This window comes from Sphaeramia orbicularis, chromosome 9 (genome assembly GCF_902148855.1).
Source record: "Sphaeramia orbicularis chromosome 9, fSphaOr1.1, whole genome shotgun sequence".
Taxonomy (NCBI): domain Eukaryota; kingdom Metazoa; phylum Chordata; class Actinopteri; order Kurtiformes; family Apogonidae; genus Sphaeramia; species Sphaeramia orbicularis.
Genome location: NC_043965.1, coordinates 35,572,885 through 35,717,063, shown reverse-complemented (window position 1 = coordinate 35,717,063; position 144,179 = coordinate 35,572,885). Strand labels below are relative to the sequence as shown.

At 37.8% G+C, this 144,179-nt stretch overlaps 1 protein-coding gene across 1 annotated transcript; it reads left to right on the top strand.

The window, feature by feature from the left end:
• The first annotated feature begins 32,207 nt into the window (after nucleotides 1-32,207).
• Nucleotides 32,208-138,285, top strand: galnt9 (polypeptide N-acetylgalactosaminyltransferase 9). Its single transcript, XM_030144054.1, has 11 exons — nucleotides 32,208-33,364; nucleotides 43,676-43,856; nucleotides 54,440-54,606; nucleotides 67,473-67,647; nucleotides 81,048-81,245; nucleotides 96,982-97,099; nucleotides 119,399-119,584; nucleotides 121,726-121,863; nucleotides 124,478-124,573; nucleotides 135,392-135,549; nucleotides 137,262-138,285. Exons 1-11 carry the CDS (start codon nucleotides 33,124-33,126, stop codon nucleotides 137,416-137,418), a joined length of 1,815 nt encoding a protein of 604 aa, XP_029999914.1. The 5' UTR covers nucleotides 32,208-33,123; the 3' UTR covers nucleotides 137,419-138,285.
• The last annotated feature ends 5,894 nt before the right edge of the window (nucleotides 138,286-144,179 follow it).

The following is a 144,179-nucleotide window of genomic DNA, read 5'->3' as shown; positions in this document are numbered from 1 at the left end:
GAAAACATCATTCCAAAGGCTTGTGTGATATTTGATGTTCATCGTTCTCTGCTCGAATGCCTGTTATAATCCAGTGTGCACACCCATCACCCATGCCCTCCTCAGCCAGAACACATGCGAAGGCACCATATCTCAATTTATTACCGCATATGCTTACTAATGTGGTAATAACTTCACTTATGCAAATCACGTATGCTTCGTGTGTGAATAGAAATATGATTGTGAGATTATGCATACTTGATAAAATATATATATATGCATCAGGATCAGACAGCAATAAAATGTCCCCCTATCTTTAATGTATTTAAGTCAATTGATTGAAGTATTTGGTTGTAATAAGTCCCATTTACATCACGTCTAGACAGACAGGACTCTTAACGCTGCTGTATAACGTCCACATGGCTGATGAAGGCATTAATACTGGATTCAGTGAGGAACTTAAGTCTGCTTAAGAATGATTTATCAGGAACTGTCAGCCTATAATGGTCCAAATTGAAAAGAGCATTGAAAAACATACAAAGAAGTCGCATTTCAATATATAGTTCTTAATAAAATTGTCATAAAATAATGTTGTGCTTTACATATTTGTGAAAACTCTGCTTTATTTATCCATGATATTATTATTATTATTATTATTATTATTATTATTATTATTATTATTATTAATACTAGCGGCATTGTACCCCTGGTGCCATTGTACAATAGCATGAGAGGCTAAAAGCGCCCAGCATACCTCACAACATTTGAATACGGACATAAAATTGTGCCTAGTAGATAGTCAGGTAATGTTTCTATTCTTTTGGCGAGTTTGTTGGCGATCGGGCTTGTGAAGGCTGAGGAAAATCCATACAAATGCCCTCCTGTGCTGCAACATCAATCGGATGGACACTGCATGGACACAAAACGTGCAGAACAAACTGATGTAGAAATTGTTTTAAAATGGCTAAGGAAGTCATTTATGCATACATTCATTCCTCAATATTTTGTAGAGGAGTGCTGTTCCCAAAAGAGTGAAAAAAAACCCCATCAGTGAATAGAGCTTTGTATTTATTTATTTATAATTTCCCAGAGTGGGATCAATAAAGCCTATCCGTCTGTCCGTCCGTCCCTCTATCTATCTATCTATCTATCTATCTATCTATCTATCTATCTATCTATCTATCTATCTATCTATCTATCTATCTATCTATCTATCTATCTATCTAAATCTTTATCTGATTTAAATTTGAATTAAATATGTTAAAGTGAACACATACCTGAACTTATATCCAATACAAAGCCATTGTAAGAGCAAGCTGCTGTTTCATTTATTCAAGTTCCTCCTCCATGGAAAAAGTATGCTGGGCTGGTCAAGAAACTTCTGGACTGAAAAAGATGCCCACTCCGGCCCCGTTAGGAGGTGTCAGCTGTTTCCATTTTTAATGCTTTTAAATATTCTGACTCTTCAAACCCTGTGCAAATGCTCAGCAACCACAGGTTCCTGCTGCTGTAGCTGCGTAAGACTGTGAAAATCAAAGTTGTTGATGCCTACAGTGTGGGAGAAGTCTACAAGAAGATAGTGAAACGTTTTCAGCTTGCAGTTTCCACAGTTTGAAATACAATTAAAAAATGGCAGTTGAGGGAAAGTGTGGAGGTCAGGGTGAGATCGGGGAGACAATGAATGCTCATAAACTGGTCCGAATGCCAAATCAAACACCCCTTTTGACAGCAAAAAACCTGCAGGAGTTGTGGGACACATGTAGAAATGTCGAAATATTCACATGAAGAAGACTGTCAGAAGAGTCTGTTGGAAAAATCTTTCCCTGCATTTTCATTAGAAAAATTCAGAACTATGCAGTGGAACATCTACAGAAGCCCAGTGTGTTCTGGGAGAAAGAGCTGTGCCATAATGAAGTTAAAATAGAACTCTAGCTATAATCAGCAAAGGTATATTTGGAGAAAAAAGGAGTAACATTTTGTGCTGCAGCCAGTGGCAGAAGAATCATCGCACAGGTAGACGAAAGAATGGATCCCACTAAATACCACAAATTCTGGAAGCAATCATCACACCATCTGTAAAAAAGTTCAAGCATGAAAGGGAATATATTCCACAACAAGATAATGATCTGGAACATACTTTGAAGTCCACCATGGACTACCTCAAGAGACACAAGCTGAATTTTTGGAATAGTCCTGACAGTCCCCAGAGTTAGTGGTGAGCCCTTAAAAGAGCTGTGCATACAAGGTGGCCCAAGAATATGGCAGAAGATGTGGGAGAAGAATGGTAGAAAATCCCAAATAGGAGAAATGAAAGTGTTTTAGCTGGCAACAAAAAAGGTCTATCTATCTATCTATCTATCTATCTATCTATCTATCTATCTATCTATCTATCTATCTATCTATCTATCTATCTATCTATCTATCTATCTATCTATCTATCTATCTATCTATCTATCTATCTATCTATCTAAATCTTTATCTGATTTAAATTTGAATTAAATATGTTAAAGTGAACACATACCTGAACTTATATCCAATACAAAGCCATTGTAAGAGCAAGCTGCTGTTTCATTTATTCAAGTTCCTCCTCCATGGAAAAAGTGCCTGCCTGCCTGCCTGCCTGCCTGCCTGCCTGCCTGCCTGCCTGCCTGTCTACACTACAAACAAAAAGTTAAGAAGATTTCTGTTTTTTGTTGTCATTTTTGCCATTTGTAAATAAAACTATGTCTGGTCATTAAAAAATGCGTTTCAATTCCATTCACACACAAAAAAGCAAAAAGTGCTGTGCAAGAATCCCAACTGAAAAAAAAAAAAAAAATAGCCCCAAAATTCAAAATATCCTTAGCTTTTTGTTTGTAATCTATCTATCTATCTATCTATCTATCTATCTATCTATCTATCTATCTATCTATCTATCTATCTATCTATCTATCTATCTATCTATCTATCTATCTATCTATCTATCTATCTATCTATCTATCTTATATAAGTATTAAATTTAGCTATATTTAGGAAATCCGGTGCCTTAGTTACTGAGGTATACTGGCTGAAATGTCATCTTCAGTTCCCCTCTCTGTGTCTTGCTGTGTCCCAGTCTTGCATTGCCATTCTTCTGCTAAGGGTCCATTGTGTTTGTCACCATCTGTCTACACCTGTCAGGCATGTTGTCTTTCATTTAGAAGGCCCAGCATCACGTCTGTGCACCTTCGCCAATCTGTCTAAGAGTGCATGTGCATGTCTACAGTAGGGTGCTATAGAATTTCCATACACGTGTGATCACACATGCCCAGGCATGTGTACCCTGCAGCAGCGATATGTCAGCTGGAGAGCACTGTGTCCCTGCTTTCAGACTCCTCAGTCTCTCTCAGGCAGAAGGCTGTGAGACGGACATTCACACCCCTTCTCTCACGTCTGTACCTGCTGATAGCATCCCCAGATTATTGGGGCGCACAGAGAATAATGTGTGAAATACATGTCAGTTTCTATGATGAGAATTTCAGTCAAGAGAAGAAAACAGTCACCACAGGAGCATGAAAAATGGAAAAGTGAAGATGTGGAAGCATTGATATTCAAGCATTGATATTCAAATTGTATTAGAAACCTGCCATTGTGAAGGTTTTGCCGCTGAGAGCAGCTCTTCCTCACCCAAAAAGTAATTGTTTGAAAAATGCAGCGTATTCTGTATTTCATTTGTCAGATAATACAAGGTGAGTTTTAATTTTCATATTTATATTCAGTTTTTTCTTACATAACCTTGTAAAGAATCGGAAGCAGCGGCAAAACCTGGACACGTACCAGCTCTCCAGCAACTACATATGTAAATACCCTGTTTTGTATGTGGTTTACAATAACAATATAAAGCTCTAACACTGGGAGTTTCAGAGAATTTACATTTCCACAGAGGTCGTGCAACCAACTTCACAGTTTGATTCTTGATTGCTTTTTAACACATTTCACGCATAACTTTTATGCACTCTGAATCATGCACTGACATTAATAATAAACTCACAGGCCACAGGAGGTAAATAATATCTATTTTTCATGTCACACATATAATAGATCCCATGAACCAGAATGATATGTTTCCCCCTGGAAGCAATAGCAAGAAAGTCATGCTTTGGGAGCTGGTATCGATTAGATGTGCCTGGATTTCCCCATTTCATCACTTTCTATGATTACCCCAGTGATTTATAATGTCTTAGCATGTCAGTATATTTTAGTTGAATGACTGGAGCAGCTTGCAGGAGGAATGAGGAACACACAATACACACTTGCCAAGCAGAGAGTACATTGCACTATAAGAGCGTGCCAAACCTTTATATCACATTCAGAATACAAGATGTGTAAAGTATAATTTACATAGAACCTTCGGCTATTACAATTATTTATGCAGGAGATTTTATTATTAGTCCTCCACCTCCAGTTCATTATCTAATTAGGACAAAAACTTAGTATTTTTTGCATCTATTTAGATAAATTAACACAATAATGACCTTTTGTTTACAAGAGTAGGCGTTTCACTGAAAGAGCTGTTACTGCTGATAAAGTTTCCTTTTAATTGCATGTATTAATGCACGTGTCTTTTATGTGAATCATCAGTGAATTTCCCAATCAATAAAGTTTATCTGTATCTATATTTGAAACTACAGATCTGAACTATTATGAGTCACACTATATTATACTGTATATTTTAATGGCACTAAAGTCATTAATCAGTGAATAACTTAACCCCCAAAGACCTAAATACCTATTGACAACCAAAATATGTAGAAATAGGACCAATAATCATATCGATATATCTACTGTAGATAATTACAGATCTGAAATATTACGAGGCATCTAGCAAAATGAGCATGTTTAGGTAAATATTTTCAACCAGAACAAGACTAAAAAACAAACATCATATTGCATTATTTTACAGGTTCAGGCTTCTGCAATAAGAAGAGGTGAATCACAAGTGACCCTGCTGTTTTATTTGTGACAACAGCATGAATTTCTCTGAATGGCAATACTGATGGGTAATTGTGTTGTTAAGTGTGTGTCAGCAGACAAATGCAGGGTAAATTAAGCGAAAAGTGAATCTGAAATGTCTTTCTGTTAGTACTTTAATGTGTTGTGGGCAGAATACTTAGGTTACACTATATTATACTGTATATTTTAATGGCATTAAAGTCAATCAGTGAAAAACTTAACCCTCAAACACCTTTTGACAACAAAAATATGTAGAAATAGGAGCAATTATCATATCGATATATCTAAATAATTCAGATAAAATGCAGTTTCTCAGCTTTTCAGTGGCATCAGATACAACCCATTTGAACATTCAGATTGTCTGTAGTGAACATGGAAACACTGTCATGTTTTGCAACATTGATTCATTAGTGAAACTTGTGTATTTTGACAAATGGTAGTAGTTGTAGACAATTGTTTATATTTTCAGAAAAAGACACTCTTCTTCTCAGTTTTCTTTGTTTTAATATCACATAATAATCTTTAGGAATCGTAGTCTTAGGAAAATACCTGACATTCACTGTAAACTGCAGGATAACATTATAATAACTGGTAATAAATCACTCTGTAAAGGTTAGATGTGCAGAAAAAGTCATTTGGAAGTTGCCACAAAAATAGTTTGAGATCTTTAAAGGTGAAGGGCCACACTTCATTGATCCCGTTAATCTTATCACAAAATGCAATGTCCCACAGGTGTTCTTCCTTGCAAGTTTTTTTTTTTTTTTTTTGAATGGCATTTTGCTACCCAAATGGGTTTTGATGCTGGCTTTTGGTCAGATACCTTGGGCTGCTTTCTTTTCACAGCTCACCGAAAAGCTTTGGATTCAATAAAAGATGTGCAAAACATGAGTCATAAAGCTGGTATCGACCGACGAGTGTATGAGCTTATGTAATATAAACAAAATGCGATGTGCCTTCCTGCAAATCTTCTGTCTTTTGGTCAAAGCTCAATTTGTCATCAATAAACATGTCCAGGCATTTGTAAGGCCTATTTATCAAGCTGCTCCACAGGTTGGCCCTTGACAACATTGGCATCTGAAATCGATCAACACGTCCTGATCCTAAGCTGCAAAAATGAATTCTCGCGCCACTGAACAAAGTCCAACAGCAGGTCTGAGGCTGTGCCATTAATCCTGTCAAAGTATATTTGTCGAGGGATAAGTGTGGTCTGTCTGTCATTTGTGCCAGTATGGTGGAAGGATGCAAACAACCCATTAAGTGACATTTTAGTCTTAGTCATTTTAGTATACACGGCCTGGCCAACAGAAGATTCCTCACTTAGATTTAATTACACAAACAGGTAAGGTCTTTCCAGTGGATAATTACTGCAGTGATGAATATATTTCAGCTGTTCTTTAACCGTAACGGATGCGGTGAGTCGCTTCTCATTTCTTAAACACCCATCAGTTTGCTAGAGAGCGTAAAGAGTGGACAATGCCAAGCATCCTCAGGCTCATCAGGGCTGTGAAAGAATGGGTCAGAGAGCATGAGACAACACTTTCACACATGGATTGGCCACCACAATCCAGAAATCTACCCTAATGAGAATGTGATGTAGAAGACTTGATGCAGCGGGTTGACTCCTCCATCATCAACAAGAAACTTTGGTGAAAAATTAATACAAATATGGACATAAAAACTGTGACATATATTGTGACAATTCATTAGCATTGCATTGCATAAAGGGTGCTATTGGGTTTGGGGAATGAAAGCTAAACACAGTCCATTGAAATACTGCTCATTGGACTGTTTTTTGGCCTGAGCAGTGTTTAAATGCAGGTGAGATATCAGAAAGGTTATGTTATAATACACAACAATAAAAAGCAAAATTCATAAAAAATACAGACAAATTATGAACCATATTTACCCACATTAGTAGATGTTTCCTTAAAACACAGCTACTGGTTTGGGTATTTTGTTTAGATTTGGACTCATTCTTTTCTGGTTTTTAGTCCAACGGCCCAAAAGGTCTGATGGACTATTGGTATCAGTTGTCATCTGTCCGTTGTCCGTAAACAGTCGTTCAAGAATCTTCTCATAATAACTTGATATTTGTTGTGGATCATCTTCAGCGTAAGGTCTACCAAGTTTGTTCAAAGAATTGGGAAATATTGACTTTTGAATTTTTTATGAATTAGAGAAATTTTGAAACTTGAAAACAGTTGAAGCTACTGATCAAATTACTATTGGCTACAGACAGGAAGTCACATATGGGCTTTCATTTGGTGCCATGACCTTTGACCTTCAGTCACCTTGAAAGTTCAAACGAATGTCAATTGATCTCTTTAAATATGCCGTTGGACTACAGGACCTTTGGTCTTGTTTTTCTATTTGTGGGGTTTGATTACTTTTGTACCATGAGTTTGTTCTTACTTTTGATTCACCAAGTCAGGAAGACAATCGAGTTATTACGATTGTGTCAAATTGTTGTCGAAGCACTTACAGTCACGCTGACAGAACATAAACCCTGTAAAGGCTGAACCATTACATCATTGACAGAAAATTCCAGTTCTTTGAAACTGGAACCTTTATTAGTCCTTCTGAACAAACAAAAATTTTTTTTCAAATATCAGTTTCTATGTATTAGTTTCAGTTTTGTATCATATTTGATACATTGAGTCTCAATGCTCAAATATTATTATTTTTGAACAAACAAAAACATAATATAACACAAACATGTCTAACAAATTGGTAATTCCTTTTCAAAATTGGCAAAGTTCTGCCTCCTTCCTCATTAATGACGATCTTGTAGTGTCACTGGAAAGGCCTCTGGTGAATGAATTCCTCCCCCCTAGTGGATTATCTGTGTATTTCATGTATCTAATTGTATACATCACATTTGTCAAGAAAGAAAATATCACACTGATCATGCAGAGGACTCATGTATCAAATATGATGCATTTGGCGTTATAGGGTTAAAATGCTATCTGGAACATGAAGGTTTATTAAAGTCCCAAGTATCTTGCTCTCTTGTTTGTTGATTTTTATTGTGAACAATTAACATGTAGGTTTTGGCATGTCACATTATGGGAGGGCGTGCATAAAATATGAGTGGCAAGACGCTATGATGTCAGTTTGTCACAGGTCTGGTGAGATGAATGTGTTTACCATGGAGAAAAAAAGCACAAACAGCAGATGAAGGTCATCAGCTTCCATCATCCATCTGTGTTGTTCTGACATTATGTTTTATAAATGCAGCAATCAATAAGTTTTAGTAGTATTAATGACCCTTTTATGTCTTCAGAGGAGATTCCTATGTGTTATTTGGGGTTACTTTTGTTTTCATTTTATTTTAAAATGGCTCTTTTACAAAATGGTGGGCTGTGTAAAATATGCTTCAGTGTCTGGTTTGTAGATGTGTGCAATAGCAGCAGTCAAACTTTAATAATCTGATTTTACATATCTGACACCATCTGAATTTCACTGCAGAATCTCTTTGGTTGAGAAACTTCACATTAGCTGTCAGAGGATGTGCTAGGACTACCATTTGCCTTGACAGCCATAGATTTTACTATGTTACTCTCATGACTGTCAAATGGTATCTCAGACAGCTTAAAATCGCACATCGTGATGAGCCTATTGCCTTGACTCTGATGCAAAAACCTCTAATCTGTGGAATACGGGGTCTCCTCATCATAAAGCTGAATATATGTGGCATTCTTTTCTTTGTAGTGAGAGTTAAATACCCTCCCCATCATCTCCAGGCCCCAGCTACATTCTGACGGCATAGTATTTTTCTGTGATGATCTGTCAAAATCACTTAGTAATTCAGAGAGGTTTGCATTTGACTTTTCCCTATTGCTAGAAGTTAACATATTCCATATATTTTTTAGCATCTCTGCAAGGATGAGAGGTAGGAGGCGCAAATGTAAATTGTGCACAACATTTGACAGGTAGACAAGGTAACTGGGGTAAATTAGCCTTGTCATATTAGCAGTTCTTCCTCACACCTGTATGGCAAATTTAACTAATATTTAAAGCGCACAGTCATTATTTGGTCCATCTCATCCCAAGGTGCTTTTTATGACTCGTTTGACATTGTATGGTTTATGTGTGCGGTTGACAGTCAGTAGTGTGTGCCTGTGTGGGTTTATTTTCCTCTACACTGTTTGTGAGTGTTATTAACCCCCATGTGCTGAGTGGATACTGCCCTTCCACGGCTGAATCTGCACTGTGGGGCTTAAGTCTTTATCTATGCCTCTCCCTCTAATATTTAGAAGTGTGGAGCTATTAGTTTACAGCCCTCATCCTGCTAAACCCATAAAACAAACCAATCAAAAGCCTAGCACAACACTGAGGCTTACAAAAATCCAATGGCTTTCCTTAGTTATTGATCTTTCACTCCAGACCCAAGGCTTTTATTCAGCTCAGAGGCTTTACAAGTGAGATAGACACACTATGGAAAGCCACCAGGCTAAAAGTATACCTTCTACACCTTAAAGCTTTTTTAATGCATCAGTAAAGGAAACACAGTCTGGTTACTATACAAACATGTTTTCCTCTTCTTTGTTCTCTCTCTATAACTGTAACATATTCCTTATTTTTTTGGTTGATATTACAACAGCTTTTAGTGCAGGTATTCTTTTTGTGACTTAACATTCCAGCTCTAGCATCTCCTATTGTTCTTGGCTCTTTTCAACCTTCTATATCAGCTTACATGATTCAATAGCATTGATTAGTAAAATGCCATTCCCTATGGATGTAATTCCATCCTCTGTATTGTTAAATATTTGCAGAATATTGGCATATCTGCTATTTTTATTTCTTTGTTGTTTACAGAATGCTTCTTTTGCTATGTTATCTATGCTGCATTCCAGCTCATAATAGATAAAATTTAATTTACAATGTGCTGTGGCCAAGAAAAAGAAAAAAAAAAAAAAAGAGAGCGCTACATTGGAGAGGAGGACGTTTTAATCTGGGTTTCAGAAATAGCACTGCTGAAACTGCTTTTCTGAGGGTTTCAAATGATCCTCTGATACATGTGATGTTCTTTTTTTTTGTTAGTAGTTTTAAACTTCAGTTCTGTGTTTGACATCCTAAACTTTCATATCCTACTTAAGAGCTAATGAGAATGGCTGAGCATCCAGTATCATGCACACAGTAGATTGGTTTACATCCTATCTCACTGATAGAAGTTTTACTGTGTCTATTGGAGACTTCGTGTCTGATTCTTCTCTACAGTCTTGTGGTATTTAATGTTCTGGGGCCCCTCTTGTTCTATTTATATTTTCTGCCCTGGGGACATATTCAGTATCATATATAATTTCTTTGCAGATGATATTCAACTTTATTTTTCTTTCTCTGTCTAGACTTTGGTAACAGACATTGTTACTAAAGTGTGTTTCTTTCTGTTGCTCAGTCATGTCTGTGCAGCCAGTGCAGTTCTTAACATTTGACACCCATGTTAAGAAGAAGTCTGGCTCTTGTTTTTCCACAAAAGACAAATCACTAAAGTAAGATCTACAGTAGGATCTACTGATTGGTTAGTCTAAATTGCCCATAGGTGTGAATGTGAGAATGATTGGTTGTTTGTCTCTATATGTCAGCCCTGCGATGAACTGGTGACTTGTCCATGATGTACCCTGCCTTCGCCCCTATGTTGCTGGGATAGGCTCCAAGCGACCCCTGTGACCCTAGTGAGGATAAAGCGGGTTCAGAGAATGAATGAATGAATGAAGATCTACAGTTTCAAATACAGAGCAAAAATGCTTATACATGCCTTTGTCTCATCTGTATCAATTACTGTAATGCACTCTTTCCCTCATTTAGTAAGTGGCCTTCATCATTTGCAGGGAAATACTTATTAGGTCAAGCAGACAGTCTTATATAACATCACTTGCTTCCTGTTGGAGTAATAATCCAGTTTGAGATTCTCACTCTTACTTCCAGAGGATCTCACTATCAGGTTCCTGCATATGTAGCTTCACCTTCACTCTGCAGCCTCATCAATTTTGTCAAACAGGCTAAATTTACATACAGTCTGACAAACAGTCGACCTGAGGTGGTGGAGATTATGAGACTGTGATGCCTCACCCCTGACCCCTACAGTACTCAGCCTGCATGGTGTGTTGATTCTATGGATGGAAAATAGCAGCAGAAGATGTTAGTGTTAAAAAAAAGTGTAGTAATAATAATAATAATAATAATAATTAGCTTCAGATTAACTGTTTAAGAATGTCTTGAGTGCTTTGTGACTTTTTTGTATAAATAATGGTGTAGAAACTTTATGTACTTTACATACACTTGTTTTTTAAAAATAAAATAACTTAATTTTGAAACTCCTTAACAGTTTTTAGAAGGATAAATTATTTGCTGTTAATTTTAATGTTAAAGGTCATATGTATTTTGGGCATGTAAATCTGGATTTGGTCACATAACTCCCATCTTATATATAGATATGTACCTTTGGTAACATTCAACATTTATTCATCAGTCAAATGGTGATGATATCCCTTGTGACATGTAAATATACATGTAGGAACATTTTTATTGTTCTTTGAAGTTAGGAGCAATCTGAATCAAGTAGTGCCAGGCACAACAAACCCCTCACACGTATTGTAGCTTATTTTGGCATCGATCCACTCTTTTGTCCATAATCAATATTTGTTAAATATAAAAATTATATATGTGCCAAGTTTGAAGTAAACTGAAACAAAATGGATGTTTTTATAGACATTTGAAATTTTGGTCATTATAAGTAAATGAGAGAAGAAAAACATTTAAAAATTTAACAAAAAAATTCCAAAGCAAGCTATCACTTGGATATTTTGCAGAGTGGTGTCTAAAATTAATCTCTATATCTCTGCAATGTTTTAAATAAATTGAGTTAAAATTAACATTTATAGCTATTTCAAATTTGGCCCATTATAAGTAAATAGGAGAAAAAATGATTTTAAAAATTCATAAAAAATTTGAACTTTGACTTACTTTTTCCAACATGTAATCACATCTATTCTGGGTCACTGGCAATCTATAAACCCAATTGGGTATGAATTCAACCAATAGTTTTGCTGCTAAAGAGTTAATAAACAAACAAACAAACAAACAAACAAACAAACCAAACCAAACCAAAAACATTGCCTCCCCTTCGGGGGGGTGGGGTAATAATCATTTTATTAATTGTTTCTTGCAAGATATAATATTGGCAAGACAGTAGAGTGAGAGTCTCCTGATTCAAAGGGAACCTATGATTCATCGTTTTCCAGTACATTTCTGACGTCCAACATAACAAACTGAAATAAAAAACAGATGGTGAACTCATCTACTGGCAGTATGAAAAACGTCAATCAATCATTTTTAAGAGAAATGCAACTTGGCTATGGGAAACTCACATCTCCATGGTATAGATCACAGATGAGCACTTTGACCTTGTCAGATTATGGTCATATTATGGTCTAAAGAACCTCTAGCTGTCCATCTGTAACTTTTACATCTTGTGTGCCGGTAAAGATGGCCAGTAAAGATGATCCAAATGTTTCCATATGGACAGCAGCAAATTGCAGTTGTTGGAGGCATGTTGTGTTCTTATTCACAGGGGCCTCCACGGTGAAAACCCATTTGCATGAAATTAATATGTAGATGGGGATGAAAATGGCTGAGCACTCAAGTTAAACTCATTAGCAAGCCCAGCAGGGGCATTTGTTCCACAGCTATCAAGGAATTCTAGGCTGCTTTTCATTATGCATTTTCACCTAATGCTTCGAGTCTCTGTTTGGTTGGATAAAGAGCATTTAACTACTGGAGACTGGGAGAGTGGAGAAGGAAAATGACACTGCCTTCAAGCAACACGCCTTAACTACATGGTATATGCACACAGAAAAAACGTGGGTGTTGTTTAGTGGTCAAAACAATAATACTGAGAGCTATAAATGGAAACTGGAATCTAAAGAGCTCATTTGGGAAGAATTATTTTATTATTAGTAGTTACTGTTGTTTTAATATTTGTGACTGCTGTGTTATTGATGTCATTTTTTCACATTATATTCTAAGTACACTCTTCTTAATTGCTTGGTTGTTGCTCATGAGAGATAATAAAACTCAATAATGCTTTTGGTTCTTCTTTAAACATGAGGCTATGCACTTTTGTGATGTTTTTTTCAATGGCAGTATTGAAATAGTCATAACCTCCAGCTACTTTGCTCCCTTTGAACTTCAAGGCAGGTATGAGTGCTATTTAACACAAGTAACGCATTAAATAAATTCTGCATGCAGTTATATTTTTCCTCTTATTATGATGAATTCTGTTGAGACCCAAAACTCCACTCTGCACCATTTTGAGCTCTGCAGTGCTGTGACTATATCAAAGTGTGAATGGTTCTTGGTTTGGGTTTTACGAATGTATTGGCAGGCAACTCCAAGGCGTTTCCAACATATTCCTGTAAGAACAACGTCACTGTGAGAAAAGGCACCTCTTGGCAGCCAAAGGTACTCAGGGGATCGATGAAGGGCAACACGTCCATATTTGGTTTAGGAGGTATAGGTTCATCCACAGATCAATATTTATCTGTTTATAATGCTATTAAAACAACATAGCAAATTTGTGGTTCCTTGGGCCAAGGACACACGTCATCTGAAACTGCTATACTCACCAATATAATACAAATCAAATTACATATGTGCTGCTTCCTGAATGCTCAGTGGCTGTAGTTCATTAAAAAACTTACTGCATAGGGTCTTTCTAGGCCTCACCCTGTGTATTTCCATGTTATTTTAATTGGTTAGAGGAAGAAGGCTAGAAATATGTCATGGAGCTTGTGTAAGGAATGTCAACACACAGCTGCATTTTGGCAATGCTGATTTTTACTCCAAAACCTTGGTGGTTAAACTGACCAAAGGCTTATTTCCAAACACCTTGGCTGCAATAATAGCATTCATGCAAGCTGACAACATATGACTTTGGGGAACATTGGTAACATTGGCTGCAATCTGTAGCCACTTTTATACAGAGATCCTGGAAAAAAGGTGAGATGCTGATCCCACCTTTTTTCCACCACTGACTGATTTCCACAGCCAAGCCAAAGGAGGAACAGAAGTGAGACAGGCTGGACTTTTACACAGCGGACCTGCATTCCAGAATCAAAGGGGCGATGACATAACGCAGCGTATAGTGACGTATAACTCACATGTCAGAAATACCCCGAGCATAGCGGTGTTGCTAACCTCTCCAGAGTTGATCCATCTGTCACCATTCCACAAATCTTAGCATGGATAGAGTCCTCTGCCCCAAGTGACAACAGCTTGCAGATTTCGCCGTCTCCCCAGTTCGACATCTTTCTAGTCATGTGGATATGTTTGTGGTGAAAAAAACAACTACTCTCTAACCAAACCTGCAGCCACAATGTAATGTAATGTAAGGTAAACATGCTTCGAGTGTGTGTGACAGACTGCATTGGGATGAATAAGAGTGAATGGTTGGATGTGAATGATTTTTTTTTTTTTTATATAGATAGTTATAGGGATCCCTTGGGATCCTCCTGGAAGAGCTGGAGGAGGTGTCTGGGGAGAGGGAAGTCTGGGTATCCCTGCTTAGACTGTTGCCCCCGTGACCTGGCCCCGGATAAGCGGCAGACAATGGATGGATGGAGTTATAGAAATGCATTTTTTACTGCTTTTTGTATGTTTTAGTTTTTATCAATGTCTGTTTTTTTAATAACATCAGCCTGCCCAGGGACTACAGGTGGAAATTAGCACTAGTGCTACAACCTGGCAGACTACATCTCTCCTTTTTAAGGTTAATATATATTGTGCATTGTCCCCGTCTAAGTAAATAAATAAATAAAATAAATAAAATTTACTCTTCACAGCCCGAGCTCATTTTTAAATCCCCCTGGCGCATAGGTCACACACACAATATGTCATCAAAACAACACCTTGGTTTTGGAACGAGTGTTCCTTTTACATAGCGTTCCGGAATCATGATTACACCTTTAACATGGTTCTGTTACTACCTCCTGAGGTGTTACAGAGCTGCAATAAAGGTGGGACCAAATGATCCCACCATTTCGTTTACACAGACGTCGTTCCGCAATAAAGGTGACATATTCCTGGAACAGAAGTGCTGTGTAAAAGGGGCTTTTGTCAGACTACTCTGTGTTAATAATGACACATCAGCGGGTGGAATGTAGAATAAAGCAGATGCATATGCAGATATTTCATCAGCTCATGCCTGGGGAAGTAGAGGGTGAATCGACATAAGGGTGAAGCAAGCATGAGTGCATGAGTGGGTGACCAGGCAAACAGACTTTGAGTTGCATAACCAATACTATAAAAACAATACAAATGAGGTGTACTGGACCATATGCAAATGAAGAGACTATTTTTCTAGGTGCATACTTTACCTTGTGCACAAAGGACAATAGCAGCAAATATCAATGTATCACTACTTCAGATGATTGAAGTTGTAGTTCAGCGAACAGAGCAAGTGACTAACATGGCTTAACTCTCATTTTAGAATCAGAGTCAGAATCATTTTAACCTATAAAGAACCAGAACTACTTTTATGTCAGTTCCCAAATGAAATGTTCTCTATATCTGAACTTTCTAAGTGATTTGTCATCATTTATTATACTAATATCCTCTGTATTTTTGCAGTTTATCAGTGTAACTCAGGTATTTTCCTGTATTTATTTACTGATCATGTAGACTTTCATCAAAACTCAGATTAAAGTTGAGGTTTATTATATCAGAAACGGACAACACTGAAGAAAAAGTGACTTTTTCAGCAAAGATATCAACAACTGAACATAAACTAAGTTTCTCCATCCACTGTCATTTGTTAAACTCCATGGATTTTATAGGTGAATCAATGCTGTAGAAGATGACGGTTTTTCCACATTCACTATGGAGCCTCTGAACATCCAAATGGGTCATATCTGATGACCATGAAAAGATGAAAAACTGCATTTTACACCAATTATTTGCATGGATTGATTAAATTAGTGGATCAGCAGGTATTAAACATTTTAAATCAATAGATGGTTTTGGTCACCAATGGATGTTTGGGTTAAACATATACAAGGGATTCTTTGCCGGTAGATGTTGTCTCTCTAGTAAATTATAAATACAAGATGGACCAGGACAAAGGTGGTAAAATTAGGAAAAATTATAATTTACTAAAGTTGGGAAAAATGTTAACACAAGCTCCAAAAAAAGTCAATTAACAAAATGAACAAAGATGGGTCCAACTGACGTCAGCTAAACCAAACTGCAACAGAACAAAAACTGACCTAACTAGACAATGAACCAAGGTAAGCTAAACTAAATTAACACAAACAAACAGCCCCCCCACCCCCCAAGTCTTGGGGTAATAGTTCCTTCCTGCTTCTTAAGTGATGCCCAAGCCCATTACTCTGGTCTTTTGTCTGGGAACTCAAGAACAACGTAAGTAAATAATTCAAACATAACTAATACATCTGCACCCACATTAGAATGTTTAAATAAAATACCTAAACTAAACTGTGATGTAATTATTAACTGTAACTTAAGAAACAAAAACTCATGAAATAACAGAAACTACTAACACAAGATTGTGGTGGGGAAGGGATCCACCACACAAGATATAATAATAAATGTAAGAAAAGTAAAATAAGAAAAGAAAAAACTGGAATATGGAACTTGAATATGACTGAATGTGTACCTGTAGGTCATATTCTTTGGGCTGTTGTTATTTACTCCACACAAACAGTTAATCCACTCCGTCCACTGCAGAGAAGACATAACAGGTTTCATGAGAATGTTAAGTTAATCTGCTTAAAAGAGGCCGCTGCGACATGAAGGTTGTCAACGATAAAACAGGCTGGGGTGAAATTCAATTGGATGAGATGAGTTGCGACAGTTGATATAGAGAGCTGTTGCACTGATGAAATGGATTCATTGTGACGGCTGAAGATAATGAGCTTTACTCAATCAGCTTGAGAGGGCATCCAACTGGCGTTTCAATTGCTACCTTGGTGACATTCAGGGTCCTTTCGGGGACAAACAGTACAGACAGAACAATGAGTTGAAAATATGCATGTATGTTTATATTTTTCATCAGTTCCAAAAATGAGTGTTATATGGAAAAGGACAGTCATAATGACAAAACATAATGAATTTTCACCCAACTCTACTTTCCCTCTCAGCTGTACCGAGCCTTTTAGCGTCTCCATCTCGGTGTTACAACCCACCCTGTTAATGTTGGTCTCACTGCTCTCATTAGCTGTTTTTTTACAGCAGCAGGCAGTTATCTCAATGGAATAGGTCTCACAAACACACGCATCTATTTGGTCAGCACTAAAGAACAGATATACGTCAGGAAAATATAGCTGAATCCAGGTAAGATATAAAATGAAAACCCTCAAGTAACATTATATGTAGAAATTACAGTGACTTTGTACACATTTTATCTTGCAAAAATATGACCTGAAAAAGGCTTTAATTTATATAGTAAACATCATATTTTAATGAAGACTCAGAGATATGCATTTTCAAACATAAAACCACTTCATCAATAGTTAGTTAAATATTGCTGCTGATTATGCTGCAAAGTGGAGCTTCAGGGTAATTCCCTTTAGTTCCACTGCTATTTTTGTCTCAAGTGTGTTCTAGCAATTTGTTAGGCTAGACACATCAATTTGGCACTTCATGTACAAACCCAATTTAAATAAGGATTAAACATATTAGCGTTTTATATATATTTGATTTTTATGCTATTATTCTTACTTGGCATGCTATGTAGCAGAGGTAGAATATTTAATACCTTCCTTGTCGGAAATCTCAGTGAATAGAGGAATCAGGAATGAATTGATTAGTTGGGGCAATTCATACAAATATAAGCTCACAATTAAGACAATTGTTCTGGTACATGATGTAAAACAGTGATGCGGATGCACAGGATTAATATGATATGTGCACAGTCTCTGCAGCACCGTGTTTTGACTCTTTCCACACGGTGTAGAACAGTGCAGAGCAGATCTGCCACAAAAGCTTCTCCAAAAAGGAAACATGTGTGGGAGGCACAGCATCACCGCAAGCAAATACAGTATACTGCACCCTAAATAAGCTTGGGAGGAGATGACACATTTGGTTATTGTGTCTCTGGTCCAAACAGTTCTACTATCCAATGAAAGAAATGGTTTCATGATAAGAGGTAATGAGCCAGCTGGCTGTAAAACACTGGTGCAGCTTTGACAGAACAAGGGAACACCCACCATCGCTGACATTTATAGCCAGTTTTCATCAATGCGCGTAGTTACACTTAATGGTGGAGATAATAAGTCATTTTACAGCTGAATCTGCATGCAGTTAGCATGGCAAATATGGTTGACCTAAAATATTTTTCTGCTTGAGGGGTTCTTGTCCAAGTCCAATTGTTCATGATGCATCACTTGGCAACAAAACAAAAATAGCGCAGACCACAACTGCACCTTGCATGTTTGACCTGGTCTGTGCAGGAAAACAGAAATCCTGATGTGCACTGACACCAATGAAGCAGAAATGGGCAGTCATTCTTATTTATGACTGAAATGCTTGTTATTTCATCTTTATATCTCGGCTGCCAAAATCAGGGCTAAACAACAAAATAGCATTATCATTTACAGTTGTGTTGTGTGACTTATGGCTTATTGTCATCATATATTTTAATCATGTTCATGGTCATTTGAAGGGCTCCTTCAAAAACTCTCCATCGAATATCTATATTAATGTAATGAAGCGATCACAGTGTTATATGTTTTATGGTAAAATTGAAGATGCACACATAATGTACCTTCTCCATGTGAGCAGTCATTCTGAAAGATCTAATTATTTCTAAACTGTGGTTATCTCACTATGATACATGGAACTCTTTCTCAGAGTGGTAGACCTAGTAATCAAGCTTTAATTCTAGAGAAACATTTTAAGGTAATGTAATTACCAAGCTTTTCATGCAGAGATAAATGCTACATTTGCTAAAGGGAGAAAAATCACAGATTAAGAGGCATTTCTTTAAACTCTGAAAGCCTACATTATTTACCTCTGTGCTTTTAAAGTGTTTTGTAGCAAACAATTACCCTCTAACCATCTTGCACTCCTCCACAGAGAGGTGGCAGAGCTTTGGCAGTGATCCTTCAAGCTATGAGGTCATGTGAGGTTTTCCACTGAGCTTCAGAGAGTCTATGAGGTCATTTACTAGTTTAATACACTGAAAAGGCTGTATGAGTATAAAAATATACTGTCTGCTTATCTGTCCACTAAACAATCTTGGTTTAGACGTTGATCATTGTGAAGTATTTTGTTTTATTACAGAAGCGTAAACTTATCATGAATGCTATTTTATGTCTTTTTGCACTGTAGAAAGAATATGTGAGATCACACTGTGCAGTTACATTTAGAGGGTAACAACTCAAGAAAATTGAGTTAGTAGAAAGCTATAAATATTTTGTATCTATGCTGATGGCATTAAATGGATACAACGAAATGGTAAATGAACTCTCATAATGTCTGTGGCAAAATGATAACCTTATTTTATCAAGTTTATTAAATCATTTATACTCCCATTCTCTATTAAATTCTGGTTTGGCCACTCAAGCATTGTGCAATAAAAGTCTACTGTGGGCTTGATGGAAAAAGCCAGTAAGGTTAGTGATGTGAACCAGGGCCAAGCAGTGGAGAGGTGAGTAAAGCCTCAGTCTGACCTGATTATTCTCCAGAGAGCTGTTAGAACTTCAAAGCAACACATTTTGTCCCCTCACTTCAATTAGTATGCATGATCAGTTAATGTGCTTTAAAACCACATCTGCAAACCAAATTTGGGGAAATGTGAATAAAGCGAAACAGAGAGGAATGGAAATGTATGACCACAGTAGAGACCATGCAGCTTCACACAAACTTTTCTTCGGGAGGATATTATGATCTAAACACGCTCAACCAATCAGTGGTGTCTGCACTGTGTTCTGTGTAGTTGTGTGCTGTGATGGAAACATCAAGGCCAGGGATGCAGACAGGATTAGCAAACTGGTGAAAAAGACAGAGCTCTGCTGGAGAGTTGATCCAGGACACCCTGGAGGATGTGAACTGAGCTGAACTTCATTCCAGACAACATTAGATGCACATTTGCACGCCAGGCATGACTGGGAGTCTGCAGATGCTTCTGCACTTTGGACATATTTATCACATCTAACAGGACGATTTTATTTTTATGTGGTGATAACCAGTGTCATGTATTTTATGGTTAAAATTATGCAGACTATGTTGATCAAATAAACACCATGATATTGCTTAGAGAAAGTTATGGATGCAACATGAACAAAATGCAACATATTTTAGTTAATACTTCATAAAAACAGCTTAAAGAGGTGTAAAGATATAGGCACTTATGTCTTTCAGCAGAAATCCATCATCTACTAAATATTAATGTTTTTATTGTCACTGATTATTAAATGTGGTGTGAAATTATTATTCATTGTGACATTCAATAAAATATTCAAACCAAAAAAAAAGACAAAAATATGTCATTGCTATGCTATGTATTTTATGTCAAAAAATAATCTGTGCTCATTATGGTTAGTTGTATTCAGCGGTGGGTTGTCAATAGAGGGCACTAGGACGCTGCCCCACCTGTCTTACATGAAGAAGAAGGCAATAGGAATTACCTAAAATAATTTTACAAAAACATTAATATTTAAATTAACAAGCTATATATGATACAGCCCCTGAGTACTGTGTATAACCTGCATTCAAATGTAATTTAAAAATGCATTCGGCCATTTAATGAGCAGTCAAGTCATGTGTGTCCTGTTTGGGGCGCTGCCCAAGAACTCCATAGACTGTCATTATAAATGGCGCATGCACAGTGGACCCCCCCCCGCAATACAAAAGATAGGAGAGCCTCAGGTGCCCAAGCGCATAAACGTCGCATCCCAAAAAAAACCACTCAAGACCTTCCTCAGAAATGGAATCAGTGAATAGGTCTGTAACTAACTGAGCCATGAGTATCAGGCTGGGTAGCTCAATGGTTAAGACCTCGGTATTGATTCTTGATAGGAGTGATATCAGTGAAATGTTTTAACCTTTACGTTAATTTTCTGTTTTTTTTAATGCCATGTGATCTACCCGCATTACCTTCACCACTGGTCTAAATGCATTGGCCATACTGTCAGTGGAAAAGACTGTGGATGGAAAGTAGCCCTAGGCTAATTCTAACATATTTACATTTACATGTACATTAATATGCACTGTCTCTTTAAATAAATAAATAAATAAATAAGACACTTGTCAGGGCCATGTGTGGCTTTAACAATAGAGTCACAGAAAAATGTGCTTTTTTGAAGGATAGATTTACATAGAAGAAATACCTGACTGTAAACACGTACTATGTATTTTAATTTTAATTTTAATTAATATTTTATAATAGCGGTGCATGTACATTGGTGTATCCTAGTGGCGATATGTGGTTATACTGCATCCAAAACTGGCTTGCATACTGTGCCCCACCAAAAAATTATTTCACCAGCCACCACTGGTTAATAATATGATACCTGTCATCATCAGAATGCATTATTTTTTACTTTGTGCTTTAAATCTAAACCTAACCAGTTTTGTTTGTTTTTTGTCTTAAACCTAATTATATAATTCTGGTGCCTTCATTTAAACAAGCTACTTACAAACAAACTCCACATGTTATGCTACTGTGTTTATTCACATTAGGGTGGAAAAATAAACACTGTTTATGAAACGTATCCTACTTTCCACTGTCTGATAAGATGTGTTTCAGACCCACTTAATGCTGAAAAATGCTTAAGGGGTTATGATTTTAATTAGTCTCTCCCACAAAACGTCTTACCAATTATTAAAATAAAGAAATAAATAATTCTACTAACACCTGGACTATGTGTTGACAACTGAAATTAATTTTGATCATTAAGTACTAAGTTAGCTTCCATTTATAATTATCACTGATTAGGCCACCAGTGTACAACTTACCCTGTGTACTTTGGAAGATTCCTGGAGACAAGACAACCAGTGTCAGAGGATGAGAAGGTGCAACAAAAACATTAACTCGGAGAGAAAGCGAGGAATAATTACCTGTGTGTTGCTTGAAATGGAACAGCTGAACAGTGCACAGATTAGAGTGCATCCTCCAGTGCCCATTAATCAAACACATTGGAATTAACTTTCAATTGACTTTCTTACCCTTCCGCATAAAATAGATGCCACGGCTGAGAAATGGAGTTGGGGAACAATCTGTAGTTCAAACATGGTTTGTCACACCGGTCGAAAAAGCAACAACGGACGAATTTCAATGTTCATTGGCTCTTGAGTGAAATAGCAGTTATTCTGAAGCTGCAGTGGTACTTTTATTTCATGAAGATTCTTTATAACAATCGACAGTGGGAGTGTCAACAGTGTAATCGCTGTGCTATTAACTCTGTCACATTATTACCATCAGTGAACACTACTGCTGTAATGACAAGGAAGCATTTCAGAAAATGCTAAAGTGCACTGTAGTGAACACTTTTACAGCCTCTAAAGCATCACTATAACCTTTGTGAAAGCAGAACCAGCACCCCTGTGTTGGAAAATTATTGATCCAGCTGCAGCAGATGTACCATCCTAATATCACTGCAAACCACAAATGTGTAGTGGTCTACACTGGCAAGATTTAATTTCAAATATTTTTGTTTTTTGTGCGTTTCTGTTGTGCAACATGAAATGTAAAAGCCCTAATCTCTACTGATCCTTGCAGGATGATGTCTGCTTGATGGATCACCATCCTGCTCTAGTAGCTCTCTGGTTACCATCATGGATCACAATCTGGCTACATTCTCATTATGGGTACTGCCATGGACCACTTTCTTGTTATGCTGCAAAAACATCCATTTAAAATGAAAGCCACAAACACATGAAATTAAGTTTAGTGTGCCCTCTACACTATGTACGGTTTTGATGTTACTCTGTTGCAATGGCAGTAATAAATATTCCTCCGCACTAATGATGCTTAGAAAATAAAATACATGGAATTCATACTCACACCTGCAGCATGATAAATGCAGCTTGAGTTTCTGGGCTATAATTTCATCCAACATTACATCTGAAGGAGACATATCTCTGTTGCTTCTCTTTTCCTGTTTTTCTGCCCATTAATCTGCCATTAGGGAGTGTTTTCGTGTGTGTTGTGGGATTTCAAATAGAAATCAGTAGGAAGAGGAGCAATGACCTACAGTCCTCTGCACCCACTTTGACCTCAGCTGCTGCAATCCCCTGTGGATTCACACACACCTAGGCTACACATTCTTTCCCAACCCCCACCCCTTCTCTCTGCACCCACCCACATGCCCTCTTCTCTGGCAGAGCCACATAATTATTTTCTCTGGGAGACATACTGCTTTCGTGTGCCTCTATCTTTAATTACAATCGAGCAAAAGAGGGCTTTAATAGGAGGGACCAGACGTGCCGCTTTGATGTTGTGTGCTCCTGGCCCTCCACTTCTCCTTTTTTTTCCTGTGCAAATGGCAGACTACATGTAAACCCACTCTGACCACACATGATCATATTTTCCCTGGAAGAGAAGGGATGTAAAGCATGGTATCTTCGTCCAAAGCAGATTGCAAATGCTTGTATCCAGGGCTGGTTTTCAGGCAGTGACGGCGGCTTAACAATGGCCAGCGTGTTGTTCTGCTCCGAAAGTAAATTCCAGTCTGGCCATCTGCATGCTTTGATCCAGCTGCCAGCTAAGACTTTGTTCTTTTGGAGGAAACACTGGCAGCAGGGATTTTATGTGTGTGACAGAGACACTGTATGTGCATGATAGTGTTTGCATTGTTTGAGGAATGTCTTCACAAAATGCATAGGACTACTTTACAGTACACACACATTTCAAGGATGGCATATACAGTATAAAACAGTATAACTGCCATTAGAATTCTAATCAGTGAGTGTGAGTAATTTCATGCAAAACTAGAAGCACTCGGAGAGCGCAGACCTCCGCCAAGGCAGATCAGTGCCCAAAATTTCAGGAAATGTTGATACTGGCTCAAGGAGCAAAGGATTAAATTTTGGTGGCGATTGGGGGTGGGGGGGCACTGATCTGCCTTGGCGGAGGTCTGCGCTCTAAGAGTGCTTTTCTAGAAAAGACAGCGCAGCCCTCTGCCAAGGTAGATCACTGCCCCCCCCCTGCTGATCACCACCAAAATTTTTATCATTTGTTCCTTGTGCCAGTATCAACATTTCCTGAAATTTTCATCCAAATCCATCCATAACTTTTTGAGTTATCTTGCACACAAACAGACAGACAGACAGACAAACCAACGCAGACAAAAACATAACCTCCTTGGCGGAGGTAAAAATGTCACACTTTAGCATATCAGTATCTGAAACAGCAATTAGATGTAATAGAAAATACAAAATGGATCAATAAAAATCAACATGAAGACAGGTTGGGCCATCACACATGATTGTGTGTTATCTGGTGTATTTGTGTAGACACTATTGTGTCCTTATTTGTATGCACATGCATGTCCACTTGTTTGTTTGTGTGCCTGTTTGTGTTGACTGATTAGTGCCTAGGTCTGTGATTGCTGCTGTGAGCCTGTGATTAGAACATTGGCTGCTGGTTCTTTTTGGCCACAAATGGACAAGAAATTGGACTGAATCAACTGCTCTAAGTCTGCCACATCCAACTACCACCTCCGCTGAACTCGTCCCAGGGAGCAGTTTGTTGTGTAAACAAAGCCTCAAATATAAAAGCTGAAACACTGTCTGTTGTCATCTATAAATGTTACATCAGTTATTTGGTGAAAATGGGATCTTAATATCCTCCTGGTATTCACTCAAAATGGATCAAACCATTTCACAGTTTGGTGGAACTGTGAAAATTACTTTTCAAGGTACTTGTTTTTGGCCTGATGTTCAAGCAATTCCCACTTTCATGGTGATAATTTCCCTACCAAATTAGCATAGTTTAGTTGGGAATATATTATTGCACAAAGCATTTTTTTTTTTTTTTTAATTATATTCGAGAAACTGAGTTTTGTTTATTCCAGCTCTCTTCCTCCCTATTTGCTGCTTGCAAATTAATTTACATTTCATTTACATATTTGTATTTTTACCATCATGTAAAAGATTTTTTAAACAAATTTCAACATCTGAAGAGTATTAAAGTTGCAGCACCAATATGGCATGAACGTCTTGAGATGCAACTCAAACAAGAAAAATGAGTGAAGGATTTATTTCTAATTACAGTGGATTTCACTTTAAACGGTTTAATGTGGATAGCTTAGAAATCTCAGAACAGTCTCTTCACTGCAGTGCTGTCTGAGTTTGGCAACGCACACATGCACTGCAATGTATTGTTGTTTTCCCGACTGTGTTTGCGTCACTATTTGAGCTTTATAGTTGCATTTTAATAACATTTCTGGATTCTTTTGTAAATCCATCAATAGCTGTTTTTGTCTGTATGAAATAACCCCATCCATTGTCTCTCACTGAAATTGAAAACATAAACTAGAGGAATGCTCACAAGCCATGGAATATCAATCAGTCTGCAAACAAGTCGGAGGTGTCAACAGAGTAATAGCTTTTGTCTGAGAAAGAGTCCATAGCTAGTGCACACAGGGATTTAAAACAATAATCTTTCCGGCATAATGACTAGGTAATATGGATAGTCCATTTATCTTTGATTAGATTTTTTGATGCAGGGATTCATTCCCTTGGCTCCCTGTTTCATTATTCTTTCTAATTACCTGCACCGATTCTCCCATCAAGCATCGGTACACTGGCAAGACATAATTGCTTCTGCCATAAATCAAGAAACATTTGGAGGCGTCTCAAGAGCTCCTGCTCCATTAATACAAACACACACAGAAGCAAGGCTTATGCCCATATTGATAAATTCAATCATTCATTTTGACATTTTGATATTTGATTTACACAGTGTCCAGCGTAATGTTTTGGCACTTGTTAAACTAGTATTTCCATTTGCTGTTTGGTTTATTTATCTGCTTGAGAACTAAAGCGATGCCTGTCTCAGTCTTTGTCTCATTAACAGGGTCAAGATTTGCCCCCACTTGAGAACAAAAAAAAAAAAAAAAGCACTTGTGATGAGGATGCCACTGAGTGATGCATTACAGGTACAGCTGCAGTCGTCTGAGAAGGTCGAGGAGCACATTGTGTCTTAACGAGGCCTCGGCTCAGATAAACATTCAGCTGCTGACCTCAAGTGTTCCCTCACAGGTTGTACTAAAACCAAAAACATGTAAAAAATTGCCCGGAGCTGAACGCCACATATTCCAGTCCACAGGGTTATTATTCTAATTTAGTTAAGGCATTAGGCAAATCAACAGCTCTTGCGGCAGTGCGGTGGGGAGAAGTGGCTAGAGGTGGAATGTGAATGAGCTAAGTTAAGGCAGACAGAACTGGGGCTTAGCTGTTAGCCTCAGGGTCAAAGTGATAATGTATGAACTTAGCTCTGGCAGGCGAGCAGACAGCACTACATTAGTGACCAACGAGTGTCTCAGAGTGGGTGCTTTATTCCGAAAGGGACACAGCAAATTTGCATGTCAGCTGATCAGGGACAAATGTGGATTATTTGCTCAACTACTGTATAACAGTCCTGTTTCTGTTGCATTTGATTTTCCTTTTCTCAATGGTCATGGTGACCTTCATGTAGCTCATGGAGAATTAGTTTGTGTTTACGTTAAAAGGCTGTGCACTGTGACTAAAATGTGGGGCAGTTGTTTTTTTTCTCTCTGGAAAATAAAAACCTTGTGCATTTCTGATAAATATGCTGTTCTCAAAGGATGGAATTTCTTTTACTTACAAAACATTGCATATTTTTGTGCAATTGTGCATGGTGACTGCTAATTGTACCTAGTTGGTCATTCTTACCTTGTACTGAACTGAATACACTTTTACTTTTAAGGATCACAAGGGCTTCCTTTAATTAAATTCCATCAACACACCCAAGAGTGTATTTGCATTCTATTAAGAAGGCAAGGACACACGCTTGTTATTTACCAAACCTGGATGGAACATTGAATAAACACATAACAACCAAAGACAAAAGGCTAACAAAAAGTTATTTTGAGCTCTCACTGTGATGTTAAATTTTGTCCTGCAGTGCAGTGGATGTGTGTGATCTGTTGACTTCTATCTGACCTTGCTTAATAGCATCTTGTCTCAATGCTCTCCCTCTGCTCGGCTATGTCGGCCTCATGTGAACTGACCACTGTGAAGAACAGCTTCTACTGACAAGAAAGCCCAATGTACCAAAGTCAGTGGAGTGTAGAGAACATTTACCTCTTTGTGTTTACAATATGTCTTTTGTTATGGAGTCCTTTTTTTTTTTTTTTTTTTTTTTTTTTTTTTTTAAGCAAGACCTACATTGTTTGTGTTTAACTAACACAGTATTTAGTCAGGCTCTGTGTATGTTGTTAATAGTCTTTGGCAAAATACTATTAACCCATAAAGACCCAAACAGCCACTAGCAACCAAATCCATCTACTGATGTAAAATGTTTAATAACTATTGATCCATTAATCCTATTAATACATATAAATAACTGATCTAAAATGTCATTTGTCATTTTTTCATGGTCATCAGATATGACCCATTTGGACATTCAGAGGCTCTGTAGTTTCCATGGAAACACCATCATCCTTTACAACATTTTAAAATTTTTACAGTACAAGACATAGTGGAAAGAAAGGAAAAATACAATAACAACAAATAAACAAAAGATACATCAAGCAAATAAACAAAGAAACAAATAATGACCAACAACGACAACATCGTATTACAATGAAAGAGGTAATAAACGTAAAGAGCAACTAAACAATATAGATCAGGGACGATAGGGAAAAGCGAAGGGGGAAGAGTGAATGAAAGTGAGAAAGGGAGGAGGGGGGAGAGAGAGTGAGAGAGCAAATAATTATTATGATAATGATAATGATAATAACAGCAACACAACAATATATAGTAATTATACTAATAATGTCATTTGCTAGTATTACTGTGGCGGCAGTAGTGGCAGAGGCAGCCACAATAACAGAAAAAATGGGTTAAATAATTAAATATTTATAATAATTTATATCAATTTTCTACAACATCGATTCGTCAGTAAAACCTATGGAGTTTGATTAATGACAGTGGATGGAGACGTGTTTTTGCTGAAAAAGTACATTTTTCTTCAGTTTTCTCTGTTTCTTATATAATAACCCTTAACTTTAATCTGAGCTTTTATGAACATCTACATGATCCATAAATTAAATATAGAAAAACACCTGATTTTCACTGAAAAAATGTCAAAATAAAGAAGATGATATTACAATAAATGGTGACTTAAGAAATGTTAAATAAAAAGAAAATTTGATTTGGGAACTGCCACAAAAGTAGCTCTGGGTCTTTATGGGTTAATGGACAAATAAGTAGACAAGGTAGACATTTTAACCCGTAAGGACCCAGTGTGACATTTGTGGCAGTTCTCAAGGGAATTTTTCTCTATATTTAACCGTCCTTAAGTGGTTTATCACCATTTATTGTAATATTTTCTTCTGTATTTTTTGTTTTTTTCAGTGAAAATCCGGTATTTTCCAACATTTAATTTACAAATCATGTAAATGTTCATAAAAGCTCAGATTAAGGTTGAAGATTATTATATCAAAAATAGAGAAAACTTGAAGAAAAAGTGACTTTTTCAGTAAAATCTATTATTAACTAAACATAAACAAAGTGTCTCCATCCACTGTCACTGATCCAACTCGATGGGCTTTACTGGTGAATTAATGTTGTAGAAGATGACAGTGTTTCCACGGTAACTATGGAGACTCTGAACATCCAAATGGGTCATATATGATGACCATGAAAAGATGACAAACTGCATTTCACACCAATTATTTACATGTATTGACAGGATTAGTGGATCAACAGGTATTAAACAGTTTATAATGATGATTTTGATAGATGGTGAATGTTTGGGTCTTTAAGGGTTAAGCAGGAGATAACTTGAAGTTAAGGTTGCAAAGTAATCATAAATATAGGTTTGTCATACATTAAAAATAGGCTAATAGTCATTTTCCTCCTCAGAGACCTTCCTTTGACATCCTACATAACCTACATCCATGATAACACCTTGCGCACCAGCTTCTACATGAAGAATTCACATGGGATTTCTGCAAAAATCATCACACCTGCTCCTAAATTCTTTAATACCTTCCTCCTGCATCAGTAACAGTGTGCAGCTGTAGCAACCGCTAGCTTAGAAACGGAGTCATCGACAAACTACCGGCTCCCAACACACTCCAACACAAACTTCTTGTAAACACACATTTTAGACTTACATATTGAACTTCTAATGAGAGACTGCACTGAGTTCTACACGCTGGGGGAGGCTGGCACTGCTCTGCTATTAGCTGAGGCTGCCACAGAACAGCCTTTAACACAAAAAGACACAAATGTTTACAAGCTTTCCTCAGCAATTATTGTCCAGTCTTATGTGGCATCTTTGGGTGACTGAATGTCCCAACACACAGGAGAAAAGCTGTTTCTCACATCACACTTAGAAGAATGCTAGGGATGGATTAACATGATCCATGATTATTGGCCTGAGGAGGAAAATATTGGCTTTTGGCTTGACTGACTTCACAGTGAAAGCTTCAATGATTCAATGATCGGCTTCATTTCTTTACATGTTCTCACAGCAAGGTTAAAAAACAAACAATTATTCTTGCAGTTTCTTTACTTCTTATTTGCCATCTGTGTTAATCAGATTTTAATGCATGTAGTTTGACATTCACCATCTTTATCATTTAATGAAGTTGTATGTTAATGGGTTTTAACTGCCTGTGCTAGCTGTCTGTTTAATTAAAAGTGTCTTGTAGGAATTCATTCCATTGTTTATGCTTTATATAGCAGGCTTCATTCTTTTAATAGCTCTTTTTTTTAATCTAGTTTGACTTTCTTTTCCCAGCCAGTCTTGAATGCTGTCTTATTGTTGTCTAAATGGCTAACGTAACATCTGGCTAGGAGACAACAGCGGCATTGCAATGGTGCATTTACAGTGATTGATTAATGTACATTGTCCTTGAAAAGCAAATGACAAATAAGCATAGAAAATAAACAAAGTGCACCGCTAACATCATTTAATAAGATAAATAGCTAATGAGTTAGTCAGCTGTAGGACGTAAGTATCTTTAAAACAGTTCAGATGCTAAATGGTATAATGTTCAGTCCTCATTGTTCAGCCGCATTGCGAACAAAAGGCTGTTTGCCCTTGGTGTGTTGCTAAGTTATACTGACCGGCACAAGGTTACAATGCAACCTTGCTGCCTGCTCTTTTCTTAGTAAATATAAGCTACACCAGCCAACTGGAGATGATACCTGTTTGACCACTGCATTATTATTGCTGTGAACCAAACATGTAAAGAACATTTGATAACATTATAGATACTATATGAAGCTCCCCGCAGACAGCAATTGATATAAAAGCTATGACTGTGTTCAGTGTGAATACAGATCAGGTAAGTACACAGCTATAGACGATACTGGATGGATGCACACAGTTGGATTGAACAGGGAATATGTCACTGACTATGTTCAAATGCTTTATGTAGAAACATTGAGTGGGATGACCAAGGTGCAGCTGGCAGTGTCCCAGGTTAATATGGTTAAAACACTGGCACACTGCTGTCTTCAGTCACAGATGCTTGCGGGGCGCTGAATGCAGAAAACAGAATGTAAGCCTTCAGAGAGACTTATGGAGGAGTGTAGAGGGCAATGATACCATAGCTGCTGTATAAGCAACTAAGCCTGTGCACGGTGGCTGAGGTGGCTGTAACAGTGATTTCCCCATAGTGTGTTTCTGCACACCTTGAATCAAATCAGCACCTTTTGTAATAGGGCTCATGTGCAAAAAAGGGCCCTAATTAAACATTGCATACTAAGCTAAAAAATGCACTTGTCATATGGAGGTATAAAAGCAGCACGGCTTATCAGGAGGCACATGGGGTGCCATTGTCAGAGCACAGAGGGGTGATAAAACAGGATGCAGTGAATCATCCGATTACTTAGACATGTGATTAGTGCAGTGATGTGTGTGATTCATTTTAATATTGTTTTTATTTCATATCCTTAAAACCCATTTCAGATACATTTACACCACAGCAGTGAATCTCATCAGTGCTCTTGTCTTTTAATGATGAGGTCAGCACTTAAAGTGATCTCCCAGAGGATTAAAAATGTAAGCTCTCACAGAAAACCGAAATGAATTTCATCTCAAAGGAGGGCCATAGAGGAATGCAAGGGGATATGACAATACTTACAAAGGTTGTGATTATGTTCATACCAGATGTCCTCTGACAAAGAACTGCGCAGTCCATAAACATTTTACAGTTACAGCCACCATGTGATAACACTGTGAGGCAGCAAACAAACCAAAGAGTATAAATCTGTGATCCTCTGGTGGGTGTGAAGTGGGATCAGAGTGCTTTGGGCAGCCTGGGCCGTCTGGGTTTGTCTAATCAAGTAAAAGTACATAGTGAGACTGAATCTCTTTGTGCATGATTTACATGAGCCATAATTCATTTGGAATTGGAGATGAGGAGCTCCTGATGGGAGGAGGGAGGTGGGAGATGCAAGGAGGAAGGGATTTGAATTAGCTGCTGCTGGATACATGTCTGTGGTCTTACTGCCCATGTCTTTAAAGATTTCTGTTTATAGCTTGGGGGATGCTGCTCTGCACTTTGCAGAGATCAGTCAACACTGTGGTCTGTGATGTTGAGGATTTTATTTATTTTTTTCAAGTTCAACTTCTCTGCTGGAGGTACATCTAGAGGGCCTGGCTATAATTTACTGTTAGCCAGTTAGTCTTTTCAGTGTGCATGAGTCCAAGTGGGTTATTTACTCGACACATAACATGTTTTTTTCATGTTAGTATGATGGAGCTGATGTTGAAATGTGTGTTTGTGTGTAGTTGCATAACATAGAAACTAAAACCAACATGCAACATATCACCACCAGAGCTTTAAAGTTGCCCCCGGCAGTGACATCAGAGCGTTAACCTACGCATTAGGGATCAAATAGTAAATCTGTGAACACATCTACAAACACATTTTAACAGTTCACTTGCTGATGCGCGGAAAAGCTGCTCAGCCAAGTGGAAGTATCTGCTGCTTTCATAGTCCTCGCTGTTTATTTTATCCTCCCGATTCCAATACAGCTCGTGAATATTCATGATTGTTGCTCTAAACGTCAGGACGCAGCGGCTCCCCGTCCCTGACAGAGAGCGGAGAGGTTGGGAGGAGAGACAGCATGCCTGAGCCCGGCTGCATCTCTCCCACGGATACCGAGCATCGGCGTCGTTTGGCAGCGTTTGAGGGCAAATCAGCTCTCAACTCATCCTGCTCTGCACCGCCGACCAGGGACACAACAATGGACTGACGGAACACAAACACAGAGCGAGAGAGACGTGGAGAGAAAGAAACAGAGAGAGAGAGAGTGAGAAAGAAAGAGGGGGAGAGAGAAAGAAACGCCGCCTTGTTTTTGAAGCATGCACATATTTTCCGGACGGACATAAGCTCCGGGTTCATATTTGCAGAGCGGGACGAATGGACTGACCACAACGCCTTTGAAAAGGGACATGCCACAGCCAAGCAGTGATATCAGAAGGATGCTTGGCTTCCATCGGTTATTGCATTGCATCTCTTATAAGATGGACGAGACATATTGGGGCTAAGGAACTGGCGACTTATCACGTTGCGGAGGAGAGATGTTTTTCAACTGCCGTGGGCTATTCAAGAGGATGAATGCCTTCCTTGGCGTCATTTCTCCAATGTAATATGTAGCTCAAACGACAGTGAAAGCGTGTGCAGCTGTCTCTCGGGTCGTGCAGACCATAAAAGCATCGTTGACCGGTTGGGGTTGAGCTCCGTGTCCGCCGGTACCCTTTCCCCACCTTCAACTTCCATGTGACGGCTTGGTGCCCCGCGATAAGTTAGCGCAGCCTCCGGAGCTGTCCGCGGTGCTGAACGGATTAAGTCAGCTCCACGGGTCTCCACGACTTGACCTTCTCTCCCCGTGAAGAAAAAAAAAGCATCCTCCTGCAACGCACTGAAAGGTGGCAAAGCAGGCCACCACACATGGACACCTGCTTGGCTTGACTGGGTCAGCCAGACAATATTGTCTTTCATGGCTGTGGCACGCAAAATCAAAACTTTGCTGACCGTGAATATTTTAGTCTTCGTCGGGATTATCCTGTTCTCGGTCTACTGCAGGATCCAGGACCGATCCGAGGAGCTCATCCAGCTCGGACGCATTTCTGACCAGAGGCTGCGAGCCAGAAATGGCAAAGTTTCCAACTTGGTAGACAGACAGTCTATTCTCCAGAGGCTGGAGAGGCTGGAGGATGTTGTCTACAATCAGTTAAACGGTAGGCAGTGCTCTCATGATATTCACAATCTGACCTAGTGGCAAATCCAGTAATATGAATGTAAGGAGGTCATCAGAGTGCAAATGAAAAAAGAAGAATGTTCTTGTGCACTTAAAGTAGCTACACTTCAGTCAGAATGAAAATCAACAGTCTGCAGACAGATGAGTTAGAATTCTTCAGATACGGGCATGACTCATGTTTATTTTTCTATCAGGTTTTAACCTCAGTAGTTTAGAAAGCAGGAGAATCAGGCATGAAAACATCTTCTGAAGCAGTAACACTGCTCCCTAAGACACTAATGATTCTGGGTGATGCATTACAGTGCAATACTTAGTTAATACGTGTGGTAATATATGCCCTTAGTGTTGACAGACTTTACCAGGCTGTATTTCTTTAACAACCCACCAGCTTGTGAAGTGCTTGTCACATAATTGACTCCTTGTAAACTTCACATAAACTTATCCTTTAGGTCCTGATGGCTACAGTTATAACCCCTCCCCCATGAGACTGTATCCCAGCAGCTCCATCATGTCACTGGAGACACCGCTGGTGAAACATATCAGATTTAACAAGCTGCCTTGAGTTTTGAGGGAGAATCTGGCTCTATAACAAAAGGACAGGCTTGTATTTTATTACATGACCATGAGTCTGTGGGGCAGATTTAGTCTCATCAGCAGAACAGCATCCTCTACCATCAGGTGACATATGACTCTGGTCTTATTCTCTGGTGGGACATCCACACATTCACAGCTGCTGTAAAGACACACACTGTTATTTATCTGGCATTTTTCAGTGAATCCCTGAAAAATGACTTTCATATGGGGGATGAAAGAGATTATAACTGACCCTGTAAGAATAGAGGAGTTTGTCACATCAGTTCATAATATCTTTGACGTGTTTGATGATAAAACACTATCTATGTCAAAATGCATTTAACCGTTACATTATTATCTCAACTACATTTACATTTAATACAATTCTATTTTTTTTCTACAGACCTCATGGACTGGGCTTTAACCGGTACATTCTGCCAATATCATCTAGAAAATATATTTGGATAATAAATAATTGATCATGATTAGGCATTGAGAAAACAAACAAAACTGTACATATCCAGACAGGTGCAAGGAAAATAATAAAGAAGTCTAGACTCTTAGTGGATAGGGTAATGTTAAATATTCTCTTATGTGGAATAACATTTAACCCACACAGACCTTCTTCCTGAAGCTATTGTTTTAAAGAATTAAAATACCCTCATGGAGCCCTATAGTCTGTATTTATCACATTCTGAAATCCTTCTGTTTATAAATTGTTTTCTTGCCCAAACTGTGTTTAAGATTACATCTCTTCTCCCAGTGGAATTTTAAATATCTCTAAAATCCTCAATCCAACCGCCTACTCACAGTTCAAACTCCTTAGTCACGGCATATATCACATGCACATATTTTATCTAAACTGCTAGACCTTCTTCTTTTTTTAATCCCAAACCAAATATCGGGCTACATTATGTATCATACAGTAACATCACCCATTTATTCCCAGCGGATCACTATTTACTATCTTACTATCGTTTTCTACTGTGTGATTTTCAAACCTAAAGCTCAGATGAGAGGAGGGCTGTAAAGGATGGAGGCTGGACTGAAGACTTGTGTAGGAGGAGGCACATTCTGCATGTGTTGTTTTTCATGCTTACTGGTAAGGGTCACAAAAAATGTAATACCTCTTAACCCTATTTCAACCTGAAATCTGTTAAAAGTAAAAAAAAAACAAAAACTGAAAAGGTAGAAAAATGCAGTGGAGAAAAGTTTAAAAGCTATTGTTGATACAGTATGTGGATTGTGCCTAAAGTGTTGTGATAGAAATAGTGTTTTGTCAGTATCCAGTAGTTAAAGACATTTCACAGCTTCATGGACCAAAACAGTGTAACTCTGGATGGTTTCAGCATGATCTCGTTATTATGCCTGAGCCTCAGCAGCTATTTGAGGGTCACTCTGTCACTTTGAGTTATGCTTGGCATCTGGCATCCAGCCAGTAGGCAATGCCTCTCAAAAAGTACAATGCATCCCCTCAGTCACTTAGCTTTATATAGAGACAATGCAACTGAACCCGTCAAGTCTGCCATGGGAACACACTGTCCGCAGCATTATGAGTGGAAAAAGAAACACACATGCCTATAAAATATGTATTTATTTATAGGATTATAGTGTCAAAATGGACCATATGAAAAGTTAAAAAAATCCTATATATTCAGTGTAAATGCATTTTGACAATTAAAGTGATACATTCTGAATTTAATTCATAGCTTTCATTTAAAAGCTGGTTTCTCCAAATAATCTAATACGAATGCTCTTTTCTTGGTGTGATGGCAGCAATGCACTGACTTCCCCAGAGGCACATTCAAAACTCCTTATATTATTGATGTTGTTTTATGTTAATGTAAAATTTTATTAGAATTGGCTATTTTGTGCTGCAGTTGTATGCAAACAACTTGGACACAATTTGCACATCTTTTCCAAGTGAAGAGAGTGATAGTCGATTATGGACTAAAGGGAGGAACAAGCTACAGACTAAGTGCAAAGCTGGCACACTTGCCTGCCTCCAATTAACATGGGAACTGAAGAATTAAAACCTTTTATAGCTGGATGTGAGTCTGGGGAAGTTGTTCAGGAACATGGAAAATGAATTTGACAAATTCTGAAAATGCACTTATAATAAGTGTCAGTCTGTTGCACTGAATGTTCATTTGAGCTCTGCCTAACATAATGAAGGAACCTACTAAATCAGAAAATCCAATCCAACTATTTCCACACACAAATGTTTTTTTTTTTCCTGTGCATTTGCGAGGCTGTGAAGAGAAGGAATCAATTGTACTTGTGTAATTTTTCGATGACAGCAGCAACATGTACGCAGTACTACGCACAGCCTGGAAATGTTCTTTGGCTGTCACAATCCCGCCATGATTTGTCCTGAGTTGGCTAATGGCATACTTAATCATACTCTCATATCCCAGGTCACTGCCCCTTTTTCTAAATCGTGCACAGACCACAAATTGTTTTCTATGGCCATTGGGAATAACTATGGTGAAAGGAGGACTCAGTGTGCCAATAACTATTACCATGTCCGGCAGTGATATGAAGTAATTGCCCATTCCCACTGTTGTTTATTGCCGACCAATGGCATTCCATGGGAGTTGCAGCAAGGTCCAATTAGATTTGAAGGACATAAACAAGTCAAAGAATTCCTCTTTTATGGTTGTCTGATGGATGGTCAACGTACTCCCAACAAGAAAACAATGGTCAAGCTTTATGAGGCGACCATTCTGCACTGAAATGAGCAACATGAGGGTTATCAGCAGCAGTGCTCCACTGTGGATGCCACCGTGTTTGGGTAATCAGATGAGAGGGTTTTAAGCTTGTTAACAAGCTTATGAAGCAGCACTTTGACCTTAAGTACTACATTAGAAACAGCAAATATCTCCTCACCGGTACTTAGCTACTGAAACCCTGCGATCCTCCTAAATGAACACTAAAAATAAATAAGATTAGTTTTTACTGTTGAGAAGGAGACAAAAACCTGGAGTTTGGCAGGTTTGGTTTTGTTGATGGTCCTTTTTACTGCCAAAATATGTGCTCATATTCTACTTGCTCAGATAAAACATAATTTAATAAATATTTCCATGACTAAGATGGGTAAAAATAGCACAATTTCACTGCAGTATTAAATAAAAAAGAAATCAGTCTGGTGATCATTTGCTCAAACTTAAAGGAATATTGCTCCATGAATAATCTTCTTTTTTTTTTTTTTTTTTTTTTTTTTGGATGTTCTTATTAGCAAATGAATGTGCTACTATCCGGTGTAGCCCTCTGACCGGTGTGGATGTGTCATTGTTTGAGCTGTGCTGCTGTCCCACAGCTCACGGTCACACTGAAGCTCTTGTCATCAGCCATGCATGTCACTCCTGGCCTTCACCCAGTGCGTAGGTGCTGATGGGATGGCAGCCTTACAGGCCCAGCTGTAGCTCCAGATATGCTCCTTATCTATAATGCCCAATTATGGCAAAGAAACCAATGTTGTTTATATGCTAAGCCTGCTGGGCCAAAGACTTGATGAGAAATGAGAAATGTCACACTCTTGCTCTCTCTCTCTCTCTCTCTCTCTCTCTCTCTCTTTTCCACGCTTACATACACTTGATGCTCTGGCTGTACCATAATGATACACATCTTTGTGCGCCTGTATGTTGTGTAGCGTTTAATGGTGGCTGCAGGGACACCGAATCGAAGGGTGGATGGAGACTGATTAAATGAAATATATTCCAGTAACGATATGTAGATGAGACACTGGTCGACAAAACAGTTTCAGAAACAGATAAGAATCAATTCAGCTCAGCCTTGAGGAATCATGATAATGAATTCAGCAGCTCACCTGACAATCAGCCAGTCAGGCACAGACAATAATGGCAATTTCAGATGGAGCGAGCATGCCTCTTATTTACACTGCGGGCCTACAGTCATGCAGTATTCACTAGTTGGCAGACTGGATAATTAAAGATGTATTTGATTTTTCATTTACACTCTGTGTTTTGATTGCAGATCCATATCCATATTCCTGAGGATTGTGACACGATGGAACAAGTGTTTTGAAACATTTACAACAGCATCACGATTTGTACTGCACTAGTTATTCCTTGCGTGTCACACAGGCTTGATGCAAATAGTGTCAAATCTGGACCGTATCCTCTTAAAATCATGACTAAATCAAATTTTACACAGACCTTGTACAGCATATAGCACTAAAATTACCATAAGTCATTCTATCCATTTATATTCTCAACCATATGACTTGTGGATTAGAAGATTCAGTAAGAAAAAAAAAAAAGCGTATTGTCTCACCTTCACCCCTCCAGAGAATACATATGTGGTTATAGGGAAAAGAAAAACTAGATAATGCAGCGTGACTTTTTGTGGAGCAAATCTGAAAAAGTAAACAAATGTTGGAATAATATATGGAGGTGTAGATCATGAAGTTCGATATTCATCCCTGCAGCATGGTTAATCCTCAGAAACATTTAGTAATTTCATCACTTCTCGATACATTTGTTGTGCCGTGCAGAATAAAGTTCAGCTGACGTTGTAGGTGCTATTTTTACTTAAAGCTTCTCTCCACTCAAAACCAAATTCTTGTGTTTTTTTCCACATTCTTTCACTATAAACTATGAGTTCTACTGTGCAGAATGATGCTGGAGCAGAGTTTAAGGATTTTTCTTTTTATATATATATATATATGTGTGTGTGTGTGTGTGTGTGTACATATATATATATATATATATATATATATATATATATATATATATATATATATATATATATATATATATATATATATATATATTATGTGCAAATATATTAATTAAAAGCCCTGCACACAAGATTTAGGGGACTATAGACAATCTAACTGCAACTATTCACAGTTATGTTTTCAAGTATATAATCACCTGAGTATGAGAAGTTCATATTAGTGTGGATCAGTGCTTCCCAACCTTTTTTGACTCATGACCCCATTTTAACATCACAAATTTCTGGTGACCCCAGACATTCAAAACGGAGACTTTTTTTTTTTTTTTTTTTTTTTTTGCTAGAATTAATTTGTTTTTGATCATGTAATAGTTTCCTATACTATGTTGCAAATTAATGTTAATTTTAGGCAACATTTAGGCTAAAAAATGTATATTATTATGGACAGAGGCAGAAAAGCCAGGTGTAGATTACTGCACAAAGTGAGAATTTTATTTTCCTTGGTCAGGATATGTACAGTCAGTCCAGCTTGTATTTACAAGGCTGACAATTAATACTGAACAAACAATAACTCAAACTATGAATTATGAAGGAGCTGCAGCATCTGAAACCGACCACAATGAACATTTGACAGATAAACAGTACCACAGTGCTTCAGTTTCAGCTTCACAGTTTGTCATGTCTTTTATGTATTGTGATTGTCTCTCTCAACTCACCATACATTTTTTTATTAGTAAGTTTTTATTTCTATCAATTACTACAAATTTCAGGTAACCCCATTTGAATTCCAGGCAATCTGACATTGGGTCCCGACCCCAAGGTTGAAAAACATTGGTTTAGACTGAGCTGTTTATATCTACAGAGTAAAAGAATCCTATTTCATTTAGTTCACTGACTTCCTCTTTTTTCTGTTTTATGGTGGTATATGTTATAATCTTATGTTACCTTATTTCACCTATTATGTTAGAGTGTTGATCAGTTTTAATTCCCTTTACCAAAATGTCCTGAATGGTACGTTTTTTTTTTTTTTAAGTCAAAGTTGCTTATCTTCATTTGAAGGACTTGATGACATTAGAAAATCAATGAAAAGAGGAATTAAGAAAAGTGCCAACCTCAGCTACACATACACATAGATCCTTTGCGACTCACAGCAGAACCATATATACAGACACTAATTTATAAAATCAGCTGACACAGATAGAGCATGCCTCTATTAAAGTCACAGTTATTATAAATATTATATACAGTTTTAATAATTCTCATAATTTATGATGGAGTGACTGTACAAGCTACTCATTCAAACCATTGTACAATAGAATTAACCCATAAATATACCCAAATAAAATAACCCAAATGAATTTGTCCTTGTCCTTTATTCAGTGATTTATCTAAATTTGTTCTAATAATATGCTCTGTATTTTGTATTAAGTTAAAATCATGTATTTTCCTATACTTAATTTATTAATCATGTAGATGTTCATAAAAGCTCAGATTAAAGTTGAGGGTTTTTGTATCAAAAACAGAGAAAATTGAACAAAAAGTGACTTTTTCAGTAAAATCTATCATTAACTGAACATAACCCCAGTGTCTCCATCCAGTGTCATTGATCCAACTCCACTGGTTTTACTGGTTAATCAATGCTGTAGAAGATGATGGTGTTTCCACGGTAACTACAGAGCCTCTGAAGGTCCAAATGGTTCATATCTGATGACCACGAAAAAATGAGAAACTGCATTTTACACCAACTATTTACATGTATTGATAGGATTAGTGGATCAACAGGTATTAAATAGTTTATATCAGTAGATGGTTGTGGTTGACAGTGGATGTTTGTGTGTTTATGGGTTAAAAAACACATTTGAATTCATTTTACAAACAATCACTGTAATCCATGAAGTAATAATGGATGGAATATCATGAAACATAATGTAATTCTATACTCAACCTCCATCTCCTACATACAGGGCAGACAAATTAAATAATACTGCTAGATAACAAGCTGACTGTGAGGGTAGTTGGTGCATAAGCATTATGTAAAGACTTGTATGGATTAAAGTTCTCAAAAGGACAACATTCTTTTCAGGCATAATGCAGAGGTCTAAAGGTTTCTATTTCCAAATCAGAGTTGTTATCCTCCTGAGATGCCTTCATGACTAGCAGCAGTAGAATTAATGCGGCTCTTCTCCCAGCTCTCAGTACTTCATAGATTTGTTTTGGCCTTTGAAGGCTTTAAACCTCTCTAGAACAAGTTATTTTCCTCTTCTTGAAGAGCTTGCTGAATCCCCCTCTCCTCCACTCACCATCAATATTTAGATCTCCCCTGCATCACTTTGGACACACATAAATCCACTCTTGCTCTTAAATCTTTCATTAAAAATGGGGTCATCTTTGAATTTGAGACTCTATCGTATAAAGGCCAAATCAGGCATATTCTGAAGGTTGCTGTATAATTTATAACCGTTATGGGTCTAGTGTATCATGTCAGGCAGCTTTAGACAAATGGATTGTGAGGAACCGGTGCAGAGACAGATGTATATTCAGAGACAATGAGATTCAAATTGATACCTGATGTTGAATGGATCCACGTCCAGCTGATGCTGTGGGATGAAGCCTGAGTGGAAGAAGCAGATGTTGGGCTGTAATTGCCTCGTAGTGAGATGATGAAAGTGCTAAGGTGCAGTTTGGAGTGTGAATCTCACAGGAGGAATGGGGGAATGAAGTGTTCTTCATGGTTTAACATGAAAAGTTTTATCCGTAGTTATGCCCCAGATGCCAGTTTTCTTTGCGTATTTATCATCTTCTCCTTCCATCCTAGTTACATACCAAGCATTTAGTCATATTTTTAGGCCTTTAACCTTGCAGGAGTGAATGTTTTTTTTACTTGTATCAGGAGCCAGTAATGGTTCCAGCACTACAGTGAGCATCCTGGGCCTTTAGTCATTGTCATCTTTTTTTGACCAGAACATAACAGTACCACTTGCTGGATGCTTTTATACAAAGTGCCTCACAAGACCATGGATGCATGCATTTTTAACACTTGTAGACACACTGGGAATAGAGCTCTTAAACCTCAGTGTTAGTGTGATGCTCTACCCAAATATGTACACGCAAGGTCCACTTATCCTTTCCAACAGATGTGTTAAAAGGTTTTATATTTCAAGCATCCATATATCTGGAAGAAATCTGTCAAAAAGGCATTTGGGATTTTCTATACATTCAATGCGATTTCCTTTTTTTTTTTTTTTTTTTCTTTTACATGCGATTTCCACCACTTGAAATAATGAAGTGGATAAAAGAAGAATCAAACACTTTACAGTCAGTCTTTATTGAAACATGTTTTATATTAGACATAACAACAGAATCCCACATATTACCCACAGACATCAATGCCTCCTCATAAAGCTTTTAAACAATATATACATTTTTCATGTTTTGACTTTGTGCACTTTTATTGTAACTTCACAAATACACAGTCTCCATCATCAAATTGTGTTTTCTATAAGCGCTATAGACAATAGTGAATCAGACATTCAGGACTAATTTGAGAAATATCCACTGTCTCACTTTCCATAATGGAATTTCCTCTCTATCAGACAGAGGAAGTGGAATGAGGGGAAGTAAAATAACTCAGTGACCAGAAAACAAAGCTGGCGGGCATTGTCCTGCTTCCAAGAGTCATGCAGAGACAGTGAGGCCCTCCTGACTCAATTCTCCAGCCCTGGAGGGTATCTCTGTTATTGTGTGACATGGGACGCTATGCCAGATGGCTGTCCGTGACGTGAACCCCACCCATAGTTGTCAAAATGCCACCACATTGGCTGGTGCAGGGCATGCTAAATCCCTCTCGAGGGAGAAGCCAGTTTGCAACCATTCAGCTCCAATTACAAATCTTCAGTAGCACCCGAGGATTTGAGGCCATCCAAATATGGTGATTACTCTGCAGTTCCTGGAGGGGCGAAGATGAGAGCTGAGCTCTTCATTGGTATGCGCTGTTTACTTACTGTCTGTGTGTCCATCTGTTGATATGGAGAACAGACGCAGCTCGATTTTTCTGCGGAGGCCACACTGGAAGCTTGGCTCGCATAACAATTATCTGACATTATCCTGTAGTTTCGTAGAATTTCGTAGAATTTCAAATTCAACATTGAGTCTTTCCTTTCTTTAAATGTTATTAAAGGACTGAATCGGTTGAAGGGCATTTTTGTTATTAGCCAAGATTTTACATTTGACAGTGAATCCATCTTTTGACTTTTTTGTCACAGTACCAAAATTAGTGAGTCATAAGTCATTTTAATGAGAGCACATGAGGTGTTTAAGTCCAGTATGTTAAATGCGGTGCTGATTTCAGAGGTTTTAGACTCTAATTCACCATTAAATACCTCACAGTCATGTTGGAGATACATAATGTCTCTAATGTCATTTTATTACAATGAAGGAGATTTTTACTCTCAATATGCTACGAAAAATGATTAGCATCTGAAATGTAATACATACAATACAATATTATGTCTCAATTTGACTTCATTCTTTGCATGACAAAACACACAAAATGTATTTTTTGGTGTCCTTATAGTGAATCGTAATCCAATTTTCATGTCCTGTTATTTTTAATCGTTTTTACCGACAGATTTTTTCAGGTTTGATATTCTCTGTCTTGCACCTGTGTGCCATAAATTCTCTGTGGTCTCTGTTGAAGTGTAGTGTTGGCCCTTATACCTCGATGTCTCTCAGCTCCTGCTCTTCTCTGCTCAGCTCTGTGACGTCTGTGTCCATGTGGGTGTTTTTTACAGCTCTTTCATTGACAGACAGTGTAATGATGCCCTATGAATGAGCCCCGCTGGGTCTCTGTGCTGCCATACTCAAGTTCCTCAAACTGCCAACGAATGTCAGTCTTTTGCCCCTGTGCGTGGCCTCGCGTCTCACCTGTCTATCTCTCTGGTGTGTGCGCGTCTATGACTGCACCCATAACCATGTACTTCTGTGTGATTATTTTACCACTGGTGTGTCATTTTCTTGGCAGGTTTGGCAAAGCCCATGGGGCTGGTGGAAGGACCTGGAGGTCTTGGCCAGGGGGGAGCTGCTGCCACTCTGGGGGAAGACAGTCGGGATGCTGAGGGGAAGTATGAGGAGTACGGCTACAACGCTCAGCTCAGTGACCGCATCTCACTTGACAGGAGCATCCCAGATTACAGGCCTAAAAAGTATGTCCATCCTCTCTTTTCCTCTTCTTCCAACACTAATGCTTGACACCTGTTTTCTCCCACAGGCTCAGTACTGTAGAGTTAGAGAGACATGAAACTGGAGGGTTTGCCAGTTTAATCCCTGCAGCAGGTGATGAGCTCTATTTTTGTGAAGGCACACAATATATAACAGGACTTTTTGCCAGAAAAATGGCATTTTTCATCAAACCCACAATGTTTTTTCCTTACATCTTTTTTTGGAATGTACTGGTATAGTTCTCCCAGAAATGTGTGCCAATATAGATGCATAGTTTTAAAACAGAAATGAGTCAGCTGTGCAGTTAAACTTCACTGTTTAGGATTAGTGGAAATTGCAACAATTTCTCAAAGGCTTAGACAGGGTCAAAAGTTCATGGCATACTTAGACTACATTGATGCTGTGATGAGGCCACCAAAGGTCTGCTAAAACTGTATCAAGTCAAATGTCTTACAGAAATCACAAACAGATTAGCCGGCATGACAGTCAAATGTGCTTATTTTGGTTATTTTAGATATGAAAGTTTTTATTTTTTTAAATTTTTTACACATACTGGAATCATTTTGCTTCAGGAATACTGATGGGCTAGATGGAATGTCAAATGGCTCACAAAGCATATCTCACACCTTCTGCAAAAATGCAAATGTCACCATTATAAATGTACTGGCTACCAGCAGGGGACTTAAATGTACACCTACTGGGCTAAGACATTAATTTTGTCCTGATAAATGTGGCACATGGCATCTTGTAAAGACTCCCACCTCCAAATTGCAAAGGTAGCCCCTTAATATTCAATAAAGCAGCCTTTATGCTGCTATAAACTGTGCTAGACACAGTGTAGACATGGTTGTCAGGCCTCCTTCTCTCCATGTTTTAAACATGGCTCCTCCTCCTCTGTTTCCCTTTGTTTCCCTTTCTTACTAGCTGTTTGATATTTTTCTTCTTCATCTAACTCTACTTAATCCTTTCTCGTCTCCTCAGTCAATGCAGTTAAGTCAGTTTGGCCACAGGGCATCTCAAGGCTTTTGCTATGGGGAGTCACACAAAAGGAAATTACTTTAGACATGCCTAATCCCAACATGAAAGGAAAAGACAAGATGATAGTGATAGTTGGAGAGCTATTTCATAATTTCATGATAGTAATTACTTAGTATTAGTTTCTATTTTTTATGAAAGAGACCCAGTGGACATTCATGGTCTTTTTTTAAAATAAATGTTATATTTAGAAATACAGAGATACAGTAAAAGCTGTAGGAGATGGACTGAGGTGGAGGGCTAATCAAGCCTGCCAGTGACATTTATATCGCACATTGTCAAAGAACAATGTCGACATGCACAGACACTCTGAGGAAATCTAGCGGCCAAGAGACGTTTCTGAGGGCTTTAGCGGGATAACAATTCATTTCATCCACACCGCTTTTTCAGAGCTCTTTTTCACGCCCAGAAAAATTAGACAAGAGTGGAACAGGGAGGAGGACGATGAGTAAAGGGAGTTTGCTAATTAATAAAAGTCAGTTGAGAATGCCGCTGGAAGTGGAAGGGTTTTAGGAATTTCCTTTTTTTTTTTATTTGATTAATTCAACCAAAAATTGTGCTTTACACCAAAGTGACAGTTGAGAGTTTGTTGAAGCAGTTGTTTTCACACTCAAATGATGCAGACTTTCACACTTTCACAAGCTTTTCCTGAACACTGTTTTTTAAGGGCCATTTTCTATAACATGTCAAGTGTGGATGTACAGAACTACCGTTGCATGCTTCCAAACAAAAAAACATGCCATGTCCAACAAGGTAGAACTTTAAAATGTACCTCAAAAATAGGTTTGATAAAGACTTAGTACATGGGTTTCAAAGAACTGGAAATCAATACAGTGCAAAGTGCTAACACAGTTTTCTTTGGTCTTCTTGTTTATGTCACTATAGCAACTCTTTGAAGAAGCAGAGAAACATCAAAGAACTGCTTTTAGAAAGTGAAAGAATAGTTCAAAGAAAGAAAATGATTATGAGCTTTTGTGGAGCTGTGTTGCAGCCCCGGCCAGGATTTTTTTGTCTTCCCTCTGTATTTCTGTATGTGCTGCTTTACCTGGTATCACGCAGTGAAAAATGTAGCTACATAGTTGACATTTCTAATTCTGCAGCTGTAATCTTGTCTTGTGGATAAAAGGTGACTGCAGCAGTGCAGACAGAGCTGAGGCTAAAGCCAGGGACCAAGGACCCCTTCGTCTAATGGGCTTTTAAATGAACAGGAGTCACTGAGTGGAGACGACTTTGAAAGAAGAAAAGTTCAACGAGTCATATGTTCTGACACAAACTGGAGTTTCTCTCTTTTTAAACCTGTCTCTCTACAGCTTAACCCATGCCTAATAATTACCGCCACATTTGTCTCCCTAACAAAGACCTGTAATCCTTATTCATTGCCCGCTAGCCTGTATTTCTCTCATGCCCTTCACTTCTGCATCTGACATTCTTAACTCAGATACCAAGGGACTTCAGCAGGTTCTGTATTATGGCAGCTCTGAGCCAGCCGTTTACTGTCCTTGAGAGGCTTAGGAGCAATAACGTTTCACTGGGCTGTGAAGAGAAAACAATCAGGACAGAATAACTGGCAAAACTGATGCCACCAAACAAACAATAAGATTTAAAATGGAACTTGAGTGTTGAAAAATGGCATTTATGGCATCAAACATGCTTTTCACCTCCATTTACTCTTAATCTCACCTTTATCTCTGTTGTTACCTTGCTAAAGATTTGGTATATATTTTGTCACAATAGGTGTTACACCCAAAAAATATATTGAAGCACAACAGATGCCACATTTCCCCAAGGACCTCTCGTCTCATGTTTGTCTGACTGTGGGAGGCTGATAACCAGAAAAGAGTGTGAGGGAGGCAGAAGGAACAGGCTTACCTCATCTCCTGAGCGTCTGATACTGCAGAATGGGATCGTAAGGTCTCCGCGGTGCAGGAGCTCGCGCTGCAAATTGTTGCTCTTTCCAGAGCTAGAGTTTATCTCCTGGATGGAGGGACGGAAAAATGACAAGGCAAACGATTATCTTTCTGAGAGGAGAGCTCGTGGATTGGAAAGTTGCTTTGGTGTTGCGTTCACTGTGTGGGTTGCAGGAGGTTAATGTGAAATTTCACAGCGAATGAGAGTGGCCAGCGGGGAAAAAAAGTCAGGCGAGCGGCGAGTCTGCAGACTGTAGGAGGAGGAGAAGGGGGAGGTGTGATGGGAATACATCTTAATCTGGCGCTCTGTTTCTGTCAAAGCTTGTTCCGGGTCAAATTATGAGCGCTGGCCAGTGAGCTCAGACCCATTACAAACAGATGAGTCGATCGCTCATCTTGTTATAGCTTTACAAGGCTTCCTCGCTACTGCAGACAGGTACAAATTTAAGGTTGAGCGATGCCCTAAATTGGATCCAGTAACTAGGGCAATGGAACTACAATATCACTTTACGATCTCGACGCTGAAATCCAGCTTCACACCATACCTCAACAAGAAGTGATGAGGGTTCTTTGCCCCCTCTGACAAAGTCAAGATATTCCCCTAGTAATATTCATTAAACGTTGCCTCTGTGTTGGTTGTACAGCTGAACAGCAGTGAAATATACAGTATTTTGTTTTGCACAGCCGCGACAGTGCACAGCAATGTCATGGCAGTGTCCCTGCAAAGTAGAGACGCGGTGCAAAATATCCTCCCTCAAACTCACTGCCAGATTTGTCATTGTATTTATAGACCTGGCAAGGCTGATTGAGAGAGGCAATAGAGAAAGCTGCGAGAGGGAACAAAGGAGTTGCAGAGGGAGAGCATAAATGCGCGAGGAAGGACTGAAATGGTACACTGGGAGAGTTATCAATCAAAACACTTGTGCATTTACTCTTACGAATAGAGAGTGAGACCAAGGCTTAAAGTATAGATAGACGTACGCAGTGTGCTCCATCATAAACACTCTCTGTGGTTTACTTTCCCTTTTATTACCTGTGCTGTCAAATGCATGTGGGCTGTGGTAATGGAAGTGATTGATAACGATGCATGAAATTATCCTCTCCCTGGTCCATAACAGTGAGTGGTAGCCTACTTGGCTAGTGAGACAAGGCAGCAGATTGTCATTCTTATGCATCAATCTGTGCAATTTTTTTTGAGTCAAGGCCCTTTCATAACAAATCATACTCATAGAAAAAATGTCACAAATTAGGTCGGAATTCATTATAGAATATTGGCAAACCTGCTTATTCTGCATAGACCCTACTTTATTTGATATTAAGCCACTACTTGAATTTATACCGCCCGTACCCATATATACTCCTATTAAATTCCATTTGTATTTAACACTCAAATATGCAAGACATGTATTCATGAGGCTAATTTATTCATTCATTCATTTTCCAAACTGTTTAATCCTCTGGAGGGTCACGGTGGTGCTGGAGCCTATCCCACCTACCACTGGGCGAAGGCGGGGTACAATCTGGACAAGTCGGCAGACATATACAGACGAACAACCATTCACACCTACGGCTGATTTAGATTGACTAGTTAATCTAGTTAGCTGCATGTCTCTGGGCGGTGGGAGGATGCTGGAGGACCCGAGGGAATCCATGCAAACACAGGGAGAGCAAAATGTGCAATTCATTAACTTAAAGCAGAAATTGGTGTGGCAGGTTTTGATTCATGACATTGCTGTACATTGTTGGCAGTTTATGGTAGGCCTAAATCCAATGCAGATACATAAAAAGATTTAGTTTAACATTACTTTTTACTTTATTTCCTTTTTTAACATGCAAAGTACTCACTATATGATTTCACAACCGAATAATATGCCATCTGTTGTGTCGTCCTACATAATTGCTACTTTGTCTCTTGCCAATTCACATTGTTGAAAGGTGAGAACCTGCTAACACATGCCTCCACACATACACATACTCAGTCCCTCTCTCACATAAACCAGTGGCTGCACAGTGGAGGGATCCAGTGGGTGGAGACGGGAGGATGTAACTTTAGCACCACGCTGCGATCCATCTGCTGTGTGGCCGTCCCCCTGCGGCCTGACCCCATGGATGCTGCTGACTCAAGCTGACATCCAAGTTCACCGGGGTATCGGGGTGCTGAGCACCAGTCGAGTTCAGATGGCTCACAGCAAGAGTGGAAGAGCAACAAACGTGCTGTCTTTGAACAAACATGTTCAGGGTAGATTTGCCACACCAGAATTTTGACTTTAATACCACACTTCCTTGTTTAATATCTAAAAATATGACTGCAGACTGAACAAGAAAATAACCAGCTTTGGCATAACTGTTACACTCAAGTTTTAATTTTAGGAGCTTTGGTAAACAAAAATAATGCGCTATAACATCAAGTTGTGCACCAGGTCACCACCCATCATGTTCTGAAGATTCTGTCATTTCAGTTTAGAGAGATTAAGGACGTGCTTCTTTGCAGCAGCCCTAATTTGTGTTTCAGATGGATGAGAGTGAACACTTTCAAAGGCATGGTTTCTAGACTGGAATCTCAGCCTCACTTCTTAGTCTCTTGCTTTCATATCTCATGATCTGTGATATGGTTTGACACCGATCAGTCCTGACAAATGAAAATACTGGCTCATTAACAGTCATAGAATCAATGTTATTCTACCGGGCTCTTGAAATACATCACCTCAAAGTCCTTAACTCTACCCTGTGTTGATATTGAGCTAAAGATTTTAACAGCCGAGCAGTATATCCTGAAACTAAGTAGATCTTATAGATTTGTTTGCACTGTACTTGATTAATGTCAGTTTTATATTCGAGTACAGGACAATATTACAAGTGTTTTATTATTTCTAAAATGCCTTGTAAATTATTCAACCACAACAACTATTATATTCACCTCATTATCCCAATGTAATGAATCACTGCTGAATAAGATATGTGAAAACATGGAGAAACAAAGGCAGAAACAAGTGAAATGCATTTGTCATCTGTTGCGTTTAGGGCCTAATTGGAATGTTGCAGAAGATGCTGCCTGTGTGTTTGTAGTTGCCATAGGAATCAACAACGTGTTTCTGTCCAGTCCACACTGTTGCTGCTACTTCAAAGCAGCAGTAAGTCTAGCAAAAGTTCCATATTTTTCTGAAATAATAGGGAAGTAGGACAGATGTGATTATCACCACCGGGAGAGGAACAAATTTGGGACTGAGTGTGACAGTAACAAGTAAAAACACTGTATATACAAAGGCAAAGTGAAATGAGTAAGTGTAAGTGACAAAATTAGAGTCCGTGGATAGCTATGGAAAAGAGTGAATGTACTGGATGTGGTCAGCAGAGAAAGAAAAGGAAGCAGAGTGACTAAAATGGTATTATTTGTGGCTTGAGGATCTGTGAGACACATGATATCATTCTTTACAGAAGCATTTAATTACAGGGCATTCACTGAAATACTCTGAAATTCAACCTCTGTATGTTATTGGACATCGTCATCTACATCCTCGTCCCTCCTTTTGCCATAAAACATCCAAGCAGAACTTACTAAAACATAAACACACGCAATAAAACAACTGTTACAAGGTCATAAACGGACAAAAATCTCTCATATTCACTATTTACAGCTTCAAAATTTCTATAAAATCTCACTGAATCACTGTATAGTGTAAATACCAACATACTTCTTGACCTCACTGAGGCAGGACATTGGCCCCATTTATATCATAATACTAGAAGGTCTCAGGGCGTCTGTGTGTGTGTATCTGCACGATTCTGACAAATTGAGATGTTTTTAACTGGCCAATTTGGCACCTACAGTTGAGGAATAGTCCCATCTCTACATCAAATATCTCTGCAAGTTGATAGGACCAATATTTTGGGAGACAGTAGTCATTTTGGAATGCAATAGTCTTATAGTCATGTAACTCAGTTGACGGGAAGTGCAGTACCATGCTGCATGATGGGAAATGAAGTTCAAAACAGGAACAATGCATCTACTAGTTTCAGTGTCTACATATTGGTTTAAATATGACCCATGGTTTCCCACGGATATCTCAGCAAGTTGATAGGACCAACATTTTCGGAGATATTAGACATTTTGGGATACAATAGCCTTACAATCACGGAAGCACAGTACCACGCTGCATGACGGGAAATGAAGTTAAAAACAGGAACGCCGCATTTACCCCCACAGTCCCAATGTATTGGTATTGACATTGGCGCCTGCAGCCATACGGCCTGTGTGTACTGAGTGACATTTGAGAGAGAGAGAGAGAGAGAGAGAGAGAGAGAGAGAGAGACAGATATAAAGAGAGATAGGTAAGGGACGTCCAGGTATTTACAGAGAACCCCACCCCCCACCCCACCCCGGTCTTATGAATCACTCACCCCCATCTTATGAACTATTAACCCCCCACCCCCGTCCATGCGCTTCGTGTGTACCTCACAATTTCAATTTTAATTGTTGTTTACATTTTCAAGAATGATTTACCAAATTATTTTTATGTCACTATTTAAATAAAATAAAACATAGACTACCATGTTTTCCCAAAAGTCTGCTCTCCCTAGCATAAGAACTACTACATCTACAACCCATGGTTCCCTACGGGTCACATACTAGTATTGAATATTTGTGGAAATTACCAAAAATAGTCACTTGCCAGATAAAGGATTAACTGGACCAACACGGAAAGTTTGTGCGATTGGATGTAGCAGGTGATGAGACGCATTACTGAAGATAGTTCACAGGGCTAAATTGTTTCTTCATCCTCACTGCAATATGAACAAATGAGAAGAACACAACACAAAAGACCCGAAAAAGGTCGAATAAGAAAAAAAAAAAATTGTCTGAGTGTGTAGACATGCTCTTATTAGACCTGAATGCATTCTTCTTTTGACCAGGTGAAACTAAGGTAAGCACCAGTTACACTCAGTTTAACTGGTGCCAGTTGAGTGATGTTTATTTATTATTACACATTGCAGATTTTCTTCATGTCATTAAGGCCCAGAACAAGATCTGCTTTCTGATTTATCACCCCGTTAAAAATAATGGTTTTGAAGGTCTGATTGAAAAACATCCATAAAAAACTTTCCTCTGTGGTAATCATAATTTACATTTCATCAAATAAAATTATCTCCAACCCGCAAAAGATTATGACATTCTAATCATAGATTTATTAAACATTGAATTTACAATCAACAGCCTGCAACTAATTTGTTTATTAAATTGAAGACGCACTGCTGCCAGTACAAATGTGTGCAGTGAAGTGCGTTTACACTACGATTTGACTGATCTGCATGTTTGCAGTATTAACACTGAATGTGCAGATGTTAATCAAACACTTTGAATGCATTCAGGATTACTTCAAAACTCTTGGAGCTGCATCAACACTGATATCTGAGTGCCCCCACGTATATTAATAAATGACACGGAGCACATATGAACCAATCTACACTTCAAACCATGAAATATGACAGGTGATACAGCTGAGTTGTTGTCATCAGAAACAGCTGTCGCTTCAGATGATAGCTCAGACGAACGGTCTCATTTCTCTTCTCATTTCCTGACTTCCTCTCTTTTCGTCTGCCGTCTCTGCTTCTCTCCTCACATATTTAGTGGGAGGGACTAAGATGGAAAACACAAAGAGGGTGACATGTGAATGCACTTAAGGGATCAGGAGCTATCCAAAGTAAACGCTTCGCTTTTGTTGCTCCTAACATTTAAGTGTTTTGAGCTGCATTAGATGTAGTAATGTAATTTTTAGTAGTAAATTCATTTTCATTAGCAAATTAATTTTTGAAATTAACAATAATAGCAAGGATATCAAACAATTTAGATGCTGATCCTGAATCTGTGTTGATATGTTTACATCTTATGAGCAGTTATCAAGTATATTACACTGTATTAAACACTATTTTAATAATAGTCTAATTTTAAACAATGCATTTATGTGGGTGAAGTAATCACCACTCTCAGAATGAGGATGAAGCAGTCAGTCACAGAATCTCACAAAAGGATTGTGGTAGAGGAGCTTCCTGAACAACGAAAAACATTTAATTATTTATTTACCTTTATTTAACCAGGAAAACCTCATTGGGATTAGAAATCTCTTTGTCAAGAGTGTCCTGGCCAAGACGGGCAGCAGTACATTAAATAGTACAAACAGACACAAACTTTCATACATAAAAACGAAAACAAGTTTTCAATACATAAAAAATACAAAATCAAGTCAAACTTTCCAAAATAAATTTTGCTAAAAGTGCCCACAACATGAAGATAAAGTGCATCAGACAAAACATCTGCACCCAGATGTCTCCATCTCATAGTCATATATCATCCTCTTGAAAGTGTCCGGCAAAACCGGATCTTTAAGTTTCAGGTCTTGTAGTTCATCCCAAGTGAATGGAGCCACAAATCTGAAGGCCTTTTTCCCCTGTTTAGTTCTAACTTTAGGAACAGACAAAAAGAAAAGATCCTGAGAACGAAGACGAAGATTGTTAGTGACATCAGTATTTAAGCACAATATATGTTACACCCAAAATATGTGATGGTTTCCCAAGTAACAGGCAAGTTATGTCCAAACTGAAGTAACAGTGGCCTCGTAGTGGGCACAGTGGAGTGTGTGATACTGATAAGGTTCACAGTTCTTCTTTGTTTTATTCCCACTGACCATAGACTTCTGTGAAACCAAATCATTGAGGATGCATGGGTGAAACACCCAGTACACCCAGTATTTATCCATCAGATTCCTATATAATACAGTAGTCCTTCTTATTAATGCCAGGTGTGGCATGTACAACCTCACCCCCTCAAACTCAGTAAAAATACATACATTCTGATTAGGCAAAAGGTACTTTTTAGCTCAACACGTGGTTTCAGTCCCACAGCTCTGCAGCAGCAGTAGTCACAGTACTGTAGAGAACATCCTGGTCTGCCGTTTCACCATGAAATGGAAGTAGGCCTTCAAATGAAATGTTAGAAGAATGCTATTTTTGCACAGAGAAAATATGATTCAGGACACATCCCTTTCTTCGATCAAAACATACAGCTGCAAGCACAGAGGGAAAACACTGGGAATGTGACGCTAAGTGGGATTCAGTTTTTGATAGGAAATGCATCCAACATTTCTCATCACGTCCATGTAACAGACCTTTCTAGTGGTGAAGAAGAGTCTGATTTGCCAAACAGGTGTAGAAAACCATCTTAACAGTGTCTGTTCCATTTCGTGCAGGTGTGCCAGTTCCAGTTCCAGGCACACCTGCACATGGTGACTGGCACATCTACATGGAAGTGAGCCACCGTTAATGATATTAGCTACACCTGCACTTCTCAAGTAACAACACGTCAAAGAGATTTATATTGTTGGTGGACTGAGGGTCTTTGAGGAATCCCAAAATAGGTATCACAGGTCCTTTGGGGAGCTGCTGGACTATTAAATGGTTTTGAAGTGGTTTTCATTAAGGAGGCTTCAGAAATCTATGAGCAAAACAAGTAATATTTCAGTTTTATTACATACATGTGTATTTTTTTAGTCATTTCACAATTATCATAGTGGACTAACTGCAGATGTATTAATGCAAAGCACTGCTTAACAATGTTATTTCAATATTAACAGGTGCAAGCAGCTGACGTATCCAGAAGACCTTCCTCAGATCTCAGTGGTCTTCATCTTTGTTAATGAGGCTCTGTCAGTGATCCTGCGCTCCGTCCACAGTGTGGTCAACCACACACCAGCACATCTGCTCAAAGAGATTATCCTGGTGGACGACAACAGTGACAGTGGTAAGACGGTCTTTATTACTAGAATGAGAAAAAAAATAAACATAATTAATAATATATAACCATCTGTAACCACTGGACCTTGAACATATCTGTAAGGTTTTACCTGAGCTTTTGTCCTCCATTGTAAGGGTTTTATTAGTGATCTTTCAGATCATTTCCTTTTCACCTCATATTTAATTTTTTCTTGTCTCTAACTGTATCCCTACTGACTCTAAATCACAAAACCTGTAGAACCTGCAGTTTATCATTGTCTAAAGCTCTAAGTTTGCTTATTCAGTTGAGACAGACGCTCTATTTATCATGTTTTGTGCTCCTTGGTGGAATAGGAACTCCTGCATTAAACATGCTTTTGGAGTCCTGCCAGACCAGTCAGCCTTATGCTATAGTTTTGGTGCATATTGTATTTTGGTAAATGCATGGGTGATGGTGGATTCCGTATGTGTGAAACACAGTCTCAGTAGTGCATATATTTGATGTAGCTCTATGACTCACTTTTATATGGATAGAGAGCCCCTGAGGGTGGACTCTTGAACACCAGGTTTTAAAATACCTTAAAAAAAAGAGAAACGACAGGGGATGGGATTTGCCTCCTCTTTTTCTAAACTGCTGCGTACTACTGTCTCCATGGTGATGTGGGCAAATGCTTCAGTTGCCTCCACACTATGACGCCCACAGCAGCTGACGATGCTCGGCTCCACATCCCAAAAGCTTTCCCTTTTGGAGAGGGAGGGACAATGAACTAGATTCCAGACGACACTTGGCCCTCCTTCACTTGGCACAGAGTAACAGCTCTGCCTCCCTCAGGCTGGCAGAGGAAAAGGGCGCATAAATAACATACTGAAAGACGGCCGAGCAGGAGTCACCACTGGCACATCCCCACTCCCCACTGAGCCTCTAAAAGGCTACCATTAAGCAGGGAGTGTTTAAAGCCAATGCAGAGACAAAAAAAGGAAGCTGACCCCGTGTTTCATCATGTCATTACGTCACACATTTTGACTGTGACAAGGAATTTCTGAAGGACAACATTTCAAAAGATGAATACTTTCTGACAGTACTCCCTTAACCATTCTGTCTCACAAAATACGTAACAAACGGCTGTGCAAAAAAATTCTCAATTACAGTATATATTATTTGCGAGTAATTAAGCACATTATCACCCCTGTCTAAATAACAGCTGACTAAACCATAAACGCAACGAAGGACACATGACACATGCTCAACAATTTCACAAATACTCATTAAAATATTGCACAAATAGAATGACATATAAAGTGTCTGATATCCAGATTTTTTTTCTCACAGTTTTTTTTCTATCCGTGCTAATTACACTGTAGAGATTCACCTAATTCGCTACAGGCAAGAGAACTCACCAGAATTGTTAGAATAAAACTGGCTCCTCTTTAAGCAACAGAAGGATTGTACAACCCTAATTCCAGAAAAGGTGACACATGGTGTAAAATGTAAATAAAAACAGAATGCAAGATTTCCAAAGCTCATAAACCCATCTTTTATTCACAGTAAAACACAAAAAACACATAAAATGTTTAAAATATGTGTAATAACGTTTTATCATACACCTTGAATACTAGGGGTGTGACGGTACACGCTCACAAGACGAGACAAAACGATATGATACACGATATTGGGTTCACAAGAACAAGATGAGACGATCTTTAACGTTACTTTTAAGAAAACAAATGACACAATACCTAACTGGACAAACAAAGGTTTCTATTTAACAGTTACAAAACAATGTAGGTGCATTTTGAAATGTTTTATAACTTGCATCCATGCATGACCTAAGCATGAGTTTTTAATTGTTGAACTTCTCTCCACAAATAAAATGTAATATTTCTTTTTTTAAAGTGCAAACAATATGTGCAAAATTGTAAAATGGCCTCATATCAGCTGCATTGAAATGATGTCTCTCGTTATTGCCGTGGCTCTGGTGCTTGACTCTGGGAGTTTAGGTGTAAAAGGGTCTGTCAGTGTTGTCTGGCCTTTAGCCGTTTTATTCACAGGTGCAGTGGATTTTAGAAGCAACCTGTGGTGGTTCTGTATGTGTCTGCATAGTGTTCATGTTAGCCACGGTGTATGGTACTATTTTCTTACAGTGCTTACATATTGTGTGTGTGTGTGTGTGTGGGGGGGGGGGTTGCAGTTTGTAAGACTGGGGGGGACTCCATAAGTACCACGATGTACCTCATCTACCTCCTACCTAGAATTTTGGATAATTCACAGTCTGACAGGCTTCCACTCTATACCCCGAGACCAGTGGCGATTTCTCATAGACTGCAAGGGAAGCCCGGCTTCCCCTAAAATTACGAAAATTAAATGGTTAAATATGTACGGTTGTGTTGACATTTTATTGACTACAAATGTGTTAGAACACGTTCATCTTAAAGATGAGTTCGTTCAGAATCAGCTTTATCACAAACCAACGGACGCGATGTTGTTCACTTCTCATCCATTCCTGTTGCGCTGTTTTCTCATACATCTCTGCTCAGTGCATTTGTCCGTAGACTGTGGGCGTCTCTGGGCTTCAATGGGACTGAGTGGAACAGTTTTTTTCATTGCGTCAAAACTGGACGGTAATTGGATAAATGCCACGATGTTGTCCCGCCCCCGGACGCCGGGCGTCTCTGGGGGTGAATGGAGCTGTGGGCGGAGCTCGGCCGGGCTGGACGCCAGAATCCCATGTGCTGATTGGAGGATCGGTCGAAAGGCTGAATCCCGTTTGATTGACAGCTATTTTCAGATCTACTCCTTCACTGACACAGTTCAGTTTAATACCGTCACACATTCTGTTGTGAAATGGAGAGAGAAACCACTACGAAATTACTCGTTCATTTCTTGCACTGTAAATAAAACACACTCATTGTACTTCCTTGTTTCAATTTAACGTAATTTCAGCGTTTTCTTGTTTCAGTTACATAATTTAATCATTTCTTGTTCGAGTTTAATATCGTTTTGTAGATAGTTAAATCAATCAAACTGTCGGCTGGGTCGGAGTGAAAGGAGCATCTGTAGTTTAAAAAGGCTGAAGTCTTACACCCACAACCCAATGGGCCAAGGCTGTCTAAGCAGCCCAGCTCTGCTGGACATTGAGAGGACACTGGTCTAGTCCCTGGAAAAGACGCCTACTTGGTACGATAAGGTCACTGAGCACTTTCTTAAAAAGGAACGGAGGGCTGAATGTATGTTTAAATAACTTGACTTTTTTTTTTTGATGTAAGCCGACAATGAGCTTCCCCTGTCTGAAAGACGAGCAGCCGCCACTGCCCGAGACAGCTTTTCACTTCAATGAGAAATATCGACACAATTTAATCTCGTGAGATCTCATGGCATGAGATCTCATCACACTCCTTCTCTTCTTTTTGTTTATTCTTTTAATGGCGGCTGCAAACATTATTTGTGCATTTCCACCACCCTCCAGATATGGATTACCTCTCATGGCTTACAGGCTATAATAATACACATTAAAAAAAAATTTAAAAAAATTAGCTCCCTTTTATTCTATTGCTAATCTTTGCTGTTTTTAAATACTCTAACAGATACTTAATGACTATATCTCCTGATGATTTGCTTAGAATATCTTTTATGTTGAAAGTTTCTCCTATGTCCTCTATATCGTCACACCCCTGTTGAATGCATCAGCAAACCAGCAATTTTGACATTTGTTTTCCAATTAATCTTAAAATACGTAACATTTAGCACATTTAATCTCTGAAGCAGATAATTTCTAAAAAACAAAAAAACAAAAAAAAAAAAAAAAGAAAAGTAGACCAGTGCAACAAGCCCTATGGCCCCTCTACTCTTTACATTTTTATTTGTCTGATCACAGAACAGCTTTCCTCTCTTCCTTAAATGATCCGATGGTATTCTAGGTCATTTTCACATATGACTTCTTCTTTGCATTGTAGAGCTTTAACCTGCATTTATGGATGGCACAATGAGCTTTGTTCAGAGACAGTGGTTTCTGAAGTGTTCTGAACCCATGCAGTGATTTCCATTACAGAATCATTCCTGATTTTAATACAGTGCAGTCTGGGGGTGCAAAGATCACGGGCATCCAATATTGATTTTCAGCCTTGTCCCTTGTGCACAGAGATTTCTCCAGAGTCTCAGAATCTTTTGATTATATTATGTACTGTAGTCATGCAATATTCAAAGTCTTTGCAAATTTACATTTATAATCGGTATTCTGAAATTGTTCCACAATTTGTAGACACAGTTTTATGCAGACTGGTGAACCTCTGCCCATTGTTCCTTCTGAGTGACTCTTTTTATACCCAGTCATGTCACTGATCTGTTCCAATTTGCCTATTCAGTAGCAAAATGTTCCTCCTTCTGTTTACTTTTAGTTCAACTTCTACTTTTACATTTTCTACATCATTTTTTTTAGATGTGTTGCTCAATTCAAAATTACCCCTTTTTTCTTAGTATAAATGTTTGATATATTTTTTCCGTGTTCTATTAACAAAAGATGGGGTATGTGTTGATGAGATTTGCAAATCATATTGTTTATCCAATCCAATCCTATCTAATCCAACTTTATTTGTAAAGCACTTTCAAACAACCACAGTGGACCAAAGTGCTGTACAGAAAAATAAATAAAACCCAAACTAGCAGAGTAAAATACAAGATTAGATTAAGACATAGAACAGCTGTAAAAATAAAATAAAAATTTAAAAATAAGTAAATAAATTAAAATACAGAAGAATAGATAAAGCCTACATAAACGAATAAAATACAAGAACAGATTAAAACAGTGTTTTTCAGCCTTGGGGTCGGGACCCCATGTGGGGTCGCCTGGAATTCAAATGAGGTCACCTGAAATTTCTATTTTTTGATAAAAAAAACAAAAACAACTTACTAATAAAAAATATATAGTGAGTTGACAGAGATAATCCCAATCCATAAAAGACATGACAAAGTGTGAGTGTGAAACTGAAGCACTGTGATACTGTTTATTTTTCAAATGTTCATTGTGGTCAGTTTCAGATGCTGCAGCTCTTTCATAATTCATAGTTTGAGTTATTGTTTGTTCAGTATTAATTGTTAGCCTTGTAAATCCAAGATGGACTGACTCCAGATATGCTGACCAAGGAAAATCAAATTCTCCCTTTGTGCAGTAATCTACACCTGGCTTTTCTGTCTCCGTCCATAATAATATACATTATATAGACTAAATGTCGTCTAAAATTAACGTTTATTTGCAACAAAGTATAGCAAACTATTACATGATCAAAAACAAATTAATTCTAGTAAAAAAGTGTCTCCGTTTTGAATGTCTGGGGTCACCAGAAATTTGTGATGTTAAAATGGGGTCACGAGCCAAAAAATGTTGGGAACCACTGGATTAAAACACATAAAACAAAAGCTGTACAATTAAAAACAACAACAAATAAGAGCCATATAGCAATACCAAATAAAACATTTGAATAAAAATAATACATTCAAACATCTCATGTGGTTTCAAAAGCCAAGGAAAAAAAGATGGGTTTTTAGAAGGGATTTAAAAACAGACAGAGAGGAGGTTTGTCTGATATGGAGAGGAAGTTCAGGAGCTGCTGCAGCAAAGGCACATTCACCCCTGAACTTGTGCTTAGTTTTTGGTACACTCAGGAGCAGTTGATCAGCTGACCTGAGTTTATATTTCCATTTTACACCACATCCCAACTGTTCTTGGAGTTGTACAAACTAATTCCCAAATAACCTCACCCATTTTTATTGCTGCTTTTTGTTGCAGATCTCTGCAGCATTAACACACATGTGGGTTTGACTGACATCACTGTTCATGACTACACAGTATTGATGATTTTCAGCGACCACATGTCTAATGAAAGGTCATGTCACTATCTGCGAAATAACACATCCTTCAGCGGCGCTCACTGTATGTTTACCAACACTGATGATAATTTGTGCAGATGCGTGTGCTGTTTTTTCTCGGGAGCCGCTCTGCGTCGACATTAGACAATTAACATGCAGGCTGGACTGCTTGACCTTTTCTGGATGGCTCTGTCTGTCCTCTCTCATTTAAACAAGGCTCAGTGAGACGAGCAGAGGTGCAACCACACTCACTCCTGGCTTAATGAATCACGCACAGGGAGGCATGCTTTCCTCGACACTGCAACACATTTCCTTTGCTGGGACAGACGGTGACATTTATTGGTGGCTGAGAGGTTCATTCACAGAGCCGGTTCCTCAAGTCTAAACTAAAGTCACATTTCCACTCATGAGCTTTAGCTGAGTGTGTCAGACAGGATGACTCCAATTCACAGTTGTTCACCATGTTAGCAGCAAAGAAAGGCTTAATGAGCCCTACAGAATTCCATTCCAGCAAATACCACAACTAAATTGATAACTTAATGATTCATATAATGAAAACAGGATATAAACTGAGGACCAGCTGAGTACAGCTTGTAATATTAATTTCAAGTGGAGCTGAGTCACGTTAAAGCATTGCATACATTAAATCTAGTTAAAGCCTCTAAATGGAGGATTTGTCTATTATCATACTACAGGAAATTTGTCAGACAGCGTCTAACACTTGCAAAAAATAATTTAAAGAAGACGCTTTATTTGCTACAGTCATCCTCTTTTGTTCTGCATTTATCCCTAATCAGCCCAGTTTCTTAAAGTTATTTCACTAAATGCTCAATTAAAAAATCTGCTGCCTCTTAATCAGGGACTGACTGTAAAGAGCAAACAACAAAAGATGAGCCCACGTTTATCTAGTCACACTGGAGCAAACAAACACAGACTGTATTAAATAAAAATAGGACCAATGGCCCTGTAGCTTACCGGCCAAATTAAAAGCTTTGGGAAATGTATCCAGATGCCATTCATTATCACCCAGTTCTGTGTATTTATCATATTACAGAAATAGCCCATGTTTTGGTCATATTCCAATCAGATCTGTAAAAACTTCACATTTCAACTTGATATCATTGATACTTACTGATTTATTGGATCAATCCACTTCCTATCTCTTATAATGGGAACATTTTTCAAAGTCGCACCAAATCCAGAATCAGATCCAGATCGAAATAATTTCAATACCTTGTGTTTACATCATCATAAAGAAGCTGTATACCAAGTTTGAAGTCAATCGGAATTGTAGTTTTGGAGAAAAAGATGATTGAAATTGTTGTGACAGACGACAGATGACGCCGATGGATGCCGATGGACGCCGCATGATGACAATAGCTTACGGCCTGTCGGCCGGTAAGCTAAAAACTGCAAATACAGCATTCACTCAGTCAGAAAGCAGAGCCTACATGAAGCTTAGCAGGTAAAGCATCGAGCTTTAGCAGTTTTAAAGTAATGAGTAGGGGCCATGAAAGGACGAGAGCGCAGCAGAGTGAGAGAATTTCATTTGGGTTAGAGAGTAAATCCCTGATAGTTGTTTTTATAATTTATCTGTCAATGATTCAGACAAACTGTAGCATAATATTTCCAGAGTAGAATTTTAAACTGAAGCGGATGAAGCAATGTTAACAGTGGGTTAAGGGTGAAGGAGTCAAAACATGAACCAATTTACTGTAGAGCCATTTCCAATAAGTGTGTGAGGGGTGGATAACCTCCATATTGCTGACACGCCGCAGCAGAGATTATTTCCTCACTGCACAGGTCTACTGCCAATACCCAGCGCCAGCATCCCCCACTTACAGTGAAGGGCTGGTAGCTCAGAATTTGGATGTTATTTCTAAAAGTCTGGCACACTTGGATGAGGAGTATCATTTCACTTTTGGCTACAAATTTGTGAATATTTCATGAACATCACACTGCTTGTGTGAGCTAGTTTACTCCATAGGTAACTTCACTACTCTGCTTGTGATCGATGGAAGCGATCAATTTCAGACCTGTTTCAGTATTAGAGTCTGAGACAAGTCCATAAATCCACAACTGGAAACTCAGAAGAATGTAACCTGTGGTTTGTGTAGCAGAAGTATGTCTCTGTCCTCCAACGTGATCAGTTTACCGGACCAGGTTCTTCGTAAATGCACACTAAAACCCAACTGACACGTGTTCTGAGGCTGGGACTGCGTCTGAAACCTCCTGTAGGTCATCTTTAAAGCGGCTGCTGCCTTAGTGAACACAGTGGAAATACATGGAAGGGAAGTAATTTAAGCTTTGCAGAAGGTGAACTGTAAGGTTTTCCAACAGTCTATAGAATCCAAGGCACGTTCTGCTTCTGTGTTTAATCTGTCTTTTACCATATCTCCCACCATCTGCCCTGTCACCAGAGCAATTCATGGCGCCTCTGCACTGTGTATTTATTTTAAAGTCATAGTGTGAAGTATACTTATTTATCTTCTGCTATGTTGCCCTGCCAGTCCTTTAAAATGTTTTCCGTACTCCATAACTCTCCTCCCATGGATGAAGGCCAACATTTTATTTGCTAGGATCAGAGGGAAGCCCATAACTTTTCTCCTTTCCGGCAAGACCCACTAATTATTGCACTCTAATAGCTTTTATCATATTGTAGCTGCAGGGTAGCCTGATGATAAAGGAGTCCTGCTGCAGAGGTTCGAACCCGCAACAGTTTAAACAGAAGTGAACTGCAAAGGTCCTTCAAACATGTTCAACACAGCTTCTAACACTGACTCAGCCAAAATGAACCTCGCTATACATAAATTATTCCGTGAAGTTATTACTAAGTGCTTAACCCTTTATATTGAAATGCTCTGAAATTCAAAATTTCAACCTTTGTGCGTCATTAGATATCGTCATCTCCCTCCTCTTACCATAAAACATTCAAGCATCACTTGCTAAAAAATAAACACATGCAATAAAACAACTGTTATAAAGTCATAAACTGACAAAAAAAATCCCTCATATTCACTATTTACAGCTTCAAAATTTCTGTGAATCATTGTTTAGTGATTCCAAAAACCAACATGCTTCTGGACCTCACTGAGGCACAGGATTGGCCCCATATTTAATGTTTGAGGAAATTACCAAAAATAGTCACTTGCCCAATAAAGGGTTAATGCATGCTTACTTCTACCCAATATTCTGCAAAGTTTTTCAAGAAAGGAAACCATTGTGGGAAAGGAGGTCCAGGTTTGGATGCTCTCAGCTCAGATATGTAATATTTTAAGTTTCAGTCTCTTTTGTTTTAGTTTTCATTCTGAAGGTTGAGGAAATTACCAGAACAAGAATTTCAACGGGATGGTTTAAAAACATTCATTGTCTCAGTTTTTTCAAGGATGAAATGCTGCTGTTCCAGCCCCAATGACAAAGTCTGAGTCATTGTGAGGATGTGCTAAAGCGTGTGTGGAAATGTTATTGTCAATGTTATTTCTACTCAAAGGGAATGCAAATAGTGGAAAACAAAACGTGCAATCTCCTATTAGTCATTATGTACTGCAGGCTTGTACTGAAATATACATATATATAGCAGACAAGAATTGCATCCATGTGTCTCCCCCTACTTCCCCCCTACTCCCCCAGTCTCTCTCTATCTCGCTCCCTTTTTCTCCTCCTTTACCCTTTCTTTTTTACCCCAACTGGTCAAGGCAGACGTCCATCCTCCAGCAGTCAGGGTCTGTTCCAGGTTTCTTCCACTGTCACCACTCACAAATGTTTGCTCCTGGAGGATTCTGTTGGGTTTCTGTGAATTGGCTTGAGAGTCTGGTTTCGACCAACTCGATATGTAAAATGTCATGAGATAACTTTTGTTATGATTTGGCGCTATATAAATAAGATTTGATTGATTTATTGATTGAGGTTTGAGCTGAAATTCCAGAAAATAATTTTTTAAAATCTCCATCCTCTAGTGTTATTCTTTTTTGTTATTCTTCATCATTATCATAGTTTAAAAGCTTCACAGATGTATTATTTTTCCACAGTAAATTGCTACCTTAGTTGGTTATTGAGAAGCTGACAGGCATAATAGGTACTTTAACAAAAACCTGAAGTTGGCTCCTGTTTTGGAAGTTGAACCAAACTGCTGCTCTGGATCATATTATATTATTTCAAACTTTTCCATACGGCCTGATCACAATCAAGGGTACCAGAAAGGGTGTACAAATAGATAAAAAATAGTAATGCTCTATCAAATAATCAAACAGGCCATTTTATTTGTCTGATATTTCTCTTTTAAAGTCCAAAATATTTTTGTATTATGGTGTCTACTAAAAATTTCTCAGGCTTGTACCCCTGTCAAATCAGAAATTATTGGGTGTACGGACACTACAGCCTAATAGCCTCCATATTTAATGCCTACAAAGATATACAAATGTTTCAGTACTCAGGATAATCATGCATTGTTTATTGCATAGATGTCGAGTTCAAAGCATGTGTGCTGAAAAATTCCATATATTGACAGAAACAATCAAATTAGACCCACATATTTTGATATGGTGTATGGTCTCTACAAGATTGGAATGGAAATCTGGCTTACCACATGGTCACATCTCTGTTAGATCTGTAACTAAGTCTTCCTGGTACAGGAGTAAATAAACATTTGTGAACAAGTTATAACAATATATCTATAAGGCATATACGCCATATTATTGATAGAAGTATATTGGAGTACGGACATTACATGAATTTTGGTGAACAACACGCCATTGAAAACATGCGGTTCGACATAAACATCAGTTTGCCACATTGTTACCAAATTGTCTGCAGCCAGGGAGCAGACCAACATCTGTAGTTGTGCATATTTAGTCATAATAATACTGAAACAACAGGTTCCCATTCTATTATTACAATTAAAGGGCTGTAAAAGAAGGGTTTTCAGAACAAAATGGTTGATTGTCTTAACACTGAAAATAAGAATTGATAATCAAACAACTGTTCAACAAAAATGATCAATAAATGAAAAGCAATGTGATGTGTGTATTTTGTATTAAAAAAGACACAGGAGTTGAGTAGTAATTATTTATTGTGTTACAAAACATTATGTACAATAATTTTGCTCTCTTATAACAATAAAATTGTGCATGTTTTCGCGCTCACTGGGTCGCCATTTTATCAGTTTTTATCCGATTTCCTTCAAATTTGGAGGATTGCAAGATCTAGTAATAAGATGGCCAAAGAAACATTTTGGGAATGGTTTTGGGGGTATCTTTTTGCAATACTGATTAATAACTGATGCAAATATACTTGATTGTGATCAGGCCGACAGTTTGTCAGTGAATTGCATTTTTTAAACCTGTATTTAACCAGGAAAGATTCAGACATTAAAATACAGCTCACCACAGTACAGACAGGGAAATAACCAAACATATATTCTATGAAATGTCAAAATGAGTCTTATCTAAGATCAGCTTTTTGTAGTTTAGCTGATATGAACAGAACTACAGGTATGAAAGTATTAAAACCTGCATGCAGCATATTTTTCAACTGTGTCAGAAATTCCACTGAGACATCAGGTCAACATTAAAACTCCAAACTGAAACACCCCAACTGGCAGCCCGATTTTAATCTGAAACCTTTCTGCAGTCACAGAGATAACCACTCAGCCTCATGTTAAACACAGCCAGAGCACCGCTGATACAGAAAATAACATGTTGGGCAGCCAGGGAAACACAGAACCCAAGTTTCCATGACTCAGTGGTTACTTTAATTTGGTGTCAAATGCTAAGGCCTGTTTGCTTAAAGGGTCACTGCTTCCAAATTCACCTTCTCTCACGGCAACAGACACCCCTATATGTTAAGACTTTCAGCCAGAAAAAGACTCCCGACAATCCCTCCTCTCACTGCGTCTCCTCAGTCACACAGACAGGGGGATTAGACTGCCATTTTTTACTTTCACAGACTGATTTATGTGAGGCAGAGTCAGAAGCTAGGTGTGGATGCTGTTCAGAGCCTGTATGCCAGAAGCATCCTTATTATTCTCTGCTTTAGAAAGTGAAATGCTCAGCAGTAACCCAGAGGAGAAGCTCAAACAGTCATCTATCCTCCAACGAAACACAGACAGCAATTTGTGCAACTGACTGTTTACCCGGCAAACTTTGTTTCTAGTGATGACAGCCAGCCTCATCTGTGAGAGCAGACGAAGAAGGATGCTATAATCCATCTTGAATACAGTTGTAAACCCTGAAATGTATTAGATAGTGACAGCAACCAAAGAATAGTCACCTTCAAAATAATCCAGTTAATATGAAGCAGTTAAACCATTGCACAATTAAACAATGTTCCAAAGTCCCCAGTACAAAATGCCTCACAAAAGCAGTAAAATATTAGCATAAAATCATCAGGTTAAAATTAGACTGATAAAAAAAAAACAAAAAAAAAACATTATTCATGTTTTTAGAGTTCATCAGGAAATGAATATCTAAATAAATGCCTTTTAACTTTTCGTTAGAGGAGTGCCTCTGATTTATTCATTTTTCTGTATTTTTATTTTCCTACTAAACAGCACATCACACCTCTTTGAACTCCTGAGGATGATTTTTCTTTTTCCAAAAAACAAATTGGTGTGTTTAAAAATAGTCAGAAATATAACTCAAGTGTCAGGTTATCTAACAGATCTACTGTAGCCTGTTTTTCATTTAGTTAATGAGTCTGAGGATGGAATGGAAATGTTGAAGTGAAGCTCAAAACGTTATAGTTAAATGTTCGAATGAAGATTTATTTGCACTTCAATCCTAAAGTTGAAACAGGAGGAAACTGAGCATCTTTCCAAATGGACTGAGAAATGTAAGGTGCAACACAAATGCAGTAAAATGAACCAGACAGGCCACAAAACCATTAGGTTTTAAAACAATCTGGTGTGTAAAAAACAGAGAAGTGTAACTTAAGTTTTGGTTAATGTTAGGAATGTGTTATGTTTTCCTACAGCTGCCTGGATAATAGTCTCTCTCTGTCGTTTAAAGGAGGATTCTGTCTCATTTACTTTGTTGCAGTGGAGCTGAAATTCAACTTGGACCAGTATGTGAACAAGCGCTACCCAGGCCTGGTAAAGATTGTGAGGAACAGCAAACGCGAGGGTCTGATCAGAGCCAGAATACACGGCTGGAACGCGGCCACGGCTCCTGTTGTCGGCTTCTTTGATGCCCATGTCGAGTTCAACACCGGCTGGTAAGAAAAGGTCATGTTTAACACAAGAAGGTCTGAGCTGTCTCTCTGTACTTCTGCACTTTTGCCTTTGCAGGTTACTTTTTATGTTTTCATTACAGAGCGATGTCATGTAAGATTATTATCATTGAAACATGCAGTTTTTTTTCTGCCTTCGGCATTTTGATATCCTGCCAGATGAGCTCTCACTGAGGCAGCACTTTCCAGCAGAATGACCCTTATTATTACTAAGGCTGTATCATTAATAAACATCCGTCTGAATGACTCTACCTGACCAGCGAATACACACTGATGAGCCAAGAAAAAGCCGTGAAAGACACAGTGACTTGCCATTAACCCATAAGGACCCAAACATCCATCACTGACCAAAACCATCTATTGATGTAACTGTTTAATACCTGTTGATCCAGTAATCCTATCAATACATGTAAATAATTGGTGTAAAATAGAGTTTGTCATCTTTTCGTGGTCATCAGATATGACCTAGCCTGGCCGGTGTATTCAATACTGACAAAACAGTCTGGAATTGGGCCAGCCGCGGTGAAATATGCCAGATCTATTTTATACTGGACCAATCATAAGTCTGGGGGGGCGGGTGTTTTGCAACGCATCACTTTATGTCAAAGTCAGTTCCAAGTCTGCAAATCTCTGTATAAGTGTTGTCAGTTGCTTGATTCAAAAATAAGAGTTGAATTACAGATTACACCCTGTATTCTCAAGTTTCACTGACGTCCGTCTTGTCTGTGATTGGTTTACTCGGTGCTTGTTAGTCCCGCCTTTATATTTGGATTCAAGCCCCACGATTCCAGGCGGATTTCAGAAAGATGGATGGCTGGTCAGGCTAGATATGACCCATTTGGACGTTCAGAGGCTCTGTAGTGAACGTGGAAACACTGTGATCTTCTACAACATTGATTCACCAGTAAAAACAGAGTTTTATCGTTGACAGTGGATGGACACACTGGGATTAAGATAAGATAAGAGATAAGATATTCCTTTATTGATCCCACAATGGGGAAATTCACAGTGTTATCAGCAGCATGAAACATACACATAAACATACACGTACACGTAAAAACAGTCATATAAATTTGAATAAAAAAGTGTTTAAAAAGTTTAAAAGTTATGTTCCATTAATGATAGATTTGACTGAAAAAACCACTTTTTCTTCACTTTTATCTGTTTCTGATATATTAACCCTCAACTTTACTCGGCTCTTTTATGAACATCTACATGGTCAATAAATTAAACAAAGGTAAATGCCTGATTTATACTGATAAAATACAAAATACATGGATAATATTATAAATAAATGGTGATAATTCACTTAAGAAAGGATAGATATAGAGGCAATTTAATTTGGGAACTGACACAAAAGCACCGCTGGGTCTGTATGGGTTAAAGAGAAAGTTCAGCCCAAATGTTTCACAATGCAACAATATTTTGCTTGTGGGCTCTGTGTTTATTTTGTTACATGGAATTACTTCAGGGGGTCTCAGTCCAATGTCTTGCCTGCTGCTTAAGTTTACCAGCAAACAAGTCACTTGAACACATGTAATTGGCACCTAATTTGAGCCTGTCATCCTGTCACTGTTGGAAGATGATTGTTCTGTGGGAAGCTGCCTGGGAGGCACGACTGGGACAGGGAGGCGTGAAGGACAGAGAGAAGGGACTGAGGAGAGTGCAAAGAAACATTTTGGTTTTAAATTGTTTGCAGTCCCTAGATGCAATTTGTCATTTTGATGAGCTACGTACAAAGGATGTAGAAATTATATACCTGGATATGAACAGGTAATACAGTGGTTCCCAACCTGTTTTGGCCTGTGACCCCATTTTAACATCACAAATTTCTGACGACGCCAGACAGTCAAAACAGACCTTTTTTTTTTTTTTTTTTTTTTTTGCTAAAATTAGTTTGTTTTTGATCATTTAATAGTTTGCTTTATTGTGTTGCAAATAAATATTAATTTGTTAATTTTAGACAACATTTAGTCTATATAATGTATATTATTATGGACGGAGGCAGAAAAGCGAGGTGTAGATTACTGCACAAAGTGAGAATTTTATTTTCCTTGGTCAGGATATGTACAGTCAGTCCAGTTTGGATTTACAAGGCTGACAATTAATACTGAACAAACAATAACTCAAACTATGAATTATGAAAGAGCTACAGCATCTGAAACTGACCACAATGAACATTTGAAAGATAAACAGTGCCACAGTGCTTCAGTTTCAGCTTCGCAGTTTGTCATGTCTTTTACGTGTGTGATTGTCTCTGTCAACTCACCATATATTTTTTATTAGTACATTTTTATTTATTTATTTATTTTTTTAAAATCAATTACTAGAAATTCCAGGTGACCCCATTTGAATTCCAGGTGACCCCACATGGGGTTCCGACCCCAAGGTTGAAAAACACTGAGATAATAGATTTGGAAGGATCCACTACAGCAGTGGTTCTCAAACTTTTTACAGTGGAGTACACCCTGAAATAAATATTTTTAACCAAGTACCCCCAACACTCACTTCAGCATTTTTTATTGAAAAAATGAGGCAAAATTTGTTCCTGTGCCAAAGTTGTCAACAATATATATTTAACTTTAATGTATTAAAAATAACAAATCTTTACAAGCAAGTTTTGTGTGCAAAATATAAACTGGACAGTGCTCTCTTTCACTGATAAGAAAAATAAATTAAATGGTCATTAATGAATAAATGAACCTTTCATCAGCAAAAATAATTAATTACTCAAATAAACTTATCTTGAATTATATAAAATAGAAATGTTATTAAGTTATTATCAAAGCTTAAACAAGATGACAAACAATAATAATATAAAAAATAAAAAAATATTGAAATGAAATTAGGTCAGGAGCATCAGTTTTATTATATGATTGTATTTATTGTGTTTGATACTTCAGCATTAATTCTCAGTATTTATTTTGTGTTTAGTACATGATGACTCATTTAATGTATTTTTCAAACGCACACCCCCATTTGAGAAAGACCAAACATTAGCTGTCAGATTTACTATTTGTACCACATATTCCTTGTACATAAATACTTGATTGAGTCTGTCTCAACAAAGGATATAAATTAAAAACAGATTTTTCTTTCACTTAAACTTTGTTTTCATCATATGTTCATTTTTCACTCACCACCTCTTCTTAAAAACATACTGCTCAAATACATGCTGATGCAATCTGCAGTTTTAGACCCGTAACAGTTATGCAATGTTTATTTAGAATGTCTCAATATTTATTTATTTTTTTTATAAATATGGGATTAAAATGATTCAATTTCATATTTGATTAATGTTGTGCAGTGTTAAAGTGTAAGCCCCACATACTTTAAACACAATAATAATAACAATCTGATAATGATAATAATCATAATTGATCGTTCATAATTATTGGATAAACATCGCATTTAACAGTTGAAATGGTTTGATATCAGTGTTCCTGTTTTCCATCTTCCTTTACAGTACCCCCCCCCCCCCCCCCCCCGCCACACACACACACATAATCTCTGCAGACATTATTGTGTATTTCAGTTTTCCTTCCGCAGAACTGCAGCACTACTGCTACTCTTTATAATGTTTCTCCAACACATTTTCTCAGCCTCAAATTTGTCACTGTGTGTTTTCCAGGGTTGAAACCTAGTAAATGGTGATCTGAAATCTGCAGCACAAACTTGAGTTATTGTAGAAACTTTAGTGGATGTATTGTATACTTGTACTTGTGTTTCAAAGCCGAGTTTACAACACCCATTTTCCTGAGATGTGCCTGCACAGTTTCGAGCTTTCAAGTCATTTGATTTCTGCCAGTGTTGTCTTGTAACTTTGATCTGAAACATCTCTAAAAACCTGGAAAACACACTAATATATACTTTGCAATGAGGAATAATCCGCCATTTTATCACTCAATCCTGCTAACCTCCAACCTATCCAATGAGGGGATGTGAAATGCCTTGATCATTACCTCCCTGTAGACTCTTTTCAAGCATAAATGGAAGCCAGAGGGCCTTACGCTGTGCAAAACTAACCCGCCGCCCATCCAACAAGCAGCACAATAGGAAAAAATGATATCATTGCTTAGGTGCATTACTGATGATAATTGATACCCCAGTGATTCTCTCATCTGTTTTCCCATCTGTTCTTGCTCAAAAATAGATGTGACTTTCCTGCCCCCATATAACCTGTTCACCTCCATACACGTTTCCTCCTCCTCGTCTCTCGCACGAGCCCCTCGCCACCCCCTGTTTTACACGCCGAGGATGTGTCGGCAAATTTCCTTTGAGTTTGTTCACCTGCTGCCATCATGCTCTACACCTCTCGCTGCTGTTTCCCTCCTCACGCTCACCCACATACCTCCATCTCCCTTTGATATCCCGCTGCCCTCATTTTTCCTTTTTGCGGTGCTTCAGATTGTCTTTTTGCGTGAGGTTATATTTACAATCGGTGAGAAGTAAAACAAAATTCCTGTGTTTTTTTTTTCTGCAAGGTACCATTGGGTAAAGTGATATAGTGAGGGTGGAAATGACAAGCAAGAAGCCTATTCATTTATTTGTGAGTGAGGATGCTTTTACATTATCTGTGCTGCTCCCTTTTATTCAAATAGATTCACTTGTGGTATCTACAGTACAGAATCTACTCCTTACAATGGAGGAGGCCCCCTATTTATCATAATATGATTATTCACCATGGCACATACAGTGATAAGTGAGATGGATGGTTCCTCTGGATGTTGTGGTGAGTCTCCCTCGATGACCTTGTACACACACTGCCTGTGCATACTGAGCCACAGACACTGTTGCCAGCTCAAGCTGCAGTGGTGTGATTCATTGGCATGGCATTCCCCCCGGGGTGCTGTACATTTGCAGCTGAAATGTATTGCTGGTTCGCATTACTGTTAAAGCAAACATAATTGTATCATACTGTATAGTGCACTTGACAGCTGTTTCCTATTCCCTCACACCATGTTGGTTTATGAGGAGCTAAGAAGCGAGCAGTTTTCGCCAGCGGAGTAATGGAATCAGATTTTCATGCTTCTGCTCTGCCTTAATGTTGGGATATGAAATTGTTGCCTATCATTAATGCAGTATTGCATCAGCTAAATGTTCACAATCCATCAACTCCAGCGTTTTATATCCATCTATTCCTAAGACAGAGAGTGTCCATTCTGCTTCAAACAGGACCTGTTTCCCTCTTATGCTCTGTAAATAATCAGAATTAATGGCAGGAAATGAGTCTGTGTTGTAATTGGGGCCTACTGTATTCCACACTTGAGCAGACAGATGCAGAGGGGAGGTGCAGAGCAATTGATATTTATTTGGTTTTTGAAACCCCTGCACAGTTCTAATCTCAGGTTATTAACGATTAATGATTAAGCGTGTAGCAGCCGCTCCCTGCTGAGTGTGGGCTGGAGATAAGATTGTCATTGCAGGGAGGTTGTAATGAAATACATGCATCAGAAAGCAACACTTTGATGAATGTTGAATGCTCCTGTGCTTTGTGACCTGGTGAGTTTCTCTAAAATTAGAATAAACTGGCAGAAGTAAAGCAAAAACGGACAAATTCTGAACATAATATTTGTCACAAACATAACAAGCTACATTTTACACCATGTAAAGGTATTATATTAAATGAAATGCCACCTATTTCTCAAAGGCTGAGGAAATAGGATTTACCTTAACTGCAAACATATCTATATTCTCGCTCATATCACCCGGCGGTGGATCTGTGTTTATATCTGTGTGGAGACCAGAAAGAAGGCAAAAGGCTCCATTCTCAGTGCTTCACAGAGCACAGGCCAGGCAGACCTCCACAACCACAGAAAACATGAGAGATTTATGCTGCCTTTGCATTTGTATCACATCTACCACATCCTGAGCAAATGCTTTTAGTGGTGGTGTGGAATCTAACATCACACCTTCGGAACCTTTTCCAGTTCATGCTTCTGCATCCGCTACTATCTAAAACACGATGGCAGAATGAATTTAAATTCTATGTGAATACCTGTGCTTCCTTTGGATTCTGCATTTTTTATGAAAGGTAGGAGACTGGCCAATATTAATATGTGTCCTACATATATGTGTCTGAACATGAGGAGTTCACAGCCTTACATTTATAGAGATTTAGTGTCTTTAAATGGCTAGAAGCACTTTGCTCCTAGACCCATCACACAAAGTCTATAATGTGCACATGCATCATATATGTATTAAATATAATCTCGTCTGGATCATTTATTTAGGTCAATAATAAAAGTACAGAAACATTAAATCTTCTGTGCATGGGTAACTCACATGTTCTGCTGCATTAAGAGCAGAATCCAACAGGATCTTCTTTTACGCTCTGAGGGCCATGCAGCTCTTGAATGTGGTTTAATTGATAATTCCCTGATTTAGAAGGATTCCAAATTTGAGATCCATTAATTTGGAATTTTAAAAAAAGCTGCTTGGTACAAAGGTAGAAGAAAGTGAAAAACTCTCCGTGGTTACTCTGTTGAATCAGGCAGATATAAACTGTGTGATATTTATCCTAGTGTGTGTTTTTCCAGTAGGACACATCACTCTATTTGTTTAATTCTATGAAATGTTTGCTTAGCCTGATGTGAATCTCCACAAAGGTCCCTTCTATTATTGAGGACAAACAGCCAGCAATGAAGAGTTAATAAATCAAGAGGGCCCCTGCCTCGCTATGAACCGCAATAAGAAATGGCATGGTGGGAAGAACGTCGATGGAGGTTGTCAACATGTATTCATTTTATAACATGAGTCATCACTGGAAGCAGGAAAAATCCTCCTCAAATAAGGAAGTGAGCATGATTCGATCCGATATGGAAGAATAACCCTTTCAATGTGGTGCAGATTAAATGGCAGATACAGGGGGGAGGAACGTCACCGGCTCGTCTGTCAAAACCAGACGCGTCCCCCTTTCCACAACAGCTCTATCTTATCAGCAGGATTTCTGTTGTACAGCAGCCGCTAGCTGGCTCTGGGGTGTTTTTTTTTTTTTTTTTGGTTCTCAAGGACATGCTGAGATGAATGGAAAGATGTAGCAGAAGCTGGGATGAGCAAAGATGAGATGTCCTCAAGGTTAGAGGGTGTAGACGGAGATAGCAGTAGCTGTAACACCTCAGTATGTGGCTCAGCAGCGGCTGATTAAGCAATACAGTCTGAAGGTTAAAGCAAAGTCTTTGTTTCAGTCCATACTCGCACTATGAAGCTCAATAACTGTCGGTCGATTTTTGAAACTTCAAAAGGTTTCTGAGCGAACACACACTACATATGATCCCAAATCTGTACAAACACACACACATAAAAATCAGGCTCAAGATTTATTTTATTGTTTTGCATCAAAGAGAATATCTGACCATGTTTGAGTCCATATGGAGCAGTTTTATAAATGCGCTTGTTCTACTTTAAATGTCTGGCGATAAATGTTTTATATACTGTATTAATTTTTCACACTGACTTCTATTTGTAACCCTGTTCCACAGAAAATGCATTTCTATGTAACTAAATCCAGTTAATTAAGTAATTTAATTTAAATCCAATTACTTTTTTTGGCTTCTGCATTACATTTTCTACACGCATGATTTATTTGCTGCAACTATATGTAATTACTTAATGAAGAATCTGCAACTTTAACATCCCTCAGGGCAAGGCAAACATTATGGTTTAGTTTAAATGTTAATAAATACATCTTGAATTGTTTTTCTGGCATGCCTCCAGAATATAAAGCTGTAGAAAAAAAGAAATAATACTGTGAATGACACATTGTAAATGGATTTAACTGTTCTGTGGCTGAAAACAAATGAAACACCTTCTGTCAAACACACAATGTTAATTTATTTTTTGTATTTATCTGTTGTTTTTTTAATGCCAAAATGTGGGCAACAAGAAATGGTTTTGCTTTTGGGTGTGACTAAGAATTACAATCACTCACCGTTTATTTATCACTTGCTAAAGTTAAAATAGTTTTTATAACATTGCTAAATATCTCTGAATGTTCACCACAGCATATAGGATCAAATTTACTAGTAGGCATAGAGTTGGAATAAAGAGAACCCCTTTCAGATTCTCTGAAATGTCTGAAAAGTCAGTATCATCTTTCAAATAAGGATTTCTACAAATGCTTGCAAGTCTGACATGATGTGCATAAAAATCTGATTGATGGTTAAGAAAATCTTGGTATACATTGCTCAAATATGTAATATATGATGAGGTTTGGATGCTGCTGCCATCCAGAATATCAATATGTAATAGGCTTAGAAAATTACAATATAACATTTAATGCAGTGGTTCCCAACATTTTTTGGCTTGTTGACCAATTTTAATATCACAAATTTCTGGCAACCTCAGACATTCAAAACAGACACTTTTTTTTGTTAAAACTAATTTGTTTTTGATCATGTAATAATTTGCTATACTATGTTGCAAATAAGCATTAATTTTAGACAACATTTAGTCTATATAATGTACATTATTATAGACGGAGGCAGAAAAGCCAGGTGTAGATTACTGCACAAAGTGAGAATTTTATTTTCCTTGGTCAGGATATGTACAGTCAGTCCAGGTTGGATTTACAAGGCTGACAATTAATACTGAACAAACAAGAACTCAAACTATGAATTATGAAAGAACTGAAGCCTCTTAAACCGACCACAATGAACATTTGAAAGATAAACAGTACCACAGAGCTTCAGTTTCAGCTTCACAGTTTATCATGTCTTTTATGTATTGTGATTGTCTCTCTCAACTCACTATATATTTTTTTATTAGTAAGTTTTAATTTCATTTATATCAGTTACTAGAAATTTCAGGTGACTCCATTTGGATTTCAGGTGACCCCATATGAGGTCCCGAACCCAAGGCTGAAAAACACTGGCTTTATACATATATTGCACCTTCTATTCACAGTTAGTAGAATGTAAAATGTGGAATTCATGTTGTACTCGGCTTCATTGCCCGTGGGAATGCAACATAATTCAGATAGTCAGAAGGCAAAGTGTGTGAGCATCAGTAAAGCAGTAGGTAAACAGGTGTCAGCAAATCCATTTTTATATTTACTTGTAAATTTGAAGAGGTCAAAAGCTGTTACTGTTGGCAAGGAAAGCTATTTTTGTGAATTGGATTGGCGATGACCTATGTTCTATTTCCATTCACTGATTTTGGAGGTTTTGACTTTAGTAAGAGTATGATACTATATCAACAGAAGGTTTTTTTTTTTTGTTTTTTTTTTGGTAGAAATGGAAGAAACAATTGGAAGCCCTAGAGTGAATTGTAATTTGAACTTGAGTTGACATTAACTATTGTTATATGACTGAACTGGGAGAAGACATTCATGCATCCATGTATGAAAATACTGCAAGTATTTGTCTATAATAATAATAACAATGATAATAATATACAGATAAGTTTACTACGTTAAGTCCAGTATAATTCAGGGTTATCACAAACAGAACCGTACGCAGTAGTAGATTTGTCTACATTCAATAAATCTTCATGTTGAGTATATCTATCTATATTTTATGCATACTGTGTACCCCATTTGGATCCATTCCTTTTGTTCTGTCCGACTTCCTGTAATGAGTAGTAATTTTGCTTTTGAAAGATAAATTGGTCTTGGATTTTGAAAAGCAGCAGATGAAGAGGAAGAGGGAGGGAGGAAAGGCGAAGACAAAGAAATTCAGTGGGTGGAGAGTGAAAAGAAAAGTGTGGGTGTATTCTTCAGAGATGCATTTTCCAGTTTGTAATTGAAGCTTCTTTTTGAAATTTAGAAGTATATCGTATGAAGAATTCAGCAGATGAAGAGTTGCTTTGAAGATACGGACTAGATCATCTCTCAGCATGAGAGAGATTATACAAATGTAGCCACTGGCAGTCACTTCAGCTTCCTTCTGCACCATATGGATTTCAAGCCCAGCTGCCTTTGGCCAATGCTCTAAATAGCAGAGGGGTCTTAAGTGGCATCAAGGAAAACCATTTGAATGACCTAGACACACAAGAACCAAGAATCAAGGATATTTCTTCTTCCTTGTAAAAAGTAATGGCTTTAAATCTACTTCTGTAGCTCGGAATTTCTTAGATGAAGACCTTTTTTTTACTGAAAAAAGAAAAAAGCTTCCACTGTAGAAAAAAAAAAAAAAGCCAGAACTCTTAAGTATGAAAGAAAATGCATGATTTGGATAATGGTCTGTAGATGATTGAATGAGGAGTCTGCTCTGCTTTGGTGAATCTGCCATAGAAATACATGACAGAGAAGTTGTGTCATCCATCAAGGTTATTTGGAAAAGCACCAGAAACTGAAAATTCACAGCTTTCTGTCCAAATCAAAAGACTAAATATCTGCCTCAAAGAATTTGTATTTTTTCTTCTTGTCAGACCTCTTGAATTACAGTACGCTTAAGGGTAGTTATGGAAATGCTGACTGATGATGCCTAAAAACACTGCAGCTTTAATACATGAAGAACCAGCAGAAACATCTTTGAGGAGCGTTTGGCATTCTCATTACTCTGAACACCCCAGAGTCCACAGTTACACCAAAAGTAATATAGATGTTGATTCAATGATAATGCTAATTCAAATAAACATATATGATGATACTGCAGACCTGTACACAAGGACATTTTCTCTGTCTAGACCTCCTTAAATCATATTTGACCCATGGGCAAAAGGAAAAAGAAATAATCCACGTGTCACATGTCTTTACTCTACGATGAATTCTTCTTTATTGCTCATGATTTAAAATAAAAAATACCAAAACAGCAAAAATATGAAGAATCTAACTCGTCTAATGATACAGAGGATGTCTATATTGGCATAAATAACAGATAATATAACGGTGGACTCCAGGTTTTAGCTAAATCATAAATAGAGCTGCATTATTAACAAAGGTAAAAACACTGGTTAAACACTGGATCTTAAAAGCATCATCATCATCATCACTGTGTAAAAGTTTCTGCTAAGGTGACCTGTATGTGCTCTGAACCATAAGATGTTTGTTTGTTTTGTGAGTACAGCCACTGGTTCCCATGCGACGTTCTCTACAGTGAAATTAGATCAAACCTTACTTATCACAAAGTCTTTTTCCTGTGCCAGATGTTGCTCAGCATAAAGATGGGAAATAAAAACAGCAGTATCAAATAAGTAGTAATTGTATCATCACTGTGTATGAGAATAAAAAAAAAAATCAAAATGAGTAAACTAAGACAAATAAATTGAATATATAGAAATGAGCTTAAATCCCTGTAGATAAATCCACTCCTCTAGCTGTGGGAACATTTCCCTATGGGAACTTGAATACACCAAGATATTAAAAATATCCTGAATTATTATCCCTCCCCCAAATTTATCCCAAAAGAGTTTTCCCTAATTGGAAGAAAATGCAATAGATTTTGATATTTTATTCAATAAATGATTTTTCATATATAATTTTAACTGTTGTAATAATAGTTGTTGTATATGTATTATATTTTGTAGATTTACAGGGCATCTGTGGCTCAGGAGGTAGAGCTGGTCGTCCAATAACTGAAGGGTTGGCAGTTCGAATCCCACTCTGTCCTAGTCGTCTTGGGCAAGATGCTTCACCCTCCTTGCCTCCAGTGCTGCTACTCACACTGTTGTATGAATGTTTGGTGGTGGAGGGGCACTAATTGGCAGCCACGCCTCCGTCAGCCTGCCACTGTACGCGCTCTGAGTATGCGTTCATAGAAAAGTACTATATAAATGTAATCCATTATTATTATATTAGACAGTCGCCATGATTGTCCATGATAGAAACAACACTGATCATGCCCATTGTCTCCTGACATGCAAGGCTGATTCCTGTCCCTCCCCCTGGCAACTGCTTAGCAAGGTGAATTAAATCAGTCCCTCCTGATTTTAAAAAAGGGAATTTAAAGAAAACAGATATTGATGGGACTATTCCTCAACTGTAGGTACCAAATTGGCCAGTTAAAAACATCTCAATTTCTCAGAACCATGCAGATACACAGACAGACAGACAGACACTCTGAGACCTTCCAGTATTATTGTAAACTAGCAGAATCTCTGACTAACGTATGCTTCACGTTAAAGTAGTATTTTAAGCTGGAAGTGCTTCGGTGAAAAGAAAACTCCTTCCTGCAGAGTGTGTATGAGACTTTATGTCTGTCTAGGTTTTTTCCAGATTTCATATGTGCTGTTTAGCGTCTTCCATCTTTATTGGTTCTGCTGCCTGTCACTATCAGATCAACAGCCCATTTGTGCATGCACGACTGTAACTCTACTTGGACAAACTGCCCAAAATGCATTGCCCGGATGTGAAGCAATGTGAATTAAATCAGTGCCTCCTGACTTGAAAAAAGGAAATTTTAAAGAAAAAAGGCAATTAAATTCGTAATGGGACCATTCTTCAACTGTAGGTACCAAATTGACCCGTTAAAAACATCTAAATTTCTCAGAACCGTGCAGATACATACACAGACAGACAGATGCTCTGAGACTTTCCAGTATTGTGATATTATAGTAATAATTACCAATGGGTCATAGTATTGTTTGATGTCCATTTTTTAAACTATCCTTCATATATAAGAGGGATTCATGCCATTTAACAGGTCTGTAAAAAAGAGTGCCAAAGCAAAGAAGTCAACCACAGAGCAAAAGCCATGACATAAAGACTGCGACAAGCTTTTGAAGTAAGAGTTTTTTTCTGAAACTACCTTGTCGCCCTTCAAAGAGGGAAAAAAGGAATGGAGTGGATAGTTTTCTCAGGAACCGACTAAGCCTCTTTTTTCACTTGATGTGTTTTGCTTTATCAGGTTTTCCCTGTTATCAAGTCCCTCACCGGGATAAGTGTCACATTCTGATGTTTCGTTATCATGAGCAGCAGATATGAGATGTGATATATTATTGGTTGTCCTGCTGAAAATTCATTTTTGCAAGACCTCTACATCCTAAACAGTGGAGGGAAGCTGATCCAAGTGATCACTTTGATTCTTGAATAAGTGCTGATTCGACACACTGCTCTGCTCCGGCGCTGAAAAGCTGTGCAAATGTAGAGCTGGAGTGAAAGTTGAGATGACATCAGCAGTCATCCATAGCCTCTCCTGGCACCGCTGTGTTAAATCAGGATCTACAGTTAATAATAGCTTTTTGATATCAAGGTAAACAGTACGACCACGGTTTTTGACGCTTATTTGGGTCCTTTCCTTTCCTTTCACAGCCACATTTTTATAACATTGCGTTACCAATCTGGTCATTTTTAACAAGATGTCAGTCACTGTAATATTAATATTTAAAACTCTGATAGCGCTACATCAAAATAGGCCCTCTTGTCTGCTCTCTTTTAGCCTTTGAAGCTTTCACATAATTGATTCAGAAATACAGCTCCTAACTCTGTCCTCTTTTATGATCTTAAGGGCTGAACCCATTCTGACCCGGATGAAGGAGGATCACACCCGCATCATTCTGCCCGCCATAGACAACATCAAATACAACACGTTTGAGGTTCAGCAGTACGCCAACGCAGCCCATGGTTACAACTGGGGGCTGTGGTGTATGTACATCATCCCTCCGCAGGAGTGGCTGGACAAGGGCGATGAGACTGCCCCTATCAGGTGAGGGCCTCGGCTGACGCACTCTTCCATTATAGATGAGGATGTTTGATGAAAAATGGATAGCCCTGACTTATGATTTATTCATGTGTGGAACCATCAAACTAAGGTGCTCTGTAGTGCAACCTGCCTCCCAAACACACAAATAAAGACTTTCCGTACAAAGCTGGCTAATTACCATGATGAATAACTTCATTCAAATGCAGGATCAGGAGGCCACAGTGACACAGTGTCATTAGTGTAATTGTGTATTTAATATGAGCAGGGCACCACATTATACTGCTGCTGATTGGAGGGCAGCATTGACCTGGATCATGTGTCTGTTTAATCCTAGAATTGGTCATGCATGTCCTTCTGGATTTTACTATTCTGAGAAAGAGTAGGGTTGTAGTATTGTGTTGCATGCAAATTGTTGTATTCAAATCAGCATCACTTTCAATTACAGTATAGCTGAAGCCAACTACACAGTCCGTGTAATTAAAGCGGATTCCTTATCTGGGGGACATACGCTCATTGTTGTCACTTCTGTTTTCTAAAGTTCTCGTGACAGAAACCAGTACTTAAGATAGACTAGATGCAGATATTCTGATGCAATCAAAACATCAGTGCTTGCTCCTAAAAGCAGTTTGTACAGTAGGAGATAGTGTCACATTTCAGATTTGCCATTCACCGTCAACATTTCTAGTGTAATAAAAAAACTTAATAGTCATATTCAGGATGTATGATACACTATCAGAGCCTGAGTTGTGCAGGTTTTTTTTTTTTTCAGAAATGTTCTGTGCTGCCATAACATAAAACAAAAAATCTTTTCATCATCAGTCAACTGAGAATATTACCCTGATTTTGCTGCCCCGGTGGTGTGGCTGAGCCTGCGTGAACACAAAAGCACAAAAAGAGAATCAGTGGGAACATAATAACAAGAATTTGTTCAGAAACCGTAACACATACAGTGCTCTAGTCATCAGCATTCAATATGCTTTTCTAGGTGCAGGCTGGATGTGTGGATGGCAACTCATGAAAGGATGCAGATGGATATTAACAATTAAATATAACAAATGCAGTCCTGACTGTTGCCACCTTCTAAGTCCAGGGTTAACACATCATGTTGCCCCTGAGCGTTTATACATGAAGTACATAAATGTATAGGTCTCACTCAGGATATAAAAGGAAATGAAGTTAATTGTGCTAATGCATAAAATATCATGACTGAAGAGAGCACACAGGTTGAAAAACTTGACTGTTTTAACTTTACAGTATATATGGCTTGAAACGGAAAAGCTGTTTGTTTAAAAGTGGTGCTTATAGTGGAATAAAATATAAAGGGTCAAGTCAGAGTCAACATGAAGCAGCTCAGCCATTGGTTTTTACCTTTTCCATATTCATAGCACTGCTGGATTGCAAATGTTGCTTGGGGCTCGGTGCATTGCGACTGAAATTTTATTGCTGTAAAATCTGAAGTTCAGACCTGAATTTAAAATATCCAGGTGTGTGAAAGTTTCATTCCAGAATACCATCAAACTATTCTACAAAAATACAGCAATTTTAAATTGAAGTTTATGAAATAACTGCTGTTAATAGCTGAGGACAAGGTCAAAAACACATGCTTTGATCAGTTTTGTGTTTTCATGGACAGTTCATTATATATGAATATGTGTTTGTTCCCTCACTATAGATGATCTAAGGACATGTTCTGGTATCCTATCTGTTTTGCCCGCTTTGGATTTATTGTGAAAATAGGTGTGTCTGGCTCAGTAAAATGCATAATTATGTCTAGAAAATCATTTTGGACCTTGTTCAGTTGCTGAAGCAAAACAGTAATATCAAACATCTCTAAAACTGATCCCTTTTAGCGTAATAATGTCTGTAATACTAAGTCTGGAACGCTTTTGTGTTAATAGCAACATGATTTATTCAACTGGAGAGGAGTTCCATTAAAGCAACAAATACTTATGATCATAATAACAACAAACATTTGTAAATAAGACATGTTTAGGTGATCATTTGGGATGTTACAGTCACTTCTGTATGGAATGTATGATTTTTAAACCTTCTTAGTTTGCCTTAAAACTGAACATCTGACCCTCCTCGTAGATTCTAAAGCTTGATATATTTTATGTATAAATATAGTGTGTTTAACATATTCCAAGCAATAGAATCTAGAAGGTGGGAAAGAATGTTATTTTAGAAATTGATAAAATTGCATAAGAGTTTTGATATGATTTTTAGGAAATATTGCAGGTGCAAGGTGATGGCAAATAGGGGTAAGTTCAGCTGTAGCAGCATCTGGAGGTTTAGATAGTTGGAGAATATCTACATATGGCATCATAAGATGTGTCCTTCTTGGAATCAAAAGTTCTACTATTTTTGAGTAAGTCTGTGAAAGTGGGCCAGGTAGGGACAGATAGGACACAAACCCTTAAAATAAATAGTCTGTATTGAAAATCTGTAGTTTTGAAGTTGATTTCCAATGTCATAGAAAAAATTTGCAACCATTCAAGTCAAGTAAATGGGTTGATTTGCATCCTCACAAATGACAGTGAACTGCATCAAAGCTGGAAATATGACGCAGGCTGTTTCTGCCAGAGTGTCTTTTAATATCCAGTCATTTGCACACGCTTTGCATATTTTGACCAGGGGCAACAAAAACTGTTTTCCATAACCAGAGTTTCATTACCTTTCTTGGCTCAGTTTAGGTAAAAGTTTTTATTTGATAGTATGTCAATGTGATGCCAGTTTATTTGTTGAAAATATTAGATGCTGAAGTGCTATGAAAATCATGCATTATTAAGTATTAAGAGCTTGACACAAGATGGAAGAAAGATAAGAAAACAGTGTTTGCTGCTGCAAAGCTGGTTCGTGTTTTCTTATTGACACTCGCTGCAAATGGACAGATCACCTCAAGGGCCAGCTGAAGTGTGTCGGCTGTGCGGATTTCCATTGGAAATCGTTCCCCCACTTGTTTCCTTGAGGTTTCTGCCCATCAACAACTGAAGCCTATTCAGAACTCAGTCCCAAAGCCTTTTCGAGCTGTTTGAACACACTTTGCAATAAAAGGGAGCAAAAAGCTGCACAATGACACAAAACTGCCATGTTCTGTGAGTAGAAATGACTGAAACCGCATGGGAGATTTGACCAAAACAGTTTTTCTGTGGCAAGTACTTTGATCACAGACAGTACAAAACAAAAAGGAGATGGAGCTGTCGACAAAGGCGTTTTGATGTAGAGGCTGAATTTTGGTTTGTTTTTCTATGTATATCTGTATAAGTTTTTATACAGATACAAGTAATAAATTCATGTGAAATGATCATCTCATGTAACCTGAGAGACACAGAGTAAATTACTTGGAAGTAGTGAATGAATCCACAATATGGATAGACTTAAACCACAAAAATACTGACTGACTATTTTATAATTAAACAAGACTGACTATGCACAGACTATGTTAATGTAGAAGTGATATCTTAACACACAATGAATAAAAATGCATTTTTCAGTTGAAGTCAAGTGGGTTCATACCAGATATGACTTTATTCAGATTCAAGTGTTCCAGTTGAAGTATTAAGTATTTCAAAAGTAATCATTTCCTATACTTTTAGTGAAATAAACATTTAAGAGTTATTTTTTGTGGTTTTTTTTCTTCGCTTACTTAAGTACCAGGGTCATCACAGTCCATTACCACTCCAACAGAAAAGTGTTTCAAAAGCAAGGTCAGCTCTAACTGAAAGTGTTATCAGATGTTTACGCAGCAAACTGCAAGTAAATCATCTGGATGCCAAAGTTGAGGGTGTATGAGGACAGACTGGCCCAGCAGGCTGACCATCTGCGCATTAAAAATAACCAAACCTAAGGCCACTAAGTGAAATATTCTCTAGAAAATTTCACTATTAGTGGCTTGTAATACTGGTATTATTTTGTGGCCAAATGTTTGGACATTTTTTATTTTAGACATTCCCACATTAGTTTGAAAGCACATAAGCTTTTCAGTTCCCAGGGTAGTCTGAAAAATGTCTAGACCAGAGGTTTGTAACCATTAGCTCTTGAGCTGGATGTTGTAAAAAACATTAGCACTATTTAGAAATGAATAACAATTATTTTTCAACATTGTCTTAGGCTTAAAGACATTCCTACGTTGTACATTTGTAAAAAATAAATAAATAAAAAATGTGCAGCCTATAAACAACAAACATTTTTCAACATGATATGCATTACTTTAGGGCCAGGCAATTTTTTTGTTTTGTGTTTTTTCACTAAGCACTGGAGCACAAATACTCTGTTCATAGTTCTGTTTTCAACAAAATGTATACATCCCAGTGTCTCTCAACTGTTTTCATTATTATGCTTGTATAGTTTTATAAATGCACCAAAAATTGTTTGGAAATGCAAAGTTAAATTACCAAATAATCAGTCATTTATGGCTCCAGAGCGAATTGTTGTTTTTTTTTTTGTTTGTTTGTTTGTTTCCCTTTTTTCAGCCTTTACCGTGTAAGGTTGTTTACCCCAGTGTTTTTCTTTTTTTTTCTTTTTTTGGTTTTTATTTTCAGTCTTTACAGTGTAATGGTTGTTTACCCCTGTTTTTTCTCTCATTTTTTTTTTTTTGTTTTGTTTTTATTTTCCCCCTTTATAGTGTAACGGTTGTTTACCCCTGGTTTAGACAATGCTGTCGTTGCAGTTTGTTAGGTTTAGGCATAAAAAAAGTTTGGAGAAAGCATTATGGTTGGGGTAAAGGGTAAAGAGAATGGCTGAAATAAGAAAGTCAAAGTGAGGAAATGCAAAAATACATGCAGCGTGAAATGACACTCCAACCATGGTCTATGTGTATGTGTAAATCCACAAACTTTAGTGTGCGACCATAATGACCCATAACAACCTCCTACTAAGGTTTTGGCTTATGCAATAATGTCACTTGGCCATCGTTTCCATCGTCTAAGGACTGACATAGACTATGATAGGGTATGCTGCATGGTGAGTGATCTGGGCGTTGAATTCAGATTCTACTGTAAAGATTAATGTCTCTGACTTTTCTGTCTGCGTACATTTTGATCACTACATTTACAGTTCAAGGATATCTAAAACATCATGGATTTCTCTTTTATTTAGACCAATGTATTTATTTAAATGAATGCACTGTTCTGAACGTGCTGTGCCCTCAAAATATTCTGTGTGCATATTTCCAGCATTTGCAGTAACATCTGGCTCTAATTATTCATTTAATTGGCTTCAGTTAATTGGTTCTAGTAGGGGAATTACTTATTCATGCTTTAATATTAATGTTTCATCACCTTGTACTCCAGACAAATTAAGGAAGCACAAAACTTTCCTACAATTTGTTCAATTTTCTTTTCCCAATACACATTACTAATATCTGACCCAATTCAGTTCTGAATATTATCAAAGTAAACATGCTTCTTTAACCTTATTGCTCATCACAGCGATTTATTTTACCAGTCATTCATCTGACTTGTGCCAACAGCGCCTTGGCCTTAATACATAAGCACTGTTTACATTCAGAATAATCTTCCTCGAAACTTTGCTGGCAGCTTAATCTAAAGGGAACACGTAAACTGCACGAAGTTTGCACTGTACAGACAGGCAAGGTAGGTCACTTGTCAAGAGCAGAGAAGGATGAGGTGAGTGGGGCTGAGTGTGCGCTGTGTCTGTCTTTTTATCAGCACAGCGAGTACAAATAATGGCACTAGAAAGCCCCGCTGTCACCACTCCATAATTTAAACAAGACTGTATGAGGCTACGTCAGGCTGAAGGAGTACATAAGAGAGCCAGGAGAGCAAACCAAGGTAATGTTAAGATGAGTTAAGATCACAAGTATGACACATAGGTGGAAATCAGCTGAAGAACGCAAACTATTAGCATCATTCCATAACTTAATTGCGTTCACAAGCACATACCGCAGCCTGTGCCCGGTGGGTGTTACAGAACCGAAACAGTAGGTGGCGGTGTGGAGACTCAGATAGCAAAATCATTATGGCTTAAATCTAGTCCAAAACTGGCATGCCATTTGGCAAAGTTCTGGGCAGATGTATGGGCCCTAAATGGCCCAAAATAGGCAAGTCAAAATCAAACCAGAAGGAAGCCAAAGTTCACCCAAAACTAATTGCGGACTTCCAAAATATAGCCATAATTGTCCCAGAAAAGCCCCAAATCCCCATAATCCAGCCAAAAAGTAGCCAAAACATGTCATACCATCCCTATTCTTGATCCCGCTCTTTGCCCAGTCTTTTGGTTAACCAGACATATGCCATAACTCAGCCATATATTGCTGGTGCCTCCATATCTATTATGGATAACCTTAATCATACCACAGTTAAGCCTAAAGGTTTTCATAATGCCAAAAGAAAGCCAAAAATGCCAAATGTATACCATAATACTGCCAAAATATTTGCTATCTGGGGGGTGTCAAGAGATGATTTGAGTCTTCGGATGATGTGAGTCGCACATGCATAGAAGCATTTATCTCTATCAGCCATCTTTTACGACTCACTACCGCACCCTCGCTAGGACAAATCACTGCTGTATGAGTCAAATGTGTAAAAGTACAGAGATTTAACTTTACCTTTCAGGAGTATCTTTCTAGCTATCAGAAGTGATTTTGAGAGTCAATTTATATGCCTACTTCTGGTTTCTTTCACAGCTGAGACGTGCAAACAGGAACCCCCTGTCCATCCAGGTGGACAGGTCACACTGACACGCCAGTTGTAGGTGCAGGAATAGGTGGTCTGAGGTTCCGTCTGCAGCCGCTAGCACCACGCTGCTAACATTAGCCGAACAGCTTAAGAGCTAACCAGTAGCCTGAGGCTCGGTCTGCAGCCGCTAGCACCATGCTGCTAACGTTAGCCTGAGAACCTATCCAGTTGACAAATGCTTTGATCTAAATCTGGGGGAAACTGAGCAGTGAAGGGTAATCGCAGCTCCGTAGTGAGTCATTTGTCCTAGCAAGGTTGCCATAGCGAGTCGTGAAAGATGGCTGACAGAGATAAATGCTTCTACGCATGCACGACTCACATCATCCCGAGACTCAAATCATCCCTTGACAGAAAGAATTCTGTAGCTATACAACAAACGCGGAAGTGACAAATCCTTACGTCATCAGCCGAGCTACTGTTCTGTTCACGGGTAATACTTTTCCATCTGTTAGCCTGTTTGAGGCAAAGAGAAGAAGAGCGACCTTCGTTGTCCCTGATATATCACTGAGTGATGTGGTTGATAAGGCAAGCCCGTGCCACATGGACCCGAGGCTTTTTCAGGAGACAACAGGAGCGCAGTCTATGGTCTCATGGTGATTTGGCCATTTCCGTTGTCGGAGTAGTGATTAGGTCACTTCCGGTCTCGGGTACGGATTGCTTTCACACGGCAATGTTCTGTACTGGAATCCACGCAGTCCGTACCCAGGACTACCTTCTCAGCTGGACTTGGGTACGGTACTCGCACATGGAACACTTGCATTCACACTGATAAAATGAAGTGGACTTTAGAATCCAACATGCTCGGATACAGACTTGGATACCCAGTGTGAAAATGCCCTCTATGTTACTTGAATCTTTTCTTACACATAACTTTGGGACCAAAAAGTAGCCTGTTTGAGAGGATGCAGCCCAGAATAAGTGCAGTATTCTGCACTGCTATTCTCCTTCCTTCCATCATAGGATTGTATTCTTAATTTTTTATTATTTTTGCATATTCTTCAAGTTTTTAAAGTCCTCTTTGCCACACGAAACAACAAGACCCTCGGAACAGCCAATGCATTGGCAAAACAAGGCAAATATTGACAAAACTACTTGTCTTTTTATGTGGCATATTCTTTTGTAGGGATTTAGTTGGTTTAATAATTTAGGGCTCAGAAGTGAAGATAATTTATGTTGAGGAAATATAAGGTTTATCAGTGATGTAAATTCATATTACAGGGAATAAGTTAATTCATGTATTTAAGTTAATTTGTTAAAAATGTATTGGCAGTGTTTACCCAATTAACTATTTACATTTACAGAATTATTATTTACACATTTAAATATTCTCAGTTGTAGTATACAAGCAGCTAAGATAATCTGTCGAATCTGCCTTTCTAAATCACTTATATTTACCAATCAAAATACTGCTAGCTCCTGATTGGTCAGTTCAGTCAGGCGAGAGTGTGGTAGGAGGTGTGGTGGCTGTAGCTGCTGTGTAGTGTAAAGCAATGTTCAAGAAGAAATCCAACTCCATCCTGCTGTCTCATTTTATAAAGAGTGAACCATCAGCCACCAACGAACCCTCACCTTACAATAGCATGGCGCACCGTGGTCTAGATGTCTGGAGAGTCGGCTTGTGACCGATGGGTCGCGGGTTCAAATTCCTGGATCGGTGATATGCCCTTGAGCAAGGCACTTTGGTCCTCGGGCGCCCGATATGGCGTGCGCACTTCTCCTAGTATGCAGGTGTGGTGCATATATGCATGATCTAGTGATGGGTTAAAGGCAGAGGATAAATTTTGGTGTGGTGCATGTTTTTGTGTGTGAACTTACTGAGAAAATAAAGATTCTTATTCTTCTCATGTGCACGTTCCAATTTTTATTTTATTTTTTCACTTTTATGTATTTTTGCAAATACACTGTTGTTGCTTCTTAAAGAACTGGCCAAGTGACCCAGAGAACTTCTACCCCTATAACCTAATGATAGTGGAAGGTCTCAGTGTTAGCATACTACTAATGATGTGTGCAGATACTGACTAAACAGCAAAAAAACTGATCTCTTTTAACCTCAAGGGGAAACAACATATGATGAATGATGCTGGATTTATTTCAGTGATCAATCCAGTTTTTTTAATCAACCTTTAAGCTCCTAAAAATATTTTTGTGATGACTTTTTCTGTACATCTAACCTTGCCTAAGTGATTTATCACCATTTATTATGTTGTCCACTGCATGCTTCAATGAAAAGCAGTCATTTTCCTATTTGTAATTGAATGACCATGTATAAGAACAGAGAAAACTGAGGAAAGAGTGACCTTTTCAGCACAATATCCTATTAACTGAATGTAAAAACAAGCATGTGTAGCCACTATTTGTCAGACTACACTGGCCTCTGAATATCCAAACAAGATGCATTCAAGACGGAGCTGGGAAACTGCATTTTACCTGAATTATTTATATATGTTCATAGTTTTAATGGTTCAATAGTTATTTAGATCAGTGGATGCCTTTGTTCATTGGTGGCTGTTTGGATGACGGTTAAAACCATTATATTCACAGGTATTTTAGCTAAGATTTGACAGTATGGTAGCTACAGCCCAAAGTGTGCAATTCGGATGTTGTAACGCTGTAAAATTTTCATTTAATAGCGCCATATTGTCATTTAACACAGCCATTAAAGCTGTGATGGATTATGGTGATCATGAAAGTAAATGGCTAACATTCTTCAAATATTTTTTTAATTTTGACTTCAATCCTAAAGATCCAATCCAGTCCAATCCAACTTTATTTGTAAAGCACTTTAAAACAACCGCAGTGGCTCAAAGAACAGTGGTCCAAAGAACAGAAGAATAATTAAAACCAAAATAAAATAATAAAATACAGAATAGATTAAAAGACATAGAACTGTACAATAAATAAAACAGTGCTGTACAGACAAATAAATAAAACCCAAATAAAAGAATAAAATACAAGAATAGATTAAAAAAACATGAAAAGCCATACAATTAAAAAAAAATAAAAATAAGAACAATAAACCACTACCAAATAAAAACAATAGAATAAAAATAATACATTCAAACATTACAAATATACTTTAAATATCAGGCATCATTCAGTGTCATCTTTGACTGTAATGTAAAAGAATTTTTCTTGGAATGTAAGGATTTTGATAGATTTATGTACATCTATTAGAGATATGTTTAGTCACCGATCAGGGATTTTTACAATAGCTTCTTTTGGTGATGGTTTAGATGATGATTTATGTTGGGTTTAAACCTAAAAGCACCTTTTCTCTTTGGCTCACACACTGCAGTGCACTCTTTTAATACAGAGTCAATGAATCATAATGCAGCTGAAGCTTTATAGTCCTTCCTACTGCCGTGTCTCTCAAACTGAAGTGGTACATTTTCCTTTGCTTTCAATGCATGCGTGTGTGTGTGTGTGTGTGTGTGTGTGTGTGTGTGTGTGTGTGTGTGTGTGTGTGTGTGTGTGTGTGTGTGTAATAAAGTATGGTGAACCAGCCCCAGGCGTCATTTCATAAAGAGGAAAAAAAGCCACTCATTGGTCACTTTAGAGAACAGAATAACCCAGCCCAGGACTCTGTATGAATGCAATGCTCTGTATTGGGCTTTGTCCCATAGCACTTAAGAGCTGACAGATAATGGTACTGAAAAGCAGACCTGGGGGGACAGCCGCTAAAGTGGGAGTATTTCTTTTAGGAAGGTGGCAAGTAACAGTTTTCTTTTGTGGAAAACACTCTTTCTCTACCAGCTGAATTCAGGAGGTTTTAATAGTTCTTTTAAATCCAGTAACATTTATATTACAGCACATATTCACTGTTAACTAGATATTTATTAGCATATTTTATAATTCTACAGGGTGGGGAAGCAAAATTTACAATATTTTGAGGCAGGGATTGAAAGACAGTGTATGACCAATTACTTTATTGAAAGTCATGAGAATTTAAATCTTCAAATCATATTTTACTGCATTTCTAATGGTCTTGTTGTCTACCTCAAGTTCAATTGCCATTTTTCTCATGGATTTGGTTGGATCCTTTAGGATTTTGGATTTGAGAGCTTTAATAGAAGCTTTGGTACGTTTTTTTGTTGCTTCCTCCACTTCCAGACTTTCTCGTAATAGTTTTGCTCATAGTCATTCTCTTCTTTCCATTATAAACAGTCTTTATGGACACTCCAACTATTTTTGAAATCTCCTTTGGTGTGACGAGTGCATTCAGCAAATCACACACTCTTTGACGTTTGCTTTCCTGATTACTCATATGGGCAAAAGTTTCTGAAAAGGTATGGATAATAGTGTTAGGTATGATTATGACATCAATATATGTTTGGTTTCAAAACAATTGACGTAGTGCCTGCTGAGAAAAAACAACTAAATGTTCGTTGTAAATTTTGCTTCCCCACCCTGTATATTAGTCAGTATAGAGGGTATGCACATACGTCACTCCCCCCCCCGGGCCACACCCCTCTAAGTCAGACTGAGTGGCAAAAACCAACCTGTTCAACATGACGGAGTATAGCAGTAAACACAGCAAGACCGGGAAAATGTGAAATATGAAATTAAATTAAGGACAGTTGGACTGGACATGGATCCGTACGAGCTACCAAAGAACAAGTGGTCCATGAACATTAATGTGGACTGTCCACATGTTAATTACAACACTTTTCAAAATCGTCAAATATTCAGAATATTCAAATACAACATCAGAAAAATGAATGGTGGTGTCTGTGAATCATGTCTGTGAACCATGTAATCACAATCCTACATTTTAAACTCTGTAATTATCTATATTTCCCACACTTGCCCATCAACACATTACAACACTTTGCACCATGTGCTCAGGTAGTTTTGCCGATGAGGTCTGACGTTACATTTTGGTGCATTATGGGAAGTGAAGTTCTTCTCCTGCAAAGTTACTATCAAATCCTCCACACTTTAATCATATACTTCTAGAATAAGGACAAAAGTAAGCCTACTCACCAAATGCCTTTTTTTTTTTTTTTCTTTTTTAGGCGCTTTGCTAAAATTTCTGTCAGCGCCAATTGGTAATGACAATTTGTGTCATTCCCATCAACAATGCCTAATTGAAGACACTATGTCCTTTACTACAATCTGGTGGATACTCTGTGTTGTGTAATACAGAGTAATTCATGACTCATTAAATGCACCAGAAAACAGGAAATCGCATCTGGATTTTATTTTTCTTCTTCGGTGATTCGACCACCACATCTTCGCGTATTAGGGGCCTCACTTTACTTTCTCGCCTAGGGCCCCCAGATATCTTGAAACGGCCCTGTGTGGACAGAAATCGCATATCCTGACATCCAGGGTGTAGGGGATCAACGCTTTTTTTTTAACTGAAACAAATATACATGGTTTCATCATCACTGACAACCAGGGGCTAAAATTAGGGCCCGGAACCAGCTGATCCACAGTGCATTTACAGTAGACCATGTACTGACCCCAGTGAATATATGCATGATCTACTGGTACTGAGGAGATTTACGTCTAATTAATATCAAGCACTTTATACAACACAGACACTACTGCTTTGTATGAGCAGGGTACAACTTTATTCTTGTAAATTATGATATTTTTCTCACCTGTTTTTAAATTACGACATTATTCTTGTAATATTATGGCTTTATTATCGGAATATGATGACTTTAATCTCATAAACGAATGACATTTTTGTTAAATTATGAGTTTTTTTATAACTACGACTTTATTCTCATAACATTGTGATTATTTTTGTATTTGATTTTATTCTCATAAAATTATGGGTTTTATAGCGATATTTTACGACTTTAAACTCATAGTGATAAGCGTTTTTATTTTCTTACGTGGCCCTAATACACTGTTGTAGCTTTATGCTACAGTACCCCCGTATTTGAAAAACTAGGTTAGCCTCAGTTTAAGTTAGTTTACTAATCATGTAGGAGCACAAGATTCAGAATCACAAAATGAAGACAAAAACCATGAAAGATCTGATCGTGAAACCAAGAGCTTTACTAAGAAGTACTGTTCGCTAAAACAATACATAATTTAAGGTCTAATTTGACCCAAAAATACAGCATAAATTAATGTTACCTGACACAAAACGGGATCCACAGGTCTAGGTTTGGTTTCCTGGATTTGTGGATCCATCTACTTCTCTTTTCTTTGTCTTTCGGTGTCTGTAAAACGATAGCTCCGACTGCTTTTCAAACCTGTTCATACAATCAATCGCACAACAACTCTTCCCCATTTTTTATTAAATACTGTTCTTAAGTTTAGACGGTATTGAAGCCAATGGTACTACTCATCTCCCTCTTTCTGCCACTCAGTGGGCTTAACCGCTGTGACTTCCGCTAGCGGTGACGTCACGTGCATACCCTCCATAAAGCAATTATTATGCCTTCAGCATGACAGTGTAACAGTAGGGTCCTATTTATAAATAATGCAGTTCATGTGTTTAAAATTTCTGTGGAGAGGTGAAGTCCCGCCCCTTTCAGTTGTGCCCCATGGGACCTTATTGTAGGAAAAAAAACTGTATAACACTTAAGGGTAAGACACAAGTAATTTTACCATGATTTATACATTATTATGTGAGTTTCATGTACCAAATTAATTTTACAACTTAAGAAAGTCTGTAAAACTGTTGAAGTAACATACTTTGTGTAAAAACAGCAAATAGAAAAACTACACACCTGAAGTAGTGGAGGTGACATCATCATAACTTTCATGATCTGGTCAGAGCTGCTTCAACATGAACAGACTTGGAAATATTTTTGCTTATTTTGTACTTTTCACTTCCCTCTCAAAGAATGAAGTGAAATATGCTGAGGTAACGACTGTTTTGGTGTCAGCGATATGTATCACATATGATAAGAGATGCAGTCCACTGAGCTGTTTCACACTTTGTCATTTTCACAGCAAATTGACTTTCTTGACATAAAATCAGATTTGAAATCAACAAATATCACATCAGTACATGATGGAAAATTCTAATGGGATCAAAAAGTTACTTGTCTCCTGTCACTGACCGCCAGTCATTACCAGTTTTCCAAAATAAGATGCCTCTTTTTTATTAGGGAGTCATACTTTTAGTAACAGAAACTTAACTTAGAGCAATTTGTATACTTTTAACACTTGTAGTTGTATTTATTTTTATTTCCATACGGACTCAGCACTATTACATAAGAATGACTAACTGTTTTAGCACACTGTCAGGTCCATACAAGGCAGTTTAAAGGGGTCATATTTTGCTACACCCACTTTTATTAATCTTTGGTTCATTTATTTGTGTATTTGGACCCTAATAGTTCCAAAAGTTTGAATTTGAACCCTTCAGGTGCTGCAAAGCTATCTTTATATTCATTTTGGGAAAAATCAAGTGGATTTCTACAAACTGTTCTAATTCCCTCTTAATTTGTTACGTCTATAACTAGTTACGTCATGACATTTGCACATATAAGGTCAAGACTTCTGACGAACATTTCTCCGAGTATCGCAGCCATAATCCATAATCATTTGTCAGCAGCAGCGGTTGTAGTCCATACTGAAAATATGTCCAAACTTTGAGGTGATTACCTGAAATGTTAAGTTGTTGGTTGTATTAACGAACACAAGTGTCTGAATGGGCCGGAGCAGCAACCTGGATTGGGTGGGGTGTGAAGTGGCTCATTTGCATTTAAAGGGCCAGCGCTCAAAACAACCTTTCTGGTGTCATTACTCAGAAATAGGTTTGAAGATGGACCTGTGGAGTTGAATTAATGAAAAATTCAGACCCATGCATAGCATGTACAGTTTATGTCACTCCTTTAAGGTTGTATTTCATGTATGACAGTTTCTTGACCTACTATGAATAAGTTATTAAGGATTTATTCTAAGAAAAAGTGTCCTTACAGATCATACTAATCTGTATGTCAATAATCAGCTGGTTAATGGTGAATTTGTGTGCCTTTCTGTACAATTCCCTGAAGGTCTTCTGCTTAGATATGAGTTTTATAAATATATGATTTATATAAAAATGCACTGCACTCTTGTATTTTATACTGGCTTAGAAAGAGGAATAGGTTTATTTCTTATCTTCTGAAGCACCTCACATATTTCATTTCTTGTTTTTATTTCCTATGTGTGTAATGAGACACTTGATACTGATGAAAACTAACATTCAATAACTTGAATTGAAGTGTGTTTTCAGGTCCGAGTTATGAATTTATGACCCACAGCTTCACTCTGTCAATTTCATAGATTCTCCTTTTGGCAGCTGAATGCATTGTTTATAGCAGAAAAAAGCTTTAAAGCTACTCTGCACTACCTGTCTAACACACCGCTGCCGACAGACAAAGTTAGTAACTAGCTGGTGAACCTATTTTTCTCAGGAGTCAGCAAATCCCAAATCAGAGCTAAAGAACATAAACATTACGTCCGACATTCATGAGTGGACTGAAAAGACCTGTCTGCTGGATTTGCAAGAGGGTTTATCACAACTGCTACTTAATGTGATAATAATAATGTCAGTGTTGTGTGAACAGCTTGTTTTGCTTTCCCCAAGTGTACATAAAAATCAATTGTTGCCGCTGTAATGCTGTACAACATCTTGGCATCCCCAAAAGGCAACAAATTCCTTCTTATTGGATAAGAGACATTCCTGTCTGTCTTACAGCTGATCTCTTTAAGACTCTTCTCCATATGGTTGTTTTATTATTCTGCATTCAGCACTTTGGTCTCTCAGGTAGAAAGACGTAGTAACACTTGGATCAAACACTTCAGTCAGTGCTCCAACATAAGTTTTGTCATCATTTCCCTCTGTCTTTTCTTGACTGCTCATTACGTCCTTCCTTGTCTGAACTTATGCATATATTAATTGTACCATAGCATCATATCTGGATGATATTTTCATTGTTAATACATCTACATAAGTCTGTGGTTATAATAAGTACAGATTGTACATGATTTTGCAAACTTGTACTCATTATTTTTAAATATTTCATGATCGCTATTTCTTGTCTTGATTATAAAAATGCAAATGCTGCTTCTCTCTGCTCATACAGAACTCCTGCTATGATTGGCTGCTCCTTTGTGGTTGATCGGGAATACTTTGGCGAGATCGGTCTACTAGATCCTGGCATGGAGGTCTATGGAGGCGAGAACATCGAGTTAGGCATGAGGGTAAGACACATTTATTTCTACCTGTGTTGTTTTTTTTTTTTTTAAATGTGTCAAATTAGGCAAAGATTTAGATAAATAGGCACCATTTTTCTTTTTAAACTGAATTAAGAGTCAATGTGTTAAACAGGCAGAGAAACTGCTCGGAGACTTGCTCCAAGGAAAGCTGGTTCTTGTTTTAATGAGGCATTTCTTCAGAGCTACGGGGTTCTTTGTGCATTTCTACACCAAAAATGCCACACAAAAGCCATAATTACAAATCCAATATTTGAGGGGGTAATATTTTGATGAACAGACTTGGTAGGAGTGATTTGTGAAATCTATATTCAGACTTTGGAAAAGCTTATGATGAGGTTTCCTTATGTTTCCCGGCCTCAGGGATACAGCTTAAGATACAAAACCCAGGGGCGTCAACAGAAGCCATGATTAAACTTTGCAACGTTAGAATTTCTTAGATGGGAGTAGAGGAGAAAAAATCCCCTTAATGCAAATCTCCAACCAACCCAAAGGCTCTAAAGCCTGTATACGGAAAATGTAAATCTCTTTTGCTGCTGCTTTGAGTTGAATTTAATGCTTCATGTGAGCGAAGGGCTTGGTGAAGAATTGGTTAGCGTTTAAATTCAGAAAATGTTTCTCTCCAGCCGAGTGGAACCATTCTGAATCTAAACGCACTCCTTGGCTTATTGGAATGAGAAATGCTTGAAAGATTCCGCTCCTTCATTTAATGTCGTCCCTGCATCCATTTCAGAATCTTGAGATGGCTTGAATGACATCTCTGAAGGCCAGGCCGCCTTTGAACACCCTCTTGAATGGAGGTCTGAGAAAAGATCTTCGTTTATAGATCACTGCAGTGGTTCTTTTGGAGACTATTATAGTTGTTGATAACCATGATAGACGCTGTCATTATATTCTTCTTTTATAAGTAATGATCTTATGCCATGGACAGTAATCACCAAACTCTTCTTCTTGTCTCTTTATCTGAAGCTGTTTTGGTGTTGCTACAGAATGATAACCAACAGCCCCCCCCCCAAGGTTACACAGTGTTTTCCCATTCAGTAGAGCTGCTTATATGCACCTAACAAACCATGTAGCTCAGTTAGATGGGGTTCGTGGAGGAGATCAATTCCGCTACAGCTGCTAAATAAAGTTAGAACAACTGTATTGAACTGTGTGATATAGTGTAACTGTGCAGTCCTTTTGGCTCGCACATGCAAGCTGCTCAACGGCTCTGTCTTTTTTCCTGTAAGAATATCAGTGTATTTACAGTTTTTCTTTTGATTCATGAAATGAAGAGAATATGGCCTCATGTCTGTGAACACAATGCCATTGCAAATGCAATTACCTTTCTTCCTATTTGGCTTGTCTGTGTGGAAATGAAACACATGCCACAGAAAGGAGCTATTCACTGAATGTACAAGCTTGAATAGGTCTGCAGTCAACAAGCAGCTTCAGCCATTCATATTGTAAAGCCGCTAATGGAATGGAGATGGGCTTCTGGCGAGTGGACAGCTATTACTTCTCTAAGGCTACTGCGGCTCAGGCAGCTCATTGTAGTGCCGGCTGAGGAGTTGCCATTTGGGATAGGCTTGATTGACAAGAACATGTTTAACAATTAGCCAGGGCAGCTCACAATAGCAGAGTGTGCCCAGCACCATCTGACTACAGGGGGCTGATGAAAGGCAGGGTTCACACAGAAAGGTTATGGCGTATTTATAATTTACTGGGAGTTGCAGCTCTTGTAGATTATTCTGGGTAGAAAGGCTTCCAGGATCCAAAGCACTGGCCTATTTGTAAGCAGAAAGGAGGCTAGATCGTGCCGAGCTGATTATACAGTAGATAGCACGGTGTGTGGTGTTGTTTCTGAAAGGAAGAGAATAAAATAAAACCAAGGGAAGAGAAAATAGATCATACATCTCACTGAAGTTTTCTGGTTGTGAATAATTTACAGGGCAGGACCTGTAAATGAAAAGAAATGAACTGAGAAAGAGAAAACTGCAGAGACCCAAACAGAGGATATGTAAAAACACTCCCAGCACCATCTATATGACATACTGCATGTACACGCTTCTCTGTAGGACTGCTGTTATATAATTTTGTCAGCTACTGATAAGGCTCACCCTTTTGACATAACCTTTCTTCTTTGCCCAAACATTGGATGCTATAATCTTTTAAATGATGCAGTGTCTAAGTGAGAACATACTGCTTACTGCTACTGTTCCTTGGCAAACAGAAAAAAAAAGGTTCGGGATTAAAATGATGAATTCTACCTGAGGTGTCAATAAAACTTTATCTCGTAATGTGTCTCCCATCCCTCCTGCTTGCTGAGTCTTTGCTGATATAGTGTCTGAAGAGACCAGAACGTTGCCTTTCATTTCCAAGTTCCTGTGGGTACGGGTATTATACTGTGGTAACTCTGTCCTCAAAATGTAATAGTACATCAAATCTATCGGAGGTCATCCCTGTAGCAGCTTCCCCTGCTCATTCCTCTGAAGCTCAATTTAGAGTGAAACCTTCCTATTTATTTTTGTAATTTCCCTTAAAACCTTTGGGAAATGTGGAGCTTATGAACACAGATATAAGGAAATGACAATCAGCTTTGTGCTAAATCTGCAGTGGGAAAATGTATTATATGGGGGCCATTGCTCTTTTTATAGTATTTTGATTATCTCTTTCATTTTTTATTCTGGTTGCATTCATTATAATGGTAAAATACTAAAATATGTCTGAAAAGCACAGAGAAACAGGCACAAATACCATGTGTAAACACATCATTGAAAACATTTAAGATTCGTATTAGATGTAAAAGAGATGAAGGTTATAGAAATCAGAATATTGTCACCAGCCATTGTAATATATTTGATATATATCTTAGCAGTGTTTGTATCACAGTTATCTTTTCTAAAAAACATCTGCAAAAGCACTGTAATGTTATCACAGCGCTGTAAAGTCTCTCCTCCTTCAGTCATGTCTTTCTCCTTGAATTTTAAACAGACTTCGTTTGGCTCGGGTTGTCAGTATAGTATTGTTCTTCATAAACATTTATGCCAGTTGAGATGTGATGGCAACTTCCTCTCTGCCAACAAAAAGGCTAATCTGAGTGTAGATTGGTTTACCACGTACAATATGCCCATGTGCTCACTTTGCTATCAGGAAGCCATCCAAGATGCTTTATGAAATCTGTCTCCTTTTTACAAAAGTCCAATCCATCAGTTATTTCCAAATCCAACAAACTGAAGAATGATCTCATGAGCTAGCCTGCTTGTCTCTGTGACATTTATTAAACCCACCAGGAGCTCCTTTCAGAAGTAATGAACCAAAAAATGATCTTTTTTTTCTTTGAAGTTTCATCTCCATAACCACCTGGGCCGGGCCTCAAGGCATCTGGTCATGATCTCTTTGTAGTGAGGAGAATGGAGCTAATTAAAGTCGAGGAAAACCACAAGCTAGACAGGAGTGGGACATAATTACACTTCACTCGGTCCCAAGTAACACCTCAAGCAGAGTTATTACGATGTGGGGATAGTTTACCGCACAACAGTTCAGCACATTCGTCATTTTGAGTTTCAATTTATTGTTCATCAGTTTTATGTATATAATAGAAAATCACACATAAATCAAAAATTAATTTCCATAACACATCGGAAATGGAAAGCTACTTTGTAAAATGGGCGAAGGATGCTGTGGGCTGGTGTACAGTGTGAATCTTCATTTTGAAGTTGTTGTTGGTGACAGATGTACTGCAGTCCCACTGTGCCTGTAAAGCATCAGCTGTTACTGCAGCTGAAGTTACAGCATCCAGGAATAATCAGCTTTTCTGTTTAGCCATTTCTACTGCTCATTACTGCTACTGCCTCGGATTACTTCACATCTTATTAAAACTGTAGATCTCTACAAAAGTAGCTGAGATACAATTTATATGTATTAAAAAAAAAAAAAAAAAAAGTAAATTAATGCTTTTCATTGCCAGCCGAGCAAAGCAAAACTAAGAGTCCTTCTAATGCTGAATCTTATGCTGCTCACCACTCTCTCACAGTCTAGCTATTTTTTTCCAGATGGTAACTTTGCTTAATGAAAAAGCTGTGAATCTACCTTCTAAGTATCATCTCAGGTGGTGCAATAACAGGTGCTGCCTCAAAGCAGTTGGCAGATGCAGTCAGGTGTTGCTTTTATTCGATTCTGAAAACATCTGCCCTAGTGATACAAATATGAAACCTGGACAGTTTTACATGGTTGATTAACCTAGCAAAACTATGGATTTGCAGCTTACTCAGGATAAAATTGGATGGATGCTGATTTGTTAAGGAGTGATAAAGGTGATGCAGGCTCTTATGAAAAGCGCTGTATTGAGCTTTGCCTTGTCATTTGTTTGACTCTTAAAATTTCAGTATTTACCATATTTATCATCAGACTTTCAACAATAGCTGTATCATACATTTTGGGTTAGATTAAAGCAGGGAAGGAAGATATGGTAATTTATTTAACACATCCACACTAAGGAACAAATGCGTAGACCTCATATTACATCTAATTTTAAATACATTCATCTAATTATGTTATATATATCTTTTGGACATAATAATAATAATAATGGATTGGATTTATATAGCGCCTTTCTAGACACCCAAAGCGCTTTACATTATTAACCCATTATTCATTCGCTCTCACATTCACACTCTGGTGGTGGTAAACTACATTTGTAGCCACAGCTGCCCTGGGACAAAATTATATGCGCCTGACAGTCATTCAGTCCAACAACCCCACGGCCCCCCCACCTCTAAAATGAATCAGGCGCCACTGTCCAGCAATGCCATTTTAGAACTTCTAGGTGAACTAGGGGTTGATTTGGGGCCAGTCACAAGGAGGAGTCATACAATACCTTTTATGACAAAACTCCTTGCAACGTTACATTTCCTTGCATCTGGATCATTTCAGCACACTGTAGCCATTAGTGCTAGTGTATCCCAGAGCAGTTTTTACTGTGTATTGTCTCCATGACGACAAACAGTAGCACACACAAAATCCTCATTTAAATAGGGTGGTCTCCAAGACTTTGCACTTGTTGTCATTTGCGCAAGCAATCTTAGTAAATCACCTGCAAACTGCGGTTCGACACCACACGCAAAATTCTAGACTGCGCACGCAAATTAGTCCATGCAAATTGGGATCTTAGTAGATCTAGCCCACAATGCATTTTATGTATGATTGAACTCATTGAAGAGTTTACAAATATTTATTTTTTGTACATCTATAGAATAATAAGCACGCATTTCTCTCTTATGCACACAAATCTTTTTGACAGTTTCCTTTCTCCATAGAATTGTAGCACCACAGAATGGACCCATCTGATAAATGATTTCTTTTCATCTTGGTACATTTTGGCCACTTTGTAAAAAAAAGACATGACATTCACACATCTTTCTGCCGAGTGTATATACTTCTGTCAGATTTGTAAAAGAGTCCAGTTGCATGTTGGTATTGTAGGCCCTGACACTGATGTTACAGTAAATGCTAATGTCATCTGTAGGATTCAGTGAGTTATCAGGGCTGCTTTGATAAGCCCAAAGCGGGTAATTTCCTGATAAGCACTGTCCTTTCAGGAGCAGCAGCTGCATTTATTTCCTCCTAGCACATTTATACTACATCCCATCAATAATTTCCTGGTGCTAGGTCATATGCTTAGTATGAAGTGTATTGTGTGGGGGCTGTCAGATCTGTTAAAAATAAATAAATAAATAAATAAAATAAAATAAATAAAGAACCACACAAATAAGACAAAACCTCTGTAGCACTTACTTCTGTCCCCCCGGGCAACAGCCTTCCACGGCAAAAGCAGTCACCTTGAAAAGGGCAGAATCGTCATTATGAGGTGGCGCTAAGCCCCAGCCATCTGTGGACACCAGCCATTCTGGCAGCTTCAAAATCACCAGTGTGCCCATGTCCATCAAGCAGCAAATTACAGTGGGCACTGACCATATGTGAGCCCTTTCCAATAATCTGAATCATTCTGAAGATGAGAACAAATCTAAAGCCACTGAGGAATTCAGCTATTATACTTTCTTAAATAGAAAAGATGTGGGGGTTGAATAAATGCCTAAGGAGGACTGCGGCTGGAGCCTGTGGACATGACATCGTATTTAGGATTAAAAGTAGAAGTCTTGCTATTTGGTAATTATGATTCAAACTTATGTAGTTGCTGAAAAATATACTTGAGTTAGAGTAAGAAAAAAACAGATTGTTTTAGAAGTGAGTAAGGGCCTTTGTCCATAAGCACCTTGTTTTGAGCTGAAACTGAAGACAATGCTTATTGCAGCTAGATCACAAACACTGTCACTTCCACAATATTTCATGATGCATTTCTCCAAGTTAGAATTTTTTTAAATACGACTGTTGTTAAACAGGCCTGTAGTTACTTAAACCTCAAACCTGTGGTTGATTTCTTAAGATAGACCCTATTAGATCATTTGCTGTGGTGATTCCTGAGATTTGCTGCCAGTTTGTGTGCCTTGACAACTATCAATATGAATGGGAGATTTTAAGTGGATATTTGGAGAACATTTGATGAGATCCTGACAGTTTTAATTTATTTTATTTTTTATTTAAAAAAATACCTATTAGGTTATGTGTATGTGTTTTATTCAAATTCAATTCAGTGCTTTTTTGTTTTTTTGTTATTGTACATCTGCAGTGAAATTATATGCTATTTCACTGTTGCAAAATGAGCATAAAATTCCGTTGAAATATAATATAATAAAAAAATAAAAACATTTGTATAAAAATTCATGCCTAGTACTTTTAATATTGCCGCAAACATTTCTAAATGTATAAAACACACAAACCATCACATACACTTAACTGTCAGTCAGCTGGCAGTTCAGTTATTGCACAATCCCAATAATATTGCATTGCAGGTTTTTGCATAGTTTACTGCTGTTATTGCCTTGAGATAGAAACTATTTTCCGTGTGTGACATAAATGTCCTATTGAGACATTACATTTTTCAGACTGACGCTATGAATGCAAGTTCATAAGAATACCTCAGTGGTAGATATAAATAATAGTTGTTTCCTTCATCATTGACAGTGTTGATATTACAACTGTCACCCTTATCTTGAGATTGATTGGTTAGTGACAGAGAAATGCTATTTATTCATTATATTTACACATTTGTCTCTGTGCTTCATTGTTATTTTTGATCAAGTTAACAGTATTGGTTCAATGCTAAAGACCTAAACATCACCAGAAATCAGACTTTTGGATCATCAGACAAAACAGGGAACTGTATTTGATCATTTACATCACATACTATATGATGCACATGCAGTATATTCCGTACATACCAAACCTTTTATTAAAGTTCTTCTGAACAAAGATACAAATCCAGATCGTGCAGCCTGAGTAAGGTGTGATCTGCTCGAATTGAAAGCATTATTGTGATAAAACAATAACATTCAGCTGGATTTCAAAGGCCTGTACTGTTTAGATAGGTCAGTTTAATCATTTCCCTATCACTGTTGATTTTACCATGGCTGTGGCTTTCACCAGGTGAAACCATGGAAACAGAGATGGGGGGTTTGATGCATCTCAGACCTGAAGCAGCGTCTAATGCAACAACGAGAGAAAAGCCCTACATGCACTGTATTTAATTAAATAACTTGTACGTGGTGTTTTAATTGTAAAATATTAAATAGTTTTGCTCATCAGTACACTGAAGTATCAGTTAATAAAACAAGTCAGTGAAATACAATTGTGTGAAAGCATTAACTTAAGTAAGTGTAATGGTTGTTAAATAAACATAAATGGCTGCTGGTTGTATTTGACATTCAGGGTTATTATTGGCTCCCTTTGTCTCGACTTTATCTGTAATCTGTCTGTTTTTTATGAAAGATCCTCTATACAAAGACTAATGATATGAAACATTACACTTCCTGCCTGTATAACTGCCTGCAGTCATGGGGATAGACAGTGTTACACCATGATAGTGGAAAGCAAAATAATAGTGACTAGTGTTTTTTTGTTTTTTTTTGTTTTTTTTTTTACAAATATTATCATATGATAATTGCCATTCACTTTGTCATTCCATTCTTTTTTTCCTGACTTCCTTTAGAAATAGTTTTTGTTGCTGAAAGAGTCACAGAAACAAAGCTCAAAAAAACAAACAAAAAAAAAGACAAGAAAATTCTCCTGATCTTTGTCTAAAAATTTAATGTCAGTGTTCAGAAGATGCACAGCTGGTGAAATATTTATTTGGGTGGCTTTGGGGAAAAAAGAACTAGTTGAAATCTGTGAAGGGCATTTATTTCTTTCATTGGAATAAATGAGGCAGAATCTCTAAGAATGTGAGAAATCCACAATGAAACAGGAAATCACTCCCTAGTGGACTCAGTGAGCTCTGTTCACATGGATGCACATATTTTTCTAAACTGATATTTTCTCCCTCTATTTTTTTTTTTCTTTTTCATCTGTGTACACAACCTTCATTTTACAAAATGTCTGTCAACAAAAATAGCAACTACAAACTTGTATAAATGCACAAACCATTGGCCTTAAAATTGCAGACGCTGTGGATAACACTGGACATAGCAGACACAGAGGTGTTTGTCATAAAGGTCACATTCTAAACTTTAGCAACATGAAACAGTGTTTACAAATGGATAAGAGGCCTAAACACAAAGAATTGTTTTGCAAAATATCCACTTTGGTGTATATTGGATGTCGTTACTAGCTATCTCTGGCTCAGAAGTGGGCCAGACCAGTGAAATAATAACATAATAATATATAAATAATGTCAATTCCAAACTTTCCTCTATGTTTTAGAGCAAAAAAAGTAAAATTATGCGAAAAAAAATGTTTACATCTACCAACTATCCTTTAAAACAATGTAAATAACATGAACAAACTGAAATTTCTTAAGAAAACTAAGTGCAATTTTAACAATATTATGTCTCAGTTTTTCATTTACACATGTACATTACAACTTACATATCACAGAGGATCTACAAATACACAAAACATTTAATTACAGGCAGAATCTTGGTGAACTTGCACTTCAGACATTTCAAAATGTTCGTATTTGTTCAGGTTATTCACATTTTTGTGAAATGATAGTTTGTTTTAGTGAAAATTTACAGAGAAAAATTTGGAGTTGTTAGTATTTATAGGATATTGTGATAGTATTTTACTGATCTTGAGATTAAACTGGTCTGAATGTGGAACCTGAAATAAAATGATTAATATCTTCAGTGTAATTTTTTCATTTCACAAATTCATTCCACGGGCCAGAGTGGACCCTTCGGCGGGCTGGATTTGGCCCCTGGGCCGCATGTTTGAGACCTCTGGTTTAGACCAAGAACTATACTGGACTTGCCTCCACCATTTGCTCTATAGTCACTGGTTCATCCCCAGTATACAGCTGATTCATTCTCTCACCACACTGAGAAGTACAAGATGGGAGGGTCCATCTGTGATCCATCAATACAGCATGCGTAAAGGTAACAATAGAACTGGATATTGATTGAGCATTTGTCTTTTTCAATGCCTGCATTATTTAGTGGGTGAATCAATCTGTTAAAGCTTAATGGACTCAGGTTTACTTACTCCATGGTTCATTGCTGTATGTTTGCCTGCATCCATCTCAGGCTGTAGAGAAGAGTGAGAAGAGATGCAGCTGTAAATTGTTTGTATACAAGCAGTAGATCAGGTATTGTTTCATTGGAATTACTGCCACTCCTAATGACTTACTGCCAACATATGGCATAGTGGAGCAGCTCTGCATATCCTTTGTGTTGTTAAGAAATGTGCCGTAGGGTTTGCATTCAATCTGCCAACATTTTAAAATGTTCATGATTTGTATTTATATATCACTCCGTTCCATGCATATATAATTTAGGACTTATATTGTTTTGCTGTTACTTTAGGTCGGGCTGATCCAGGCTATATCTGAGATTTACACCTCAGCAGATTGCACATTTGAAATGCGTATTTTATGTTTACCATTTAACAATGACACGCAGCATACGTCTTAGCCTGAAAATGGCTTTTGAAAAATGACATGGCTTCCCAAGCATCAGCATATCTCAAGAGAGCTTGTGTTCAGAGCTTGAGGGACAAGTAATTAGACAGACCGGGTCAGCTTGCCTATTATCCAAGTGAATCGTAAACTACATTAAAAACTTCTAACAAGAGTGACTGCACATATTCCCACTTTAATTTGAGCACAGTTTGAAAGGGTAATTAAAAAATGGAAGGAGAATTATGCATTTTACATCCTTCTGTTGTGCAGGGCAGCAGAATTAAACAGGGAAGCGCAGAAAACTCCCTCTGTGGACATCATCAACAAAAACTCAAGTAACATTTAACAAGCAGAGATCAGCTCATCCTATTGCATTAGTTAATCTCTCTACGTAATTGCCTCTGTTGGATGTCTCGCACTTAGGCGAAAGTGAAATGATCTGACGAGGCTGAAGTACTTGAAGAGTAGTGGCACGCACAGATTTGGCTGCACAAGCAAATCGGCGGGCATATCAAAGACGAAGGGTAGCAACTGGAATCAGTTTTTGACAGGCACAGTTAAAAGGGTCTCTGTATCAGTCGCTCTATCATCGTACTGAATTTTATAGATGAGAAGCAGAGAAGGCAGGTGGAGGATGCATGAATTGAAAAGATGGACTATAGGAACTGGCTTATATCCAGTCTCTGGGTGGAGGAGGGGCGTTTGGTTCCTAACATCACGTACTATCACTGGAGACGATAAAGGAAGCGAACAGAGAAGACTGACATTGCAGTTTTATACACATACTGTACAGCCGTTTTAAGAAGCAAAAGCATTTAGGTTTTATGAAATATCTACAATGAGAGTCAGTTAAAGGCCCAGTCTCTAAGATTGAATTGAAGAAATCAAATGTAATGAATTATGAATTTAGATTTATGTGCTGTAGTGATGTGAAAAGGAGAATAGTTGTGTCTTTGTTGCCTTAGAATGAGCTGTTTGTATTGACAGAGATAGTCGGTCACTTTTCATGGTGTCTGCCATGTTGTTCCACCATTTTCTCACAGTACAGATCAGACTTCGTCCTTTTTTCTGTTTTAACCCATAAAGACCCAGTGCTACTTCTGTGGCAGTTTCTATGTATATAGATTTCTATGTATATATCTTTTTTACTGCAATATTATCCTCTCTATTTTGTATTTTTTCCTTGAAAATCAACTATTTTCCTATATTCAGCCCATAAGGACCCAGTGTGTCTTTTGTGGTGGTTCCCAAATGAATTTTTCTATTTAACCTTTCCTAAGTGATTCATCATATTATCCTCTGAATTTTCTAGGGAAAATCATCTATTTTCCTATGTTTTATTGACTGATCATGAAGATGTTTATAAAAGCTCAGAGTAAAGTCAAAGATTATTATATGAAAACAGAGAAAACTGAAGAAAAGGTGACTTTTTCAGCAAAATATAGCATTAACTGAACATAAAGCCAGTGTCTCCATCCACTGTCACTGATCCAACGAATGTTGTAGAAGATGACAGTGTTTCTACGTTCACTACAGAACCTCTAAACTTCCAAATGGGTCATATCTGATGATCATGAAAAGGTAACAAACTGCACCAATTATTTATGTGTATTGATAGGATTAGTGGACCAACAGCTTAGATCATTAGATGCTTTTGGTCGATGGTGGATGTTTGGGTCTTTATAGGTTATTTTACTGATCATGTACTAGATTACATTTGAGGGTTATTATAACAAAAATAGAGAAAACTGATGAAAAAGTGACTTTTTCAATAAAATCTATCATTAACTGAACATAAACCAAGTGTCTCCATCATCATTGATCCAATTCCATGGGTTTTAGTGGTGAATGAATGTTGTAGAAGATGACAGTGCCTCTGAACATCCAAATGGGCCATGAAAAGATGACAAACTGCATTTTACACCAATTATTCACATGGATTGATAGGATTAGTGGATCAACAGGTATTAAACAGTTTAGATCAGTAGATGCTTTTGGTCACCAGTGGATGTTTGGGTCTTTATGGGTTGAAGCAGGTGGCGTACAGCATTAAGGTGCATTTCCATCATTTAGTAATGGTCATTTAGTGAAGTTGAGTTAATATCACCTGAACTAAAAAGCTCAGAATGAACAAAACACTAACAATAATATCAGCCTTTTCTGTTGGTTCCAGTCTGTAACCTCACTGCTAGATGTTGCTTAATTTATTTCTTTTCATTCAGTGGTTTTAATTAGTTAACACATTTGATCAGAGCACAGAAATTATTTTTTGCTTCATTATGTGAGTGATGTATTTTTAAGTCTCGCTGTTATTAAAAGAACATCTCATCTACTATTTACTTTAAATACTATTAAATACTGACTGTGATATCATGTCTTTAGCAAATTCATCTTTTAGAGAAAATGCAACTGAAATGCTTTTTCACTGTCCTGGCAAAATATATTTTATAAAGAGTTTTCTCGGTGAGTAACATTGTCATATTTGGGCTTCTTGCTTGATATTCTTCTCATTTACACAGCAGCTTTGAAATAGGGGACTTGTAACCATGTGATATTCACAGCTTTCAAAGCTGCAAATCAGTGCTGGTGTGAATAAACATTGCACTGATAGTGACACCAGAAATTATTTATTTATCCTAAATAGCGATAAAGGTTAGTTATATGCCTGTTCTAATATTTTACTTGCTTTCTCTGCGTTTAATAAATTTTACAGAATGTAGATAGTTCAATAAATGCAGACATTTAACTCTGTAACGGTTCAACATAAACTGAAAATGCTTGATACTTGCTCTGTATGAACTTAAAAAGGATGAGAGAAGACATAAACATGAGGCCTGGTTATTCGGCGCCCTTAATCAGCAATTCATGGCATTTCTTTGAAATGGGCGAGACTTTTTGGGAAATTATCCTGCAAAAAGACATCCCTTGGGTATAGAGACTGCAGAGTGGAGAGCATTTCAATTAAAAACAGGGACGTGTAAAATTCCCCAGACACAAGCGAGCGCACACAACTCATTATCTGAAGTGGATACAGCAAGTCTGTGGATTCTTCCAAGTTAATTTCAGGGTGAACTTGATGGAAGATCTTGTGACACAGGTCTGCTTATGGATCTATATAATGTCAACCAGAACAGATATCTTCTTTGTCTGTCAGGTTCAATGACAGCACGCCTGCTTCCAACATAACATGTACTTCATTGTGGAGAACAGAAATATGACTGAAACATATTGTAGCAATGCATCGCTCCTTTCATTGGCGATGTTAATGATAGAGCAGACACATTCAGCTTGTGGAAATGGGACTCTAGATAAATGCTCGCAGTAATCAAAGAGCTTCATATCTGTGGTGCTTAAGTGTCAGGACTGACATCTGGAGCCCGAATTCATGTGTTCAGTCATTTTGAATATGATCACAAACTTTACTGAATATTAACAAGAGAAGTAATAGATGGAAGCGATAAATATAATCCACCATATACAGCCTCTAGGCAGAGTGACATAGAGAGGCAACTCTAGGCACAGGCTGCATAGATGTGCCTAAAAAATGACTACACTAGATGAGAGAAATAATAAATAAACAATTTGAAATTCAGGAGATGACTTATATATAGTTCATTCTCACTGTTCTGGGAACAGGACGGTAATGACACAGTTGTAATTATCTCCTGCCCCATATGGAAGGGAACAAATGACAGGAGGAATTACTGCATTGTTATATTTTAAGAAGAAACCTTATCACGCAGGTAGATTGGCACTCAATTAAAGGCACCCACTGAAGCAGAGAGGCTACAACTTCTCACTTTATGGATATGACACCTCCCTTAAGAGGCTTACTCTTTTGTTAAAATATGAGTTGCTCTCAAAGTGTTTGACTTAGACTAAACAATATTAACTTTTAAAGTTCGGCAGTTTGTTTTAAAGCAAAGATTACTGAAGCAATTTAACTATAAGAAGGTGACAGTTTGAAACATTGGTGTAGAGTCTTGGTTATAATGTAATATCCATCCACGCGCATTGTACACTACAAACAAAAAGTTAAGGATATTTTTAATTTTTGGGCTGTTTTTTTTTAGTTGGGATTCTTGCGCAGCACTTTTTACTTTTTGTGTGTGAATTGAATTGAAACACATTTTTTTAATGACCAGACATAGTTTTATTTATAAATGGCAAAAAAGACAAAAAAGAAATATCCTTAACTTTTTGTTTGTAGTGTATCTTCGGCTGTTGAAGATTACAATGTCAGAATGCAAGATAAATAAAACAGTATTTTATCTAACCTAAAGCTGGGAATGGGATATTGCTGTGTTTGATTTTCACGCCTTTCATGGATGTTTGATCTGTTTTCTAGTTATTACCGATGCATCCGCATGTAAGCAGCATTTTGTTGTTGTTTACGGAGATGGAGTTATTGATGGGTAATCTAATCTGTATATTTTATCATCTCATCATATTTGTTTGAAGCCAGATTTAGATGTTGTTGAGTAACATCATCACATGACATCTCCCTCATGGTATCTGTATATCTTGTCCTCTGCCTCCTTGTCATCTGTGTTATTGTAATATAATGCTCATTTTTATGAAGTGCGTTTCTTTGATGTATTCACCTCGTAACAGCAGTTGTGCAGGTGCAAGTTCAGCCATGTGCTGGTTTTACTGCTGTAGTGTTGGCAGCTGCAGCTTTGCAAGCAATACATATCAGAGGTCATTTTTTACTGCATATATTATAAATCCTACTTACTAGATGTGGGTATGCTGCCTATGTCATATATGCACCACTTTGTAGTTTTACAGTTTCCCAGCATGTTTAATGTGATGAGTTTAACTGGTGAGTGATGTTGTCAGACAATTTGCTTTCAGTCTTTCATAAAAATACGCAGAAAGATATTTCCACAATGGCATTAAATCGCACTTAATACATTCATTAAAATCAAATGGCTGAGTGGTGAAGCTCTGCCTTTGGATTATTTCTCTTAGTTATGCTCAAAATTACATCTCACAGATATTTTCCTGCTGTTTTAGTCATACATACAGAATACCTAAAAAAGCAAAAACAAACTTCTCTTGACCCCAGGCGGCTGTTTTTCCCATTTGTTTTTCCTGGGGGTTCTGTTTATTCTGGTAAAATAATTTCCCCCCTGAGTGTTTCAAATATGTCCATAACCCCAGCTCGATCCTTTTACATCTTAATCGGATTTTCAAGCTGCTCCTTGACTCCTTCTCCTCTGCACTGACTGGGAAAAGGTCTAATTGTTAAATTACGCTCAGATTTTCAACAGGCTTAAGTTCTGAGGTCTGATCAGATATGCCTGGCCACCCATGCAGGACCACTCTTTTCAAAGGTTAACACTAGATAAATTCACAGTATGTCTAGGCTAACAGAAGCCAGGCTGTTCATAAATGTTAGTCTGGAAAATGTCTGAGTCAATTGAGCATCATAGCTTGATGTCAAACCCTCAAGTGCACAACTGGAAATGATGTACCGTAGGTGTTTTTTTTTTCCTCATGAAAAGGGCAAGAACATCTAAGACTAGTCTTCATGCCCATCATACGTCTCCATGTACTGCTTTTCCCCATTTTTATTGATAGTATTGTATAATGGTGCCAATGGAAACCTGTTTACCGCTGTTAATAGCTTTTATGCTTTTTATAGCTGATGTTTTCTGTAACCCTCGTTCGAGCTTATCACGCAAATGGTCCGGCTGCAATTAACTAACTGCATGTACAGAGACAATTAAATTAAATTAGCAATTACATTACCACTATATCAAAGTGCTCTATGTTAAGTGCCTCCTCTTAATAATGCAGCCTGTTATTTTACGAAGGGTCACTGCCAAATGGACTTCACAGAAATGGACCTGCGTGTGGGATGTCAAAAGAGGCAGAAGATTAAAACAATCTCATTTGCTATTTAGATTTTATTATACGTATTTCCTAATATTAACAGTATTGAAAGGCTAAAGTTGTAACTGCATTATGCCGCCCCCTGTTGAGACGTCTCTTATTTAAATGCGTGCTTACAGGGTGATTTCAGGCAGTGTATTAAACATTTATACTGTATACACTGTTCTTGGGCGATTAATTTTCTGGTGATGTATTATGGGGAACATTTGTTCAGTGTTGTCGGAGGCTTATTTTTAGGTTTTTAATTATATTGTAATCCATTCAAATAACAAACTAGTTGATTTCACTTCCACTTCGGTGATTTGCAGTATGAAAACACATGTGAGATCCTGTCATTAGTGGAGATGCTCTCAGCATGGTGTTAATATGTTTTCTACTCTGAGCACAAGCATCATTATAATGTGTTTTATGTCAAGGAAGAATGGGACGTGTGGTCTGGTTTGTTTTCCTCATGCTTTGACTCCAGTTATGAAGACACTGTACACACGGCAGGATAGCGTTATGAGCACACACAGTTTGAGACAGCAATCTGCAGAGCACCACCTGTTTTTCCTCCAAATCGCCATCCTCTCGTGCGTTGAAAAAGGTCACATCAGCATTGATGATCCTCAAAGGCAGAGTTAACTCCCTGCAGATGTCTTGTACCATGTTTTTGAATCTTCAAGTCAGAAGGAAATTTACCAACGCCTCCCGTTCTTCCTTACTTTCTTCCTCAGATAGAAAATCAGAGTTACATTTCAACCAAATGTGCTTTCATATGAAGACATTTTTTTATTATTATGGTACATGTTTTCACTGTACAGAAAGATATACAGTGTAATTACATCCTAAGAGAATGATCACTGTCTCTAGAAACTAATTATCTACAAACTCATACAGTCTATACATTTGTGGTTACCACAGAGACACGACCCACTATGCACCCACTTCTTTCTGATATATAATGATTACAACGTTAGAATTGTTTTTGGCATCATTATTCACACCTTGTACATTTAACAGTCAGTAAAACAAATCACACTGAGGGATTCTGATGATTAAGCATAAGATAAAACATAGAGGTGGTGTGGATAGACTCTCTCAAGCTCTTCTTTGTTCCCAGAAACAAACAGTGCTCAGCCCAAACCAGCAGCTGTGACACAAATATATCTTTTTCAGTGCAACAACACTTTGGAAGTGCTCCTTTTTTCCTGTTATTCTCTAAATGCATGTAGATCTCACCCTTACTTGGCAATTCACATAATCTTCTACTTTTTTAATATCACACATTTGTTTTTAACTTTTAAATGCATGACATTTGTCTACATGTATGTAATTTGCAAAAAATTGCACTTATTAATGTACAATACTACTATCTGCTGTCTGGCAGTAGCACAAACACACAACTGAAGAAACACATGACATTTAAATTATGAGCTTTGAGAAATCTATGAATGCCCATAAGACAATAATGCATTTTGAATTATTGCTTCTGTCTAGCGACAGCACGAGAGGTCTAATGTGATGCAGAGAAACTGGAGCCTGTTATAGTTAGTGATTAGGTTTCTGACCTTCTGGAAATGGTGGTTGAGAAAATATCGATCTTCAATTAGCTTTTAGTGCTGAGCAATCTGCTAACCGCAATTACACATATACACATTTTCAATTATCCACGTGTGCCGCACACATACAACCACAAGCTGTGAACACACACATAACCTACATGCTCAGAAACATACACAAACATCCTATTGATTTTAAACAGGAAACCAGGCTAAAGAAACAAAACAGAGACAGTATTACACCAAGCTTAATGTGGTACGAAAGGTGGCGGGTGAAATCTGCAAGGACCAAGGACTTACCATTAAATTGGTGTCGCTCTTACACCTACATAAATACACCAACCATGAAGGCTTTTGTGGAAAAGCAGCACTTGTCATCGGCAGAAGCAAAGCAGTAAAGCCTACTCCAAAGGGCTAATGGATTTTGTTAGGCCAGGGTCACTGTGGATCATCAGCGGTGAAGATGAAGGGTCAGCCAGTCAATAGAGGTGTTTAAGCTTTAGTCAGCCCCGGCGAACTACTTCACTACGGATACAGCAGAGACAATCAAAGGGTTTTAGTGGAAGAGAGAATAACGGAGGATGGGAGTCTCAAATGCCTTCATTAACGTACGATTAAACACCCTTGAGCATCACAGCAACATGTAAATTATGATAATTGAGACTTGGTAAATGTTTGATAGTGCCTCATTTCCATGAGCGCTGCACACTTGGCCATATGGCTCAAGGTTCACTGATGCAAACATCTTGCCTGCCCACAGGAGCACAGCTGATACAGCTTACTCTGGTGATTTGTTTCAAAACAGTGGAGTTAACAAAAGTCTATTAAAACCAGATGATGTTCCCACTGTTATTGTTGTAATGTTTTGGTAATTAACATGAGTAATCATTAATCTACAACTATTGTGAACTTGCAACATGAAAAAGTGTCAAATTATTATATGCTGTTCATTTTTTACATAACATGAATGCACAGCAGTTGTAACATGTGGTGGATCATTAGGTTTAAAAATGTCCCAGTGCAACTTTGCAACTTTTACTTTGCAGCAGTGATATGCATTTCATATATATTCCCTAAACTTCCCTCAATCCTATGTGATTTTCTGCAGCCTTGGGGTTTCACATACACTATGAGCTATTAGCAGAGGAGGTGATAGTGACTAATACTTAACATACAACTTCTAAATGCAAATATTGGCATTGAGGAATTAAAAAGATTTTAACAAATATGAGGTTGGTTGAAGTTAGCAATTGGTTCAATGAACAGAACCACAGTTACCTGGTTTCTAATAAAGTCAAACATAGTCCATTTCAGACATTCATGAAGTGTTGTCAGTGTCAGCATTTTTGGGATACGGGGTGAGGGTGATATCCGGTGACTGATTGCCTATTGGATTTACCATACTTCAAAATGTTGTTATATTGGCCTTTAAAAATCCACTATCAGCCAATATCTACTTTAAAGGAGCACTGGATCATAGAAAATGTTATTTTCACCATTGCTGCTGATGAAAATCAATGTGACTTCAGCAGAAATCATGTTTAGAGACCAGGTCATGTACTGTATTAAAGATTTTTATTGGTAGCATATAGTACATATATCCACATAATATCATGTCATTCTATAGAAATATGATGCTACAGACAAGCAACCAGATGAAAAAGTCCTTTACACTGATTTAATTACATATTTTTTAAAAGTATGTCAAGTCAACAAAACATATAATACAGACAAACTGTTTTTTTGCAGTGTAAAAATGTATTGTTTAAATGTAGATGCACCTTGCCTGTATTCCTACCTACTGTCTCAATAAACACCAACATGTGTCTGGTGCAAACCGGACAAATCTACTGAGAAGTACAGAAGACGCATAAGCCTCTGCAAATCTGGCATTTAATTCACCAGAGAATGAGGACATGCCGACACCTGCACTTTCAGGTTTCTTGCGGTCTTATGGTTTTGTATCAGATGTTTCCCAGCTGGAGAAAAGAGAGCTCTAAAGTCAGACTGCAACTCCTGATTATTTTCACTGTTGCGTCATTGTTTCATCAAATGTCTTGTTTGATCCAAAACACAAAGATATTGAGTTTACCGTGACAGTGGAAGAAAGAAACCAGGCAATATGCAAAATTAAAAAGCTGGAATCAGTTCCTTATACCTTTTTTTTTGTTTTTTGTTAAAAAAATATTCAAACCAATTAATTGATTAGTTCAATAGTTGGCGATGGATTTAATAGCTGACAATTCATTAACCAAATAATCGTTTCAGCTTTACTCTTCACATAAAACATGCCTTTGTGAGCTTTCTCCTAAAGCTGCCGGAGCTTTATTTACTTCCAAGGAATCAAACAAACAGGGTCAGCTCAAAACCAGCTCGGCCCTGTTCTGGACTTAATTGAGAGAACAGTTTTACAGCAGTGTTCTCCTTTTAATGCTTTGCAGGAAAAAAAGGGGGGGGTATTGTTTTGGGTTCAGAGAAAAGTTAATTGATCAGAACTTATGTTGTGCACTGTGGCAATTGTCATTAGGAGACTGTGGGTGGCAGAGACTCAGCAGTTTGTATGGCTGGAAGGACATTACCATATGTCGCTGCGTTCTGATGCTATTGCTTGACTGTGAAACTGCTGGGCTTATTTTGTCACAGCAAGTCACAGATTTACTATTTTGCTCACTGTATGTAAAGTTAAAGATGTTCATTCATAAAGATTTTGTTCTATTCAAATGGTTCCCTGAGCTCTAACAAATAAGAGAAACAAGCATGTTAAGTGTTTGACGTTATTTTCTCACCTTGAGTACTACGCTTCAGTGTCACTACACCTCTCAGTCTACAGTCAATCAATACTTTCTGCTGTGATGGATGTTTTTCAAGCTGACATATATTTACTGCCAGGCTTTATATATCACTCCTTATACCATACAGACAACACTCAGCTATCAGGGTTTTCTGGTTGTCACAGGCTGCTCTCTGAGGACTTGTGTATTTATGGCTCATATGCCTTCAGAACTGTTTATCACACACTTTTCCCCCAACTTCAGCTGAAAAAAAAAAAAAAAAAACTGACAGTGACGGCCAAGTGTAATTATAAATAACGACAGAATTCTGCTCTTTACCTCGGGTCAGCCCCATGCTCCTGTTCATGCACACTGAATAGACATTAGACTTGTTTTAGTTTCTTCAGCTCTTCAGTTATTGGATATTTAGGACCAGAACCGGACATTAAAATTCAGCTATGTTACATTTTTTACATTCTGAGCAGAGGACTGCATCAGTAAACATGTTATCCTTTACACCGGGTCCAGTTATGAGTTTCACCCAACATTTGAGACACATTAATGAGGATGCGTATTTGACCTTTGTCCTCGGCAGTATTTAATTTGCTCTCAGCAGGTGGTGTAAATGCCTGAGTTTCTGTATCCAAGCAGCAGGGCATCTTGAATCTTGCCTGCAGACATATTTTCAGTCAGTGTGAAGTAAATGCATTGAAAGAAAATTTATAGAAAACATGTGCTTCTCTTGTTAACGTCACAACTGTGCTAGCGTCTGATTAAAACTAACTAAAGAACGCATGAACAATTAAGAAAATGGACAGTGGAGAATATGTACTGTAGACAGGGTTTGAAATGCTTCTGCAGAAATGTTAGTAAAGCAAACTTACATCTCTTAAAAGTCAGTTCATGGGAATTAAAGTCTGTGTTTATGTGGGAATGACTTTCACCGCATTTGCTTGTGTCTCTAAATATTGCACAACCCAAAAGATGAGCTGTGCAAGAAAGAACCTTGGACTAAACATCTGAAACAAAAATACTATTTTCAAAACCCCAATCCAAAAAAACTAGCAGCAGTAAAAATGAGCACAAGCCCGTTATACCTGTCTCACTACAGCTGCCAGACCCCAGTGAGACACATAAAGGTGATTTCCACACCAGTGTCGCTTTATTGGCGAGGTGTCTACTAAGGCCGAGGCAGTATTCCTCTGCTCCTGGTCCATAAAACCACAAGCTTATCTCCTATATCCCTGACCCATTCCTCAGTAATCTCGTTCTGTTACTGTTTTTTTTTTTTTTTTTTCCCAAAGTGTTATTTGTAAAGGAATTCTACCACAACTATTTATAGCAAACACAGCATTAAATGGATAATTTCAACAACACTAACAGGAGTTTTACAGATGTGTATGTTTGAGTGTGTGTAGGTGTAAAGGATAGAATATGACAATTACCAATTTTGACCTCCAGTAATTTTCATACATATTTTATCATTATTATCAAGTTATTACCTCATTAATACTGCCAAATTAGCATTTTTAGTTTAAATATTCACTTTTTTTTTTTTTTTTTTTTTTTAGCAGATTACCATATTTAATAGTTTTGCCTTGCGGTTATGCTTGAATTTGTTTTTCAGACTATTATCTGCATATACTAATTATTAATACTAAGATGTTACCTGATAATTTCATGATATTACATAAGGGAGCAGCTGTGGCCAAGAAGGTTGGAGAATCAGCTTGTGACTGAACAGTCACTGGTTTGATTCCTTGAACTTGCTGAGGCATTGGTGGCTGATGTGCCCTTGAGCAAGACACTTAACACCCCCCTATTTGTTCCTGACATGGCATCACTACCTGCAAATTTTAGCAAATGATGGGTTAAATACAGAGGGTGATTTATTTTGCATGTTTATATGTAAAATGTATTGACGAATAAAGGTACAGATTCTTCTAAAGATAATAATCAGTCCTTTATAATCTAACTCTCAGCCCACTCTGTTACCACTAAGCTGCACTGTAAGATCCCTGGTCTAATCAGCTTTTCATTGAAACATGCACTCTTCTTGCTCTTTCCTGCTGTTTTCAAGGTGTGGCAGTGTGGAGGTAGTATGGAAGTCCTGCCATGTGCCAGAGTGGCTCACATTGAGCGTACCAAGAAGCCCTACAACAATGACATCGATTACTACGCTAAGCGTAATGCCCTGCGGGCCGCAGAAGTGTGGATGGATGAGTACAAATCCCACGTCTACATGGCCTGGAACATTCCCATGAACGTAAGTTTTTCTTCTTCTTAGAGCCCTCCCTCCCTCAATCCCTTAGCTTCCCTCTGCTTCCTCTCTTCCATTCTCACTTGCTCATTCAGAAATGCAGCCGGGGTCTCCAGAGACATGAGTCAATAGAAATTCAAAATTCAGATTTCATCCCACTTGACCTTCACACTGGCAGAGCAGAGCAGAGGCAGAGCAGAGGCAGCAGTGGAGTCTTACTCCAAACAGATGAGAGCGGTGCACCAAGTGAATGTGAGGAGCCATGTCTAATCAGTCTATTTTCATACACATCAGTTTAGTTTAATTGCTTTCAAGGGTCTTTATAGATGGGCTGCAAAATAATAAACAGCTACTTTCATTAATAAAGAGTTTAACATTGAATCCTAATTGCCTTGCCAACCATGCAGAACGAGATGACAGTCAGTGAAGGACATCAGCGAAGGCCTCAGAATGCTGCCCAAAACACCACACTACTGTTCAAAACAAAGGAGCCGGCAGGGCAGCAGTCATACAAAGTGCCTGCATGTTGTCGTCAAATTTGACACAAAATTATTACATGAGGACTCAGTAAGTGCAGGTATAACGTGCCAACTAGGGAAATGCAGCCATTGTGTGTGCGGCATGGAGAACATGTTGGCGAGGAGGAGGGGGGTACAATTTTGACAAAGTAGCCAATCAGGTCACATCCCTCCCTTCTGCAGTGTAATTACAAACACAGTGGCATGGCACGTTATTACCCCAGCTGTCCTGTGGTGCAGAGTTATCTTGTGTACAGTACAAAGACCTAACGCAACGATTATTCCATCTACCTCCCTTTCATCCCTCCCAACCCGCCCATACGCACAATCACAGATTCTTGTTATTGTCTAACGTTCCCGCTGAGAGCACAATTACTGTGGTGGGGGGAGGCTTTATGATTCATCACTGTGCCAGCCCCAAGTCCGAATATCAAACAACAGCTCTCTGAAATTGAATGCATTTGTTAGTGTCGCTTTATGGTACCCGTACTTCTTTCCCCCCTTCCTACAAAAAGTGGACATTTCCAAGTGGAATTCATTATTTGCAGATGTTAAAAGCAGGTTCAGCAGCTCTGCCAGAAAGAGGGACCGGATGGGATTTGCATGGGAGCACTGCCTGATAATAAGACCAGTGTGTTTGTGTCTCAGTGTGGGTTTAGCTGAGAACATTTTCCAGGGTTGCTAACATTTCATATGCATACTGCTGTGTTTATTATGGCTGTATAGCATTTGTGCCTGTTTGCATATTCATATACATGCACTGTTGCCCATGCGGTCTTGGAATTTATTGTGATTGTGATCACTTGGACTGAAGATATATTGTGAAGCTGATTTATCAAAGGATGGAGAGTAAATTAGAAGAAAAATTGTTGTTACCATGATAGCATTCAGCTAAACTAACCAGCGGCAACTGGCAAAAAGAAGTAAAACTCTGGCCATAATTTGAGGTTTGTTTGTGGTTTAATAATATCAGAGCATTGGAATCAGAGTGGACTGTTGGTCTTGTAGATATGTTATGGCAATTATAAATATCTTTACACAGTTGCTTGTGGGGATTTTGCTCCCATTAGGGACAAAACACAGTTCCCAATAACATAAATCACTGAATATGAGATGCAGGAGGAGTTGTTGTAAGGTTGGGGCTTGGGTTTGTCATGGTGCAGTTTGGATAAGTCTTCAAGAAGTCAGTGTACATCAGTGCAATGATCCTAAACAGATGGAAACCCAACATTTCCGTGTGTGTGTGTTTGGTTTATGTGTGTGTGAGCATCAGGATCAGCCGTTTGTGCCATGCAGAGCAGCTATTAGGCATCCCCCCAATCAATCTACGAAGCCACCTCCATAATGCTGGCAGGGCCGTGAGGGCTCATAATTAAGCAGCTGATTAGAATTTGCTCAGCACAGATCATGTCTAATGAAAGAACAATGAAGGTCCCACATGACAGGCACATCTATCCATCTCTTAACTAAATGCTTGCTGCGTACCCTCAGCACCTCAGCACTCTTGTTTGCCTACTCAACTTCATCGTCTTCCATCTTTTCAGCAGCTAGTACTCTCCCTCAGCATGTAAGTGCCCACTGGCTGAGAGTTTGTTTTGTTTTGTCTTGTTTTGTACCCTTGGATGACAGAACCCTGGAGTTGATTTTGGGGATGTCTCGGAGCGCTTGGCCTTGAGGAAGAGGCTTCAATGTCGTAGTTTTCGCTGGTACCTTGAACATGTCTACCCAGAGATGCGAATCTACAACAACACCATCACATACGGCGAGGTGAGAAAGATTCTCATTAAGAAGATTATGGTCATTTACTGTATCATGATCTATAATTCTATTATAGAGCTGTGGTTTGCAGAGAATGCAGACAAGGATGGAGCTAATTTGATTGCATAGGCGATAAATGCAGATATTCAGATGGTGAAAACGCATTCATTTGTAGCTTTGCCTTATCAATGGCTTTCTCTGTGACAGCCCTTGGGAGCATTTTTCCTTCTCAGTAAAGATGTCTGCAGCTAAGGTGATATCTGCTTTGCTTTGTGCAAAACTATGGCGTTGTAACGAACAGATTAACAGACAAGCAGCGTCACACACAGTGGCATTTTCATATTCACACTAAGAACCACTTTAAAAAGAAAAGAAATTAAATCAGCTTTGTCAATCTAAGGAAGTGGTATCCTGTTGCTATAGCAATGTGCCACCACATAGGATCAGATGCAATTCCCTCATAATGAGTTTTAATTAAACACTTATTAGTTTTCCATTCCAACATGATTGTTTGGGGCTTTGCTGCGTGCTCAGCACAGTAGAGGAAGAAAACAGGATTATGACAGGTTGAAGAATTGAACACACTCTAGAGTCAGACACTATTTGGAAGAATGCTGAAACACACCATTTTTCCTCATATCAATTTCAACAATGGAAAATAGAGGGAAATCAATATGCTCTGCAAATACAATGTCAGAATACATCAAAATTAAACTCTAGATTTATCACAGCTGTGTGAATTTGTCTCCCCTGCGAGCGTTTTTTGGCTGTGACATCTGGCTAATAGATTCCTCAGCGCAGCAGCTACTTAAGTGGCACTATTTCAGATCTGTCGACAAGCTGGGAAACAGTTACCTTGTGTTGCCACACTGCCACCGCAGCAGAAGTGAGTCTCATCTGTCACTGCGCATCAGCACTGCAGTCGGCCATGCTGACCAGACCAGTGGAGTGGAACCTTCCCTGACAACAGTGTATGATAGATATGTCACAACCTGGAAATGAAGCCATATGCATTCAAATCACACGTAACCGAAGCTCATGCTCAATGCACACAACCATCTGGAAGCCAGGAGACAGAACTAGGACTGGTCACTGCATGATGATACCCCATCATGGCTCGGACATCACTTTAATACGATATGAGACACTGGTGTGTGAACGAGCCGCAAGGGATCTGTTAGAAATGCAGGCGGTGAAACATACACACAGGAATTAAATGAGGGCCATTTCAAGGAAACAAAGCCATTCCAAATAAACAAAAGCTTAAATTCTGTAGCAAATGCACCCCACAGCAAGGCAAACTGGTAGGTAAGAATTACTTCTAAGCATTGGGACATAAAGAGGCATAAAAAGTTAAAGAAAAAAACACTAAAGAATTGTGTCTGTAGGGCATGGAGGTTCAATGAATGGTCTGAGTATGAAAAGGACATTAATCATATGCTTTGGCTGTCACAGTCATCAGATCTGAACCTAACCGAACACCTATGGGAGATTTGGACCATTATGTTCGACACCACTCTCCCCCACCATCATCAAATCACCAAATGGGGAATATGTTTTGGAGGAATGGTGTTCATCCCTGCATATCCAGGAAAAACACTTACACGCTGTTTTATTCTTTAATTTGTCGCTGGTCTACATTTTACAAGATGGTATAAATATATGAGGGTGTCACAAATGTCTAGTATTATAGGCTTAAAGTTAAATATTTAGAAATATCTGGAAAGTAAATAGTTGCCAACAGTGCTGCTTTTATGGCAGACCCCAAATGATTTTTTTTCTCTGTATTTTTAACCTTTCTTAAGTGATTTATCAACATTTAATCTAATATTACGTTCTGTATTTGGCATTTTTAAGTGACAGTCAGGTTTTTTCCTGTGTTTAATGTACTGATCATGTAGATGTTCATTAAAGCTCAGATTGAAAATGAGGGTTATTATATTCAAAACAAAGAAAAACTGAAGAAACAGATTATTTTTTTCCTGCAAAATATATCATTAACTGAACTTACAATAAGCATCTTTATCCACTGTTGTTTTTGAAACTCCATGGGTTTTACTGATGAATCAATGCTGTAGAAGATGACGGTGTTTCTACGTTTACTACGAAGCCTCTAAATGTCTGATGACCATGAAAAGATGATAAACTGCATTTTACACCAATTATTTACATGTACTGATAGAATTGTTGGATCAACAGGTATTAAACATTTTATATCAGTGAATGGTTTTGGTCACCAGTGGATGTTTGGGTCTTTATGGGTTAAACTTGACCACTTTCATGGGAATAATTATGTAAATGGACAAAGATCTGGGTTTCTCACCTGCATGCTAATTTTTGACTTAGACAGTCCAGTCATAACTGATATAAATGCTGTATTAACATTTTCTGAGTTAGTGAGTTTCTGAGAAGTGTTTTATGAATCCCTAAAAGGCAATTTCTAAAATAAAAGTCTAACCTTTATCTTAATCAGCTCAACAATAAGAGACAAAATTAAGATCCTTCCAGGAAATAATATTGAACAAATTGAGCTTTTAGACTCACACTAGCATTGGCATTTACAATAATGAGACTTTTTTTTTTCTTCCTTATTGTTAATATTCATATCTGCTGTATCTTTCAGGTTAGAAACAGCAAAGCTAGTGGATACTGCCTGGACCAGGGCTCAGAGGATGATGATAAAGCCATCCTTTACCCATGCCACGGCATGTCCTCTCAGGTAAGATCCAGGTGCTGTTTGTGTGTTTTTTTCAAAGTAACAGGCAAGTAAGTAAGTTAAGTTCATTCAGAAAATATTACCCAAATTATGCATCACCCAAATTTCAAACCACTCATAAACGTTTTTGTGTGTCTGTATGTGGAGTGAAACTTTGGAACAGTTTGGACATCCAACACAAGCAATGCCCAAATATCCACTGATTTAAACTGTTCTATAAAAATATGGTCTGGTCCCAGTATGAAGATGGAGGGTCTTAATACTGTTACATCAATATTCTGTGTTATATGTTAATGTGTGCTTGTTGTTCCTCATCTAGTTGGTACGTGTTGTCCTTTACCATCTGGTATTGTTCTTACCATTGCTGGTATGTGCTGACCTTTACAATTAGTGGTGTTGTAGTTTTTTGGGTTTCTTTTCTTACCATTGTTGGTATGTAATTATTGCTGTTCTTTACCACTTGTGCTATTGCAGTTTTTTGTTCTAAGCATTGTTGGTATGTAATTATTATCATGTAAGTTAACGGTTAACTGTTACCTGTGGTAACACCACCAGGAATGTACTTTGTTTATATATATATATATATATATATATATATATATATATATATATATATATATATATACATATATATATATATATATATATATATATATATATATATATATATATATATATATATATATATATGTATATATTATTTTATTTTATTTTATTTTTTTTTTAACACACATTTTGGTTACACAATGTAAATGCTGTCAAATGAGTTCATTCTATTTTGGTATAGGCCTATTTTGTTCATTGTTCTGGCTTGAAGTCAAAGGACAGGAGTGAGTATTTAAAATGTTATTATGTTAAGTTATTTGATGACGAGAATGGGGGTGGGGTTAACTAAGTTTCTCTTCTTTCCACTCCTTTTCGAGTATAGATGAATGACTTTTTTTTTTTTTTTTTAATTTTGAATTTGCATGTATTCTGTAAATGCTTGAAACAAACAAACAAGCAAACAAACAAACAAACAAATAAATAAATTCATATATAAATACAGTAAAGTAAAATGTATGTATTTATGAAATGGGACACCCTAATAACATATTTGGAGTCCAGACATCATGTAACATATCTGCATAAATGGAAAGGTAAATAATGAAAAATAAATACATTCTTCATATTCAGTAGTTGGGAATTTTATGATTCAAATATTTTCCTTTTCAACCTCCTTATAAGCTTTATCAGGCTTTACTTCTTACATGGAGGGGAAAAAAAATAACTGTCTGGGTCCTTCACATTGAACAGATTCTTACACAAATCAGCCATAAAGCTTTTAAGTGATGTAGTAAACCATCACAGGGACACACTCAAGATACACACAGAGCAGACTAGGAAATGAAATAATTAAATGTCCTGATTTACAAATACATGTATTGTGTGTAAAGAGAGATATAAAACCTATAGCATGAGGTTTTTATTGTATTGTACATTATATTTTATTTGAAAAGGCTCAAGGAGTGGGCAATAAAAAGATAATAAGTGCACTGTATCATGTTTATATATCATTATGATGATGATTTTACATGAGGTGGTGCAGTGGATAGTACTGTCACCTCACAGCAAGAAGGTTCTTGGTTCGATTCCAGCACCAAGACCTTTCTGTGCGTGGTAATCCGACTTCCTCCCACCATCCAAAGACATGCACTAATAGGTTTATTGTCAGTAGGTGAGAGCGGTTAGTTGTTCGCCTCTATACTTTTTTTTTAAACATTGTTATTAAATGAAAAAAATTCAGTGTTATGTTACTGTAGGCTACTTAATTTTACTGATGCATGTTTTGACATTGAAAAGACTTATCCGTTGTTAATTATTTTGGCTGTTCTACCTCTACGTTTTAGAGATGTTCTGACCTTAAAAAATTCAAACCATTAATATGTGGAATAAAAATCAGACTTTGAACTAAAAATAAATAATACTGAATGATGATTGATGGACGGTGGTGCAGTGGTCGACACTGTTGCCTCACAGAAAGGTTTCCATGTTCTCCCCATGTCTGTTTGGATTCCGTCTGGGTACTCCTGCTTCCTCCCACCACCCAAAGACATGAAGATAATAGGTTAAATGGTCTAAACCACCTATAGGTGAATGTGACAGTGAATGGTTGTTTAATTGTACAGGGTGTCCCATAAGTCTCCATACATAGGAAAAATAAACGTTTCTTGACATAAACCATTTTTATTTATATAATATGCTCTATATGACTGCCATTTTGTCGGGAACACATTTCAATGCGTGTCCTCCACTGCTGAAGAACTATAAAGAAGAAATATAAAGAAATACATGTTAGAACCATATATGTATGGAATGTATTATGTCTCCTATGTATGGAGACTTATGGGACACCCTGTATATGTCAGCCCTGCCATGAACTGGCCACACATTCAGGGTGTACCCTACCTTCACTTCCTGGTAGCTGGGATAGGATCCACCACCCCCACAACCCTTTCACAAAAATTAATGAATGAAAGAAGAAATACTGATTTGACTTTTACTGTGATAACTGTCGATATAAAAATTTATCATGTTATCATTTTGTCCATATCAATGAGCCCTAAAATCCATAAGACGTTCCTTTTGTTCTCAAGTCTACACTGGGTGGAGACTCATTTCTTGGAGGTGAGAAACAGTTTTTATCACTGCAGTGGGGTCAAGTACATGACACTTAAATACCATCTTAACACACTGCTTCATCTGTAGTGAAAGTAAACGTTAAGAAGGAAGGAAAGAAGAAAAAGAAGGAAGGAAAGAAAGACTATACAGTATGTAAGAGGCTGGGCTAAAAATATTCATACAAAAGCTGCAGATTGCAATTGTATTGTAATATATTTCACTGTGGTAAGATTCATTTACATTCAGGGAAACTGTGCATAAATGTCCCTATCTTAATATTAAAATGCATTTTCCAAATGCAGAAAGGAAATCTTTAGTATAGGCACAGTGAAAGTAACAAAGGACTCTGCTTCCTCATTTAACAATGGTTAATACGTATTATATGGATTACTATACACTCCCTTTGTGGCAGTCACAGTAAATGCTAGACTCACTGCCTTTTTGCTTTCAGAGAAGAACATGACAAGGCTGCCTCTTCTCTCTTATTTAATTAGCTCTTGAACCACATGTAGAGTTGTAAAGGATTCAAAGGAGATTCATGTTGTGACAGCTGTGTAATACAGATACATACTATAAGTATAATGTCAAATGCACAGAGGAAGCATATTAGCGCATATTTTAATATTTGAAGGAATAAATATTCTCTATCCATTGAAAGATAGACAAAAGCACTTTACCTTTGAATGCTTCGTATCTGTAATGAAAGTTAAATAGGCATGATATGAAATTATTGTATGCAATTAAATGTACAATATAGAGCTGAGAGGATGAGGAGGTGTAAATGCAAGCCAAGAAACACTTGATTTAGTTCAAAAATATTGCTTCAGCAGTTATTACATTTGATGGCTGTTAATGCTCTATGATTATAGATGAAATCCGATTTATTTGACAGCTTCTCCAATTTCCTCTGAAATTTTAAATACAATCTAAATAATTCAGGCTCCCATAGCTGCTAACAAGAATAGCAGTGCATTTTGACTTACAAAAAAAAAAAAAATCACAGCTCACATAAAATGGTGGAACTAGACATGAATATGATGAAGTAACATAGTCTGTAGGAGTATTTCTTTAATGTTAGAGCAGAATATGGTCGTATAGCCAATGATTTGTTTATTTTCATTTATTTTAAGTCATTTTCTTTGCATCAGTAACAATGTCAATATACGTACCAAAAGGAATATTTAACCCCCCCGCCCCCCTCCGAAGAGGAGGCAAGGTGTATTGTTTTTGGTTTGTTTGTTTCTTTGATTGTTAACACTCTAGCAGCAAAACTATTGGTTTCAAATGTCTATAAAAACATCAATTTTGTGTCAGTTTACTTCAGACTTGGCACATATACAGAGGCATTTGATATGCTGACATCGGCACATGCATAGACATGATGACATCAGCTGGATCAATGCCAAAAGAAGCTACAATACATGCGAGGACTGGGGTTTGTTGTGCCTGTCACCACTTGTTGTGTACATTTTATAGGTCAAAATGTGTGGTATGTTGTGTTTGAGTAAACGCAGATATCACATATATTTGGATGTATCTAATAGGCATTCATTTGTGTCTTCTTTCTAATATGTTCATCAGCAGATTAGTTTGGTTGTGAGTTCTAAACTTTATCTGGCCCAACAACAGTATTCAACAGTAGAAAATTAGCTCAGAGCTGTAAGTGTTCACTTGGGTGGAAAGAGACTAAATAAATCTGGAAACATCCCATAACCCAGTACTGTACAAAAACACCGCAGACAAGCTAATACAGAAAATTATATCAGCACAAATGGTAGCTGACATGAGAAAAAAATTCTATCCCACTAAATGTTAAAGGGGTCGTATTTTGCGAAACCCACTTTAATTAGTCTTCGGTTCATTTATTTGTGTATTTGGACCCTAATAGTTCATGAAGTTTGAATTTGAACCCTCCAGGTGCTGCAAAACTATCTTTATATTCATTTTGGAAAAAATCGAGTGGATTTCCACAACCTGTTTTAATCCCTGCTTAATTTGTTGTGTCTATAACTAGTTACGTCACAACATTTGCACATATAAGGTCCAGACTTTCGATGAACATGTCTCTGAGTACAACATAAATTTTTGTCAGCAGCAGCGGTTGTAGTCCATAGTGAAAATATGTCCAAACTTTGAGCCAATTACCTAAAATGTTCAGTTGTTGGTTAAACGGGACAGAGCAGCAGTCAACAACCTGGGGGGGGGGGGGTTGCTCATGTGCATGTAAAGGGTCAAAACAACCTTTCTGGTGTCATTACTCAGAAATAGGGTTGAAGATGGACCTGTGGAGTTGAATTAATGAAGAATTCAGACCCAAGCAGAGCATTTACAGTTTATCTAGACCACAGGGAAATGTTTTAAAATGCATAATTATATATAAAAAAAAAAGCTAAATATCACCCCTTAAAGATATAAATATGAACCAAGTAAGCTATTAAGCCTACAAATAAGTGGAAGGTACAGTAAGAAATATAGGCCATAGGAATACGGAAAAATATGTCAATGCATTTATTTATGAAGTAGGGAAACTGTGTGGCACTACTGTAAATGTAAAACCTGAAGCTACAGCAATTTTTAAAAGAAATCACTTAAATGTTTCTATAATGCTGTGGAAATTACAGTACTTTCATGTAAAAAATGTTTTGGCTTTACTGTGGATTTTACAGTATATTGTTAGAGAAATACAGCAAAAAATAGAGCAAAGGATTAGAATGTAAGGCATCACCACTGGTTCTATTTCAGCTCCATGGTAAATACTAGAAAACTAGGGCACTCCCAGGTGAGAGCACATATAATTATATGAATATGCAGTGGGGGGGCTACTGAAGAAATACGGTGTGTTCAGCATAACCTTTACGTAAATAGATACCAGGACAAATGGCGCTGTGGGTGGGATCCTGTTGTCCCGATTTTTTTTTTTTTTTTTCCTACAGTAAGCCGAAAAGCAATCCTGAAGACAAATCATGCAAATGTTATTCATGGATCATTTGTTTTTACATTTTTCCCATCTTTCCTGACCACTTCTCTCTCTGGTGCGATTCATGTTCATTACGTGTCACAGGGGGAGTAATGTTAGCAGGACGGCGGCTCACTGGCCTCTTTTCTTCCTCAGAGAGAACTCGTGGGGTCCAGTAATGTAAGGCTTCACTGACTCTTTTAATCCTGATTCCCGGAGGAAATAAACAAATGGAGATGAATTTCTGTCTTTGTATCATTAGATTACAGTGATGACCGGCATTACTGTGAGCGGGCCGAATTCAATTTAGTGGGACACTGTGATTTTGAATTCCTTTTACTGTGGATCCTTTTACTTATGAAAAAAATATAATTGCCCGGAATAATTTTTTATTGTGTCTTTGAAATTACTCTCTCTCTCTTTCTCTCTCTGTCATCTCTCCTGGTGGAAATCTAAATCATGGATACTGCCTCCGCCTTAGTCCAATAGGTCTTCTAACTCTTACTTCCATCAGCAATACAATTTATAAAGCCTACAGCACTGGTTTGCTCACAGAGCTGGGTGATCCATTGAATAACAGATTAATTGGAGTTTTGTTTCTGAACTGAATCACAAAATTAAGATCAGTGCTTCCTCTGCTGTCACTCAAACACCAGCATCAACAATTATAATAGTATTGTAAGCTGTCACTGTTTCCTTTGGGATGGCTGCACATATGAGTGTCTAGATGATGAAATACGAGTAAAGACAGGCTGTCATGTTGCTTCAGCTGTATAGAACAAGTTTGGCTTGAAAGTTCTATTAGAACTAAAAATAGCTCTGCACTTTTTTTGTTATTGTTGTTTGCTGATATACAGTACACACAGGGCTTTCCCTGCCATTAAAAGGCAGCACTGAAAGCTAAATTGACCTACAAATGCATTTATCCTATTTGTAACCTAACATAGCATATTACTACTAAAGAAAGTTCAAAGACCACTGTAGATATATATGTATTAACTGAATTAACTGATCATATTTATGTACTGAATCTAAGGGGTTAGATTTTGCTAAATCCACTTTTATTAGTCTTTGGTTCATTTATTTGTGTATTTGGACCCTAAAAGTTCAAAAAGTTTGAATTTGAACCCTCCAGATGCTGCAAAGCTATCTTTATATTAATTTTGTCAAAAAACTAGTGGATTTCCACAACCTGTTTTAATTCCTTCTTAATTTGTTGCATCTATAACTAGTTACGTCACGACATTTGCACATATAAGGTCAAAACTTCTGACGAACATGTCTCTGAGTACAACATAATTGTTTGTCAGAAGAAGCGGTTGTAGTCCATACTGAAAATATGTCCAAACTTTGAGCCGATTACCTAAAATGTTCAGTTGTTGGTTGAATGGGACAGAGCAGCAGTCAACAACGTGGGGGGGGGGGGTTGCTCATGTGCATTTAAAGGGTCAAAACAACCTTTCTGGTGTCATTACTCAGAAATATTGTTGAAGATGGACCTGTGGAGTTGAATTAATGAAGAATTCAGACCCAAGCATAGCATTTACAGTTTATGTAGACCACAGGGAAATGTTTTAAAATGCACAATTCCATTTAAATAAAAAAGCCAAATATCACTCCTTTAACTCACATGATGACACATGAAGAAACCTTGACTGAACTAATGTTAGAATCTAATATGACTTGGTAGATAAACAAATTTATACATCATACATTTATAAATGTTTTTACATCTTTTTCTGATAAAGAAAAAAAACCCAAAAAAAACCACTGGTGAAAGAATTTTATAATAGGCCTATTTTTAAAAAGATGAAAATGAGAACATTTGTCACTATTATTTGTATACTATATAGACAAAAATAATGAGACACATCACTTCTACAGGTTGTAGGACTTCCAATTCATATTCATTACTATTATTTTTAATTATCATGATAATACTGTTCATGAGAATTGTCGACAATAACTATCACAATAAATACCATATCAATGGTTGTACATTTAAAGGCTGTTTTTTCTTCCTGAGTGAGAGTTGAAGAAACCAGACAATTACTTGTGGTTTAAAATGATTATTTATGGTCAGAATGTGACCATTAATGTCGATGTGTGTAGTATTTCAGAAACTGAACAGTTAAAACAATTATAATGTTATAAAAAAAAAATCAATGTTGAGTAAAATTAAATAAAAGAAAACTCTGAAGCATTTTAGATTGCAATCTACGCCAAATTAACTTAAACAAGATAAAAAGAACATTTATTTTAATATTTCTTGGGGCAGGACAGCTGTGTAGTGGTTAGTTTCACTTTACAGCTAGCCTCCAGGTTTCCCAGTTTCCCCCATGATTAAGTAAATTAAAAAAAGAAAGAAAAAAACGTCTATGTAGGTTAATTCTACTGTCACTGCCTTTGACCAAGGCACTGATGTAGATGTGGAGTTGGTCCCTGAGTGCCGTCAGTGGCAGCTCACTGCTAATAAATGTGCTAAATGCGAATATAGTTGCTAATGTTAAAACTAGTGCTGGGTTGTGTGTGGGTGAAATACTGAATGTCCTTATGGGGATAATGAAGGGACTTTAACCTTTCACTTTTATTCCAGTATAGATTATTATAATTATAGTGACATTTGTCATTATTGTTTTGCACTCTGGATTGTTTGCGTCCTCTTATTTGGACAAGTTATGGTAGTCCACATATATTATGAATAATATTTGTTTAATTCAAGCTTTTATTTGATTTTGTAGTGGACAATTTACATGTTTTACATTCACATGCACATATATCATTTTACAATGTTGTTTTTCTATTTTTCTTTTCTTTTCAGAAAAGAACAAAACAATCTACCTGTACATTTATTTTTCTGTGTATATCTCTAGTGCCTTCACTTCTTGGTTTCTTATCCCTTTTTTTTTTTTTTTTTTTTTTTTTTAAATAACAACAGAACATTAATAAAAAAAATAATAATACAAACAACCATAATATAGTAGCTAAGCAACAGTGGGTGGATTTCTTCCTTTTTAGTGGTCATATAGTTTTATTAATAAATCTTATTGATCAAGAACTTAAAATACCACTCAAACAACATCACTCTTAACCTGAACAGCACTTCAGCCTCTTGTAAACCTAGGGAAAACCCTGGATAGTAAACTATTTCTGAATCATATTTGGACATCTGGACCATCTGGACATCATTTGGACAAAAACCATGAATCATCCATCCATCATCTTGATTTATTTTTTCCGGCCAAATCACCCAGTCCCAACTGCTTCACATATACAGAAGATGCACATTGAATAGTAATATGTGAAAGTGTAGCTCATCTGTGATTTTATTCATATGAACATTTTGTACATTACTTAAACATAGAACTAAATTACTCCTCATACCTAGAATTTCATGAGTCTGCTTAAGAGCCAATTCACATCACATCAGATTGGTCTCACATGAAGACGACATGTGCACAGTCCACGTCAGAGGCCCCAAGCCAAGCCCTTCTTAAACATTCACTCTAATCTGGAGCATAAACCCACACATAACCTCCTGGTGGAGCAAGGTACGGGAAAGGTAGAAATGTGGAGATTACAACCAGATACCAAATACAAACACAATGCATCTCATATTTGTATTATCACAGCATGGCACCATTTATGAGCTAATTAAGGAAAGAGTCATTAGCCTGACCCCCCACCCCTCAAAAAAATACCTTCAAAACTTTTACAATACTAGGAAGGCAATGTAGCGTCTAATAGTGCTTTAGAGGCACAGGTTAATTGGCTTGGCAGAGTCATTTCCTTGCTTTAATTATTTGTTACGGTCTCATTTTAAATGTATTAGTGAATAAAAGGCTGCCAGACGGAGCTGTAAACAGGTCTTAGTAGGGATTATATGGGGTTTTCTTTTGCCCAGTTATAGTTTACACCATGCATAAATCTGCTAAGAGCATTATAACCCCAACAGACCCAAGGCAGCAATACAAAATTCCACAAAGAATTCTTATCAAACTGCCTGCACTAATTACCTTAAGCAGCACAGGATTGGTGAAGTCTGTGTGTTGCATTAATGTGATACTCTGAATATGTTTACAGAAATATCTGACATACCTCAGTCCATTATCCTTATCGCTATCTGTACATAAACATCCACAACAGCTTGTGAACCTTTGCTCCTTGTTTTTCCTATATGTTCTAAGTGGCTGTTTTGGGCAGAACACTAGATTATAAACCACCCGTGTTCTTTAAACGAGCAACATTCACCCACACAAACCACTCACTGCTACACTAGTTTATCCATCCAGCACATGCTCCAAAACCTGTCCACTCTGAAAAAGTTATACCAAATTGAAGAGACTGTTACAATGAGAAAATTGATTGGTGATGGTACTCCAAACAAGGACCATCAGTGTGGCAACAGTAATAGACTCACTAAGTATGAAATGTGAAGTTTAAATTGATTCATTTACAGATGCATGATGAGTTTGCCGTGGGGTCTGGGTTCTGTTGCAGTCCAACCTTCGGAAAATCCATTCCTGCATCAATGTTTGATTGAAATATTTATTAAAAGGAAAAGCATGCAGCATATTTTCTTGCATCAGTAATGCATTACAAGAGGCATTGTTTAAAAGTCAGCAGTCTGGACTCAAAGGTATTCACTTACATTGATTTTTCCAAGAATCTGAATAACACACTGTCTACGATGTACTTGAACGGATGACGATGTGAATATGTGTGCATGAATTTCAGGACATTCATGTTAATGTGTTCTGCCTCCAAGCAGGGCCGGTGCTTTACTAAAGACCTCCCTATCTTTGGCATCTCATTTTTCAGTGAGGATCACTGGCATAAATAATAAATGCTATCTCTACTGTATCCTTACGTAATAGATACGTATCATCACAGAGCCTTTCATGTGCAGGATTAAACAGTGAGGGATCAAGTTTTGGTTTGGGGAAATACTGTGTCACTAATAAGTTACACAATCTGGGCTCCATGTGAAGTGTGCACTGGAATATTCTACAATATGTCATGTAACACACAGACAGTAGATGGAAAAATTTGCATTTAAAAATACACTGTTACCAACCAAACAGAATCACTTAAAGCACACCTTGTACTTCCCAGCAATGCTCTCTAAAAAGTCAAGTATTTGGTTTTTCTGCTGCAGTACTTCAGTCCTGCTGTGTGACACAACGAATATCTCTGTGTTGCAGCTCGCACGCTACTCTACTGAGGGGCTTCTCCAGCTAGGACCCCTTGGATCGACCACCTTCCTGCCTGACACAAAATGCCTCATTGATGATGGCAGAGGACGCACTCCCAGCCTGAAAAAGTGTGATGCTGTTTCAAGGATTTCACAGAGGCTTTGGGACTTACACAGGTATTTAAAAAAAAAAGCAAATAATCTACCCTGTTGACACACTACAACAGTCAATCCCAAATACGATGACTGCAACAGAAATACCCTCATCACCTTGATGCCTTACCCATTTGCCAGAATAAAATGTTGCCATTGTATGTTTCTGTGAACTACAGATACACATAATATAAAGGATTCTGAACCAAATGTATATTTTTTACATCAAATTTTCTAGATATGTGAATATACGTGTTTTGAGGAAATAGAATGAGACTGCATTTCATCTCAGAACAGCTGTATCTTGACCTCGTTAAACTTTTTATTATTTGCTTTAGGCACTGACAGCACTTCTCGGGGAATGACACCAAGGCTTAGATTAATGTAAAAAAAATAAAAATAAAAAAAAAATTCTGCAAAAATGAAAATAGATAATAGATACATAAACATATACCTTACATTTATAAAAATGTTGTGCTCTTTATTCAGACTGCTTAATGAAAGCACTTTTTCCAGTCTTTTTGTATCAATATATTTGTCAAATTATTGATTTTTCTTTTCTAAATAGCATGTAGTAAATGATCCATTTTACATCAGGGTCTTGCGTCATCATGCTACAGTATCTGCAGTAATGAGTGTCTTGTTGTGCATTACTCTTTACTGAAACCAGACTAAGGTCTTTCCCTAACCATAACAAAACACTGCATAGAGTTTAGAGCAGGGGTCTGCAACCCATGGCTCCTGGACCAAATGGGGCTCTTTAGCCTCTCTCTGTGGGTCAATGAGCATAAGGAACATTTTGAAATTAACGTATGTTCGTATTATTTGCAAAAATGCACAGGCACGGAATAAAATAATTTTTTGACAGCATATTAACCAAAATTTATTATTTTCTTGCCAAATTCAATACAAGACAATCAATTTGCACCTCTTTGTAGTTTGTCTGTTTAAATGTAAGCCTCAAAACATGAAAGTTGAGCTTTTTCTCCATTACACAATGCAATTTGGTTTTGGAAATAGTGTCCATCATTCAAAAAAATCATACAAATCTTGAAAGTTTTCTTTATTCTGTAATTTCCCCTTGTGGGACTAATAAAGGCATATCTTATCTTATCGTATCGTATCGTATCGTATCTTATCTTATCTTATCTTATTGTAGTTGTATAACTTCATAAATGCACCAGACATCGCATTACTGTAATTGAAATACAAAATTAAACAGCAAACTAATCACAAATAGGCTACAGCAGAGCAGCCACCTCATGGTAATATGTAGATTGGTTTAAATATTTTTTTCATGGCTCCAGTCAGATTTATTTCTTCTTTTTCGTGACAAAAATGGCTCTTCAGGTTGTAAAGCCAACCCCTGTTTTTTTACCATCCACTCCAAACATCTCCAACCAAGTAAAAAAAGTAGCAGATCCTTCAATGACAAATTCCTCTATATAATAGTGTACAACAATGTACAAAGGTATCATTTTGTTCCTGTGACCTGGTTGCTTTTGACATTTATCACCAGTGCACTGCATCAAACACCCAAAATGTGATGAGGTGTTAAGAAAAACAATGAAGCATATGTTGTAATGTGAGTGGCTATAACTTTTACTGATGCTTTAACAGCAGGCTTTGGGATATATGAGCAGTTGTGTGAATGAGGGCCTATTGTGTCGCAACCATCTGGCTTTTTCAAGGTTATTAAACACAGTTCATTATGTCACATTCATGTTTCTGTTGCAGAACGGACCGATAATCAGCAGGGACACGGGTCGATGCTTGGAGGTAGAAATGTCCAAAGATGCGAACTTTGGCCTTCGCCTAGTGGTCCAGAGATGCTCCGGTCAGAAATGGATGATACGAAACTGGATTAAACATCCCAGACACTGAACCCACAGATCAACCTCTGAGACGCTTTGGGCAGGGTTTCAAGTTGCAGTGTGATTGCAAACTGTGGACGGTACTGGTGGTGGAACTACGTGGTACACCACACTACAGACTGCACTGCGCACTGAGCTTCCCTCAGGCCACAGAGCTTTCCAACACCAAGTCTTAAAGAAGAATCTGATCAATTCATGTGCTCCACCAAGCTGAGCATTGATTGACAGAGAACTTACGGAAAGCCGCACCGGTTAAAATGTCCCACATTACTGACATTCAGCTACATGTATAAAACAGTAACAAGACACCTGCGCGCAGCCTCTGAAGGTGGGTGGAGGTCCTAATGAATCTGTCGTTTCTACTGTAAACCTACAAGACCTTTTGAGATAACAGAGAGAGTGTGTGCGAGTGTAAGTGCTTTGTTTTTTTCTGAGTCCATCTCAGCAAATCAAAAGAAATAATTGTTGTCAATTGCCACATCAAAGTGATTATTTTGGGCTGTGATTTGGAAAATTGCTTTGGACATATTGTGCTGCCCTGGCAAGAAATGTAACAGGCTTCAAAGGGACTGCTCGTCATGTGATCGGGAGGCATTTTCACCTGCACTCACACAAGCCACTCCAGCTCTTTGTTTCTTTGGACTGTATTGCTCGCCGTGGACAAGAGCAATCATGTGCCTTTTTCCCCTCATTTTTCAGCTTCATCAGACCAGGGAATGTCAGTCCCAAAAGCATGTACAAAATTATTTGAAAATTATTAATTAATATATAAAACAATGTATAAAACAGTCTAATGATAGTAATATATTGTAAAAAGTGAATAATTGATATCTGTCCTCTGTTAACAATTAGGATAATAAAATCATTTTTATGATGAGTTTTCTCTATGTCCCTTTTTTTTTCGTATTACTTGGGATTTAATGCCAGCTTTGCTACTCAAGTGTACTTCGCTATGTTACATAACAACTGCACATGTTCTTTTGTAGAACTGTTCAAAAGTCCAAAGCAGCATAAATTTCTGTATTTTGTTCTGCCTGTACTTACAATCACCTCAAGCCTTGATCTGGTTTCTGGCCCTGTGCACTGTAACTGTTTCAGCACGCCTACTAGATAAAGGTCTGCAGAAAGCTCTGAAAGCTTTTCAATTATTATACTCACAAAAAACTTCTTTATTTTCTGCTCTTTTTTTTTTGCCACACTGACAGTCATGGACAAGCTTTCATCTTAAAAATCTGAACATGTTAGAATAATACCCAGAATAGTATATCTCTGTAACATACAGACTCAGTATTATACCAGTAATGATTGTTGCAAAAGCCTCTGGCAGCTTTTGGGAATACTTAATTGATAACTGTTTGCGTTTGCCAATAAAACTGTAATAATGAAGCTAATGAGTAATGCAAAACCCATCTATTTTTCTCTTAATATACTGTAGACACCATATACAGCAGGCTGAAAGCCAAAAAGCACTCTATGTCTTTGCAGCGCACAACACATTTGTTACATTCACAAGAGGCTTCCTTGTGTGTCCAATCTATTTCTCCACTTTCTTGAATCCAAGATATACTGTGCATTTTAGGATGCAATGAAAAGTGAAAAGTCCTTTTTACTGGGGTTAGCCATGCTGCCCAACCTGCATGTTCCAAGGGCCCATTTTAATTTGGTTTCCAGCTGGTTTACGCTGAGAGATTGCCTGCACTTACCGCCATGTCATGCTTCTTTGCCTCTAATCATTTCATATAAGCAATGCATCATCTGTGTGTCCTCTAAACGAAGCCCGCTTCAGTCCTCCCGAGGTAATATCTTATTCTGGTCTCCGACAAGGTTTACAAACACACTGCAAGTGCAATGTCTCATGGCCCCCATGTCAGGAAAAAAAGCCTGAACCAGGAAATTATTATTCTAGCAATATGGGTTTCCCCAGACTTAACACCTGCAGAATAATGTTACCTCATCTGATAGAATCAATGAATTCACTGGGTTACAGCTCTGTGCCATGGAGGCTCACCTGCTGAGTCGATTTACGACAAACTCCAAGGAGTGGATTGCATTGAGCAGAGAGAAAAACAGGAGCGAGCACAGAGAAAACTTGGCTGTATTCAGGTGGGGTTTGGTGGATATGACTATGACTGGGGAAAAGTACAAACTTCTGGGAGTGACAGTTTTTAATGGTCACAGATTTGGGTGTATAACTTACAGTATATACCCAAAATGAAACAATACACTTTAATAAAATAAGTCTGGAGTATAATCAGCAAATGCCCAACCTGAAAAAACTATGTTGCCCACATGTTATCAAGTCATAAATGTGTGCAAAATCAGTGTAAGTTGTCATAAAGGATTCATTACTTGTTTGGCCCAACATATTTTGATACACATAGTGCCCCTAGAGCACGGGTATCAAACATGCGGCTCGTGGGCCAAATCCAGCCCGCCAAAGGGTCCAATCTGGCCCACAAAATGAATTCATGAAATGCAAAACTTACACTGAAGACATTAACAATTAACGGTGTCAAAACCATTTTATTTCAGGGGCCACATACAGAGCAATATGATCACAAGCAATGTCAAAATATCCACAGTTTTAAAACACTTTACAAATGTATGGTCTGGTCACAGTACAGGGAGGGCGGGACTTATTATTAATTGCTGGGCCATTCCATCCTTGGCTCTTTCTTACCTTCTTGGTATGTGCTTGTCGTTGCTTACCATAATGGTATGTGTCACTTCCACAACCATTATTGGTATGTAATTATTGTTGAAATATATTGTATTATAAGTTATGCAGACTATCAGTTAGATAGTTACTATGTGTAATATACTTCAGTTTTCCTAATCTATTTACTATCTGTTATTTACATTATTAGGACTCTAAGTAATGTGTTATATTGTATAAATGAGAGGTGGGGGTGGGATTTTAATATGTTTTCTTTTTCCCACTCCTTTTTGAGCAATACTTATTGAATTTATTTTGTTCTTACAAGTGTACATGGCAATTGTTATATTGTCTTGATCACCTCTATTTATTAATTTATTTGCTCCGCTATTTGTTCCTTGTACACAAAAGTTTTGTTTTTGTCTTCCACTCGAAACAAATAAGTAAGAAAGAAAGAAAGAAAGAAAGAAAGAAAGAAAGAAAGAATCTCAATTAAATAATAGCATAATAACCTTCTTGTGAAAAAAGTACATTTACAGACTGTCTTTTCACAAAAAAATGAGAATAACATGAACACCCATGTACAACCAGAAATTTCACAAAAATAAGGTGGAATTTTAACAATATTCAGCCTGTTACAAAATGTTTTGTCTTTGTAGATACACTGTTATTTGTCAGTTGTAGTGCACACTTGTAAATGAGAAGTTGAGGCATAATATAGTTTGCATTTGCATCATTTGCACCTTTACTTTTTTGTTCTAAAAAAAAAAAAAAAAAAAAAAAGAGAGAGAGAACATTTGGGGTTATTGTTCACAGGTTATTACTTTACTTGTCTGCCCACTTGAAATCAAATTGGGCTGTACTTGGCCCCTGAACTAAAATGAGTTTGACATCCCTGCACAAGAGCACCATTTTTCAGCACAGGGTGTAGTTATGATTTTTTTTTTTTTTCAACATGTAACAAAGTGCAAAAGATGTCAGCACAATGTTATTGTGACAGTGTGGTGATAGGAAAAAGCCTTCAGTTATTTGGACTACTAAAATGAATCAGGATAAGTTACGTACTAAAATATGTACATTGGTGTTCTGCTTTATACCACCAATAAGGTTTTTACCACAGTGCCATGTGACCCAAGTCATCAATCTTCTATGTCTAAAGACTTCTATACCATGCACATTACAAACTACAGTTATTAGGGATACCCCAGGTATTGAAAACACACAGCATGTGCTCATGTCCAAGCAGCAGTAACAACTTAAATAAGAAATGTCTGTTGTTCTGTAAGTGTGGGACATACTGTAGATAAGGCAGAGACACAAAAAATCAAGGTTTTTTCCAACAGGAGTGAAGTTTACATCCTGTAGATCCCCATTTGAGATCAAATTGGACTAGATTAGACTCAAATACACAGTGAGTCTTATTCTGTATTATACCGATCCATAGTACTGTATCTTTCCTCAACCCTAACTTAGTGCTGCCAGTGCAAAACCTATTGAAAACACCATAATTAATAAGGAGCTGCATGTTGTATTGATATTCCAAACTACCAACATCAGGAGGAAGTTGTGAACCAGAATGCACCTACAGCTACAAACACCATGGATATTTTAACAGTACATCTCCACACACTGTACCACTCACTGTAAATTAGTGAGTGTATGAAGCACACTGTTTTCACACACCTGTATTATAGCATCATCTAGTATTCTCAGACAGTAACAGCCACGGTAAAACCACAAATCACCTGTCTTTTCCTTAAAGTTTGTATTGTCAGTGGCCACGCTAAAGCGTAACATTACACCTTCACCAGTGTATTCGAAATGCCGTGGTTTTAGCATCCATCTCCAGTCTTTTACTGCAGAGCTGTGTCCAGTGGTGAAAACAGTGGCACTGCTTCTGTTTATTTAATCACTTCATTGCTTTGTTTGACCATTAATGTTTTTTCTTACTGGTACTCTTTCTCAACTCAGCCTTGATATTAGTTTTGTACAATATGAGAGACAGGCAGAATGACTCACTACTTCCTCTAGTGGTTATATATAGTTAAAGTAATCTGCCTGCCTGTGGATGTGAATAAATGCAGTTCATGTTTTTGAAATACAATACACTGATATCTATGGCATAACATAAAAGTATAATTACAGCATTAATAGCATAGAATTATTATTTTATTACTGAAAATCCCCTTTAAAAACTGTGCTAATGATATACTGTATGTAGGGATGGGAATCGAGAACTGGTTCTTTGTGACAACCGGATCCCAGTAGCTCGACTCCTTGGAATCGTTTCCTGCCTGCTTAACGATTCTGCTTATCGACTTCGCCTTTGTTGCGCATGCACGATGACGTCACGTGTACGCTGCATTGTTTTGGTGAGAACATAGCCAACATGGTGTTGAGGCAGAAACGGTCTAAAAAGACGACACCAGGTCCACTTGTAACACTTGCAAAGCTTTCATGTCTTCAAAAGGGTGGAATCCCTCCAATATGCTCAAACATTTGTCCACACAGCATGTGATTCATTTACAGGAATGTCACGTATTTGATACACTACTTAGCAACGATCGTGAATGTAGCGGCAGAGTGAACGCCAGGCCCAGTTCTGGTTCCGGTGTGGGCAACAAACGTTGTATCCCTTCAAATACAAGTTTCCGAAGGTAGGGGAAAGGAAATAAGGTGCACAACACCTGGAGCCGAGCCGAGCCAATCTGGTTCAACGTAGTGGAAATGTGGCAATAGAGGAATTAGTAAAGCGTCTTAAGTTTCACTTTCACTGCACGCCGCCACCGCTGTACTTATTAATGCAGTGGTTCCCAACCTTTTTTGCCTTGTTACCCTATTTTAACAATCACAAATTTTTGGCGACCCCAGACATTCGAAACGCAGACTTCTTTTTTTTTTTTTTGCTAAAATTAACTCATTTTTGATCATGTAATAGTTTGCTATAATATGTTGTTAAAACATTAATTTTAGACAACATTTAGTCTATGTAACGTACATTATTATGGACGGAGGCAGAAAAGCCAGGTGTAGATTACTGCACAAAGTGAGAATTTTATTTTCCTTGGTCAGGATATGTACAGTCAGTCCAGCTTGGATTTACAAGGCTGACAATTAATACTGAACAAACAAGAACTCAAACTATGAATTATGAAAGAGCTGCAGCATCTGAAACCGACCACAATGAACATTTGAAAGATAAACAGTACCACAGTGCTTCAGTTTCAGCTTCACAGTTTGTCATGTCTTTTATGTATTGTCATTGTCTCTCTCAACTCACCATATTTTTTATTAGTACATTTTTTATTTTTGTCAATTACTTGAAATTTCAGGCGACCCCATTTGAATTACAGACGACCCCACGTGGAGTCCTGACCTAAAGGTTGAAAAACACTGCATTAACGGTTTAAGGAAACAGACAATGGCAGCATATTATTGTTGTTATTATTACTGGTATTACTAATCAATATCAAATCATATAAAATCAAAGCAGAAAGAAGCTGTGCACCTCTTCAGGATCTGAGTAAAAGTTTCAGTAATAAATAAAGAAAAATTACAAGCAACATCTAGGATTCTTGCAACATTCACATACTGGTAAGAAGTGACATTGTAATAAAGTCCAAATCACTACAATATATCTTTCTTTACATCTTTACATTCTTGTACATTGATTATGAAATGTTGGTTCAAAAACACTGACAGTTCACTCTGTGGTTTGCTGAACTACACACTGACAACATTTCTTCCTAGTCACTGGGTTGAACAGTCTTGCTGGTGTATTGTGTTACAGTTGTGTGTGGACAGAATGGATTAGCAGCGTATGCTTGTGCATTAGACAATGGCTTCTGAACCCCTCACAGTGGGTGAAGGGAAGGTTAGTCTGTATTATAGGTTTCATTTTCCTTCAGAGTGGGTGACAGAGTGACAATGAGTGATGAGCTGTAGGATGGGGGTGGTCTGAGGTGTGTGTCTACATGGGTGTGTAGGTGCTGGAGGGCTGAGGCCAGGGAGTGGTGTTTGGAGCTGTGGCTGGAGGGGTTAGATGAACAAGGACACCACATGCATCTCCCAAGCGGTGGACCCTTCGCTCTCTCTCATTGTGATGCTGACAATAC

Coding starts and splice junctions, on each gene's coding strand:
- galnt9 (XM_030144054.1), top strand. CDS start 33,124: ATGGCTGTGGCACGCAAAATCAAAACTTTGCTGACCGTGAATATTTTA. Junction 43,857..54,439: donor CCAGATTACAGGCCTAAAAA/GTATGTCCATCC, acceptor CAATATTAACAG/GTGCAAGCAGCTGACGTATC. Junction 67,648..81,047: donor GTCGAGTTCAACACCGGCTG/GTAAGAAAAGGT, acceptor TATGATCTTAAG/GGCTGAACCCATTCTGACCC.